The sequence below is a fragment of the Scylla paramamosain genome, chromosome 45, assembly GCF_035594125.1.
Source record: "Scylla paramamosain isolate STU-SP2022 chromosome 45, ASM3559412v1, whole genome shotgun sequence".
NCBI lineage: Eukaryota > Metazoa > Arthropoda > Malacostraca > Decapoda > Portunidae > Scylla > Scylla paramamosain.
The window spans coordinates 8392403-8536581 of record NC_087195.1 but is presented as its reverse complement, the minus strand read 5'-3'; the positions used below and the strand labels follow the sequence as shown (position 1 = coordinate 8536581).

At 39.0% G+C, this 144179-nt stretch overlaps 4 protein-coding genes across 5 annotated transcripts; all 4 read left to right on the top strand.

Annotated features, from left to right (window-relative positions):
• Positions 1 to 32285: 32285 nt before the first annotated feature.
• On the top strand, positions 32286 to 84984 carry LOC135094264 (uncharacterized). Of its 2 annotated transcripts, XR_010263687.1 has the most exons (6): positions 32286 to 32413; positions 51952 to 52105; positions 58459 to 58810; positions 66225 to 66335; positions 82008 to 82144; positions 83362 to 84984. XR_010263687.1 is itself a non-coding variant. In XM_063994246.1 (5 exons), the coding sequence occupies exons 1-2, from the start codon at positions 58057 to 58059 to the stop codon at positions 58764 to 58766; spliced, it is 468 nt and encodes a 155-aa protein (XP_063850316.1). In that variant the 5' UTR covers positions 57814 to 58056; the 3' UTR covers positions 58767 to 58810; positions 66225 to 66335; positions 82008 to 82144; positions 83362 to 84984. The 2 variants fall into 2 exon arrangements, 1 of the variants encoding a protein (XP_063850316.1); XM_063994246.1 differs by lacking the exons at positions 32286 to 32413; positions 51952 to 52105 and adding an exon at positions 57814 to 58216.
• LOC135094262 (jerky protein homolog) lies at positions 50213 to 51501 on the top strand. The gene is made up of 2 exons (XM_063994245.1): positions 50213 to 50351; positions 50461 to 51501. Exons 1-2 carry the CDS (start codon positions 50215 to 50217, stop codon positions 51404 to 51406), a joined length of 1083 nt encoding a protein of 360 aa, XP_063850315.1. The 5' UTR covers positions 50213 to 50214; the 3' UTR covers positions 51407 to 51501.
• Positions 84985 to 94925: 9941 nt separating the features above from the next.
• LOC135094306 (protein NYNRIN-like) lies at positions 94926 to 95924 on the top strand. Its single transcript, XM_063994302.1, has one exon. It carries the CDS (start codon positions 94926 to 94928, stop codon positions 95922 to 95924), a length of 999 nt encoding a protein of 332 aa, XP_063850372.1.
• A 6354-nt stretch (positions 95925 to 102278) lies between these two features.
• Positions 102279 to 103134, top strand: LOC135094305 (jerky protein homolog). Its single transcript, XM_063994301.1, has 2 exons — positions 102279 to 102583; positions 102741 to 103134. The coding sequence occupies exons 1-2, from the start codon at positions 102279 to 102281 to the stop codon at positions 103132 to 103134; spliced, it is 699 nt and encodes a 232-aa protein (XP_063850371.1).
• Positions 103135 to 144179: the final 41045 nt, after the last annotated feature.

Sequence of the window (144179 nt, the reverse complement as noted above, 5' to 3'; positions counted from 1 at the left end):
TTAAGGTACCAGGGGTCACCGCTGCAGAGGGTAACTATACAGTGTGCGGCGTCCTGTGAAGGGAAGTGCACTTTTACAGTGCTTGTACGGAGCTAGGGCCTGATTGACTGCTGCCTCTCTTGATAGCGCCAGGCAAGGCTGCCGCACCACCTCTTTGACTCCACACTGTGTCTACACACACACACCACACAACACTGCCTACACGCACAGATAGCCCAGAGCTAACGGTCACCACTACTACTCTCGACCTGTGACGGGCTGTGTTTGGAGAGGGCCTTGTCAAGTATTGATCACCATTGGGAACTAAAGTACCAGGGATCAATGTTGCAAGGGGAAACCAGCGTACGGCGTCCCTACAGGGAAAGTATGCTATCTCAGTGGATTGAACGGAGCTGGGGCCTGATTGACTGCTGCCTCCCTAGAAAGCGCCAGGCAAGGCTGCCGCACCACCCATTCGACATACACACTGTGCATCCACGTACATAAAGCACACACCACATTATATTTACCAAGCTTTAACACCTCCCCCCACAAACACTAGTAGTCAGACGTAGATTACATTTTTCCTTTTCACTTTCTACTAAAATTCCATGTGGTTTTTCAATATCACATGGTTTCGCCTTTTTTCCTGCCAGCCTCGGCTGGAGGGAGGGGTGGGTGGGGAGGAGCCTTCTGCTTTGCTGTCCTGTCCCTATCACTGGTAGTTAGTAAATAGTCTCAATAAACAGCCTAGTAAGGACCTCAGGGTCTGTTGCTGTTTGTCTTCCTTTGTATATTCCTTTGTATATTCCTTTGTATATTCTTCTTTCACTTCATACTAGTCCTCGTCTTTTTCCTCCTCCTCCTCCTCTTTCTTCTCATCCTCCTCCTCCCCCTCCTCCTCCTCCTCCTCCTCCTCCTCCTCCTCCTCCTCCTCCTCCTCTTCCTGCTCCTCTTCCTCCTCGTCCTCCTTCTCCTCTTCCTCTTCCTCCTTCTCCTCCTCCTCCTCCTCCTCCTCCTCCTCCTCCTCCTCCATGTTGCAGAAATATTTCCCTCTCAGTGTATATTTCTTCCTCTAACATCAATTGCTCGTCATGGTTTAGCATTTCATATTTCCTCTTGCCACAATTACTACTGCATTATTAAGGTCAGCAATAACACAACGCAGTACTAATTTAGCTCTCCATGTACAGTATATAGCGTGGTGTGCGCGTAAATCTCCGGTGTTTAAAGTGCCGGTTTCATTTATTGTATGCTGATGGGGAAAACCAGTATAAAAAGGATGAATTAAGCAGGTACTACTCTGCGCTGTGTGAAAAACAAAAGAGTAATTCATTGTTGTATTTCCACAGCGCACTCAATATTCCCCGGAACGTGACCGCTGTATATATATATATATATTTTTTTTACATAAATTAAAGTTTCATGATTTTTCTCTTGATTTCCAAATTCTTGCATATCATATATTTCCGTTTACTGATAAGTCATAAATTTCGAAGCGACCCGGATGCTCGATAGACATAGTTCTGTTTTCTATTTGAATTTCGCTCCAAAATTATTGCAGTATTTCGTTTTCCGGGTCCGGAGAGATATATATTTTGATCATGTGTATGGTATTGTTCCCTAGCTTGTATTTTATCCGGATATTTTCACCCGTCACCAAACAGAACGTAGTCGTTATATCTATGGGCGCTGCGTGCGTATATGTCCTCCATATTAATGAGAGTTGCGTGTGCTGTGTGCCCGCCAACTTTGATTTGAAATCGTGGCTCTTTTTTGCAGCACGTGTTTTGATTATGCAATTACACACCACGAGGAATGAATCTCTGCGTGTTCATCTGTGTGCTGATTGTTTGTGATGGAGCGACATTGAACACACCGCCCCTCGCCTCCCTCAGCTGCCCGCCTGGGTGATTGGCTGTTTGGTTGATTGACTTGCTGGCGTGGTAGCAGGCGGGCAGGCGGGATGGCTGACTGCTCTTTGGTTGACTGCCTGGCTTGTTAGGTTACTGTGCGTTAGTGTGTGTGTGTGTGTGTGTGTGTGTGTGTATGTCTATGGGTGACTGGCTGGACGGTTGGGAGGAAAGCTGTGTGTTTGATTGGCTAGCGTTTGCGTTGGATGGTTGCATGGGTGAGTGATTGGTTGGATTACTGGCTGGCATAGAAGAAGACTAGATGGTTTAGTGTGTGGACAAGTAGGTGGATGACTTAAGTGATCGATGAATGAATGGGTATAAGCTTTTATGGGTGGTTGTATAATTATATGAATAATAGCAAGGTGGCTGGCTGGCTGGGCTGCTGAGTGGCTTGTTTAGTGGAGTGGCTGGCTAAATTGGGTGGTTGTTAGACTAAGTAAACTGGCTTCGTTAGGTGGCTTGAGTGGCTGGCTTAGCTGGGTGGATGGGTGGCTGATGGTTGGCTTGGTTATAAGGCTTGGTTGGTTGGGTTGTTGGATGCGTGTCTTCGCTAGGTGGCTTGGTTGGGTGGTCTCGCTAGGTAGCTGGCTGAGTGGCTGAGTGGCTTCGCTGGGTGGCTGATGGCTGGCTTGGCGAGAGATGACTTGTTTGGTTGGCTGGACAGATGGGTGGTTTGGTTGGATGGTCCTGCTAGGTAGATGGCTGGGTGGCTTGGGTGGGTGGCTGAGTGGCTTGGTTGGGTGGCTGGTGGCTGGCTTGGTCACGCAAGCTTACACCAGTTGCTCACCGCCGCCCCAAGTCGATACCAACCCTTTGGCACTCCTCTCAGGTGATTGCAACTCACTGCTACCTTCCAACCCGGCTCAGGGTATCGTAGTGGCCCTTTTTCCCTTCGTTCGCACCACATAACCCATACAAACCCCTCGTAAAGAACCCAGTTCATATCTTCCCTCGTTCCCCAATAGCTGCTGATCATCCCTTCGCGTGTAGTTTTACGTTAGATCACCGACAGAAATGCGTGTTTTTCTCGCGGGTTTACGAGCTGTTTGTAGTATTTCGTGAGGTGTGCCCGTGCAGGGGACTCGCTGTGTGTTTGGCGAAGGCGACGTTTGAATGCATCGTGCGGCTGGCAGCTGGGCGTTGAAACATGGCGGGGAACTTGTTATCTCAGTGGACCGGCACCGTCAGGGAGGCGCCGGAAGGACTGGGCAGGATTCTATAAAACGGGTAATCGCGAATCCGATTACTTGCCCTGTTGGATTCGTGGGATTCGAATCCTCCACGAATTCTATGTACTCTTAATTAAGTTCTTAACAAGCCCCGGGGGCCCGAGATTCTTCCTATTGTCTGGCAGGCGCGAGATTCGTTGGTGTTTGCAAGGGAATCCAAGCACGGAGAGAATCCAGGATTCCCCTCCACCTGTCACAAACACCACAACTCTCACCCTTTGGCTAGAATTTGCCGAGATGCAGACCGTGTTTCCCATGATGCTTACCAAGGATATATATATATATATATATATATATATATATATATATATATATATATATATATATATATATATATATATATATATATATATATATATATATATATATATATATATAATAATTTCCCTCTCTTTCGAATCCAAGGAAATAAAAAAAAAGTGTCAACTCGCGAAGTTTAATAAGGCTTACCGGTGGAAATTCTATTCCGGAAACGTGTAAAAAAAAAAAGTGAAGGTGGCAAAAAAGCACGTGAATAATTACTGAGTGGAACGTTCGTAGTGACACCCCTGAGCCGCCCGCCCACCCAAAACATTGCCACCACCACCACCACCACCACCACCACCATCATCAATTTGACTTTCCAACCTACTGCTGGTGAAGGAGGTTACACCTTTCCGTCCTCTTCGTCCTCTTCCTCCTCTTCTTCCTCGTCCTGCACCGCTGCTACCAAAGAAGTGAGACCCGCCAAGAACGTTCCTCCTCCTGCTATTTTAGTCCCTCCTCTCTTTCGCTCTCCTATTCTTTCTTCCAGCTTTTGGTGTCCAGTCACTATTTCCGTCTGACGTGAAATTTCCCACCGTCCTTTTGGCGTGGGTGTGATGGCGTGGGCGGCGAAGGGGTGGATGTGGGCTGTATTGGCCGTCCTGGCACTGGGATGGCACTCTGTTCTCCCCACGCGGCCCAGGGAGGAGATGATTCCACGTAATGAGTCCCACCTTCAAGTTCAGCTTTTACAATGCACGCCATGGCTAACTGATGTCTTTATTTAAGCTTTTCCCTTTTTTCCCCCGTGTTAGTTTCCCGCCCCTGTGATTCTGTTTGCATTTGAGTGTCGTGCTCGTGGTGTTGTGCAGTGCCTCCTCGCCTTAATTCACTAAGCTCACTCAACCTGGGACAGGATTTTGCATTTGTATGTACGTGCATAGATATTGTGCAGGCCTGAATGGTGACCCTTGAGAGAGAGAGAGAGAGAGAGAGAGAGAGAGAGAGAGAGAGAGAGAGAGAGAGAGAGAGAGGTACATGTGCGTATGCTTGTGTGCGTGTGCGTGGATACTTTCTTGTTTATCTCGCCGGGGTTTAAGAAAATTTCCCTTCCTTTCCTCCGTGTTTTCCTTTAGCCTTCGCCTCCTCTTCCTCCTCCTTCGCGTCAGCAAGATCCAGTTTGTAAAGATGAATGACGTGATAACCGTATGTTTACCCTTCAGCCTCCCCTCTGCGCCTTCCGCATGGCTCTCCCTCGCTGCCCACCTCTCTCAGTGCTTTATATTCGCCTGTTTTCCCCCGGTGTTAGTGGATTGGTATTTTAGACGTTTTTTTTTTTTTTTTTTACTCGTTTTTCTCGTTTTCACATCTGTGGGTCTTGGTTTGCTATCCATATTTTTCGTTTCCTTTCGCTTTCCTTGCCTGTTTTATTCTCCAGTGAGTCAGTTGTTGATGCTGTTTTTTTACGTCCTTTTTCTATGGTTCTAATCAAAGGGAAAATATGTGGAAATTAAATCAATAGTTTTTTCATCATTCTTTCTTTTCCAGATAAGTCGAGAGGCAAGTAAAGAGGCAAGTGCCTCACTGGTCTTGAAAAAGCTTGTACATTCAGGCATGAATTTTGCTGACTGAGATAGAACAAGATTTAAATAAAGCTGCTGGTGCCTTTTCTCTTACTTAACATGAACACCATTTAATTGGGATGCCATCACCATTGCCCCATCGTACGTCTGAGCTACAAGTTTCTCAGCACAGTCGTACTTATTCATATTTTTAAATATGCACTCTGTTACACCTCCAACAGTTCTGTCTTTCAGAATGTCAAATCCTATAAATACTTCTTTGATATCAGAATCTAACAGGTACCTTAATACTGCAGAGCACTGTGCTGTGCATGAAGTGTCTGTTGCTTCATCCACTTCTGTAGCAATGAATGAGGCTAGTGCGATTTCTTCTTTGATATTGTTTTCCTACAATCATGCCTGCTGCTTCAATCAAATCATTTTGTATCATATTACAAGGCCAAAAAAAAAAAAAAAATGAATTATGTAAATGTTGTGCCAATTTTTCATCAAATTTTGCAGTATAGTTCAGTGATTCAACATAGTTTCCACGATTTAACGATGATTTTTGTTCATTATCACCGCAAAAAGCAAGTTCTTGTTTAATCAGAAAACAAGTAGCACAAATCTTTAATTTATTATTATTTTTTTATTTTTTATTCTCTGTTCTCTTGAACATTTTTATTGTGAATTTCAATGCTGACAGACTTCTGTTTATCTAAGAGCAAGTCAAATTGTGTAGTTCCAAATGTTTTCAGTGATATTTGGCTTTCGTAATGTGCAGCCGATCGTTCATGTTTACTTAAAGCACTGGGCAAATTATTCAAATCACAATATCCTTCTTTTAGCCAAACACTTCCATTAGATACAGAACATAGCAAATATATGCAGCCACACAACCACTCTTTCTTACTGTACCAAGCGGTTTGAGATATTCTAATAACGTTTGTCCCTTTCTGCTGTTTTAGCTCCTTAAGTTCCGGTGTTGATATACCATTTTTTTTTTTTTTTTTAATCTGTCTCTTCTTCATAAGCTAGTTTTGAAAAAGTCTTCAGATATTCACTATCCATTGGTGAAAGGGAAAAAAAATATCTATAAATGTAAATGAACTAGAACTAAAGAAAAAAAACACATGAGATAATAAGAACAGCAAAGGTGCGCAACATTACGGGAGAAGGCAAGCGACTGAGTGGAAGATGAAATATAAAGGTGAAGTAATATAGTTAGTGCGAAACAGGTGTTATGACTTGAGAGAAGCGGTGAAAGAAAGTAAGAGAAGGACAGATTGTGGGCTTGACCACATTGCTATATATAATATATATATATATATATATATATATATATATATATATATATATATATATATATATATATATATATATATATATATATATATATATATATATATATATATATATATATATATATATATATATATATATATATATATATATATATATATATATATATATATATATATATATATATATATATATATATATATATCAATGTGGTCAAGCCCACAATCTGTCATATATATATATATATATATATATATATATATATATATATATATATATATATATATATATATATATATATATATATATATATATATATATATATATATATATATATATATATGTGTGTGTTTTTTTTTATTATATTTTTATGACTTATAGACATACATTCTCTCACTGTCTTATACTATTTACATTCAAGATCACAAATGCTTCAGCAGGACCACAGTTTTCTCTATCACAGACTTCTGGAAAGGAGAATCGGTCTCACTTGTGAGAGAAAGAGAGAGAGAGAGAGAGAGAGAGAGAGAGAGAGAGAGAGAGAGAGAGAGAGAGAGAGAGAGAGAGAGAGAGAGAGAGAGAGAGAAAGTAAGTGCTTGCGTGCTTTTCCCTTTGCGCTTTTTTTTCGTGAAACAGGCCTAATCCAGAAGAAACACAGGCAGATTTGATTCTGCCTATATAGGGCATAAAGAAAACGGCATTGAAAGGGAGCATGCAGCAAGTGGGCAGGCCCACTTCTAAGAGTAGCTTACATACTGAGATTTAAAGGCAAGGACGGATGATGCCTACCTAATCTTCAGGAAATATGAAATATTTTGCATTGATGCATAATAATCAGAGAAACCGTCATAATTTTGCTGGAAAGTGCATATTGTGGCACAGAAGGAGAATGTAGGCACTGCCTGCCTTTCTTTTTTATTTTTTTATGTAGGAAGGACACTGGCCAAGGGCAACAAAAATCCAATACAAAAAATGCCCACTGAAATGCCAGTCCCATAAAAGGGTCAAAGCAGTAGTCAAAAACTGATCAATAAGTGTCTTGAAACCTCCCTCTTGAAGGAATTCAAGTCATAGGAAGGTGGAAATACAGAAGCAGGCAGAGAGTTCCAGAGTTTACCAGAGAAAGGGATGAATGATTGAGAATACTGGTTAACTCTTGCGTTAGACAGGTGGGCAGAATAGGGATGAGAGAAAGAAGAAAGTCTTGTGCAGCGAGGCCGCGGGAGGAAGGGAGACATGCAGTTAGCGAGATCAGAAGAGCAGTTAGCATGAAAATAGCGGTAGAAGACAGCTAGAGATGCAACATTGCGGCGGTGAGAGAGAGGCTGAAGACAGTCAGTTAGAGGAGAGGAGTTGATGAGACGAAAAGCTTTTGATTCCACCCTGTCTAGAAGAGCAGTATGAGTGGAACCTTGCCTACACGGCACGTGCCTCAATATATATATATATATATATATATATATATATATATATATATATATATATATATATATATATATATATATATATATATATATATATATATATATATATATATATATATATATATATATATATATATATATATACACACACACTGTTGTACATATCCTCTCTCGGTAGCCATTAAGAATGCTTCCCCTGAATTAACTCTCCTCACCATCAAAAATCAAAGCTATCAATGAATGCACTGGTCTGCTATAAAAAATGGGTCACGGAACACCTGACGCCACCATCAAAAATTTCCTTGAATCAAATAACGGTTTTGTGTTGAAAGTAGTTAAAAGATAGCCTGTCACTTCTCGGATCAAGGGGGACACCCCCCCTTACCAAATTTTATCACAATCAGTTCAATGATTGTGTTGAAATACAAAGACAGTGTTATATATATATATATATATATATATATATATATATATATATATATATATATATATATATATATATATATATATATATATATATATATATATATATATATAGTAGACACCTGCCAAAACGATAATTACTCCCAGTGAGGTCTAAAGCACTGTTCAGGGGGTGCTGTGAACTTATCATTAAACCCAGCTGTGACCTCACTGAACGTATCCCTTTGTGTCTCACAACAGAAGGGGGCAGTCACAGCCTGCCCTCTAAAGACAACTCTCTTCCTCCACACAAAACTACAAGCACCTAATAACACACACACCCTTCACTCAAAAATTTTTAAATCATCATGGCGACTCCTACACCAGCCTCGGAGTCCTTATCTGGGGAGGGGACCATAAATGTCCCCAGGTCGGACTGCCTTTTTGTCGACGACCTTAAGTGTCTTGACACCCCCCTCAACTTTTTCTTCATTAACTTCTGCAACATTCGCAGTCTAAGATCTAATTTTCAATCTGTAGAACACCACCTCTCCTCTTCTAAACTTCATCTTCTCTTTCCTCACTGAAACTCAGGTGTCTGAGGCAACTGACAGTAGCCCCTTTTCTGTTCCCTCCTACTTTCTCTATCCTCATTTTCGATCCAAAGCTGGATGCTGCTTTTATGTGCACAGTGACTTAACCTGCTCTCGTGCCCACGCTCTTGAATCTTCCGAGTTTTCCACCATCTGGCTACGACTACAGAGTCACTGTCATACTAAATTTATCTGTGCTGTATACCTCTCACCTAACTCCTCTGACTATAAGAAATTCTTTGACTACTTAACTTCCAAAGTGGAGCACATTCTGACCCTCTTCCCCTTTGCAGAGATCTCCATTCTTGGAGACTTCAATGTTCACCACCAGCTTTGGCTTTCCTCTCCCTTCACTGACCATCCTGGTGAACTGGCCTACAACTTTGCTATCCTCCATGACCTAGAGCAATTGGTGCAACACCCTACTCGTATTCCTGACCGTCTTGGAGATACGCCCAACATTCTTGACCTTTTCCTGACCTCTAATCCTTCTGCTTATGCTGTCGCCCTTTCTTCTCCGTTGGGCTCCTCCGATCACAATCTCATATATTTATCTTGTCCTATCGCTCCAATCCCTCCTCAGGATCCCCCTAAGCGAAGGTGCCCCTGGCGTTTTGCCTCTGCTAGTTGGGGGACCTGAGGAGGTATTTTGCTGATTTTCCTTGGAATGACTACTGCATCCGTGTCAGAGACCTGTCTTTGTGTGCTGAGTGCATAACAGAGGTGATAGTGTCTGGCATGGAGGCATACATTCCTCACTCTTTTTCTCGTCCTAAACCTTCTAAACCTTGGTTTAACACAGCTTGTTCTCGTGCTATACATGATAGAGAGGTGGCCCACAAAAGGTACTTAAGCCTTCCATCGCCAAAATCTCATGCACTTTATATTTCTGCCCGGAACCATGCCAAGTCTGTTCTCCAACTAGCCAAAAACTCCTTCATTAACAGAAAATGTCAAAACCTTTCAACATCTAACTCCCCTCGTGATTTCTGGCATCTAGCCAAAAATATCTTCAATAACTTTGCTTCTTCTTCTTTCCCTCCTCTATTTCAACCAGATGGCACCACTGCTATCACATCTATTTCTAAAGCTGAACTCTTTGCTCAAACCTTTGGTAAAAACTCTACCTTGGACGATTCTGGGTTTGTTCCTCCCTCTCCTCCACCCTCTGGCTACTTCATGCCACGTATTAAAATTCTTCGCAATGATGTTTTCCATGCCCTCGCTGGCCTAAACCCTCGGAAGGCTTATGGACCTGATGGGGTCCCTCCTATTGTTCTCCGAAACTGTGCCTCCGTGCTTGCACCTTGCCTAGTCAAACTCTTTCTGCTCTGTCTGTCAACATCTACCTTTCCTTCTTGCTCGAAGTTTGCCTACATTCAACCTGTTCCTAAAAAGGGTGACCGTTTTAATCCCTCAAACTACCATCCTATTGCTTTAATTTCCTGTCTATCTAAAGTTTTTGAATCTATCCTCAACAGGAAGATTCTTAAACATCTATCACTTCACAGCCTTCTATCTGATCGCCAGTATGGGTTCTGTCAAGGCCGCTCTACTGGTGATCTTCTGACTTTCCTTACTGAGTCTTGGTCATCCTCTTTTAGAGATTTTGGTGAAACTTTTGCTGTTGCCTTGGACATATCAAAAGATTTTGATAGAGTCTGGCACAAAGCTTTGATTTCCAAACTACCCTCCTACAGTTTCTATCCTTCTCTCTGTAACTTCATCTCAAGTTTCCTTTCTGACCGTTCTATTGCTGCTGTGGTAGACGGTCACTGTTCTTCTCCTAAATCTATTAACAGTGGTGTTCTTCAGGGTTCTGTCCTATCACCCACTCTCTTCTTATTATTCATTAATGATCTTCTAAACCAAACTTCTTGTCCTATCCACTCCTACGCTGATGATACCACCCTGCACTTTTCCACGTCTTTTCATAGACGTCCAACCCTTCAGGAGGTAAACATATCACGCAGGGAAGCCACAGAACGCTTGACTTCTGATCTTTCTAAAATTTCTGATTGGGGCAGAGCAAACTTGGTATTGTTCAATGCCTCAAAAACTCAATTCCTCCATCTATCAACTCGACACAACCTTCCAGACAACTATCCCCTCTTCTTCAATGACACTCAACTGTCCTCCTCTTCTACACTGAACATCCTCGGTCTGTCCTTTATTTATAATCTGAACTGGAAACTTCACATCTCATCTCTAGCTAAAACAGCTTCTATGAAGTTAAGCGTTCTGAGACGTCTCCGCCAGTTTTTCTTACCCCCCCCAGATGCTAACTCTGTACAAGGGCCTTATCCGTCCATGTATGGAGTATGCTTCACATGTCTGGGGGGGATCCACTCATACTGCTCTTCTAGACAGGGTGGAATCAAAAGCTTTTCGTCTCATCAACTCCTCTCCTCTAACTGACTGTCTTCAACCTCTCTCTCACCGCCGCAATGTTGCATATCTAGCTGTCTTCTACCGTTATTTTCATGCTAACTGCTCTTCTGATCTTGCTAACTGCATGCCTCCCCTCCTTCCGCGGCCTCGCTGCACAAGACTTTCTTCTTTCTCTCACCCCTATTCTGTCCACGTCTCTAACGCAAGAGTTAACCAGTATTCTCAGTCATTCATCCCTTTCTGTGGTAAACTCTGGAACTCCCTGCCTGCTTCTGTATTTCCACCTTCCTATGACTTGAATTCCTTCAAGAGGGAGGTTTCAAGACACTTATTCATGAATTTTTGACCACTGCTTTGACCCTTTTATGGTACTGGCATTTCAGTGGGCATTTTTTTATTAGATTTTTGTTGCCCTTGGCCAGTGTCCTTCCTACATAAAAAAAAAAAAAAATCTATATATATATATATATATATATATATATATATATATATATATATATATATATATATATATATATATATATATATATATATATATATATATATATATATATATATATATATATATATATATATATATATATATATATATATATATATATATATATATATATATATATATATATATATATATATATATATATATATATATATATATATATATATATATATATATATATATATATATATATATATATGACAGAGAGAGAGAGAGAGAGAGAGAGAGAGAGAGAGAGAGAGAATGTATTTATTGGTATAGTATTTATGTGATTCGAATGATATCAGTGTGTATGTTTGTGACCTGTCAGTATACACAGGCCTGCATATTTTGTGAACTGTCAATATACATAGACCTACATAGGTACTTGAGCAAGCCTATAGTTAGCTGAAACATCTGAAGCAACAATCACACTAATAATATAAATAATAATAATAATAATAATAAAGGCCTTGGTTACAATATAAAGATGTATTAAGTAACTTATTATTTATCTATTATTATTTTTTTTAAGAAACACTTGAAATTAATAGATTTTAAATTGAGAAAATATAAAACTCCTTAATTTGACTTGTGGATTATAACAACAGACAGTGAGAGAGAGAGAGAGAGAGAGAGAGAGAGAGAGAGAGAGAGAGAGAGAGAGAGAGAGAGAGAGAGAGAGAGAGAGAGAGAGAGAGAGAGAGAGAGAGAGAGAGTTTGTTTACTGTTGATAAAAGTGCAAGATAAAACACATCAAAACACACACAAATGCCATTATCTCTGTCTCTGTGGTAATAATAATAATAATAATAATAATAATAATAATAATAATGATAATGATAACAGTTGGTTTCTTTATTTTGTGTAGTGTTGAGGTACTGAAGAGCGCAATACACATTGCTGTCAAGGTGCCCCAAAACAAACAGGTCAATATTGCTATATAGCTTACCTTAGCTTAGGTTTGGTTTGATTTGGTTAAGTTTGGTTAGCTTAGGTTTCTTCCAAACTGGTGGTGTATATCCGGTTGTGTGTGTGTGTGTGTGTGTGTGTGTGTGTGCCCCCGCTGAGACCAAACAAGACAAGTTTTTCCGTGAGGTGTGGATGGATGGGAGGAGCGTGGGTGACGGTCCTGTGGGTCCTGGCATGGGCGACGCTGGGTGTGGGAGAGACTCCTGGTCAGTGAGAGGGATGGCAGAGGGGCTAGCAGAGTGAGGGTGCACCAACAGACACACCCTGCGTGACTGTGGTGTCCCCCGGCTGATGAGGCAAGGCACGCTGGCTAGAGCTGGCGAGGGAGAGGCGGCCTGCGCCAGGACACTGACTGACTGACCGGGTATGCCTTTGTGGGCCAGTGCAGGCTGAGCAGTGTGTGCATGTGTGTGTGTGGGGGGGGGACAGTGTCTGGGATGCCTCACCTCTTCAGCTTGTCAACTCTGCCAGGCTCATTGTCACACACAAGCCACTCACACAAGTACACTCTGTACTACTTGTACTTTTCATGCTTGATATTCGCTTGTTTGTATTTTTGTATTAATTTTTGTTTTGTTTTTGTTGTTTATTGTTAATGTTTTGCAAATGTTCTGTGAGTTGTGTTAGTGTTTGATGTTGTTTGTTGTGTTTGTAGTGTTGCTGTGTGCCTATTGGTTGTTTGGGAGGTGATGGTGGTTAGTGTGTGCATGTGTGTGTGTGTTACTGCTGATACTACTACTACTACTACTACTTCTACTACTACTACTACTACTACTACTACTTGTGTCACTGTCAACAGGTGCTGCTGGCCTCTGGGGGTGAAACACTGGACTCCTGCAAGTGTGTGTGTCATTACTTAGCTGGCACAGACACGTCCCCCATCTTTCAGTTCTGCAAGGTAGCCATTGAGGGAGCAGCCACCCCCACCCACTCCCTCTGTGCAGCCTGGCAGGGATAGCGACCTCAGGGTAGGTGGTGGTGGTGGTGGTGGTGGTGGTGGTGGTGAAGAGTTGAGAATGGTGGCTGACTCTTGCAGTGGAGAGGCAGGCAGGTGCAGCAAGCCGGCAGGCTTACATGTGGCAGTTGCAGCAAGCTGGCAGGGGTACACGTGGCAGGTGTAGCAAGCCGGCAGGGCTACACGTTGCAGGCCCTGCACAAGACATGCCTACCTGTCTCCACTTGCCGGCCCCGTCTGTGCACCTGCCCAGCCTTCCTCCACAGTTCCCTGATGACTTCCCACTCACCCACCACTGACAGCCTCCTTACTGACGCTGCTCCATTCACCCACCACTCTGTTCCACACACAGTTCCTTCCCGTCTCTTTCCTCACTCTCAGTTTTTGAAGCCCCAGTCCGCTACCTGTCGTTCTGCCCGCCAGTCCCCAGAGCATTGGCTACGTCCCCCTTGCTGTGACCCCTGTGCACTGGAAGACTTGTGTCGGGCCCCTCTTGACCTGCACCTCCCCCAGGAGTGTCAGCAGGACAGCCTCAGTGTGTTGTGGCAAGCAGCAGCAGCAGCAGCAGCACTCATCCCTGCATCCTTGTGGTCACTCTCCGCAATACAGACTCTACCACACCAGGTATCTATAGTGTGAAGGAAGAAGGTTGTCTTTAGAGGGCAGGCTATGACTGCCCCCTTGTGTTGTGAGACACAAAGGGAAACATTCAGTGAGGTGACAGCTGGGTTTAATGATAGGTTCACAGCACCTCCTGCTCCAGTGCTTTAGACCTCACTGGAAGTAATTATCATTTCGGCAGGTGTCTACTGCCTCCTTGCAGCCCCGCGTCCTTGCCCGCTCCTTTGCACGGCCACATGTCGCTGTAGATCATGAGTGATGCTCCACACAATGGCTCCTCACGTAATGATGGGGCACAAGACAGTGGTAGCAGGGACGCATTTTCAAATTCATCTCTGTATATACAACAACAACAACAACAACAAGGAAGAAGATGAGAGCAGTGAGATCAAGAGCTGTAGGAGTTGTTGTTGTTGTTGGTCTTCCTCTTCTCAAGGTTGCCGCTGACTGGGTAACGTCTCGAGGCTCAAGTCGGGGAGGAAGGTGAAAAATTACGCCCCCGTAGCACTTACCCGACAGGCCAGGGAGTCACGTATGGGGGAACGTGCTGGCAAGATAGCGGTTGTAATTCCAAGCTAAATATACAGGTGTCTGCTTTCCAGTTTATGCTAAATGTAGCAAGCCGCCCAAGAGATTTGTCTGCCATAGGTGCAGTGCTTTATTCGTCTGAGAGGGAAAGTTATAAAAAGAATGTTAAGAGGAAGAACAAGAAGAAAATAGAAAGAAAAAGAAAAAGAAGGAGGAAGAAGAAAAAAAAGAGGAAGAGCAGGTAGAATAGGAGGAAGAGGAGGAGGAGGAGAACGAGAAGGACGAGGAAAAATACCACCCCGAAAAAAAAAAAATGAAGAAAAAAATATCAAGAACATAAAGGAACAATAACAAGAACGAGAAAAGTGATAATGACAGAAACGACATAGGTAACGTAATGACGACAAGAGAAAACTACAAGAGATAAGGAAAAAAATAATGTGGCAAACAGTGAGACAGACAAGTGACAGTAAATCCACAGCAATACGAAGACACAGTGCATGAGGCAAGTATTCCCAGGGAGAGCGTCATTAGTTTGCCTAGAGCTGAGAATAACAGATACTTCAAGGAACACGCAACTTCTTCCTGTTAGGCCATCCAAGTTGTAACCAGACCCAACGCTGCTTGATTTCGCTGATCGGAGGAGAAGCAGTGCGGACGGCGGTGTGTTCAGCGTGGTGTGATCGTTGGCTTAGTGTGTTGGAAAGCAAAATAAAAGTGACTTGTATTCTTAAAGGCTTTAGATTTTCATAAGGACTATTTTCAAAGACCGTAGTTATGATTCCTTCGTTATCACGAGTATTTGTCCTCATTGATGATGTAAAATCCTTGTTAAATTATAACATTAGAATTTTAGAACATTATCCGAAACTGCTATTTAGATGCTACGTAGATGTGTGTGTGTGTGTGTGTGTGTGTGTGTGTGTGTGTGTGTGTGTGTGTGTATGTGTGTGTGTGTGTGTGTGTGTGTGTGATTCACCTATGGGTGTCTGCTGGTCACCCAGCCAGCCGTTAACTCAGAGCTCATAGTGACCGATGTTTGGGCAGGACTGAGACCCGTGACACACCACACAAGGGGACAGCGAGGCCACAATCCCTCGGGTTACATCTCTGAATATATATATATATATATATATATATATATATATATATATATATATATATATATATATATATATATATATATATATATATATATATATATATATATATATATATATATATAATATATATATATATATATATATATATATTATATATATGATGCTGCTAGGTTAACAGGGGCTACATAATATAAAAGGCTCGCCCATTTGCCTCGCCTCGCCGTGTGTGTGTGATATTAGTGGTATTTGACTTCTTTACTCGGTTGTTACTTAAGATTCTCTCTCTCTCTCTCTCTCTCTCTCTCTCTCTCTCACTCTCTCTCTCTCTCTCTCTCTCTCTCTCTCTCTCTCTCTTAAACAAGATTCCTATATTAGCATAGTCATCATTACTATACTTCACTACACTACACTGGAAGTGTGTAGATGTGTGTGTGGGAGGGAGGGAGGGTGTCAGTAAAGGCCCCTATTGGCTGAGAGCCCCGTGAGGAGGACCAGCTTGGAGTTAGTAGTGGTCTCGTCCACCAATCAGAGAGCTCTCTTTTTGCAGTCTTTGTGCGATGGGTAATTTTTTATTTATGTGCTGCCCTCAGACCACCCTGTCACTGGAAGCAACGAATGCAAATCATGAGCGCCGCTGTAATCGCACCAGCCACCGGCCCAACCCGCGTCGCCAGGGCGAGGCAGAAAGCCGCAGCCTGAGAGCGACGCCAGGTGCAGCTGAGGAACAATAAAGAATGTCGAGAAGCGAGACAGGGATGTGCTGGGGGAGGCGTTCCCGTCCCGTCCCTTCCCGTCCCCTCCTCCTCCCCTCTCCTCTCTCTCCTCTCTTCTCCCATCCTCCCCCATTCCCTCCCCTCCCCTCCCCTCCCCTCTCCTCTTCTCTCCTCTTCTTTTCTCTTAGTCTCTCCCATTCCCTCCCCTCCCCTCCTCTTCTCCTCCCTTTCCCTTCCCCTTTCCTCTCCTCTCCTCTCCTCTCCTCTCCTTTTCTCCCATACTGCTTTGTCTTGTCCCGTCCTATCCTGTCCCGTCCCGTCCCGTCCTGTCCTGTTCTGTTCTGTCCGTCCCGTCCTGTTCTGTCTCTTCGTCTTGTAAAGTCCCGTCCTGTCCTGTCCTGTCCTGTCCTTTATCTCCTCCCCTTTTTCTCCTCCCCTCCCTCCCATCTTTTCCTGTCCTGTCTCTTCCTCTCTCCTCTGATCCCCTCCCCTCCCCTCCCCTCTCCTCCCCTCCCCCTCTCCTCCCTCCCCTTCCTGTTCTGTCTCCCCCCTCACATCCCGTCTCGTCCTGTTCGTCTGGTCTCGCTCGTCATGTCCCTTTCACTCGTCTCGTCCCGTCTCGTTCGTCTTGCTCGTCTCGTCTCGTCTCGTCTCATTCGTTTTGTCTCGTTCGTCTTGTCTCGTCTCGTTCGTCTCGTTTCGTCTCGTTTGTCTCGTCTCGTTCGTCTCGTCTCGTCTCGTCTCGTCTCGTTCGTCTCGTTTCGTCTCGTCTCGTTTCGTCTCGTCTCGTCTCGTTCGCCTCTTTTCGTTCGTCTTTTCTCGTCTCGTTCGTCTCTTCTCGTTCGTCTCGTCTCATCTCGCCTCGTCTCGTTCTTCTTGTCTCGTTTCGTCTCGTCTTATCTCGTCTCGTCTCGTTTGTCTCGTCTCGTTCACCTCGTTCGTCTCGTCTCGTTCGTCCCGTTCGTCTCGTCTCGTTCGTCTCGTCTCGTCTCGTCTCGTTCGTCTCGTCTCGTCTCGTTCGTCTCGTCTCATTCGCCTCGTTCGTCTCGTCTCGTTCGTCCCGTTCGTCTCGTTTCGTTCGTCCCGTTCATCTCGTCTCGTTCGTCTCATCTCGTCTCGTCTCGTTCGCCTCGTTCGTCTCGTCTCATTCGTCCCGTTCGTCTCGTCTCGCTTTACACTTGTTTTTCTCTCGTTCGTCTCGCCTGTCCTTTCCTCTCTTTTCTTTTGTCTTCTCTCCTCTCCTCTCCTCTTCTCTTCTCTTCTCTCTCCTCTCCTCTTTCCTCTCCTCTTCTCTTCACTTTCCTCTCCTCTCCTGTCCTCTCTTTTCTCTTCTCTTCTCTCCTCTCCTATTCTCTTCTCTTCTCTTTTCTTTTCTTTTTTCTCCTCTCCTCTCATGTCCTTTCCTCTCCTCTCTTCTCTTCTCTTCTCTCTTCTCTTCACTCTTCTCTCTTCTTTTCTCTTCTCTTCCCTTCTCTTCTCTTCTCTTCTCTTCTCTTCTCTTTCCTCTCCTCTCCTCTTCTCTTCTCTTCTCTTCTCTTTCCTCTCCTCTCCTCTCCTCTTCTCTTCTCTTCTCTATCCTCTCCTCTCCTCTCCTCTTCTATTCTCTTTCCTCTTCTCTCCTCCTCTCTTATCTTCTCTGTCCTCTCCTTTCCTCTTCTCTGCTCTCCTCTTTTCTTTCCTCTCCTCTTTTCTTTCCTCTCCTCTGTTCTCCTCTCCTCTTCTCTTCTCTTGTCTTTCCTCTCCTCTCCTCTCCTCTCCACGCCTCTCCTCTTCTCTTCTCTTTCCTCTTCTGTTCTCTCTTCTCTTCCCTTCTCTTCTCTTCTCTTACATTTAGATTTAGGTTTATCAGGGGATCAATAGTAGGGGGGAATAAGAAGAAAATTGGGTTAAGATAATAGGTTGGGTTAAGTGACGAAGGAAAATAGAAGATAAAAAACAATATATGCTCTATTTTAATGTAATTATTTTATGTATGTATGATTTTGTTGCTTTGTTCAATATTGTGTCAGTAATACATTCCCCTCGCGTCCCCTGTCTGTACTGCATGGTGCTGCCTTGCAAGGCTGACACCTGTCTAGTTCCAGGCAACACCACGACTCAGGGCGCAGTAATGGATGCCCAAACTTGTGATGGGTGTGTGTTGTCAGCCTTGCATGTGATGACAAGTGTATGTGATAGTGAAGTGTTTTATTTGGTGTATACTGAATTAGGTGTAGCTTGTTCTCATTTTTTTTGTCAGCCTGGCGTGTGATGACCAGTGTATGTAATAGTGTAGTTTCTAGTAATCTATGTATTGTTGGTGATGCAGCACTGACTTGATAGATGTGTTGTTGGTGATGCAGCACTGACTTGATAGATGTGTTGTTGGTGATGCAGCACTGACTTGATAGATGTGTTGTTGGTGATGCAGCACTGACTTGATAGATGTGTTGTTGGTGATGCAGCACTGACTTGATAGATGTGTTGTTGGTGATGCAACACTGACTTGATAGGTGTATTGTTGGTGATGCAACACTGACTTGATAGATGTGTTGTTGGTGATGCAGCACTGACTTGATAGATGTGTTGTTGGTGATGCAACACTGACTTGATAGATGTGTTGTTGGTGATGCAGCACTGACTTGATAGATGTACTGTTGGTGATGCAGCACTGACTTGATAGATGTGTTGTTGGTGATGCAGCACTGACTTGATAGATGTACTGTTGGTGATGCAGCACTGACTTGATAGATGTGTTGTTGGTGATGCAGCACTGACTTGATAGATGTGTTGTTGGTGATGCAACACTGACTTGATAGGTGTATTGTTGGTGATGCAGCACTGACTTGATAGATGTGTTGTTGGTGATGCAGCACTGACTTGATAGATGTGTTGTTGGTGATGCAACACTGACTTGATAGATGTGTTGTTGGTGATGCAACACTGACTTGATAGATGTGTTGTTGGTGATGCAACACTGACTTGATAGATGTGTTGTTGGTGATGCAGGCACTGACTTGATAGATGTACTGTTGGTGATGCAGCACTGACTTGACAAATGTACTGTTGGTGATGCAGCACTGACTTGATAGATGTGTTGTTGGTGATGCAGCACTGACTTGATAGATGTACTGTTGGTGATGCAGCACTGACTTGATAGATGTGTTGTTGGTGATGCAGCACTGACTTGATAGATGTACTGTTGGTGATGCAGCACTGACTTGATAGATGTGTTGTTGGTGATGCAGCACTGACTTGACAAATGTACTGTTGGTGATGCAGCACTGACTTGATAGATGTGGTTGGTGATGCAGCACTGACTTGATAGATGTGTTGTTGGTGATGCAGCACTGACTTGATAGATGTGTTGTTGGTGATGCAGCACTGACTTGACAAATGTACTGTTGGTGATGCAGCACTGACTTGATAGATGTGTTGGTGATGCAGCACTGACTTGATAGATGTCTTGTTGGTGATGCAGCACTGACTTGATAGATGTGTTGGTGATGCAGCACTGACTTGATAGATGTCTTGTTGGTGATGCAGCACTGACTTGATAGATGTGTTGGTGATGCAGCACTGACTTGATAGATGTCTTGTTGGTGATGCAGCATTGACTTGATAGATGTATTGTTGGTGATGCAGCACTGACTTGATAGATGTACTGTTGGTGATGCAGCACTGACTTGATAGATGTGTTGTTGGTGATGCAGCACTGACTTGATAGATGTCTTGTTGGTGATGCAGCATTGACTTGATAGATGTATTGTTGATAGATGTATTGCTGATAGATGCATTGTTGATAGATGTATTGTTGATAGATGATAGATGTTGATAGATGATAGATGTATTAAACCTCCAATTGTTCTTTTTATCCATAATTATTATTATATATTTAAGAAGCATTTATCCCTCCAATTACTCTTTTTATCCACTACTATTATTATTAATCTTCAATATTCCTTTTATTATTGTAATTACCTTTGCTGTCTGTCATTATTATTATTATTATTATTATTATTATTATTATTATTATTATTATTATTATTATTATTACTATTATTGTTACTATGTATATATAATATTTATACATGGAAGTTTATATTTCTATCATATATATATATATATATATATATATCTATATATATATATATATATATATATATATATATATATATATATATATATATATATATACGAGTATATATATATATATATATATATATATATATATATATATATATATATATATATATATATATATATATATATATATATATATATATATATATATATATATATATATATATATATATATATATATATATATATTCTTCATTGCATTTTAAAATGAATATATTTTCTCTATGTGTGTTTAGAATATTATAGATTTAAGTTCATGACCAAAAAAGCTATATTTATATATGTGATGTCTGCCAGTCTTTCTATATGGAATTATTATTTAATGTGAATTTATAGGTAAGCCTAATAAAGTGTTTTAAGTGTTTCCCCCAGCGAGATACATTCAATTGCTGGCCACTGCAAGGCCACTGGCCTGACAGGTGCCAGCCCAACAGTCTCCGCTGCTGCCCTGGGCGTCAACACCTTTGACCTGCTGACACAGCTGGCGACAGGGGGTGTACACCCCTCACTACAGCCTGCAGTCACCCGCCTCACTTGTGCCTTCCTGAAGGAGACAGGGCAGCCACCAAGCCTGTGGTTTGGCTCGCAGGAAGCCACCAGAGCATAAAAGTGATGATGCAGAGGCATCACTCCAGCCCTAGAGAGAAAGAGGAACATGGCTGAAGACTTGGTTAAAAGATTAGTCAAATATAGGATTGAAACAGATCTTTAAAGTGTTCACAGCAATTCGGCTTTCCATTTGTAAACAAAGAGCAGACAGGTAGGAAGATGACACCAGCAGCGGCAGGCGGAGACAGGCGGTGTGACACCGTAGCCCTCCGCTCTGCCTGACTTGTTCTGCGTGTCACGCAACCAAACTCAAAGTGGAACATGCACTGTTACATGTACCAGATTATCGGACACGCCTAACAAGTCTGGTACTATTCCTAAAGCAACAAAACTGCTTGTCTTGAAAGAAAGTCCAGTGACAGAGACAACCTTACCCAGTGTTGTGTTCGCTTCCTGACAGGGCGGGGATTGTGACCAGGAATTTGTCCAGCTTTCTCTATAAGTGTTTGGTATTCACGCCCTTCATGTCGCGGTGTGTGCTGGGAGGGAGGTGAACAGGTGGGTGTCCCTTGTTGCAACACTGCTGTGCTGGAGGGTTCTGATATTGGTGCGGCAGTTTGAAGGGAGGTGGGGTGGCCAAGCTTATTCCTTCCTGATCGTGCTTTGGAGTGAGTGCATGTGATGGGTTCAGATGTGGGCGGAACAGTCCTGGTTAGCAATAATTATTTTCCACACACACACACACACACACACACACACACACACACACACACACACACACACACACACACACACACACACATATATATATATATATATATATATATATATATATATATATATATATATATATATATATATATATATATATATATTATATATATATATATATATATATATATATTATAATTTGGTATTTTTCATTCTTCTTTCTACTGAGTATAATTTGTATTGTGTCTTGTTTGGTAATTAACTTTTCTTTGTTGTTCTCTCTCTCTCTCTCTCTCTCTCTCTCTCTCTCTCTCTCTCTTCTCTCTCTCTCCTCTCTCTCTCTCTCTCTCTCTCTCTCTCTCTCTCTCTCTCGCTCTCCTCTCTCTCTCTCTCTCTCTCTGCTACTTCTGAGATCCCTCTTTGTGCTAGGTGTGAGTTAGATGGTGGCTGGGATGGTATTGGCTAGTAAACGTCATCTGTGGTTTCTCCCAAGCCTGTCATGCTTATTCTGCTGCCTGGAATACTAGTTGTGTCTCTGACCTCAGACTACTGGAGTCAGTTAAGAGACAGTGGGCGAAAAGAATTCAAGGATTTGAGAACATGTCTAATGTTCAGCATTTCAAAGCCTTGAACTTTTATTCACTCAAAGGGCGAAACTATTACGGGTTGATCTTATTATTAAATTTGGAAGATATTTTCATGGACTCTCCCCAATTACTGTTCACCTCAGCCCCCTTGTGTCAGCACTAGAGGCCATCCATACAGTTAATGCAAGCAGACCTGCTCATCTCAGCCAAACAGGCAGCACTATAGGCCATCCATACAAATTAATGCAACAGACTTTTTCACCTCAGCCCCCTTGTGTCAGCACTAGAGGCCATCCATACAATTAATGCAGCAGATCTGCTCATATCAGCCACTTCTATTGGCATTAGAGGCCATCCATACAAATTAATGCAACAGACTTTGTACATGTCGGCCACTACTGTCAGCACTAGAGACCATCCATACAGTTAATGCAACAGACTTGTTCATCTCAGCCCACTTCTATCAGCACTAGAGGCCATCCATACAAATTAATACAACAGACTTGTACACCTCAGACACTGCTGTCAGCACTAGAGACTGTCCATACAATTAACGCAACAGACTTGTTCATCTCAGCCACTTCTATCAGCACTAGAGGCCATCCATACAAATTAATGCAACAGACTTGTACACCACAGCCACTGCTGTCAGCACTAGAGGCCATCCATACAATTAATGCAGCAGACCTGTTCATCTGAGCCACTTCTGTCTGCATTCCTTATAGTTGTGATGCCAGGCACACATTTTTCTCAGTGATGAAAATCTGGAATTTTCTTGCTAACAGTGTGCCTGAATCTAATTCTGTTGATGGTTTTAGGTACAGTTTGTCCAGCTTCTCAGGTGTACATCTGTTTGATTCTTGCTGGTGACATACACGCTGTGCTGCTGGCCAGATTTATTATCTACCTAAATACAATTGTGTTATTTGTCTTGGTCTGATAGCACACTTGCCAGGCAGTTAGATAAGCATGTACAGACTTTGGTGTTTTTTTTTTATAGTGCTGGTGAGCTGACCCTGAAGGGGTTCTCTCTTGTGAGACCAGCCAGGTAAAAAACATGTTGAAATGTAGCCACATTTACTATTCTGTAGTATTTACTATTCTCTTCATTTCTTCACTGTTCACAGGTGCTCTGGAAAATCAGTTCAAGGCTAATTATTATTTTTTTTATTCATTATCCACAGTTGGCTTTAGAAAATGCATTCCTGGCTGAGTGTGGTGCGTATGTCTGCTACTCGTGTGATGGTGCTGCTGCTGCGTGAAGCCTCTGCCGTGGGAACCCATCAGAAATAGCTAATGGATTCTGTATGACGGGATCAACAGCAGACAGAATTCCAGCGATGTATTAACATGCCTAGGTTTGATCCTAAAGGATTGATTTGATGTTGTATTTACTACTCATTTGTCTGTAGTCTATATAGTGTTTATGTACAACAGTAAAACTGAGGCTTCTTTTTTTTTTTTTTATTCAAAATTTTTATTCAAAAAGTTTTATGAGGAAGATGTGTTAATCTTGACAGTCACTGGTTTGAACCTGAAGCACACTTTCCAGAAACAAGACTGCATTTAGTATACAACAAACTAACTTACAAGTTTCCTGTGTTAGCTTAATTCTATCTTGTTTGTAATTCTTAATGCTTTGCTTTCTCATAAAATACATTTTCAAAGGCCCTACAGATGATCACCAAAATTCTCATGGGTCATTTTCTTTCTCCCTTGCAAAATCCTTGCATTGTCAGTCATGAAAATGCCCCTGGAGACCATAACAACACCACCTGAGTAAAGATAAAGGTGAAAATAATGATAGTCGTTGTGGCAGTGGTGGTGGTGGTGGTACTAATATCAGAAGGATGTGGTTTTCATGATGTAGAAGAAACAGGATGGAAAAAAAGGTGTGTGTGTGTGTGTGTGTTGTGTGTGTGTGTGTGTGTGTGTGTGTGTGTGTGTGTGTGGTGATAGAGAGAGAGAGAGAGAGAGAGAGAGAGAGAGAGAGAGAGAGAGAGAGAGGAAGAGAGAGAGAGAGAGAGAGAGAGAGAGAGAGAGAGAGAGAGAGTGGCTGGGTTAGGGAGAGAGAAAAGAAAGAAAAAGAGATGAGTAAGTGGAGTTATAGAGACAGAGGGAGAAGGAAGAAAAAGGAGAGGAGTTATGGGAGAGATGGCAGAAAGGGAGGAGGAGGAGGAGGAGGAGGAGGAGGAGTGAGGGAGGGGAGATGAGCAGTATGTAAGTGAGTGTGAGTGGAGTCGACATATAAAAGGGAGAGAAATGAATACTCTAAGGAGGGAAAGAAATAAAGAATTCATGAAAAGATTTTATAGACATATGTAAGGATGAACCAAGGATGTTCTGTAGAATGGTAAAATGAAGAATAAGGAATGTGTTAAACACTGAAAATAAATGGCAAACATGTTGAAGAAGAAGCACAAATTGCAGAGGCTTTGGTGGACCGGTGACGGCAGATGTGAGAGTAGAAGGACTGAGTGAGATTGAGGTAACAGTGGATGAGGTAAGAATAATGATGGAAGACTTGGATGTGAGGAAGGCACAGGGACCTGATGGAGTATCTGATTGGTGGTGAAGGAATGCAAAGATCAAACCTGCACACGATTTACAAACTCATCATAACTTCATTAAGGGAAGGAGTGGTGCCCAACATTGGGAAAAAAAGCAGATATAGTTCCCATATATAAGAGTGGAAGCAAAGAAGAACCATCTAATTATAGACTGGCATCATTAACAAGTGTAGTGGCAAAATTATGCCAAAGAATAGTGAAGCAAAGATGGAGTGAATATATGGAAAAGAGAGAAATATTAACAGACAGACAATTCAGATTTAGGAAAGGAGGGTCATGTATAACAGATTTAAGGTGCTTCTACTCCAGTCATAGATATGGTACAAGAAAGAGAGGGATGGGCAGATTGTGTTTATTTTGATAAGGTGTCTCACAGTGGACTGTTGTGGAAATGAGAAACGTTTGGTGGGCTGAGAGGAGCACTCCTACATTGGATCAGTGACTTTCTGAGAGGAAGGGAAATGAGAACAGTGGTCAAAGATAAAAAGTCATCATGGAGAGAGGTAATTAGTGGTGTTCTGCAGGGTTCAGTACTACCACCAGTCATGTTTGCTACCTGTGTGAACGATGTGATGGAAGGGGTGAATAGCTACATGAGTCTATTTGCTGATGTTGCTAAAATTGATGGGAAAAGTGGAGAGGACAGAGGATTGTGAAGCTCTACAGGGAGATCTGAATGTGATTTGGTACTGGAGTGACACTTGGAAAATGGAGTTTAACATAAAAAAAATGTGGAGTGTTGAAGTTTGGGCATAGTTGTGTGATGCCAGTCTTCAGTTATAAATTGGGTAATGAGGAAATAAAAGTGAAGAGTGAAGAGAAAGACCTTGGAATTACTGTCATTGATAAGTTGTCCTCAGAGGTACATGTAAGAAGAAAGACAGGGGAAACATATAATCTGGTGAGAAATATAAGAACAACGTTCAACTATCTGGATGAAGACATGATTAGGGATGTAACTGACAATGATAAGACCTAGTTTGAAATATGCAGCAGTGATGTGGTCTCCTAGCACTAAAAGGGACATAAAGAAATTAGAAAGAATACAATGAGCAGCGACAAAGTTGCCTCTGACCCTGTCAGACTTATCATTGGAAGAGAGAAGAGAGAGAGGTGATATGATGGCCTTATATTGGATTTTGTCGGGCTGTGAAAAATTGGACCAGAGTAATTTGGTGGTGAGAGACTTTAGAAGCACAAGAGGGCATGAGAAGATGAAGAAGGGTGTGTGTAGAAGGATATTAAGAACAGTTTCCTGCAAAGTACTGCAGAAATTTGGAAACACACACACACACACACACACACACACACACACACACACACACACACACACACACACACACACACACTTAAAAACATCTGAAAATTTTCACTATAAACTTGTAAATTTGCTCATAATTGTATGACTTATATGTTACCTCTTATGTGACCTGTTATGACCTCTTAGGGGCAGCCTTGGGGGCATCCATTACTGGTAGAAGCCCCAGTGTGTTGAGTGACAGGGGCAGCATGACCTTGCACATAAGAGGGTCAGGTCAGTGTGTGCATTGTGCATATTGTGCCTTAGTGGCCTGTCACCTTTCTCTCTCTCTCTCTCTCTCTCTCTCCCTCTCTCTCTCTCTCTCTCTCTCTCTCTCTCTCTCTCTCTCTCTCTCTCTCTCTCTCTCTCTCTCTCTCTCTCTCTCTCTCTCTCTCTCTCTCTCTCCCTCCCTCCCTCCCTCCCTCTCTCTCTCTCTCTCTCTCTCTCTCTCTCTCTCTCTCTCTCTCTCTCTCTCTCTCTCTCTCTCTCTCTCTCTCTCTCTCTCTCTCTCTCTCTCTCTCTCTCTCTCTCTCTCTCTCTCTCTCTCTCTCTCTCTCTCACTGACACACACACACACACACACACACACAGAAGATGTTGAAATGGGAGAAGGAATTGCAGAAGTAATTATAATTCAAACAAAAAGGAAGGGAGAAGGAAGAAGAGATTTTGCAGTGGCTTATGTACCCCAAAGATGAATGCATGGACACGAGGATGGAATAGATGGAGAAAAAAAGGAGGAAGTGAGAAATGAAAAGAATTCAAGGAGGCAAGAAACGAATATATCAGAATCCTGAGAGATGAAGAAAGGAATTATGAGAAAGATATAGTTAACAAGTGCAAAGATGAGCCAAAGTTATTCTTCAGATATGTGAATGGGAAGATGACGTTACATATGAAGATACACGGTTACAAGCGGAATTAATGAACAAGTGCTTCCAGTCAGTATTCACCAAAGAAAGCAAATTTGAAGGAGAAAGAGCATGGTACAGAGACAATGTGATGAGAGAGGTACAGGTGGACATAAGTGAAATTAAGAACATTATGAAAGATTTGGATGTAAGTAAGGCTCAAGGACTGGATGGAGTGTCCAACTGGATACTTTAGGAATGTTGTGAACAACCGGCAGGAAGTATACACAGTACCATAGTATGTTCTTTTAAGGAAGGAAAAATCCCTCTAGACTGGAAGAGAGCCAATATTGTGCCCATTTTTAAAGGAGGTAATAAAGAAGATCCATTGAGTTACAGACCAGTGTTCCTAACAAGTGTGGTGGCAAAAATAGTGGAAAGAATAGTTAAAAACAGATGGATGGAATATTTAGAAGAAACACATACATTGACTGACACTCAATTTGGTTTCAGAAGTGGAAGGTCTTGTGTCACGAATTTAGTGAGCTTTTATGGTAGAGCAATTGATATAATTCAAGAGAGAGAGAGGGATGGGCAGACTGTTTTATTTAGACCAGAGACTGCCATAGAAAATTCAAAATATAAGGGGTTTGCAAGGCAACACACTGAATTGGATTACAGACTTGAGGGACAGCGAAATGAGAACAGTAATAAAGGGAGAAAAATCAGAATGATGTAGAGTTACAAGTGGAGTAACACAGGGGGACAGTCTTAGCCCCCGTAATGCTTCTGGTGTATGTCAACAATATGGTGAATGAGGTTGACAGTTATATAAGTCTGTTTGCAGACGATGCAAAATTATTGAAAAGAGTGGAAAACAATACGGATTGTGAAATATTACAGAAAGATCTAAATGAGATTTATAAATGGAGTAAGAAATGGGAAATGTAATTCAGTGCAAAGAAATGCAAGGTAATGGAATTAGGAAAAAAAAACGAAAGAAGATTGACAAGTTCCTACACCATGGGAGAAGTGGAAATTAAGAAAACCAAAGAAGAAAAAGATTTGAGAATTACAATAAGTGATAATTTATCACCTGAAAACATATAAACAAAATAGTTTGGGAAACCTATGAGTTACTAAAAAAAGATGAAAGGGGTATTTGCTTACATGGATGAAGAGATGATGAAAAAGTTGGTGGAATATGTGATTCGACCAAAACTGGAATATGCCACAATTGTTTGGTCATCCCATAATAAAAAGGAAATAAGGAAAATAGGAAGGATCCAAAGAACTGCAACCAAACTGGTACCAAGTTTGAGAGATTTAACCTATGAAGAAAGATTAAGGAGATTGAAGCTTCCATCATTACAAGAGAGAAGAGAAAGAGGAGACCTGATTGCTGTATACAGAGCTTTAAAGAGTAAGGATCAAATTGACAAAGAAAACTTATTTTTGTGGTACTCAAAAGCTACAAGAGGACATGGAGTAAAATTGAAGAAAACAGCAAGTAGAAGAGATGTCAAGAAATATGGTTTCCCAAATAGAAACATGGAAATATGCAACATCTTAGATGAAACAGTGATACAAGCAAAAAATATTCATGAATTTAAAGTTAAGCTGGATGCTTATAGATATGGAGACAGGACAGCAAGAGCATAGCTCTTTTCCTGTAAAACACAACTAGGTAAATGCACACACACACACACACACATTGTTGCGCATGCCCCTTCTGGTTTACAGGTGCCTTCAGGTACACACCACTGCAGCAGCCCAAGGCAGTCAGCACACACAAGAATCCACCACTGCTGTCATAGTCAAGTTCATTTGGCTAGTGGAGGCGAGGCACACACACACACACAGCACCTGTCTGAACTCAACGGACTACTGAGAGGGGGAAAGGGCAACAAAACATGGTCTCACTGGCACTCCTGTCTTTATTGCCCGCACAAAGCAATACCACAGGACACGAGGCACATTACTACGCTACAGTACAAGTAAGAGTCGTAACACCAGCCCTCACTCAGCAAAGCATCTCTATCGCGGGGTAGCGCGTCCCACCTCACAGAACAGCAGCACCGCACAGCATACTACCACATCACAACGTGTACACAGCGTCGCACAGCTGTGTCCTCTGATGGCTCATGCCATAATGGACCACGTAGGTGTCATACACACACACTTCAGTGTCAAGTACTCACGGTCTTAGTCTGCCAGGGCACACAAACCTCACACCATGCCTTGGGGTGCAGTCAAGTCGTGGCAGTGGCAGGCAACTAGCGTCGTAGCATCGGACAGGGGGAGCACGCTGCAGACTGTTGGCACAGATGTTGCATGTGCAGAAAATGAGTGCTCTCTCTCCTCTTGGCTTCGCTTCTATCTGGTGTCACAGTGTGGCGTAGACGGGAAATGGGTGCTCTTTCTCTCTCCAACCTGCCTCTGCTAGCAGCTCATCCAGCATTGCCAATGCCTATCTTCACTACCTGGTGGCACATTGCTACCAATGTCACCCCCTATTGCAACACTATCCTCCCCTATCAAAATAGTCGTCCCAACTATTTACTGACACTATCTCCACACTGATGATCTCTCCAGCATAAAGGTCTTTTCCTTATCCTCCGAGGGCAGTGCAGCGATGGTACACACACCATTCCCTTCAGTGTCCACATCACTCACTCCTTCAGCTGCTGGAGAAACAGCATCAATGCCCACCGAGTCAGCTGCTGCTGTGTTGATGGAGCGCTGGACCAGCAATGTACGACTGAGGTCATGGTCACCTCAACTAAGTGCATCTGCATGCTCCAACAGCAACTTCTCCATCTTCCTCACCTGGCCAGGAGTCAGCGTGGCGGCACTTCTTGCCACTAAATCCACCAAGTGCGTGGGCAGTGTGTGCTCCATCTCATTCGCACTGTTGCCTGCTCACTCAGGCCTCCGTTCACCGCTCTTTCATGCTCAGGCTGGTGTGGTGACGTTTTCGTTCCCTCCTTCCTTTGAGGCTCAGCATCACAGCCCCAGTCCTTCCTTGGTGATGAAAGGACCTGCTATAGGACCCTCCACCTGTTCAGCACCACCTAACAGGAGCAGAGGCACCTCTTCACTGCTTACCTTCATTGTCATCCTCCCAAAGTCAATACAGGCTGCACTCTGAACCAGGAAATCCAGCCCCAGCAAGCAGGGTTCTTCCATGTCAGCAACGGAGACTGGCAACTCCTCTTCAATGCGACCCATCACAATCTTGGATGTCACAGACCCATGGAGAGTAACATAGTGGCCAGTGACACCACACAACTGTCGACCAAACACGAGAAGTTGACACCTCCTCCTCCCTGCGAACGTCCACTCAGCACCAATGCCCATCACGAGATGACACGGACGGCCATCCACTGCAGCAGTATAATAGCACCTTACACAGTAGGGGGGCCCAGGGAAACTCAGCTGGGAAGTGGCCCTTGCTCCCAGTCTAGCCTTGTTTCACCCCACCAATACAGCGTCCTTCAGCTGCTGGCAGGAATCGTAGCGGTGGCCCAACTGTCACCAGTTCCAACAGCAGGTCCTGGTAGGAGAGCGAGGGCGCAAGTCATCTAGTGAGCACATCTTCCGCACTCTCCAGCACTCACTCCTGCGGTGGCCGTGCCAACTACACTTCCTGCAGGTACCACAGAACTCACCAGGGATGGCGACCCTCTTCTTTCATGGCATTGCTGGCTGCACTTGCGTGCAATGGGCATGGAAGTGGCAACTGGGTATGGCCAGGGCAGGGCTAGATGCGGCCACTCTCCCCATGGTGTATAGGAAAGCCTCAAACTCCATGGCCTTCACCAATGCTTCCTGTGCATCCCCTGGGTGCACCTGTTTCACGTAGATCTGCACCTGCTGATTCCCCAGGCCAGCACCACCACCACATCCTCTGGGCCAGCTGGGTGTGCTCAATGCACCAGCAACTCCACAGCCTGAGTCAGCTGTGGGAGTGACTCACCTAGTTGATGTGCTTGGTTCTTCAATCATTCCCAGTACACCACCAACTGGAAGACACTGCCAGAGCGCCTCTTCAGTGCCTCCACCACCCTCCTGTAGGTCGAACGTTACTCCATCATCAGGTGTGCCAGGATCTCCAGCGCTAGTCCATGAAGACTGGCCACCAACTGCAGCCCTTTGTTCTCAGCACTCCAGCCCTGTCCTCTGGTGAGCAGCTCAGACTCGGCCTGGTATGCTCCGCTAGCCACTGATATCAAACTTTGCTGGTTTGTGCCAACCAGAAGCTCCACCAGCAGCCCAAGGAAAAGCTGCAACCAAGGGAGGTGGAGGCAGGAAGCTTGGTGGAGTGACAGTGACAGATTGTTGTGGCATGAACCACACATAGCCCTTAGCGGGTGCCAACAGCTCCCACCAGGCTGCTCGCCAGGCTGTCCCCTGTCAGCTTTACAGAGTTCTGTGTCCCCAGGCTCCGACCAGGTGTAGTAGTGTCCCTGGGGAGCATGCTGCAGACTGTCGGCACAAGGTGTTGCTTAGGCGGAAATGGGTGCTCTCTCTCCTCTTGGCTTCACTCCTATCTGGCGTCACAGTGTAGTGTAGATGGGAAACAAGCACTCTCTCTCTCTCTCTCTCTTTGGGGCTGCCACAGCTCCTTATTATAATGTCAACCCCTCCATGATTGGCCAGCACGCTGCTGCTCTGACCAATCGTCGTCCATGCCACTTCCAGTCTCTCCAAACTGCCTCTGCTAGCAGCTTATCCAGCATTGCCAACACCTATTGTCACTACCTGGCAGCACAGTGCTACCAACATCACCCCCCATCACAACAATATATATATAGAGAGAGAGAGAGAGAGAGAGAGAGAGAGAGAGAGAGAGAGAGAGAGAGTTACGGGAGGTTGTATTTTTAGATGTATCAATGTCACTTGAACATCCACTTATCTTTATATATATATATATATATATATATATATATATATATATATATATATATATATATATATATATATATATATATATATATATATATATATATATATATATATATATATATATATATATATATATATAATATACACACACACACACACACACACACATAATAAACCATTTTCACACCTGCACCAGTTTAACATAATTTCACACTCATGAGGCAACTCTCTCTCTCTCTCTCTCTCTCTTACAAAGCTATTTATTGTCCCTAACAGGGAGCGAAGACTGCTTACCAGAGGCAGTGGTGCAGGAACTCCTGTCCTAGGAGTCCCCAGGTCAACCTTGTTCTTCACTGGCAGGTTGACATCCTCCCTTAGCTTGTCTGCAAAGGTAACTTCCTAAGGTGAGAGTTGTTCATTTACTTTTCTTGGAAATCTATATTGTATACTTTTAGTGGAATGCTACTGTGTATAGGAAAGATTACAAGAATGATCCAATAATTCATGTCCCTTCCTCTTTCATACTTTTTCACAGATGTTTTATTTATTTATTTCTTCTTCTTCTTTTTATTATTATTATTATTATTATTGTTGTTGTTGTTGTTGTATAGATGGCAGGAAGGCCAATATTGCTGCATATAGAACGTTTGTGTTCAGGATGCTGACAACATCTGTGTTGTCACTGTCATGGCTATTTTGCGAATGAAGTGTGGTAGTGTTACTAAGTGTACGTGAGTGTATGAGTTGGCATAGAGTTTTACATGTATTAGCTAGGGAAGTGTATGCATTACCTAGTTATTGTACAGGGCACAAACCAAAACTCACTTTGTCTTGTCTCCATAACCTTATTTATCCAGTTTCTCTCTAAACATGTACAATGTTTGCTACAACCTCCTTCTTCAATCATTCCAGATTTCAGTAATTTGATACAGGAAGCTGTATTTCTTGATGTCACTCGAACATTCACTCTTCCTAATTTCTTCCCATACTCCCTTGTCCGTCTTTCTCTCTCCTCCATCTGTGGTAACAAGTCACTTTTGTCTATTCTTTCTTACATTGTTTACTGATTTGTTATAATGTCTCCTCTCTCTCTTCTCTCTTGTAGTGTTGGTAATCACATCTCTTCTAAGTTTTTCTTCATAGCTTAGATCTTTCAATTCTGGTACCATCTTTGTCACTATATTCTGTATTCTTTCCAGTTTCTGTGTATCTGTTTTTCTATGTGGAGCCCAAATTACTGCTGCATATTCCAATTTAGGTCATATCGTGCTTATTATAATTTTCTTCATCATTTTTTTTACCACCACCCAGATGTTTGCTAACAAGCTTTATGTAGAGCTGAATATCCCATTTATGTGCCTTTTAGGTGATAGTGTATTCTGGATCATTACTCCCAAATCTTTTTCTTCATTACTTTTTTTTATTATTTCTCCTCCCATTTTGTAATTCCATGAAGGTTTTTTACTTTTTTTCTATTTCCAACATGTGGCATTTTTTTGGCATTAAATTCTAGTTTCCATCTTTGGCTCCATGCATGTATCTTGTCAGTATCCTTTTGTAACTCCTTGTGGTAATTTTCATCCTTTCTTATTTTACTATTTTTGCATCATCAGCAAAAAGGTTTATATAACTAGATCCTCAGTCATATCATTCACATATATTTGAAACATAACAGGTGCCAACACAGATCCTTGTGGTACCCTACTTGTTACTTCACACTAACTTGAATTAGTGTCTCTGACTACTGTTCTCATTTCCCTCCCTTGTAAATAATTATAATCCTCCATCCATCTCAATGTTGCTCCCTTTAGTCCTTTATGCTTTAACTTCCATATAAGGCTTTTGTGGGGAACATCCCTCTCTTGCACTCTATCTACTATTCTCATATAGAAGCTCAGTAGATTTGTGACACAGGATCTCACTTTCCTGAAAACAGATTGCTTTCCTGTAATTATTTTTTCATCTTGTAGATATTGCACCCATCTATCTTTAATTATTATTTAATGAAACTTGCTTACAGTACTTGTTAGTGACACTGGTCTGTAATTTAGTAGTTTAATTTTATTTTCCCCTTTGTATATTAGGACTATGTTAGCTCTTTTCCACTCCCTTGGTACTTTTCTTTTTTTCTGAACAAGCTGTTAATTATATCCCATATAGGTTCTTCCATTTGTTCTCTGCATTCTTTTAATATCCATCCATTTACTTGATCTGGTCCCATAGCTTTTCTAACATCCAGTTATTCCAGCAGTTTCTTGATTTCTTGTCTCTTTATTTGTATCTCATGTATTCCCTCATTCTGTGATACCACTTTCAGTGCCACAAAAATGCTTTCCTTTGTAAACACAGATTAAAAACTCTCGTTCCAGTTCATTCATCTCCTCAGTAGTTTCATAAATTCCTCCTTCTCTTTTTAACTTGCTTATGTCATCTCTATGCTTAATTTTTTTTTCAATTTACATATCTGTAGAAGAGTTTGGGCTCTTCCTAGCATTTTGTTACTGTTATTTTCAAACTTTTTTTCTTCTTCTCTTGTTATTCTGTATTCTTTCCTAGTATTTGTGTTCTGTTTTCTCATCATTCTCCTCCATGCCCTGCCCTTTTTATTTTTTGCTTCTACACACCTGGGCTTATACCATTCATGTTTTCCACTTTTCACTTTATAACTTGTCATAAACTGTTGCACCCCCTCTCTATATACTTGCCCAAAAATATCTCATATTTTTCTTGCACTACATTACCTTCAAATAGCTCTTTCCAGTTATTTTTTTCATAAAATTCATCAAGCTCTGCAAAGTTTGCCTTAGCATAGTTCTGTCTCCTATTTCTAAATTGTTTATTCCTGTCCAACACTGTTTCCTCCTGCAATAGTATTTCTATTGTCACATGATCACTTCTTCCCATTGGACTCAGACAATGTATACTTGGTCTACTTTCTAGAATTTTTGTAAACACTAAGTCCAACTGTGATGGTTCTTCTCCTCTGCATCTTGTAGGCTCATTCACCTATTGTCTCATTGTATTATTCTTTGCTCCATGACCGAGCATTTTCTTTCACTTCCATTTCCTCACAGTTAATTCCTTTAGTTTTGAAGTTGCTTACTAAAAGCACTTTGTTACTTTTCCTTATCATTTCCTCTATGCTATTTCTTGTTTTTAGCTGCATAGTTTTATATCTATTGGTCTCCCATGCATTAGTTTTTGGTGGTATGTAAATCACAATAATTTTCCTTTTTTCATTTCCTTTGATCTTAACCACAACACTCAAAGTTCCCGCCATTCCATCACCATATTCCACTTCCTCAAAAAGGAAAAAAATTAAACCAGGTTATTACAAAACCCACAAGAATTACCCCAGCTCTGCCACCCTGTTAGATATTATTGTAACAAATAGCCCTCAGTCAGTCATCCATAGTGACTCTATTCCTTGCACTGTGGCTGCCCACGAATTAGTTACAGTTACAGTAAATTTAAGGAAACCAAAGCACCAGTTTCTAAAACATTCTGTGATTTACGTTTTTATTCTTCTGATACGTTTTGTGGTCTGCTGAGGCAGGAGCGTAACGAGCTGAATAAGATATTCGCAACTGATAATGTGGAGACTCAGGTTAATATATTCACTAGATGTTTCACAAAATGCCTAAACAAATGTGCTCCTTTAGTAATTAGAGAAATTAGGAGGCCCTCTGCCTCATGGATCAACACCTAACCTACAAGACCTCATGTGGGAGAGGAATGACACACAGATACGTCTCAAGAAAGACAGATATAATGCAAATTTGCAGGATAAATATATGACTTAAAAAAATATAAATAAAAAAACAAAAACAAGTTAAAACGTTACTCCATAGATCAAAGTCAGATTACTTTAACCAAAAACTTGAAGCCAAAAGAGGAAATACAGCCACCACCTGAAGCATGCTGAGGCAACTCATATCCACCGCTACAAATAAAACGTGTCCATTGTTAGCAGGAGACAATGAGGAACTTAAAACCAAAGTCAACAATTTTAACAATTTTTTTGCTAATGTTGGGAAGCAGACTTTTCAGAAATCACAATACAATTTGCCATCTTATGATAATACAGAACAATTCAGCACTGATCAAGCAAACATTCCAGTGGGCAGCACGTTCCAACCTGAGCCCACTGACAGCAACACTATAATTCTAGTGATAAAACACTTAAGGAACACTTCCTGATATGGCTCTGATGGCATTTCACAGCTCTTTCTAAAAGAATCCTTGCCAGTTATCATTACATACCTGACATGCATATTAAATACCTCATTTGTAACTGGGTCATTTCCTTCCCTGTGGAAACACAATAGTTGTCCCTATTTTTAAAACAGGAGATATCAACAAACCAAAAAACTATCGCCCAATATCTTTATTGCCCATAATATCAAAGGTTCTGGAGAAAATAATAGCAAGTCAACTCATTTCACACCTCGAAAGGAATCACCTCAGTAATACTCAACATGGCTTCAGAGCCTAACTCTCCATAGAAAGTGCTTTCTTAACATTATCCGATAAATTATATAAAAATATCGACACTAAGCACCTATCCCTAACTACTTTATGTGACCTATCTAAAGCTTTTGATAGTATAAGTCATAATATATTAATGGATAAATTAAAAAAGCTAAATATTGATTCCTTTTGGTTCAGCAGTTACCTGCAACAAAGAACACAGTCTGTCCGAATTGGCAAACATATGTCAAATAAGCTAGAGGTGTCTTATGGGGTTCCACAGGGATCAGTACTTGGTCCAGTTCTATTTCAAATTTACATCAATGATCTCTCGCAATACATCTCCGACTGCCTTATTATCCAATACGCTGATGATACACAGTTCATCCACACTGGACGCATAGATAAACTATAAGATCTCGTACAAAGGGGAGAAGAAACCCTGTCAAAAGCAAAATGTTACTTTAGTTCAAATGGTCTACTATTGAATACAAACATTAGACATATGTACATACATAGACCATTTGAACTAAAGTAACGTTTTGCTTTTGACAGGGTTTCTTCTCCCCTTTTATATGTATTTAATATGCATGTCAGGTATGTAATGATAACTGGCAAGGATTCTTTTAGAAAGAGCTGTGGAATGCCATCAGAGCCATATGAGGAAGTGTTCTTAAGTGTTTTATCACTAGAATTATAGTGTTGCTGTCAGTGGGCTCAGGCTGGAACGTGCTGCCCACTGAAATGTTTGCTTGATCAGTGCTGAATTGTTCTGTATTATCATAAGATGGCAAATTGCATTGTGATTTCTGAAAAGTCTGCTTCCCGACATTAGCAAAAAAACTGTTAAAATTGTTGACTTTGGTTTTTTTAAGTTCCTCATTGTCTCCTGCTAACAATGGACACGTTTTATTTGTAGCGGTGGGTATGAGTTGCCTCAGCATGCTTCAGGTGGTGGCTGTATTTCCTCTTTTGGCTTCAAGTTTTTGGTTAAAGTAATCTGACTTTGATCTATGGAGTAACGTTTTTACTTGTTTTTTTTTTTTTTTTTTTTTTCAAGTTTTATATTTATCCTGCAAATTTGCATTATATCTGTCTTTCTTGAGACGTATCTGTGTGTCATTCCTCTCCTGCATGAGGTCTTGTAGGTTAGGTGTTGATCCATGAGGCAGAGGGCCTCCTAATTTCTCTAATTACTAAAGGAGCACATTTGTTTAGGCATTTTGTGAAACATCTAGTGAATATATTAACCTGAGTCTCCACATTATCAGTTGCGAATATCTTATTCAGCTCGTTACGCTCCTGCCTCAGCAGACCACAAAACGTATCAGAAGAATAAAAACGTAAATCACAGAATGTTTTAGAAATTGGTGCTTTGGTTTCCTTAAATTTACTGTAACTGTAACTAATTCGTGGGCAGCCACAGTGCAAGGAATAGAGTCACTATGGATGACTGACTGAGGGCTATTTGTTACAATAATATCTAACAGGGTGGCAGAGCTGGGGTAATTCTTGTGGGTTTTGTAATAACCTGGTTTAATTTTTTTCCTTTTTGAGGAAGTGGAATATGGTGATGGAATGGCGGGAATTTTGAGTGTTGTGGTTAAGATCAAAGGAAGTGAAAAAAGGAAAGTTATTGTGATTTACATACCACCAAAAATTAATGCATGGGAGACCAATAGATATAAAACTATGCAGCTAAAAACAAGAAATAGCATAGAGGAAATGATAAGGAAAAGTAACAAAGTGCTTTTAGTAAGCAATTTCAACACTAAAGGAATTAACTGTGAGGGAATGGAAGTGAAAGAAAATGCTTGGTCATGGAGCAAAGAATAATACAATGAGACAATAGGTGAATGAGCCTACAAGATGCAGAGGAGAAGAACCATCACAGTTGGACTTAGTGTTTACAAAAACCCCAGAAAGTAGACCAAGTATACATTGTCTGAGTCCAATGGGAAGAAGTGATCATGTGACAATAGAAATACTATTGCAGGAGGAAACAGTGTTGCACAGGAATAAACAATTTAGAAATAGGAGACAGAACTATGCTAAAGCAAACTTTGCAGAGCTTGATAAATTTTATGAAAAAAATAACTGGAAAGAGCTATTTGAAGGTAAAGTAGTGCAAGAAAAATATGAGATATTTTTGAGCAAGTATATAGAGAGGGGGTGCAACAGTTTGTGACAAGTTATAAAGTGAAAAGTGGGAAACATGAATGGTATAAGCCCAGGTGTGTAGAAGCAAAAAATAAAAAGGGCAGGGCATGGAGCATGGCACAGGGCAGGGCATGGCACAATCCCCCAGGAATTTGTTTCAGGAGGAATATATACCACTACAAAGTCTCTTTTTCCACCTTCTCTTACACACCATCTTTAATTGCTTCAGCCAGCTCATAATCACAATTAGTCTCATGAGCCAATAAATGCTTTCTCACCAAAATCATTACTTCACCTCGTTTTTCACTTTTGTTTCTCAGACATACATTGTACTTTCCTTCACCCAAATTATTCACCAGAATGTTGTCACTTAGCTTCATTTCAGTAATTTCAATCACATCTGGAGCATACTCTCTTAAATAGTCATTTAGTTCAACCTGTGCTGAAAGTAACCCATTCACAATAGTGTAAGCAATCTTCAATTTCTCACTCCACTCTCTTTTTTTCCAATCATCCACTTTATCAACCTCATGTCCCTGACTTTCCCGTAGAACTTTATCTTTTCCTCCTCTGTTCTGGCTTAGTTTTTTTTTTCTTAGCTTGCTTCCACAATTCTCTCATTTTCCCTCTCTCCTCATTCATGTTTCTCTGTATCCAGATGTTTTATCTGTCCTTTCTTCCTAATCCCCATGCTCCACTTAGTACCTCTTCTGCTACCATTTATGATTCAAATTTAATCCTCATTGGTTGGCTTTTTACTTCAGTATACTTCCCCAATCTTGTTACTTCCTCATCTACCCTGACCAATCATTCTCATGTTCAGTCACAACTTTTACTAGATCCACTGCAATGCTCCTTTTTTTTTCTCTCATGTGTAGCTACTATCTTTTCCTCCTTGATTCCTAAAGCAGTTATGCATTTTTTCTTCTCAACAGTCTTCCTAACCAAATCTTCCCTCTCTTTAATAACTTTAACTGCTGCCCTTTTTACAAATTCTTCCTTATCTTTCAACTGATTGTTCATTATCTTCTGTAAATTAGCAGTTTCTTCATCTTTTTCTTTCTCCACACAGTATAACTATTAACTTTTCTTGATTAATTCCCCACCTTTATCTTGCAGCTTTCTAGATTTTTGCTCATTTCCTCAAATTTATAATTCAACTTCCTATTCTCATCTTTTCTCTCATTTTTCGGAACTTCACATTTGTCTTTCATTGCTTTGTTTTCCGTCTCTAAATAGTCACATCTCTTTTTCAATTCATTAACCCAACTGGACAAACCTTTTAACAATTCTTCTATAAGGCCAGTCCTTTCACTTGTATCTGTGAAGCCTTCATAGTCATTAGTTTCTTCTCTTGTAGTATTTGTGGGTGTGAATTAATGTTTTAATGTGTGTGTGTCTGGAATGTACTCATTAATTATGTTAATTGGTATAGAACTACTAGATATTTTGCATGTGTTGGGGTGTGAAGGGTAGCAGAGACACCAGAATCTTGGTTGCGTTTATTTGTGGAGTGAGGGAGTACAAGACACGCTATGACAGAGAGCTAGGTCCGGACTGACTCCTGGTTCCCATGGCGCCTGACTGACTGACTGATAGATTGCCACTTCGTGGAGTGGCGCGGGCCTTTTAGCCTAAAGGCGGCCCACAGTCCCATGGCGCCTGTATATATATATATATATATATATATATATATATATATATATATATATATATATATATATATATATATATATATATATATATATATATATATATATATATACCAACATATCGTACCGTGCTTGGGTAAATACAAACTCCTACAGCATGCTTTGTTTACAAACAAGGAAATAGTTATTTATTGTATAATGTACTCACTGGTTTTGTTGATTAGTACCAAAATACTAGATTTCATGTCACGATATTTAACTGACGTCACGGAGGTTCCAATGAGATGTCCTGCAGCAGACTCCTGCTACCTATCCATCGTAAGTTTGCTGTCTACTTCCATGCAGTCCACTTCAACTCTGCTCGTGCTCCGCTTGGTGAGCCTTCTCCCTTTCAGTCCTATTTGGACTGTAGATGAAAGTGACTTCGATGTTCTACGGGTTTCTCTTATACTGCAATATGTTTTTATACAATGCAGTTTGGTGCAGAGGCTGGCTTCCTGCCGCCCTATCATGATAACATATAGCGCCTGCCTGACCCCCTCTGTCTCCCTAGTTAGCAGTGTGATGTCTGGCCCCAGATCCGCTTACCACACACCCTGGCGTTCTGGTTCCTCGTCGTCGGGTGGGAAAAAGCGTAGCAGTGGGGAACTGAACGGTTTAGTTTCGTCAGGAAAAAGGAGCCGGTCGTCAATGGAGGTTTCTGCCCCTCGCCAGCTGTGTGCTTCCCCGCCCTCACCTGTTGCTGGGCCCAGTCATGTTGCCACGTCGGCCGAGTTCCCGTCTTTGTCTGGGGAGAATGCAGCCATGGACCGACTCTCTACCATCCTTTCTGGCCTTATTGACAGACTGGACAAAGTTCCTGCGCAACCTGTGGAGTCACCGGTTACTGGTACCGACTTCAGCGGGTTTAATGCTCTCTCTTCCTCTGAGGAAGAGGAGGGACAGATTCAGGCCAGTCAGCCAGACCCTCTTGATGACTTAGACCAGCTTGCCCCTGATGAGACGGTGGACGAGGACTTCATGAAGGCGTTGCAAGATTTCTCTGGCAACTTCTATGGTGAGGAGAAGGGTGAGCCTCTGTCGGCTCGCTTGGCCACCATCCTCAACTCCAGCCTTCGTCGTTGTCCACAGGCAGATAATGTGAAAACCTCTAACTCTATCTCACACTGATGCTGAAGCCCTGGATGATGCCTTGTGTTGGTTCCTTACCCACTCTATAGTGGAGCCTTGTGTTCCTGGGGCACATGGTTTCTTTTCTAATGTTTTTCCCATCATTAAGCCTACTGGGCCAGCAAGGATTATTTTAAATTTGAAGGACCTTAATGTTCATATTCCTTATTTTCACTTTAAGATGGACACACTGAGAGATGTGTTACCGCTCATCTTCCCTAATTGCTTTTTTGCTACAGTGGACTTCAAGGATGCATATTTCTCCTTTTATGTTCAGCCTGAGGATAGGAAGTGGCTCCAGTTTCTGTGGAAGGGCCGTCCTTTTAGATTTACTTGCCTCCCTCAAGGGTTATCATCTGCTCTTCGCACTTTTACTAAGTTAATGAAGCCTGTTCTTTCCCACTTACGGTCCCTTGGAATTGTTGTTTCATGTTATTTAGATGACTGTCTTTTTATTGCCCCTTCTCTAGATATTTTGTGGGCTCAGGTAGGCTATGCCTTACATTTCTTGGATTCTCTGGGTCTCACTATTAATGTGCAGAAGTCAGTTTTGGAACCTACACAGAGTTACTTTCCTTGGCGTGGTTCTCGACTCGGTTACCATGACTGTCACTTTGTCATCCTCCAGGAAGGAGCGCATCAAAGAACAAGGCTTACTCCTCCTCAAAGATAATATAACTTTAAACACTTTAAACACTTTAAACACTTTAAACACTTTATTATGTTTGTCTGTAATACATATATAAGCTTAAGGTACAATTAATTGAAAGACAAACAGCCCCTTATGAAGCACAAGCTTTTTGGGCACACTTAATATCTACTTAATACTGAAATGTAAAACAACACTAAACTAAAAATCTAATTGAAGAAAATGTAAAAAAAAACAAAAATTAATAGCAATAACAAAAGATTTAGGGATAAATGGCTTTGCAAGAACAGGAAGGAAAGGAGAAAAATCATAATTATACATGAGAAATAGAGAAAATTGAAGTGGAATCTGATTATAAACAAGCAAATATTAGTTTTGAGAATAATTAAACAAACAGAAATAAATATGTATATATACTAGAGGTTATAAACTATTTTAGTTACAGAGGATATGAACTATTTGGTTACAATACCAAGAAACAAAATAATTGATATTGATAAAAATTGATTGAAGTACAAGATGTGTCAGTATTGAGACAATAAATATTCTTTTAGTTTTCTCTTAAAGATATTTACGCTTAATGAATTTTTTATGTGTGACAGGGTGCTATTCCATATTTTGGGACCTTTATACATTAGAGAGTGTTGGTAGAGAGTTAAGGTATGATAGGGAATCTGTAGAGAATGCCTGTAGCGTGTGGAGTGGTTATGAGTTAGGGTCAGGGTATTGTTGTTGTTGGAATTTATCAATTTGAACATGTATGATGCAATAGAGAAGTTTGATAAGTCAGAGAGTTGAAGGATTTTCATAGACTTAAAGAGTGGAGGTGTGTGTTGGAGGAAGTCACTATTAGTCATGATTCTAATAATTTTCTTGTGGAGGATGTTTAGATTTTGTAGATGACATGGGTAGGTAGTGGACCAAATTGGATTACAGTAGGTTAAGTGTGGGTATATATGGGCATAATACATGATTTTCATAATTTCCACTGGAACAAAGTTTTTTATTTTCAGCAATAGAGCTATTGATCTAGATAATTTTAGGCAAAGGTTTGATATGTGATATTTAAAGGTAAGATTATTGTCAAATGTGACTCCAAGAAATTTTGTCTTAGAAACTTGCGTGATATCTTTATCTAATATGGTAAGTCTAGGTAAGGGTTGGTATTTGGTGGTGGTATTTGTAAATAACATGTAGAAAGTTTTAGCTGTGTTAATTGTCAGGCAATTTGCAAGACACCATTCAGAAAAGGCAGATAATTCTAGGTTGGCTCTGTAGATTAGGTCAGTGGGATTATCACCAATCATGTACAAGGTGGAGTCATCAGCAAACTGTATAGTGTCGAAGGCAGTAGAGGCATTGCTGATATCGTTGATATATATCAGGAAAAGAATAGGGCCTAAGATGCTACCTTGTGGCACGCCAAGATGTATAGGTTTGATGGTTGATTTAGAGTTATTGTAGGATGTAAAATGAGATCGGCCGGTTAAATATGATTTGAACCAATTTTCCACACAACCGCGAATACCATAGTGACGTAATTTGTCTATTAGAATGTTTGGGTCAACTGTGTCAAAAGTTTTGCTGAAATCAATGAAAATGGATATTATAGACTTATGTTTATTCAAGGCATCGTGTAGGTCAGAGGTAAACACATTTATAGCGTCAAAAGTATTTAGTCCGGGGCGGAAACCAAATTGCCTATTATTTAAGAATTTTTGTGAATTGAGGTAGTTCATGAGGAAGTTCTTCATAATGATTTCAAATATTTTAGAGAACACTGGTAAAATAGAGATTGGTCGGTAGTTTGAGATATTAGTTTTACTTTCCGATTTATGGATAGGGATAATTTTTGCCAGCTTGAATCTATTAGGGAAAACTCCATCTTTTATTGAATCATTGAATAATTTTGAGAGTGGCTCTGCTAGAAGATTTTTGTTCTCTTTGATTATTTTCACAGGTATTTCATCCGTAGGGCATTTTTTATTTTTTAAGGCAGAAATAGCTTTTACTATGTCATTTCCTGTCACTATGGGAATATTCATGGAATTTAGGAAATTACCTCTGAGATAAGAAATGTGTGAGTTTTGAGCTCTAGGAAGCTGGGAGCTAAGTTGAGGTGCAATTTGTGAAAAATAGGTGTTGAATGCATTTGAAATTTCATGTGGAGTGTGTAGGACTGTGTCATTATAGTGTAGTGTGTGGGAGACCGTCTTGTTATTATTATTAATGTTTTCTATTTCGGTAATTAGTTCCCAAACTTTTTTTGTGTTAAGTCTAAAATTTTCAAACCTTTGTAGGTAATATTCAGATTTTTTGCATTTTATTAAGTTATTTAGATAATTTCTGTAATGTTTGTAGTGGTCCATTGTAATTGACCCTAGTTTGTATAGTTTGTACAGCTGATATTTATGTTTTGTTGAATTTATTAACCCCTGTGTTAACCAAGGCTTACTTAGTCTTTTGGATGTGATAGTTTTGGTTATTTTGGGGAAGCAGGAATAGTATATTTTATATAATTTATCCAGAAATATGTCGCAGTTTGTGTTTGTGTCACTGCTAGTGAGGTAGAGATTCCAGTCTGTATTTGATAGGGTCTGTGTGAATTTCAACCGATTTACTCTATTTTGTAGCCTAAAATCAACTTTGTGGTGAATATTGCACACTTTATCAGAGACTGGAATATTGATAAACACTGGAAGGTGGTCACTGATAGGAAAGTGGAAAATTCCAGAAGAGACTGGTTCATTGAAGTTTGTCCAGACGTGATCCAATAAAGATGGGGCTGCTGTTGTATTTATGTCTGAAAATCTTGTTGGTCGAGATATATGTGGGAAGTAATTGTTTGATTGCATAGTTGTAATGAAAGAGTTAGTAGGAGGGTGTGACACATGTTCAAGAAGGTTTATATTGAAGTCACCTATGAGTATATTCCTGTTGTTTGTGAAAAAGTTACTTGAAAGAAGATTATCAATATATGCATTAAATTCATTTACTTTAGCATGTTTACTATTTGGTCTGTAAATACAAGAAACAGAGTAGGAGGTAGTAGGTAGAATAATTTTCACACTACATAGTTCAGGATTTTCATCACACATGCAAAAATCCTTAATAATTTCACTTTGTAGGTCAATATTTACATAGATTGCAACACCCCCACCTGGAGAGTATAAAGGCCTGTGAACATGATATGACTTATAGCCATCAATTTCATGAAGGTGAACATTATTTGCATTGAGCCAGGTTTCACTTATACATAAGATATCAGGGAGTTTGGGAAGAGATTTGATAAAAGAGATTACTTGGTCATAATTTTTGTTTAGTGAGCAGGCATTTATATGGAGAATATTGATATAGTCAGCGCTACTTCTTGGTATAACATTCATGTATGAGGTAAGGTCATGATAATTACAGATATCATCTAACTCAAGAGATAAGTACATGGAATTTATTATTTCTATGCCGATGCTATCAGATTCATTGTTGTCTTCTAAGTCGTTGAAAAGTGTATTGAGGAGATTCTCACTAGTAAAGTTCATGATATAGAAAGGGGAATTAAAGAAAGGCTAGTAGAAAAGGGGGCAAGTATGGGTAGCAGAGAGGGAGGAGGGAGTGGAAGGGATTTGGAAAAGTTTAAGGGAGAGGAAAGGAAGGATATGATAAGTAGAGATAGAGAAGAATAATCAAAGAATAAGGAAATACATAATAAAAATAAAAATAAAAATTAAATAAAAAGAAATTGGAAGGCTTACCAGGTATGTCATAAGAAGGGTGGAAGGTAGATTGCAAAATGTTTGCAGAATTTGGTGATCAAAAGGATTAAGTTGATAAAACTATAAATGTTCAAGATATTGGCAAAGTAAAGATGATAGAATAAAGCTTCATACCCAAGATATTGGCAAAGTAATAGATAAATAGGCAAAGTAGTAGATGATAAAAGAAAGTTTCATATGATGAAATCTAGAAAAAATTAAGATGAATAATAATAAGTTGGAGACATGCATAGGATATGACATATAAAATATATACACAGGAAGGGATAATGAATACATTATATATATAAATTAAATAGACATAAAGATTTCTAGAATGTTTGGTAGGAAATATTGCATCATGTTGAGTTGAGAGCACATTTAAGACTGGGTCAGAACAGGATATTTATCTAGGAAAATGTTCAAAGACTGTTCAGTGGTTATCATGTGTTTTTGACTAGATGTTTTTAATTTAACAAAGATCTTTCCATCCCTTGTGTAGCACTGTTGGAAAAGCTCCTTGTTTTTTTTCCTGATACCCCAAACTGTATTGAAGATATTGCGTCGTTTTGGAGTGAGACTTTCATTAATATAGAGGCTAGGTTTAACTTTTACACAGGCATCCATTATTTCTGCCTTCTTTGATCTATTTAGCAGCTTTACAATTATTGGTCTCTCTTTGTTTTGACTTTTTGAACCTAACCTGTGAGCAACATTGATGTCAGCATGACTTAAATTGATGTGCAGATTATCTTTAACTGAATTCACAACAAGGTCAGTTGAGTTTTCATGGTTTTGTTCTCTGGGCAATGCAGGACCACTAATTATTATAGTATCTCTTCTTTCATATTGTTCTACATCATCTAGTTGATTTTCAAGTTTGCTGACTGTATCCTCAAGTGAGGTCACTTTGTCCTGCAACTTTTCAATTTTTTCATCTTTTTCCTTGGAAAGAATAGACAGAGCTTTCACTATTGTGTTCACTATCACTTTACCTTCTTCGGACAGACGAGCAATGTCACTGGAGATGAAGTCAAGAATGTTTGTTGTGGGTGCTTGTCCCATGGCTTGAGTTGGTGTCTTGACCATCTCGGCTATGGCTGTCCCCTGCTTCTGTCCAACTGGAGTAGATACCACAGCTGCTACGTCAGACCCTGCCGCATTCCTTGTTTGCACCATTTAGCTTGCGAGAATCCAAGTAGTAGACTACGTGCAGGTATAATGGAGTAAACAGGTACAGGGGCGAATCTGTGACGAGCTGGGGTTTGTTTACGTTTGGCAAATATTGTTGGAACAGTCCAGCGGCGGAGGCAGGGGACTTGTTTTGCTGGCTTATTCTTTCTTCACATCCTTCTATGTACTGGTTCTTGTATGGATCTTATGGCGGAGACATACCCGGAGCAGCCCGTAATGGTTCTTGGATAATAAGCGGGTGTAGCAAGCAGAAAAAATGTGGAAAGTGAGGAGCTCCAAGGCACACCTTGTCTCATACACATATATACATATATATATTTTTACTTGACTTGTCTTCTTTTATTGGTTTAGCGGTGGCTGCTGGCCCTGCAGTGGAGCTAGCTCCTCTCCATTACAGGTACCTGGAAATCCTACATAACAGAGGTCTTTCTCAGTCTTGTGGAAATTACCATTCCCATATCTCTTTGGATACTCATGCCCAGACTTTAATTACTTGGTGGGTAACTAATATCGATTCTCAGGTGAGGTCAATTCACCCTTCTCCCCCAGACTGTGAGCTATTCATGGATGCCTGCCTGACTGGTTGGGGTGCTTCGATGGGGGCTGTTAAAACTGGAGGTCACTGGGCCCATGTGGAGCTGGATCATATTAATTCTCTGGAGTTGAAAGGTATTCTCTTGGGCTTACAGTCCCTATGTAAGGATCGGACAGGCTCTCATATCCGGCTCTGCTCCGACAATGCCACAGCTGTTGCCTGTATTAATCGTTGTGGTAGCATGAGACCTACACTTCAGGCACTTACTGAGCAGATTTTTGAATGGGCAGTGTCTCGGGGTATTTCCTTGTCTGCAGCGCATGTGCAGGGTGTCTCCAATGTGATAGCTGACGTGGAATCTAGAGTCAGCAAAATGGATAGTGAATGGATGCTACAGCCATTCATTTTTAGAAAGCTTTGTCAAAGATTTTATACTCCTGAGATAGATCTTTTTGCCACCCGCATTAATGCTCAATTACCTGCTTTTGTCTCTTGGAAGCCTGACCCATCTGCTATGGACATTAATGCCTTCACCCTGGACTGGGGTGGTAAAAGTTTATATACTTTTCCACCTTTCAGTGTGATCTCCATGGCTCTGCGAACACTGCAGGACGACGGTGCAACAGTTTTGATGATTCTTCCTCTATGGCCAACACAAGTGTGGTTCCCGATGGCCCTTCAGTTATTGGTAGCCACACCAGTTTTACTACCATGCTGCCCTCTTGTTCTCCCTCAGCAGCCAACTCTCACACACCCCTGAGCTCACAAGATGGTCTTGACAGCGATGCTGCTCTCTGGACAGCCTTCACATGTCGCGGCATTTCATCAGAAGTTGCCCAATTTTTCCTTCACTCATGGAGAGCTAGCACTAAGGCACAATATGGGCCGCATATCAACAAATGGTTGCAATTTTGTCTCAGCAGGACGACTGATCCTTTTCAGCCCCCTATAGGTGTCCTTTTACATTATATTTTATCAGAATTTAACCAGGAACCAGGCCGTGGGTACAGCATTATGAACACCATCCGGTCTGCCATCTCTGCCATTGCCACAATTGCTGATCGACCTGCGGGCCAGCATCCTTTGGTTTCTCGGTTTATGAAGGTAGTTTTTCTACAGTGACCATCTTTTTCTCGTATACATGTGACTTGGGACCCTCGACTGGTTTTAGATTATATCTGTAGTCTTGGCTCCACTGAGGCTTTGTCACTCCTTCACTTATCCAGAAAATTGGTCATTCTTTATGCTCTTGTTGTCAGGCCATCGTGGCCAAACCTTGCATTTGCTAGATATTCGCAACTTAAGTCTTTCTGAGTCTCAGGCTGAGTTTGGGATTGGTGATCTCTTGAAAACTTCTCATCCAGGGGTCTATCTCTCAGGGTTAGTATTTGAAGCATATCCACATGACAGTCGATTGTGTATTGTGCACACTATAAAACATTATCTTCATAGAACTAGGGTCATCCGAGGCGAGCTTACTGGCTTTTTCTTGACTACACGTCCCCCAGTACGGTTGGCTTCTCGGGACACTTTGCGTCATTGGGTGACAGATGTGTTGGGAGCAGCCGGCATTGACCTTACGGTGTTTTCTCCCCATTCTACTAGGTCAGCATCATCCAGCAAGGCAGCCCTAGTGTTGCCTTTGTCAACGATTATCTCCACTATTGGTTGGGCGAGGGAGTCTACATTTACATGCCACTACCACAAGCCTCTCACTCAACATGGACAGTTTGCGAGGGCCGTTTTATCCTAGGGTGTCTGGCTTAATTCCAGGCTTGGGGTGACTTATGGGGATCCTTGGGATCCCTTTTGGTTTAGGGATGAATTACTTATAATGGTGGAACTGTTCCACTATTATAGTTTATTGAATTATTGGGCTTCTTTCCCCTGTGGGTCTTTTTGGTACTATTAAATATAAAATTTTGTGTTTGTAATTTCAACATATGTTGTGCTTTACGGGTGTGTTCCTTTTGTATTGCATATTATGAATATCCTCTGACATAAACTATTATGCTTCCTTGTCTTACGTACAGTAAAATCCCTCTCATCCGGCATTCAAGTATCCGGCAGCTTCAAGTATCCGGCACATTTTTCCCCGAGCCTTAAAATCAATAAAAAATCAATGTGTACTTTTAAAATCGATTAAAATTCCCACACGATGCATACTTTGTCCCCTTGCCACCAGAGCGCACTGCTTCGCGCCACCCATGGCCCACTGCACTGTGTTTACTCAGTGACTCAGTCCCGCGTGTGCACTGTTTATCGCCTGACGTCTTCATCATGCCTGAAGTAGTAGAAAAGAGGAAGCGTGTTGTGCTTACACTTAAGCAGAAGGTAGACATTTGTCAACAATTAGAGAGAGGTGAAAGCAGACAGCAACTAATGGCGGAATATGGTGTGGGCTCATCAACTATTTATGACATTAAATCCCAAATGAAAAAGTTGCGGGATTACATGAAAGCCACCGACACCCCAAAGGCAGCAGAAAATCGTCACAAACTGCAGTATCATCGTGGTGAAATGATGGACAGTGTTATACAAGTGGTTCAGCTTGAAAAGATCAGAAGGAGTCGCAATTACAAGCCCAATGCTACAAGAGAAAGGGCATGGTTTAGCTAAGAAGATGGGCGAGGAAGGGGCATGCCAGTTCTCTGATGGCTGGCTCCACAGGTTCAAGGTTCGTTACGGCATAAGGAAGCTGGACATCTCGGGAGAATCAAAATCTGCCAACTTACCCTCGGCTGAAGAGTTTGTTGACAGGTAAGAATAAAGAGAGAGAGAGAGAGAGAGAGAGAGAGAGAGAGAGAGAGAGAGAGAGAGCCAACCTAATTTCTTTATCTAAACTTCGTTCTGTTTTTATTTCTTATAGGTTTGCGAAGATAGTTGAGGAGCATAACCTGATGTCTGAGCAGATTTACAACGCCGACGAGACTGGCTTGTTCTACCGCTGTCTGCCAAGAACCACACTTGCAAGCGAGTCCGGGGGAGACGTGAAGGGATTCAAACAGAGCAAGGACAGGCTGACAGTTCTGTGCTGCACTAACATGGCTGGTACGCACAAAATCAAGTTGTGCATGGTTGGCAAGCACAAGAAGCCGTGCTGTTTTAAGAACGTGAATTACCTGCCTGTCGATTATCATAACCAACGAAGTGCTTGGATGACAGCTGAAATTTTCCTTGACTGGTTCAAGCATTGTTTTGTGCCATCTGTCAAGGAAAATCTGAAGAAAAATGGTCTACCAGAGGACAGTAAGGTAGTTTTATTATTAGATAATTGTAGAGCTCATCCACCAGCAGAGGAACTTGTTGTGGGAAATATTTTTCCTGTGTATTTGCCCCCTAATGTCACAAGTGTTATTCAACCCATGGATCAGGGAGTCATTCAAATTTTTAAGATGAGCTATCGTAAGAGTTTCCTTCGCAAACTTGTTAATTATGAGGACGGCACAATCCCCGAGTTCCAAAAACAGTTTAATGTTAAGGATGCGATATTCATGGCTTCACTTGCTTGGCTAGACGTTAAAAGGCAAACATTGATGCGATGTTGGCGAAAATTGTACCCTTTGATGATGTGTGATGATGAGGATGATGAGGAGTTTGAAGGGTTTGTAGGTGGCATGAAAAATTCGGAGGTGAGCGAGCTGAGGGAAATGGGGGGAAATGTGCAACTGAAAGTGACAGATGAAGCGTTACAGGAATGGGTGGATGTGGACGAAAATCAGGCTGTAACATTCACTCTCACAGACGAGGAACTTATCAACGCTGTAGTAGATCATTTAGAGAAAATTAGTGATGATAGTGATGATGATGAGTGATTATGATGATGATGATGCAGTGTTGTCTGTTGCTGTTGTGCTTTGTCTGTTGTGACTTGCTGTTGGGATTTTGAAATACAGTTTGCTTTCCTACTCTTGTGCGTTTTGTCTCCATAGTTCCATTTCTAGCCCTTTCTACTCTCTGAGTGCTCTTTTTAGGTTTGAGGAATCTCTCTGAAGCTCTCATTGGAACCGCCGTGACATCAGTTGAATATTGTGACGTTAAATTGTAAGATTAAACGAGTACTTACCAAGTATGAAGTTTGATCGCAATTTCACGAACATTTAACAACGTCACGGTGGTATACAATGCCCTCCCTTCCAGCCCTTTCTGGTCATGCTCACTTCGGGGTCTCAGCCCTTGCAGTTCTTTCTGGCTGCTTCCTCAAACCTCTCTCAATGGACTGACGATGGATAAGTAGCAGGAGATCTCATTGTATACCACCGTGACGTTGTTAAATGTTCATGAAATTGTGATCAAACTTCATACTTGGGAAGTACTTTTTTAATCTTACAATGTTATGTTATGTGTACTCTGTGAACAGGCAAGGAAGTGGTATTCACAAAACTTTCCACAACTACACTGTGCGAGCCAAGCAGGGTGGCAGCCAGGGCACTAAGGACAGTCAGAGTGGTACTGCTCATCCCAAGTCAAGTGGAGCATCTATGAGACGATACAATGAGCAGTCTCAGCAACAGGTGAGATTTTTGTAGCTTTTAGGACAGTAAAGAATATTTTTTTGTATCTTTTAGTTTTTATATTTTTCATGATTGGATATTGATTATTACTATCATTATTATTGCTATCTTAACCAGGTGAGGACAGAAGCTTCTTAGTGAACTGAGCTACATGCTCAAACTTTTCTGTAGTATATTACCAGAGATCAACACTAGTTTGCTACATCATTAACAAATCTGTATTTTTGAGTAACAGTAATGGTCTCATTACCTTCTTCTTATGGAGTTTGATTAGGCATGTTGGAAACACAGAGGCATGGTTCTGAAAAATAATAGAAGGGACCCCATTAGGTCCTCAAGCCTGCCCAGGGTTAAGGCCAGTGTGGGCATGGAAAACATCATTGTGAAGGATCTTAATGGGAGGCATGAAATATTCAGAGGGTGGAGGAGAGGAAGGAACCTGCCTTGAATCATCCAAAGCAGAGTTTTTAGTAAAGGTTTGAGTAAAGAGTTCATTTTTAAAGATGAGATGGCAGTGGTGCCATCAGATTGAAATAAAGGAGTGACATGAAGATATTTTTGGCCAGGTGCCAGAAATCATGAATAAAGTTGAATCTTAAAAGATTTTGACATTTTGTAATGATGAATGAGTTTTTGGCTAGTTGGAAAAGTCTTGGCATGATGTTGGGTAGAAATATAAAGTGCATGAAATTCAGGTGATGAAGGCTCAACTACTTTTGGGCCACCTCTCTACCATAGCTTGAGTTAAAGTAAGGCTTGGAATGTTTAGTGTGAGTGAAAGAGCAAGGAATGTATGCCTCCATGCCAGACACTATCACCTTTGTTATGCACTCAGTACACAGAGACAGGTCTCTGACATGGAAGCAGTAGTCATTCCAAGGAAAATCAGAATAATACCTCCTCAGTCTCCCCCCCAAAAATTAACAAAGGCAGAACATCAGAGACACCTCCACCTTGGGAATCTTGAGGAAGAATTGGAGTGATACAGCAAGGTACAGATATGAGGTTATGATCCAAAGGGTCCAACAGAGAAGACAGAGTAACAGCATAAGCAGAAGTACGAGAGATTAGGAAAAGGTCAAGAATATGTATCTTCAAGACAGTCAGGAATACAAGTAGGGTGTTGCACTAATGGGGGACTTTCAAGACTGTCTATCCTCTGTATGCAGGTAGATAGGGTAGGTTGTGGAACATCTTTAATGGTCTTTCAACAATTTAAAATTTCTCTATATTAGTAAATTTCCCGAGTATAAAACTATGATGTGTTTTATGAGACATCTTTTACATGTAATCCTGTTCATGAATTAAGTATGAAAATATTTAGTTTTTTATTATGGTACATCACATGTGGGTGGTGATGAGTTGGCAAAGTGATGTGATGATGGCAAGGTACAGCTACTGAGAGGTTGTGGGAGGCTTCTGCACTGTCTCCAGGTCAGCAACCTCTCTTTTAAAGCCCTCAGAGTCCTCATAAGACACTACAGAGGCTGTACTGTACCATCGTCTGCTTCTGTCATTATAATTTCTGGGTCATCTGCTGCTGCTTCTTCCTCCCTCTGCTGATCAGTCTTGGCACAACAATATAACCCAAAATAAATATATAATGCACATGCAAAAAAAAAAAAAAATACAACTCTGTACATATTAAATAACCATGTTCAGTATGTATCTGTCAGTGCTGATGAAGACTATAGCATAGCCTTAACTTTACATACTGGTGGACACCATTTAATGCTAATATTTTCATCTTGGATTACCAGTACTGTACAGTAATTAATGATCACTGAAAACCATGCCAAGCTATTGTGTACACACACAGCTGATGAGTGCTCACTGTTGATATTGTAACGAGTAGACTACTTTTTACTCTGTAAATAGTTAAGTAATAGTCAGGAAGTTAACTGGGGATGTTACCAGTAGCTTTATATAGTATGGGGAGTAGGGAAACGAAAGCATGTGAGGTGAGGTGAGGTCCAAGCCTGCTGATGCCATGCATTCAGAATGGTTGACTACATAACCTCTCACTGCTTCAGCCTGCCTGCTGAACTGGCTATTAATTTGTATTCATCCTGTGTGCTGCTGTTTGTTGCCATCATAGTGAAAATACAGCCAGCATGTCTTTCCTTCTTGCCACCTTTCATCAATGTAACAATATCACCTCATCAACTTTGTATATTTTATATCCCTGACTAAATCACTTCTTGTTAACTTTAGATACTTGACACTATTAAATGCTAATATACTCACCTTGGGTTGCCAGTACACTACAGTAACAATCACTGAAAAAAAAAAAAAAGATAATAATAATAACCACACGGAGCCACTGTTTACACAGCTGATTAACACCTACTGTATATTTTAAGTTTCTTAAGAAGTATGTAGAAATCAAATAATTGCTTTGTTAAAAAAACAACTGGCTTAATGATATTTTAGCTGGCAATGGTTAGTAATTCTGCTAATTTAGATTGTGGGGATTGATCATCTGCTAAAAAAATTTAAAATTTTTCAAAAAGACAAAATATTCTACATATTTTGTGAGGAAGTTTTATGGCAAAATTTGCAAAAATAAACTAGTTTTGGCAGTTTTCCTTTCCCCTCCCACATTGTGTGACATCACACTTTGCAGTGTCATGTGCACACACAGGCTCTTTTTTTTACGAAATGGAACACAAAAATATTTTACTACGTGGTATTAACTGGCATATAGAGACATATTGTAATTCTAACCTTGAGTATATATAGCCACCAAGTGACTCAGGCAGAAGAAAGAAGGATGTGTATGTACTACCATGCTCTACCCTCATCTTACCTTGTCTGTCTCTCTTTTTCCCCTTACCTGCATACCAAGGGAAAGCTATCAAGAAGGAAGTGTGTAAACAGACATTACATGGAAAGAGCAGAGGGCTGAGGTAAAGGAGAAAATGGAGGATGAACATGAAATGTCTTATCGTGCCACTGCCTCTTCCCATCACTCCACCACCACCCATACTCTCACTGCCACCCCACTTGCTAACCTAAGTCACAGGAGGTCAGGCATGCCATTCACCACCTTTGCCACTCCCTCACACATATACCTTGCAACAGCCATCTACCTCACAAGTGCTTTCTACACTACACTGTCAGCAGAAGCTTCATTACCATTACCTACAGAGGGTGTTTGAGTTATGAGCGAGATATGATCTAGATGGCTGCTTGTAAATCGTTTTGCTTGTAACTGTTTCATCCACATACCCAGAAGTTTCTCCATTTCTTCTATCAACTTCCCCCTTCTCTTAGTTATTATTGTTGACTGCATAGGCACAGCACTTTTAACATGTTCTTTAACTCACTCCCTGTTCTTGTAGATTGTACAAATAGTTGAACTACTCATGTTAAACAAGCGTGCTACATTCATAGTTTTCACCACTCTTATAATTTCCATTGAGATAGCTTGCTTTTTTTTCACACTTCTACCATTACCACCGCTTGCTTTATGCTTTACCCATGATGGATAAAGATGGGCTAGATTTTTCACAAAAAACTGGAAGAGCGTAACAGAGCTTGTCCTATCCACTAGCAGGTGTACAAGGGAATGGGGCTTGTGTCCTGGGGCGGTGGGCAGTCTTTCATTATGGTGCTATGTGGCATGAGTAGTGGTGAAGCGGCGTACTAGGTAAATATGGCATGTAGCACCAAATTGGAACTTTAGGTTAGCAAAGGGAACAATATTAAGAGCATGATTTCATTTTGTGAGTAGACTGCTCATGTCTCAGAACGTTCATAACTCGTTATCTCAGAACTTGGACACCCTCTGTATTTGTTCCCATAAGAAACATCACATGGAGGTAGGAGAGAGGTAAATAGAGCAAGTTGTTTACAAAAAGAAGAAAACTGAGAAGAAATTAGACTTCAGCAAGGAGTATGAGCCAGGAGGACATTAGTGTATTTGGCTGCAGTGAGGGAGGTGGTGCCTCCAGACACCCTCATCTTTGAACAAATATTACCATACAAAAGGAAACCAAGTACCAGTTAGACTCTAAAATGCTATGTGAATACCATATGTATCACTCTACAATGACTCCATAAATAATGTAGAGTTGCAAGAGTGAAGTTGGCTTGTAAAGAAGAAAAACTCATTTGAATGAAAAGGAAAGGAGTTATCTGTCTTTTCTTCTGTGTGATATAACTCCACAACTACTTCACCAGCACTGATGGAACTCTGCATTTTTTGTTATTTTTCTTTATTTATCCTTTTTTTTTTTTTTATCAAAGCCACATTTACTGGTATGTTAAAAAATAAAAAATGAAACAAAAAAATCTTCAAATTTGGCTAACATGATTTCTTTGGAATTATATAAAGTTTGTTTTGTTATTTCCAACAATATTTTATTCATGATAACATTATATCAACTTTTGTGGTTTTCAAAAATTGAAAAATTGCTATTTTTCCATCTATTTATAGACCAAATAATATGAAATTTGGCAGGTATCTCTTCATTAGTACACATAGTTTAGTGCCCTCTAAGGGAGTGTGATGTTCCCTTGTGGCAGACGATAATTACAAATCCTATCACTGGATTAAGAGAAATACAAATACTGACACTTTTATGATTTTTAATAAATAATGGAATAATCCGAAATAATAATAATAAAAAGAAAGCAATTCAGAAATACAAAATAAATGGTAGCGTACTCTTCAGTTACATAAAAAACTACGATGGAGATATTTTCGCGACTACTGAGTTGTGGGGGAGACCAGAGAATAAATAAATAAATAACAAATATATACCCAGAAAGTATGTATAGACCTGAGGACAGTCTCACACGGTGATCTCGAACCAGGTGGTTTCACTAGTCCCGTGGAGAAAACCAACAAAAACAGAACGAAAAAATGCGAATATCTATCCACTCAGAAATAGTTTATCAACAGGAATATCTGAGGGGAATCCAAGAGGGTCTGAGGAGAATCCGAGAGAGACTGGCTTTGCTTGTGAGGGAATCGGCGGGAAACTAAGGATAAAGGTTTCCAATGGGGAAATTTATTAAGTTATAATTTTGTTTTTAGTGGGGGGGGAGCGACTAGGTTGTGAGTTCAGGGATGAAAAATATGAATAATTAAGTTACTGTTTACTTTATAGTTGTTACTTTAAGAAGTTTAATTCAATGGACTTTTGAAATCAATTGGGGAATTAGTCAAAGTCTGGTATCTCTTCCCGGCTTGCGTAGCAACAGGAGTGATAGGACGGCGAAGCAAAGAAGATTTATCAGATTCGTCAACCTCATTGGCGCGGCGTAATTATCTGGGATTTGTTTGAGCTGGTTTAAGACCTTACCATTATAGAACTAATTTTATCGTATTAAGGGCTCCCCATTCTCTGGGATTAGGTGAAAAATTCGCCTCTATAACCTGGCCAAGCAGGAGAAATTACGTTTATTCACGGGGTAAATTTGTTATAGAAGTGGTCAACACAGTGACGCTGAGAGGGGGGGGGGGGAAAGCAAGGACAAAAGGACACTGAGGAGAGGAGGGGAAGGGGAGGGGTTAGTCACATGGTACTGAGATTCTGGTCACCCCCGCACACTCCATGGGTCTTAGCCTAGGAAAAAAGTAGAAATATACATAATTAATTTCCCAGCACTACAATAGCATACTAAAATATTATAGGAATCTGTTAAGAAATAGCCAATTTTTCATTTTCATCAGATGGTTCTGCCATATTATAATACTAGTTGTCAGCTGAATATTTGTGATTCATCTAATCAGTGCCTCTACACAAGTTGCAGCAGTTTAAAATGTTCACTTGCTGTAGTGCCATCTCATGGAAAGCAGATATTGAAAATTCAACATAGTCTTTTTTTTTTTTTCATGGAAATGTGACATGCTGTACCTGAATTTTTCTTTTGAGAGCATGTCCAAGAATTAATGGAATCCTGGAAGATGCATTTTGACAAGTGTAACTTGATATTCTACCATGCCAAGCACCACAACAGGGCCACACTTTTTGGTGGGGAAAAAGCCAATTCTCTTGAAGAATGATGAAAGACTCGGAAGGATTCCTTTCTCAATAAGGAGAGCAAAATTTTCAGAAGTAAATAGAATTTTTGGTCTTTTGTCAGAGGTTGTTGTTCATGGTGAGTATTTCATCTTGATACTGCTTTGCTTTGTGTGTGATTATGTTCCTCATGAAACATATTTGTTCATGAGTTTTTATTTTAATCAACTAATTAATTGATTAATTTCTGCAGTTACTTATCTGTTTATTTATGTATTTATTTAATACATAATCCAGATTCTGGAAAATGATACTTGATATGTTGAAATGTATTGTGATTTGCTGCTAGACCCTTGCACTTGAAAGTATTTCATATAACAGGTAAAGAGGAGGAGTTCAATAATAAGGCAAGAGAATCAAAACTTGGAGAAAAGCAGCCAACCCCAAAGAAGAAAAAGGAAAGGAAACCAAATAATGCAAGAAATGCAGAAAGAAAATTGAAAAGTGAAAAAAATGCTTTGGATCTTGCTGGTGAGGACTCAAGCTCTGAATCAGCATCAGGCAGCAGTGAGGAGATGGAGCTGGTCACTCAGATGGACACATTTTCTACCACTGACCTCAGCAGATACCACTGTTCTGTGAAATCCAAGCCAAGCCCAGGTGCCAGAAAAGGAAATGAAAGCAAATAAAAAAAAAAACATGCATCTAACAAGAGTAAAGAAGTAAAAAAAAGGTATGTAAAATTGGAAGACAGTACCAAAAATCTTGTTTCAAACATATTTAATACTGACTTTCCACTTGTATATTTAATGGGAGCTGAAAAGCTCCCTGGAAAATTGAACTTTATGCCTTTTGCCCATGTCCTTTTAATCATCTTTTGTTACAAATGAGAAGTACAAGTTCTCTAAAACAAGCTCATAGTGGAGTAGTGTTTAGTATGGTTGAAGTGCATGTGGTCCATTTTCAGAAGCACTTTGGTCTCTCACTATGACTATTTTTGTAGGCCATGGAGATGATTAGCCAAGTTCTTAAGAGTCTTTTGTAGATAATGTAGAAATCTTGTTAATCTGTCACTGGAACCATAAAAACACTCCCTGAAACCAGCGTAACTTTAAATAGAACTTCTTTTAAGTAGTCAGTGTGCTGGCAGAAGTTTCAGAATGTGGTCATATAATATATGTGATGAGGAAATGTGAGATGAAAAATGAGTTCATCATCATCATCATTGCTAATATGAAAGGCTTTGATATCAATACATATGACAGCTGGCAGGTTCCATTATCTCAGCCTCCCCACAATGGCTTTTGGATAACTTTATCCTGGTTATATGCAATCAATGCCAAACAACTTTTAGAATTCCTGCTGACATGAGTGTCACATTACACAAACTGGCATCTTGCTCCTCAATCTAAAAAAAACTTGGATGGGAGAAAGTAACTACATGGCAACTTATGTTAGCCCCTCACATATTTTTCAAAGCATAGAATAACAGATTTGTTGTTTGACATGTTGACATAAGGAATAGTTATATTTTGTGACTGCTCCTGGGTTTGGTTAACAAAACAGTTGTGGTTGATTTAAACATAGTTTTCTACTGAGTTGATATGTGATGCTTGGAAAATATACAGACCATGATCACATACTACGAGTGTTAGAGCTTCACTAGAATGGTGAAACAAATGGAAAAATAAGTCATATAACTGATGCCAATGAAAAGATTGTGAATGCATTGGTGAAGAAATAGCGTGATGGATGCAAGGATGAACCTCACCACAAACATTGTGGTGGACTTTCCCAAAATGTTTGAAACCTTACATGTTATCAAGTGACAGATAAAGGTATATCCTCAACATACAACAAAATAATTGAAAAACAAACGTTTTTGGATGGTCCACCACCATGTTTGTGGTGAGGCACATACTCGCTTCCCTCATCATCATCTTCACTAATACACTCAGTCTTTTCATTGGCATCAAGTATACAGCTATCTTTCTATTTGTTTCACCATTCTCATGAAATTTAACACTCATACTATGTAATTATGGCCTGTATATTTTATGACCATTACAGAGCAACTCAGTAGAACCGTGTTTAAAACAAGCATAACCATTTTGTTAACTGAAGCCAGGAGTAGTCACAAAAGATAACTCTTCCTTATGTCGATATATCAAACAGTGAATATGTTATTCTATGCTTTGAAAAACACCTGAGGAGCTAAACTAAGTTGCCATACAGTTATTCTATCCCAGTCAATTTTTTTTTAGATTTTTTTTTTCTTTTCAGCCACTTTCCACCATCCTCAACATTCTCAAATGTTCTACTGTACCTTTTCTTATCAGGAGACTAAGACACTCATTTCCTTTCCTCTCCCCTGCAATGTCAGGTTTGTTAATCAGTTGTGCACCATGCATCTATTTGTTAATCATTATTTCTGCCCACTTTAGCCAGCAAACTTTGACCTCCACTAACCAGATTTTGTTATGAACATATATTATAACACTTGTCTCAGTTATAAGTGCAATTCAGAAGTCCCTTTGTTGTCATTGTAAGCAGCAATTCCCAGAAGTTCCATTCATTATAGCAGCACTTGCATTATCTCCACCACAAATACTAACGTCCCCAAATAAAAGTATTTTTCAAGACATTCAAAGGATTTCTTAATGAGGTCAGTCTATTTTTTTTCTATGTCTCCCCCACCATTCTTATAAACTTAATACACAAATATTGAAGCAGGAAGAATTTATGAAGCACAGATGAGCTACAGAGTTAGAAAAGAAGCAAAGAAAAGTTAAGAAAAAGACAGAAATGGGAGTGTTTGAAATGAATATCATACAAACCATGAGGCAAGATCAAGTAAGTGGTAGTTGTAGAAAAAAAAGGTGGTTGCAAACAATTGCAGTCTGATATAGTTTAATAAAGTGTGAACCAACAAATATTACTTGAAATTAAAGGGCAAACCAAGAAAGGAATAGAGAAACTTAAATATTTAGGAGAGTAGTCATCATTCATGTTTCCAGATTATTCATTTATTCATTTTCTGTATGTATGTGAGTGTGTGCATACTCTTTTAATCTTTATCAGAAAAAAAGTGTATTGCAAGTAGATAGGAAAGGATCTCAGACAGCTTTAAGCTTGAATGAATGAGGTATTGTTAAAACAATGAAATATGGCCGATGGTATGTGGATTTGAGTCTAAGGTAGCATGTGTAGTCTCCATTCAACAAGGATGTAGACTGATAATCAAATGGTGTTTTCAGATTTATAGGAGAGATTGAGATGTAATAGGACAAAATGGAGGATAAAATTAAATAAAGAGTAAAGTAAAAAATATGCAAGGATGGAAGGAGGCAGAAGGTGAATGTAGGTTAAGTTAATGTTAAGTTACTTTAGAAGCTTGACTGTTTCAAATATCTGAGGTTGTTGTTATGAATAGAGAGATATATGTAGAACCAAAGTAAGGAGGTAAATTAAACTTGAAAGGTATGGAGAAAAATTAAGTGTTTAGCCATATATCACTTGGGATGAATGGAATGATAAGATTGTATGAAGGTGTAGTAGTGATGACATTGTATAAGAATGAAACATAGACTAAGAAAATTAGAGAGAAGAGATGAAATATATTGGATAAAATGTATTTAACATAAAAGGTATCCCACAAATTGTGCCAAATACTTGAGGATATATGTACATAGAGTAAAATCCCTCTTATCTGGCATCAACGGGACTGCCGACATGCCGGATACTTGAATATTGCCAGATACTTGAATAGAAGTGAAATTATGTCCACAATCACCACCCTACACTCACACATCTTACCATAACAAAGATCAGCTGATCTTAATCAGCAGCTGATCTGATCAGCTGCTTAAGTGTAAGCACAACACGCTTCCTCTTTTCTACAACTTTAGGCATGATGAAGGCGTCAGGCGATAAACATTACACACGCGGCACTGAGTCATTGAGTAAACACAGTGCAGTGGGCCGCAGGTGGCGCGAAGCAGTGCGCTCTGGTGGCGAGGGGACAAAGTATGCCTCGCGTGGGAATTTTAATTGATTTTATGAGTACACATTGATTTTTTATTGATTTTAAGGTTTGGGGAAAAATGTGCCGGATACTTGAAGCTGCCGGATACTCGAATGCTGGATGAGAGGGATTTTACTGTAGTTGATGAGCCCACACCATATTCCGCCATTAGTTGCTGTCTGCTTTCACCTCTCTCTAATCGTCGACAAATGTCTACCTTCTGCTTAAGTGTAAGCACAACGCGCTTCCTGTTTTCTACAACTTTAGGCATGATGAAGGCGTCAGGCGATAAACAGTGCACACACAGGACTGAGTCACTGAGTAAACACAGTGCAGTGGGCCGCGGGTGGTGCAAAGCAGTGCGCTCTGGTGGCGAGGGGACAAAGTATGCCTTGCACGGGAATTTTAATCGATTTTATGAGTACACATTGATTTTTTATTGATTTTAAGGCTCGGGGAAAAATGTGCCGGATACTTGAAGCTGCCGGATACTCGAATGCCGGATGAGAGGGATTTTATTGTACATGTTGTTGTCAGTGAAACATGTTCTGTTAAGTGAGGACAGGAATTTCTCTTCTCAGTCAGGGATAACAAGTAGCATTGGTGGTGTGTGGTGGCCAACCTGTCCTTGTAGCACAACACAGCTTTTACCATGAAACAAAACAAAAGTGACACATGTTTATCAAAGATTTTTTACAAAGAACAACTTATACATTCATATCCCAGAATATATGGCACAACTCATTGGACACAATTTATGTTAATTTGTATTTTGATTAATTAAAAAAAAAAATAATAATAAAATAAAAAATAAATAAATAAATCAGGGGGCACTGACTTTTGAGAGTATATACTAGTTTACAGTGTTATTATCCTTCCCATAAAATGTTAAGTTTAACATTACTATCTTAGGATAACCAAATATCAGTTGGCAGTGTTAAATCTCATAGCTTTAACAGAGCCTGCGTTGCTTTTTATGTACATCTGTGATGTGTACACACATTTACCTAGTTGTAATTTACAGGGCCTGAGCTATGCTTGTGTGTTCCCATCTCCATATCTACACTTATCCAGTTTTTCCTTGACGTTGTGCACACTCGTTGCCAATGCTACATCCTCACTAAGCTTGCTCCAAACTTCTATATTTCTCTGTGGGAAACTATATTTCTCAATGTTACTCAAGCATCTTTCTTTTCTTAGTTTTTTGCTGTGTCCTTGTGTGTATCTGGTATTTCCTACTTCTCTTAGTAGCAATTTTTCATTATCTATTTCTTCCACTCTATTCACAATTTGAAAATTAGTATTAAGTCTCCCATTTCTCTTCTTTGTTCCAGTGTTGGCAGATTCATTACCTTTAACCTTTTTTTCATATGTTAATCTTTCCAGTTCTGAAACCATCTTTGTATCTTTTGTATTTTTTTTTTTCTTACATCTTTCTTTTTGTGGGGAGACCACACTGATTCAGCACATTCCAATGTTAGTCTGATCATAGTGGTAATTATCTTTCTCATCATATCTTTATCCATGTAGTGGAATGCTGTTCTAGTATTTCTCACCATTCTATCTGCATCTCTGAATATCTTTTCTACATGCTTCTCTGACTGTTGACTATCATGTATTATCCCTCCCAGATCTTTCTCTTCTTGTACATTTAGCATTTCTTCATTTCCGATTTTATCTGTCCATTTTGGTCTCTTCACTTTTTTCCCATTTCCATTACATAACATTTTTTCACATTAAATTCCAACTCCCATCTAGTACTCCAGTCCCAGATTTTTATTCATATCCTCTTGTAGAATTTTGCAGTCTTTGTTGCTTCTTATATGTCTCATTTAACTCTTTACTCCTTCAGGCATGTCATTTATGTAGATCAGGAAAAGTACTGATGCCAGCACTGAGCCTTGTGGTACTCCACTATCTACTTTTTTCCATTTTGATTTTACATCTTTTACTACCATTCTCATTTCTCTTTCCTTCACATAACTTTCCATCCAGTTTTTTTTTTATTTTTTTCCTTTTAATCCTCCTATATTTTCTAGCTTCCATAATAGCCTGTTGTGGGAAACTTTGTTGAAATCTTTTTTAGGTCTAAATACACAGTCTACCCATCCATCCCCCTCCTGTGTTATATCAGTCACTCTTGGTATATAGTTTAGTGGTTCCTCTTTCTTTCCACTGTTATAAATTGGCACTGACTGCTCTCCCCCATTCCTTAGGCACTCTTCCAGTTGATAATGAGCACTTTATTATGTAATATACTGGTTCGATTATAATTTCCTGCATTCTCTTAAAATGAAACCTGATACTCCATCTGGTCCTGTTGTTTTTCCCTCTTCCAGTTCCTCGATCATTTTATAAACTTTATTTACTATAATTTCCCACATTTGTTTTTCTGTCTTCTCATGTTGTGGTTTTAAAATTCAGATTCTTCTGTGAAAACTTGTTGAAACTTTTTGTTTAGCAATTCACTCATGTCTTTTGGGTCTTCGTATGTTTAATTTCCATCCTTCAATCCTTCTAGTTTTTCTTTTAGTATAATTTTTCAATTTATGAATCTGTAGAACAATTTAGTTTTGTCCTTGCACTTTTAAACTATATACTTTTCATATCCTTTCTCTTCCTCTCTCCTTATTTTCACATATTCATTTCTTGCTATCTTGAGGTCTTCCTTAAGGTAGGGGCACAGAGATGTGTTCCATCTTATTAATTGGATGCACACTGTGTGAAATGAATTGTGATAATGATGGTTGTAATGTTTTTTATTAATATTGTTATGTAAGGCATAAGTAGCAGGGAAGTAAGAAGTGAGAAGAAGTAAGAATAAAGAAAGAAGGATGATAAGAAAGATGAAGAAGAGAGAGAGAGAGAGACAGGGACAAAGTGGGAAGTTGATGCGTTGATGACAGTTGGGTAAGCCTGCTACTGAGTTAAGTGTAAGATTCTCCACGCAGAGCTACTTTTCTTCCCCACTTAATTTATCATATTTTTTAATTGTTCTTTAATTTTGAATCCTACATATTCATTAGCTAAAGAGTTGCCCTGGACGATGGCATAAACAGCATTCACTCAGGCCCCATAGTTTAGTCACCAGAATTTTCATAAGTACTTATTTTATTTATACCAGATAGCAGCCTGCTTTGGGTGCAAGTGCAGTGCAGGTGGGGTGGCGTGTCTCCCTGTTTCTCCCTGTCCCCACTGGCATAAGTCATCACCTGAAACGCAGTTCCAACCCGTGTTCTTACGCTTGAGTCAGTCACAGTCGGTAGCTTGGATGAGTCAGGTGTATCGTGGTAGGCTGCGTGTTCTGAGGAGACTGGGCAAGATATAGCCTGAAGGGTCACTTGCTTTAAGGGGTATTTGAGTAACCTACTCCAGTATTCCCCTGCTTATTATATTAGGTGTCTCTATCAACCTGCCTGTGGGTGCCTTTCCTTGCACGTCACTCTGTATATATTATGAGGTGACTCCTTGTCTTATGGTGAGGCGAATACTTGGTGTTACAGTGAGAGGTGAATTACCCTCATGTTTGTTGTGTGGGCATTTGTCTATGTATATTGTGTTTGTTACATGCTGCTATTGTGATGCATTGCTCTTTCAGAGAATCTGCACGTAGAGGATTATTGTACACTGCGTTGCAGTAAATTATCTTTCTTCCCAGGGTTGTGTCATTCCTGAAAGGAGGCAGAGCTTGTTGTCTGGGAAGTTGGATATGATATTGTACAGCAGAGGGAGATAGTATTCTACAGAAGTGGATGTTGTCTTGTAGTTTGTGAGGGCGCTACTCGGTAGAACACTGACCTTTTAAGTGTGTGTCCCATGTTGTGATTGTTCCTTCCTAGAACGTGGCTATTGATTCTTTCCCAGCTGTTGGAGTAGTTTGGCAATTGTTGTGGTAATATTCCTTTGCCTGTGGGTGAATGAAACAGGCTGGCGACCTCATTCGTGTAATCTGGCATTATGACTGTCTGTGTAGAGGGTGCAAGAGTCAAAAAAGGACAATGTAATCCATATCAGGTCCTGTACCAAGTCACGTAGATGGTGACTTGGGGAAAGCTAGGCCAGTTTGAGGCAGCTGTAAAAGGGACAGGAATTTGTAGTTGTAACAATATGTTCTCGTTTTCAGGTAACACACACAAAACTAAAGTGTGGAACATCATCCACAGTGCTTGTAAGATGGGAAATATAGATAATTTGTCTGCAGCTCTTAAAGTTCACTCTTCTGGACAGCATGAAGGTAATGTGAAGACATATGCATCAGTTACTCTCTCTCTCTCTCTCTCTCTCTCTCTCTCTCTCTCTCTCTCTCTCTCTCTCTCTCTCTCTCTCTCTCTCTCTCTCTCTCTCTCTCTCTCTCTCTCTCTCTCTCTCTCTCTCTCTCTCTCTCTCTCTCTCTCTCTCTCTCCATGTTGATCATCATAATTTTGAGGAAAGACATACCTGCCTGCTTGCTGTTTTAGTTTTGCAGCCCACCAAGTTGCTTTGTGTTTCATGTATAATAGATTTTTTTTTTCTGCCTTTCCTTTTTATTTTCTTTCATATTTACATACATTTCATGTCTTGTGTGCAAAGATTGTTGTTATCATTACTATAATTATTATTTAGTTATCATAGCATAATAGAAGATTTGAATCTTAAATGAAATTTTAGGTGTATATTTATTTATGCTTTATACATAACAATTATTAAAACACGATCATTAATACATTGTTTTTTTACAGATCATAATCTTTCACAGGAAGAGTTGTTTTTTTTACAGATCATAATCTTTCACAGGAAGAGTTAAGAGTCCATAGCATCCACAGGTGTTCCCAGTAACCCCAGCAAGATATCTTTTGGATCAAAGTCCAGAACAATGCTTCATGTAGCTGCAGAAAATGCACAGAATGATGTCATTTGGTAAATTGTTTTAAAATTGTTCAAATGCACAAGCATCAGTGTGCATAGTTTGTGTTGCTTTATAGGAATCCTGTTAAAAGTTTCATCCACTCAGAGATATTAAGCAAATATTACAAAATGTGTATATTGGGCAATGTCTTTTATATACATAGGAACCTCGGTTCTCAAACTTAATTCGTTACTGAATGCCATTCAAAATCCGAAATGTTTGAAAACCAAAACTGTTTTCTCCAAAGGAATCAATGTAAAATGGATTAATCTGTTCCCAGACACCAGTCTACACTGTCTTAGTAGCCATGATGGCTGCTTCACAACATCTCCAGCTCACAAATTATTTGTCCAGAAAGGATGTATTTAATAGACCTAATGGCACAGAACTCATTAGAAGATACTGTTTAGACTGATCTAGTGAGGGAAGCCTTACAGAGGGACACAGAGACGAGCAACCAACTTACTGCCAAAATGCAGTTGTGCAGTAGTGATGGCATTGGGGGTCAATGAGAGAGTCACAGGTGGCTTGGGATTATTCCTGAGTGCTGAAAGCTGTTTGTTTACATTGAGACTTTTCAACAGGATCACATTTACCTCATTTCAAAGATTGAATTACTGTCTTACACTCTGTGTCTCTCCTCCAATTATATAAAAATGAAGTAGATATTTATACAAACTATAAATTGGTAATAAATGGCAGCTTTTTGCTATGTCTTTTAATATTTGAAATCAAGTAACTTTGTTCTGGAACTGAATTATGGTACCACAACCAAAACAATTATGAGTTAAAAAATTTGTTTGAAAACTGATTTGTTCGAAAAGAGAGGCTGTCAGTAACTGAGGCTCCACTGTGTGTGTGTGTGTGTGTGTGTGTGTGTGTGTGTGTGTGTGTGTGTGTGTGTGTGTGTGTAAGTATATATATATATATATATATATATATATATATATATATATATATATATATATATATATATATATATATATATATATATATATATATATATATATAGGTGATGAAGTTCTGAGACACAATAGAGGTGAGTAGGGAAACCATCCAGATTTCTTTCTTTTCTTCACTTTATTACTTTCACAGGAGGTATCTTCAGGCTAAAGTATATAATTATATTTAGTACAATATATAAAGATATAATGTTAAAAATAAGAGCAAAAAATAACATAAGGGGCTCAATAAAAAAAAAAAGAAAAGTAAAATAAAAAAGTTAACAATGTGATCCACTGTCATACATGTTTTTTGTTACATACATGTCATGTCAGTTTTTTGTTTTTACTTTTTTTTGTACCCCTTATCAGTTATTTTTTGCTGTTATTTTTTAAATTATATCTTGTATGCTGTACAAAATATAATTATATATATTTTAGCCTGAAAATGCCTACTGTGAAAGTGAAACATTGCAAGTAATAAACTGAAGAAAAGAAAGAAATCTGGATGCTTTCCCTGCTCCCCTTATATATATATACTCGTATATATATATATATATATATATATATATATATATATATATATATATATATATATATATATATATATATATATATATATATATATTTCAACCAGATGGCACTACTGCTATCACATCTATTTCTGAAGCTGAACTCTTCGCTCAAACCTTTGCTAAAAACTCTACCTTGGATAATTCTGGGCTTATTCCTCCCTCTCCTCCACCCTCTGACTACTTCATGCCACCTATTAAAATTCTTCGCAATGATGTTTTCCATGCCCTCGCTGGCCTAAACCCTCGGAAAGCTTATGGACCTGATGGGGTCCCTCCTATTATTCTCCGAAATTGTGCCTCCGTGCTTGCACCTTGCCTAGTCAAACTCTTTCAGCTCTGTCTGTCAACATCTACCTTTCCTTCTTGCTGGAAGTTTGCCTACATTCAACCTGTTCCTAAAAAGGGTAACTGTTCTAATCCCTCAAACTACCGTCCTATTGCTTTAATTTCCTGCCTATCTAAAGTTTTTTAATCTATCCTGAACATAAAGATTCTTAAACATCTATCACTTCACAACCTTCTATCTGATCGCCAGTATGGGTTCCGTCAACGCCACTCTACTGGTGATCTTCTGGCTTTCCTTACTGAGTCTTGGTCATCCTCTTTTAGAGATTTTGGTGAAACTTTTGCTGTTGCCATGGATATATCGAAGGCTTTTGATAGAGTCTGGCACAAAGCTTTGATTTCCAAATTGCCCTCCTACAGTTTCTATCCTTCTCTCTGTAACTTCATCTCAAGTTTCCTTTCTGACCATTCTATTGCTGCTGTGGTAGATGGTCACTGTTCTTCTCCTAAATCTATTAACAGCGGTGTTCCTCAGGGTTATGTCCTGTCACCCACTCTCTTCTTATTATTCATTAATGATCTTCTAAACCAAACTTTTTGTCCTATCCATTCCTACGCTGATGATACCACCCAGCACTTTTCCACATCTTTTCATAGACATCCAACCCTTCAGGAGGTAAACATTTCACGCAGGGAAGCCACAGAACGTTTGACTTCAGATCTTTCTAAAATTTCTGATTGGGGCAGAGCAAACTTGGTATTGTTCAATGCCTCAAAAACTCAATTCCTCCATCTATCAACTCGACACAACCTTCCAGACAACTATCCCCTCTTCTTCAATGACACTCAACTGTTCCCCTCTTCTACACTGAACATCCTCGGTCTGTCCTTTACTTATAATCTGAACTGGAAACTTTACATCTCATCTCTAGCTAAAACAGCTTCTATGAAGTTAAGTGTTTTGAGACGTCTCCGCCAGTTTTTCTCAACCCCCCAGCTGCTAACTCTGTACAAGGGCTTTATCCGTCCATGTATGGAGTATGTTTCACATGTCTGGGGGCGTTTCACTCATACTGCTCTTCTAGACAGGGTGGAATCAAAAGCTTTTCGTCTCATCAACTCCTCTCCTCTCACTGACTGTCTTCAGCCTCTCTCTCACTGCCGCAATGCTGCATATCTAGCCGTCTTCTGCCGCTATTTTCGTGCTAACTGCTCTTCTGGTCTTGCTAACTGCATGCCTCCCCTCCTCCTGCGGCCTCGCTGCACAAAACTTTTTTCTTTCTCTCACCTTTCTGTCCACCTCTTTAATGCAAGGGTTAACCAGTATTCTCAATCATTCATCTCTTTCTCTGGTAAACTCTGGATCTCCCTGCCTGCTTCTGTATTTCCACCTTCCTATGACTTGAATTCCTTCAAGAGGGAGGTTTCAAGATACTTATTCATCAATTTTTGACCACTGCTTTGACCCTTTTATGGGACTGGCATTTCAGTGGGCATATTTTTTATTGGATTTTTGTTGCCCTTGGCCAGTGTCCTTCCTACATAAAAAAAAAATTTATATATATATATATATATATATATATATATAGAAGATGAGCAGGGAAAGCATCCAGATTCCTTTCTTTTCTATATAATATATATATATATATATATATATATATATATATATATATATATATATATATATATATATATATATATATATATATATATATATATAAAGTTTTTGTAGTTCTTTGCCTCAGTTGATTTCTTTACTACCTGTTTGTGTCTACTGTTGCCCTCTCCCCCTTCCCTTTACCCCATCTATCTGCATCTCTCTCTCTCTCTCTCTCTCTCTCTCTCTCTCTCTCTCTCTCTCTCTCTCTCTCTCTCTCTCTCTCTCTCTCTCTCTCTCTCTCTCTCTCTCTCTCTCTCTCTCTCTCTCTCTCTCTCTCTCTCTCTCTTCTTGGCTGACGAATCAAATAAAAGCAAAGAAAAATTTGTAACTACATAGAGCAAACTTTTTTAAATTCAGATCAGTGCTCAAGCAAATCAGCTGGAGTTACTTATGTACCAGCACAAATATTAATGCTCTATGGAAATATTTCACTGAAAGTTATTCAAAAGCTGTGCAAGAATGCATGCTTTCAAAAAAATTGATGTCCTATTCAATATGTTAAGCCAAAGTGGTGGAACAGACAAATTGCTGAATGTCTGCGTGTCAAGAGGGACACCCATAACAGATTGAATTCTTCCATTAATAATGAAGAATTAACTAGATTCAGAGAGTTAAGTGTAAAGCAAAATGATTAATGAAACAGAGCAAAAGGTCCACTGAATTACACATTGCAAACCAAAGTAAGACAAACCTGAAAGAATTTTATAGCTTTGTCAGGGAGAAGAGAATGATTACCTAAACTATTGGACCAATTATTGATGAAAATGGAGATTTCACAAATGAGAAGCAAATCAGTCGCATTCTTAACACTTCCTTTGCATTGGATTTTACACCAGAAGACCTCAGCGATATCCCTACACTACCAAGTACCAGCAGCCCAAATAAATAACCGCGATGCCTTAAGTAGTATCAATATAACAAGGAGAGACGTGTCAAAATGTACCGTCAAACTTGAAGTAAGTCACCCAGGCTTGACACAATCTCCCCCTGCATGATAAAAGAAGTTAAATGTGAATTGGTTGAATTCTTGACTCTATCATTCTATAAATCCTGTAGTCCAGTAAAGTGCCTAATGAGCGGAAGCTCGCTAACATAACTCAGATTTTAAAAGAAGGCAGTAAATCTTTACCCTGCAATTACTGGCCAGTTAGCTTAAAGTTGTATGCAACATGCTAGAAACATTTATTAGAGATAAACTTGTTTATCACTTATAGGAAAACACTCAATACAGCTTCCATGACAAACACTCGTTTGACAAACCTCGTAGACTTCTATGATATTCCGAATCATTATGACAAAAGTAAAGAGGTAGATATAACATCTTGATTTTCAAAAGGCCTTTGACAAAGTTCTCCCACAAACATTTACTGATTAAGCTAAAATTGCATTGTATCCAAAGCAGAGTTTTGAGGTGGGTAGAAAACTGGCTGAACAACCATAAAGAAATAGTAGTAATAAATGAAAAAAAAAACATCCAAGTGGACTAACATAACCAGTGAGGTGGCATAAGGATCAATTTTAGGACATAGATGAGAGTGTTATTAATATTGAAGTTTGCTGATGACATCAAAATAGCAAATTCCGTAGTTTCTAGCAAACAAGTGAAAAAAAAAAAAATGCAGTATGCAGAGCAATCCAGACAAGTTGTCAGGATGCGGGCAAACCTGGCAAATGAGTTTTAATGTGGATAAGTATTAAGTGCTACATACAGTAGATGTGGTTGCTATATGCGTGGCAGGTGGAACATATATGAAAACCACACTTAATAAAATACCCCTGCCATTGCATTATTTCTTGAAAGATCTGGCAACATTTTTACTTGGCAACTCATTGATGTCTTGCTTCCAGTCTCCACTTCCCAGAATACACTAAATGTGCCACATGCTTGGCAAGGAGAGAATGTCTGCTGCTCTGTGGTTCTTTTTCTTGCCAATTTCTTTGTGAGGCACATTTACTTCCAACCCCTCTACTGCTAACCATGCCAAAGAAAAAGTAACTCACATAGGCTCAGATAGAGGTCATACATGTCTTCTACAAGGAGGGAAAGTCTAGTTGGTGTATTGCTGAGAATATAGGAGTTTCACTCTGTACAGCACAGTTATGGACAAAGAGAATACATGATGCTGAACCCAGTCCCATCCTGTCCTATAAGAAAAGGCCTAGGAAGAAAATACTGCTTTTGAACAGGACCCTGAATGTCATCAAAAGGCAGGTGGAGTCCAACTTAACCCTTACAGCAAAAGAGTCAAAGCACAAAAACCCCAAGATACATGGTGATGTTGTAATATGCACACTTCAGGACAACTTGCATAAAGTGCTCAAGTACCGTAAATGTCGTGCTGTTCTCAAACCCTGGGTAACAAAGCACCATGGACAAATGAGGGTCAACTTCTACTCGTCAGTAGTGACATTGGACTGCAAGGTCTTCTGTGACCTTTGTATGTATGTAACACTCTCTCTCTCTCTCTCTCTCTCTCTCTCTCTCTCTCTCTCTCTCTCTCTCTCTCTCTCTCTCTCTCTCTCTCTCTCTCTCTCTCTCTCTCTCTCTCTCTCTCTCTCTCTCTCTCTCTCTCTCTCTCTCTCTCTCTCTCTCTCTCTACATACTTTAGCATTTTTTTTCCAATCTATTAAAACCCTTCTTCTAGTAGCTTTCATACACTTCTTGTACTTCCTTGTTTACATATATTTTATCATTCTACCCACATTTGTGTTGACAGTCAGTGAATGTTCTTTACATGACTGAATGTGCCTCTCCTATATGCATCTTTAAGACATATCAGTGGTAAATGAATAGAATACACTCAATAATAAAGTTGTCAGTGCTAAATCATTAGGGAGTTTAAAAAAAAAGACAAGACAAATTTATGGATGAGGAGAATGTTTCATGGAGGGAACACCTTGTGTAGGCCTGATGGCTTCTTGCAGCTTCTCTTACCATATTTTTCCAAGTATAGTTCAATCTCAAATTTAGTTCAGCCCCTGATTTCTGGCCAGGATATTAGTAATTTATGGTATACCTTGTATATAGGTCTAACACCTATATGAAGGGTAGAAACCTCTAACATCTAACATCCATCTATCAAAAAAATCTCATGACCTTGGAGTGCTGTACTAGTAATTAAATCACCACATTTTATAGGAATGTGAGCAGAGAGAGAGAGAGAGAGAGAGAGAGAGAGAGAGCAGGAGAGGGGGAAGAGGAGTAAGGGAAAGAGATGAGAAAAAGAGACCTGGAAAGATGAGAGAGATTGAAGGGGGATAGGAGAGAGAGAGAGAGAGAGAGAGAGAGAGACCTGCTCCTCCTTCCTTGTTTATTCAAATGATTAAAGTGTGAAATCTTTGTCCTCACACATGGGCACCACACACACACACACACACACACACACACACACACACACACACACACACACACACACACACACACACACACATCAAATAAAGTTCTAAGAGAAAGAGAAGAATTACAAAGAGCAAAAGAAATCATTGGGAAAATTGTAGGAGATGAAATGGATATACAAATAGAAGAAGTGTACAGGATTGGGAAATATTCAGAAGGGGGGAAACGTCCCATGAAAATAAGACTTAATACCCAAGCGGCAGCCGAATACATCCTGAGAAGAACGAGTTTGTTAAGAAAGATAGAGGGTATGAAGGATATATATATAAGAAGAGAAATGAATGAGGAGGAAAGAAACAAGGTGAAAGAGTTAAAAGAGGAGGCCAAGACAAAACATGAAGAGAGAACACAGGAACAGGCAGAAAGATATATATGGAGAGTGATAGACATGAAAATGAGGAAATGGTGGTTAAAGAATGCAGAGCAAGAAGTAAGACAACAAAGAGAGAACACAAAAGAAATGGGTCCACAATAAATAAAATTAAAGTTTTGTATACAAACATAGACGGATTAGTGTCCAGCCTAAGGGAACTAAGAGATTATTTACATGAAAAGAAACCAGAAGTGGCATGCATTACGGAAACAAAACTAACAAGGGAGATTAATGTTGAATTTGAAGAAGAAGGATACAACATATGGAGAAGAGATAGAAAGAATAAGGGAGGAGGAGGAGTGATGATTCTAGTAAGAAAAAACATCTTGATAGAAACAGTGGAATATGGTGAAGGGAGCTCAGAAACATTGAGTGTGGAGATCAAGATCCAAGGACAAGAAAGCAGAAAAATTATTGTTGCATACATGCCTCCAAAGACCAACACTTGGGTGACTGATGATTATAAGCACATGCAAAGCGAGTTCATAAAAAGTATAGATGACATGCTAAAGATAAGAAACAAGGTGTTACTAGTAGGAGATTTTAATAGCAAATAGATAAACTGGGGGGAGATGGAGGTGACAGGGATTGCCAGTACATGGAGTGAAGAATTTTTACAGACTATGATGGTAAACACGATGGATCAATGGGTGAAAGAAAATACTAGGTACAGAGGGGAAGATGAACCATCGCTACTAGACTTGGTCTTTACAAAAAAGCCAGAAAATGAACCAAGTATAGAATATTTGTGTCCAGTGGGAAAAAGTGATCATGTGAGATAGAGATAGAGATCAAAGAAGAAGTGCCAAAATTCAATGAGGAATATAAAAATGAGAGAAAAAATTATGCTAAGGCAGACTTTACAGGGTTAAAGAAATTCTACGGAGAGCTTGATTGGAATAATTTATTAAGAGGTATGGAGGTGCAGAAAAAATATGAAGTGTTTTTAAGCAAGTTTAGAGGTGTTGAAAGATATGTGCCAAGATATAAGGTAAAAGAAAATAAGAAAGTGTGGTTTAATGCAAAGTGTGCAGAGGCAAAAAAGAAAAAGGAGAGGGCTTGGAAAAAAATGAGGAAACAATGGAATGAGATAAATAGAGAAGAATACAGGACAGCTAGAAATGATTATGTTTAAATAAGAAGAGAAGAAGAAAGAAATTTTGAAAGAGATGTAGTTGGAAAGTGTAAAGAAGAACCCAAACTTTTCTATAGATATGTAAATGGAAAAATAAAGCATAGAGATACTATTACAAAGCTGAAGGAAAATGGAGAAATTTATGAAACCACACAAGAGATGGCTGAGATACTGAATAAAAGCTTTAAGTCTGTATTTACAAGAGAAACTGCCTTTGCATCACTGGGAGATGAGGAACATTAGAAAGGAATAGCAAACATACAAGTGGAAAGAAAAGAGATTAAAAGACTACTGGAAGAGCTAGATACTAGGAAGGCGATGGGGCCAGACGAAGTAAATGGATGGATATTGAAAGAATGTAGAGAGGAATTGGAAGAACCAATATGGGAGATAATTAACAGTTCTTTAAAGGAAGGAAAAGTACCAAAGGAATGGAAGAGAGCAAATATAGTACCGTTATACAAAGGAGGTAATAAAATGGAACCACTGAATTACAGACCAGTCTCACTCATGAGTATTGTAAGTAAACTCTGTGAAATAGTCATTAAAAACAGATGGGTGCAATATCTTGAACAAGAAAATATAATAACAGAAAAACAATTTGGTTTCAGGAAAGAGAGATCTTGCGTAACAAACTTACTGAGCTTTTATACAAGAGTAATAGATAAACTACAAGAGAGAGATGGTTGGGTTGATGCTGTCTATTTAGATCTGAAAAAAGCTTTTGATACAGTTCCACATAAAAGACTCATATGGAAACTGGAACATCGAGGAGGGCTAAAAGGAAAAATACTTAAGTGGATGAAGGATTATCTCCAAGGTAGGGAAATGAGTACAGTAATCAGAGATAATAAATCAAGTTGGTGCGAAGTAACAAGCGGAGTACCACAAGGGTCTGTGTTGGCACCTGTAATGTTTCAGGTCTATATAAATGATATGACGGTGGGTTTAAATAGCTACATTAATATGTTTGCAGATGATGCAAAATTGATGAAAGTAATAAAGAACCAAGAGGATTGTGAGGAACTACAGAGGGATATTGATAGAATTTATGAATGGAGTAAACGATGGAAATTAGAATTCAATATAAAGAAGTGCCATGTAATGGAGATGGGAAGAAGTAAAAGGAGACCTTCATGGGAGTATAAGATGGGAGGTATCACAATACCAAAGAGCAAAGAAGAAAAAGACTTGGGAGTAATAATTCAAGACACGCTTTCACCAGAAAAACACATCAATGGAATATTTGGCTCTACATATAATTTGCTAGCAAATATCAGGATGGCATTTAATTACCTAGACAAAGAAATAATGAAGAAAATCATAACACACATGATACGTCCCAAACTGGAATACGCAGCAGTGGTATGGTCTCCACACAAAAAGAAAGATATAAGGAAATTGGAAAGAATACAAAGAACAGCTACGAAAATGATACCTGAATTGGAAGACCTAAGTTACGAGGAAAGACTGGAAGAAATTGGATTACCAACACTGCAAGAAAGAAGGGAAAGAGGAGACCTGATAACAATGTTCAAATTAGTAAATGGCATGGAGAAGATAGACAGAGATGACCTAGTTGTAAAAGTGGAGGAAGGAGATAGACGTACAAGGGGACATATGAAGAAATTAAAGAAGAGTCTTTGTTTGGGAGATATTAAGAAATACAGCTTTCCGCATCGAACGGTTGAAATATGGAATAACTTAAAAGAAGAGGTAGTTGCGGCAAAGAGTGTGCACATGTTTAAAGAGAAATTGGACAAATTCGGGTATGGAGACAGGACTAATTGAGCTTTGGCTCGGACCCTGTACTATACAAACTAGGTAAATACACACACACACATCCTCACTACTTGTCATGTTTGGTTATATAATTATAATAATGATTGTACCGAGTCACTCAAACTAAATTATCTATGCTATATATCTCTTACCTAACTCCTCTGACTATAAAATATTCTTTGACTTAACTTCCAAAGCGGAGCACATCCCGAGTCTCTTCCCTCTCATGGAGATCTCCATTCTTTGAGACCTCACTGTTCACCACCAGCTTTGGCTTTCCTTTCCCTTCACTGACCATCCTGGTGAAGTAGCCTTTAACTTTCTTATAATCCACGACCTAGAACAACTGATGCAACACCCTCCATGTATTCCTAACTGTCTAGGTCTAGGAGATACACCCAACATTCTTGACCTTTTCCTAACCTCTAACCCTTCCGATTATGCTGTCACCCTATCTTCTCTGTTAGGCTTCTCCAGTCATAACCCTGTATCTTGTCCTATTGCTCCAATTCCTCCACAGGATCCCCCCAAAGCAGAGATGCCTCTGGCATTTTGCCTCTTCTAATTGGGGTGACCTGGGGAGATATAGTTCTGATTTTCCTTGGAATGACCATTGCTTGCATGTCACACCCATCTCTGTGTGCTGAGTGTGAGGTGATAGTGTCTGGCATGGAGCTGTACATTCCTCACTTTCTCTTGCTCTAAACCATCCATATCTTAGTTTACCTCAGCATGTTCTCATGCTATACATGATAGAGTGGTGGCCCACAAAAGATACTTGAACCTTCCATCACCTGATTTTTGTGCATTTTATATTTCTGCTTGGAATCATCCCAAATCTGTTCTCCAACTAGCCAAAAACTCCTTCATAATTAGAAAACGCCAAAGTTTTAGAAGATCTGACTCCCCTCATGACCTCTGGGACCTAACCAAAAACGTCTCCAAAAATTTTACTTCTTCATCTTTCCCTTCCCTATTTCAACCAGATGGCAACATTACTATCTCATCAATCTCTAAAGCTGAACTCTTCACTCATATCTTTGTTAATAACTCTACCTAGGAAGATTAGAGCCTTGTTTCTCCTTCTCCCCCACCCTCCTACCACTTCATGCTGCCCATTAAGACTCTTCACAGTGATGTTTTCCATACCCTTACTGCCCTCAACCGTCAGAAAATGGGATCCCTCCTAATGTATTCCAAAACTGCTTGCACCTTACCTAGTCAGGCTCTTTCAACTCTGTCTGTCAACATCTACATTTCCTTCTTGTTGGAAGTTTGCCAACATTTAACCTGTTACTAAAAACAGTGACCACTCTAATCCCTCAAATTACCATCCTATTGCTTTAATTTCTTGCCTCTCAAGTTTTTTTTTTCAATCTATCCTGAACAGAAAGATTCTTAAACATCTATCTCTTCACAACCTCATATCTGATTGCCAGTGTGGTTTCCATCAAGACCACTCTACTGGTGATCTTCTGGCTTTCCTTACTGAATCTTGGTCATCCTCTTTTAGAGATTTTGGTGAAACTTTCATTGTTGCCTCAGACATATCAAAAGCTTTTGATAGAATCTGGCACAAAGCTTTAATTTCCAAACTACCTTCCTATTGCTTTTATCCTTCTCCCAGTAACTACATCTTAAGTTTCCTGTTTGACCATTCTATTGCTGCTGTGGTAGATGGTCACTGTTCTCTTAAATCTATTAACAGTGTTGTTCCTCAGGGGTTCTGTTCTGTCACATACTCTCTTCCTATTATTTATCAATGATCTAAACCAAACTTCTTGTCCCATCCACTCCTATGCTGATGATACTACCCTGCACTTTTTTCCATGTTTTTTTCATAGATGTCCAACTCTTCAGGAAGTAAACAGCTCATGCAGGGAAGACACAAAACACCAAACTTCTGATCTCTCTAGAATTTCTGATTGAGGCTGAGCAAACTTAGCATTACTCAATGCCTCAAAGACTCAATTCCTCCATCCATCAACTTAACACAACCTTCCAGATAACTATCCCCTCTTTTTCAGTAACATTCAACTGTCCTCCATTTTATACACTGAACATGCTCAGTCTATCCTTTATTTGTAATCTAAACTGGAAACTTCACATCTCATCTCTAGCTAAACCAGCTTCTAAGAAGTTAGGCATTCTGCGTCGTCTCTGGCAGTTTTTCTTGCATTTTCAGCTGCTAGCTCTGTACAGGGGCCTTATTCATCCATCTATGGAGTATACTTCACATGTATTGGAGGGTTCCACTCATACTGCTTTTTAAGATAGGGTGCAATCAAAAGCCTTTTGTCTTATCAACTCCTCACCCCTATTCCATCTACCTCTCTAATTCAGAAGTTAATCAGTATTCTCAGTCATTCATCCCTTTCTCTGGTAAACTCTTGAACTCCCTACCTGCTTCTGTATTTCCTCCTTCCTATGACTTTAACTCTTTCAAGAGGGAGGTTTCAAGACACTTATCCTCTGGAATTTGATCATTGTTTGGCTTCTCTTTGGGATCTGGCACTTAAGTGGGTCTTTTTTATTCCAAATCTTTGTTCCCTTTGTTCCCTTACATAAAAAGGAAAAAAATAATCTACTACTACTACTACTACTACTACTACTACTAATACTAATAATAATAATAATAATATCAATAATGGTAATGATAATAATAATAGTATTAATACATTAATATATAAGTTTAATAATTTTCAATGTAAATATAGTTCATCTTCAAAGTGATTGTGTTGGTTAGTACCAGATTCATATGACAACAAAGGAGGAGCAGGTCTCTCTCTCTCTCTCTCTCTCTCTCTCTCTCTCTCTCTCTCTCTCCTCTCTCTCTCTCTCTCTCTCTCTCTCTCTTCTCTCTCTCTCTCTCTCTCTCTCTCTCTCTCTCTCCTTTATCTTCTATTTTCATGAGTAGCATGTATACAGAGCTTTGGTGATGATCTCTTCTTTGGTGATGTCTCTCCCTCTCCTACTCTACACATGATGTGGTGCTGTATATGCTGAATATAAAAATTTGTAATGGGTTTTTATTGTGTATTTCAGTCTGTGGTTGTTTTGATTATGTATGAATTATATGCATATGGTGACCAAACCTGTGATCAGTACGAGTATTTCAACAAAGACTATTGAAACCACAATATAAAATAAGTCAAGTAGCCTATTATATATTCGTGAGCTTTATCTGCTAGAGGCACAACACATCTCTTCATTACTTAGTAACTGGTAAAGATTTATCTTGTGTACTGGTCATAATAAGTAAATACCTCATTTCTAAAGCCAAGAGTTGTTACTGGCACTTCCTATCATGCTTGAATTCCTGAATTTTCAACTTAAGAAATCTGATCGCTGTGTTTAGGGTCAATCCCCAGTCTTTTGCCTAAATATTTGGCCTTCAGAACTCAATCTATACTCATGGAAATATGGTATTAGGATTTTATGTCTTTATGTTATACTATAACATAAAGACTATAACATAAAGAACAGGTGAATGTAGTATCTATCTAAAAGGAGATAAAACTTTAACATCGAATGATAGACCTGTCAGCCTAATTTCTGTTGTATGTAAAATAATGGAGTCGGTAATAGCAAAGAATATTAAGAAGCATTTAGACAAACATAACTTGATAAATCAGTCACGGCATGGCTTCACAAAGGGGAAGTCTTACCTGGCGATCTTGTTAAGTTTTTACAATAAAGTTTATGAGGCGGCAGATAATGGTGATAGTTATGACATCCTATATCTGGCCTTTAGTGTAAAGCGTTTGACAAGGTACCCCATCAGAGGCTCCTGAGAAAGGTTAGGGCGCACAGGATAGATGGGGAGGTGTTACACTGGATAGAGTCGTGGCTAAGCAATAGGTGACAGAGAGTTGTAATAAACTTCTTTGAATCTGAGTGTGGTTAAATAATTAGTGGGGTGCCACAGGGATCAGTATTAGGGCCATTGTTGTTTTCAGTATATATCAGTGAAATTAGTAGTGATGTTAGTAAGTTTGCAGATGACACAAAGATAGATTAATTAGGTCAGAATCAGATGCCATTGCCTTGCAGGCAGATTTGGATGGGATGAATGAATGGACAGACAGATGGCATATGCAGTTTTATATTAACAAATGCAAAGTACTTAGCATACGTAGAGGAAACCCACACATTAGGTACACAATAAACAATGAAGCTCTGGTAGATTCAGTGTACAAAAAAGATTTGGGAGTTATAGTTAGCTCTGAACTCTGTCTAAGAAAGCAATGCATAGAGGCCAGAAACAGGGAAAATAGGGTATTAAGATTAATTTTTAGGAGTGTTAAAAGTAAAAGACCTGAAGTAAAATTAAAGTTAAATTTAGCACTGGTCAGACCTCACCTAGACTATGCTGTGCAGTTTCTGGTCCCCATATTATGGGAAGGATATAGGCCTATTAGAATTAGTATAAAAGAGAATGACTAAAAGGATACAGGGGATGAGAAGTATTCCTTACGAAGTGAGAATGAAGCTGTTAAATTTACATTCTTTAGAGAGATGTAGGTTAAGAGGGGACCTGATAGAAGTCTTTAAGTGGTGTAAGGATTATAACAAGGGGGATGTGAGCAGAATTCTTAGGATCAGTAACCAGGATAGACCAAGAAATAACAGGTTCAAGCTTGAAAAATTAGGGTTTAAAAAGAGGTAGGAAGGAATTGGTTCTCAAATAGAATGATAGATGAATGGATAGTTGTTAGTGCTGGGTCATTAGGAGCTTTAAGAGAAGATTAGACAGATTTATGGATAGGGTTGATAGTGGAAATAGGTAGGTATATTTCATACAGGGACCTGATGGCTTCTTGCAGCTTTACTTATTTCTTAGGTTCTTAACAGAACTAGCTTTACTTCTCAGGTTGGCTCCTTGAGCACAGCTGCAACCCAAGTGTTATTGATGGTGCCAAGAGTTATTTGATGATGCTGCAGACGAAGTGTCGTAATACCTTCAGGCGCTTCATGGCATAGTGGCCGGATAAATATGATTATAAGAAGGTAAGTTTGTGATATGCAGCAAGCATCATGAAATGGTTGTTATTTATGCATCAAGGATTTCATGAGTGTGTAGGGTAGTGACCTTATTTATGTTAATAGAGAAAGCTGATGGGGGAGGATGGGTCTAGAAAAATCTAATGCCAGGTTCCTCTCTCTCTCTCTCTCTCTCTCTCTCTCTCTCTCTCTCTCTCTCTCTCTCTCTCTCTCTCTCTCTCTCTCTCTCTCTCTCTCTCTCTCTCTCTCTCTCTCTCTCTCTCTCTCTCTCTCTCTCTCTCTCTCTCTCTCTCTCTCTCTCTCTCTCTCTCTCTCTCTCTCTCTCTCTCTCTCTCTCTCTCTCTCTCTCTCTCTCTCTCTCTCTCTCTCTCTCTCTCTCTCTCTCTCTCTCTCTCTCATAGTTAAAAAATAATCAGTACAATTTGCTGAGCTTGGGTGGGAAGTAGAAGGTTGTAGTGTTGCTTGCATTGCTCCTCCCATGTCTGTTAAGCCATTAGAATTTGTTGATGGTGCTACCAAAAATGGAGATAGCTGAGGTTGAGGAATAGTTAATCAATCCACTCTTCTAAAATCATGGTTAAAAGAACATAACACAGCTGTCTATGTAACTTTTGGTTAGGTTTTTATCATGACTTTCAAGTGTCACCTTGCGTACATTTACTCTAAAACTGAAGTGTGAAGATTCTTCATTCATGATAGGCTTATTTTACACATCCTAAAGATCACAAAGAAGAAAGAAACACATTTTGAATTAGATTTGAGAATTAATTGACATAAATATATCAAGGTTGATCACAAGTAATGTTCAAACTCTGATGAAAAGAGATTTGTAGATGCATTGAGAATATTTTTGGCCATGAGGTGAATTAATTTGAGATGTTCTTGTGGGTTTTTGGTTGCAGATATCTTGTATAGTACCACTACTAGTGTACAGCAGGCACAATTTCTGGGGCTCCTTGTGACTACATTAGTATTGTGAATGTATCACATTGTTATTGATTGGAGCTTCATAATGTCAAAATAATATATAATACATATTCCTTATCAGAATATGTTAGTTGAGTACTATCTATTAGTATAATATTTGAATTTACAAAGAAACCTACAGAGTGTGGTCATGTCAGCTGTGATGTATTTAATGAAGAATATGTTTTCTTGCAAATATTTTTATGAATATATTCAAACTTCAGGTGACTAAGTAATTTACACCCAGTTCCATTTAGGCTAATATTCCAAGTCCATTGACCAAGGAGCAAGAATTAGAACAGGCAGCCAAGCTGGCCATAAGAAGGAAAGCTCAGAGGCAGGCCAAGCAGGAGAGACAAAGGGAAAAGAAACAGCAAGAAAAAAAAAATGAACAAAGAAAAGCTTTGCAAGCTGAAGAAGATAAGAAAAAGTTTCTTGAACTTAGTGACAGAGAAAAGATATGTTATGTCTTTGTTTTCAGGATATTACTATAATCATGGACTTCTTCATTACACTTGGATATACTAGATCATGGATACAAGAGATGGCAAGAGGATATGAAGTTTCTTACTGTTCTAGTAGCATGTTTAGGTTATAGCAGTGGATGTGTCAGTCTATTAATTTTGTATCTGTTACAGGATCCATCCCTTATTCTTTGATGAATAGCTGCAGTAGATGTGTTTCTGCATGCAGGTGTACTGAAATTTGATCTTTGTAGTCTTTACTCCTTTAATTATCCCATTTTTTTCTTCTTTTCATTCCTAAGCTGCGAGGTTTCTTAAACATGCCTCTCACCACATGCAAGAGAGAGTTGACATTTTGCTAAAAGACAGTATGTTTTCAATCATTTGTGCTGCTCTCCATGCCTCTAATGTGTTAATCCCTTGCCTGTGGGGTTTCTTGCACATTTCTTCTCATATGTAAGGAACCTTTGGTAATTTGCCAAAAATAGCTTTTTTCAATTATAATTTGTGCATGCTTTTCTCATGTTAAATTAAATGATAATAGACTCATACATCCTTCATCATGAAAATGCAGAGACCAAAATTTCTCAGTTTAGAGGTGCAATTATCACCATGACAGCACACTGTTCAAATGACTGCCCCACAGTACAGGAGAGTGGGGGAACCTTCCCAGCTACTCTCATTCTAGCCTAATCTATATGCATATATATTTCCCTAACTTAAGGGGGATGTCCAGTTGGAAGACAAAAAAAAAAAAAAAAAAAAAAATGTGAACAGACACAGACACAGTAAATGTAATAAAAAAGTGCAGTGATGACTAATAAGAGAATGATGAGTAACACAAATGTTTAGGAGCCCCTACCTCAAAACATTTTTTTTATTATAAATGTCCAAAGCTTAACCATTGCTTCATAGATTCCCATCAAACCTTCAGGATTATTAGAATGGACTAAGATCTGCAAACGTATGCATTTATAATTTTAAATTGATTATTATACATACAAAAAAAAATCTTCATAAAGTCAAAACTTGCTGAAAGTTGAAAGGTGCAAGAAAAATTTCTTTCTCAAATTCAGTGATAAGAATCAGAATTTCAAACAGTCAGTTAGAGATCAGTAGTATACCTACATGAGTGGCACAACATCATATGATTTATTATTTTTTTTCCTAGGATTTTGAAAAGGGGCCTTAATTTTTTTTATTTCTGAAATTAAAAAAATAAAGGTAGAGGAATGTTGTATATGCCATGCCGTACCAGCGTAAAATTCTGTGTAAAACAAATAAACGGTATGGCAAAAACTCGTCATACTAAACATCCCCCTAAGTTACTCTCTTCCTTCCATTTATCTCCTTCTCAGCCTCTTTCCTTTGTTCTCTCTCTTCATACATTCCCTCTCCCTCTTACACTTAGCAAAACACATGCTTTTGTTTAGTAACACACCACAGTGATGCAGCTCACTGTAAAGCATCCTGATCAAGCTCATAGTCTCTATTTTCAGTGTCTTCAGTATTACTGACAATTGACACTGAGAATATGTTCAGTAGTGCCATTAGAGGAAGGTTACATTACATTGGGGTCAGTACACTGTCTCATATCACAAGGCACTAGTAGTTTAAAATAGCTGTCATCACTGTCTTCTCTTCTGACATCACTTCCAAGGCTATATACAGTAAAATCTAGCTCTACCTTTTAGCATTTTTACTAAGTGGTCTCTCATGAGCACCTTAACCCTATCATCTGCGGCTTTCCTGGATTTTTGCTCTTCCTGACTGGGGGATCATGTATTAAATATGAGTAAGTATCACTGAACGAACAATATTCTATTGATTGCCTCGCAGCAAAAGGGCCCAACATGTCATACAGTGCCATTCCATCTGATTACCAATAGTGTAGTACATATTATTAAATGCAATGTTGGCCATGATTTTTCCTAACGCCATTGCTCACATCTGCTTTCTCCACATCACTGTCATCATTTCACATCAGATGGATATACTCGTATTTTACACATACAGACATGCATGCACATACACACACACCACGCAACAGCCATGGCAGCCACCCTTGAATGATATTATGCAGAGGAAGAGAGGAAGCTGGACATTACACAGTTATGTCTGGTTTCATCAAGCTACCAGATGATGATTAGGAAAACTGAACCTAACATCAAGTTTTTATATTCAGCATATACAGCACCACATCATGTGTAGAGTAGGAGAGGGAGAGACATCACCAAAGAAGAGATCATCACCAAAGCTCTGTATACATGCTACTCATGAAAATAGAAGATAAAGGAGAGAGAGAGAGAGAGAGAGAGAGAGAGAGAGAGAGAGAGAGAGAGAGAGAGAGAGAGAGAGAGAGAGAGAGAGAGAGAGAGAGAGAGACCTGCTCCTCCTTTGTTGTCATATGAATCTGGTACTAACCAACACAATCACTTTGAAGATGAACTATATTTTCATTAAAAATTATTAAACTTATATATTAATGTATTATTACTATTATTATTATTATCATTATTATTATTATTATTATTATTATTATGAGTAGTAGTAGTAGTAGTAGTAGTAGATTATTTTTTTCCTTTTTATGTAAGGGAACAAAGGGAACAAAGATTTGGAATAAAAAAGACCCACTTAAGTGCCAGATCCCAAAGAGAAGCCAAACAATGGTCAAATTCCAGAGGATAAGTGTCTTGAAACCTCCCTCTTGAAAGAGTTAAAGTCATAGGAAGGAGGAAATACAGAAGCAGGTAGGGAGTTCAAGAGTTTACCAGAGAAAGGGATGAATGACTGAGAATACTGATTAACTTCTGAATTAGAGAGGTAGATGGAATAGGGGTGAGGAGTTGATAAGACAAAAGGCTTTTGATTGCACCCTATCTTAAAAAGCAGTATGAGTGGAACCCTCCAATACATGTGAAGTATACTCCATAGATGGATGAATAAGGCCCCTGTACAGAGCTAGCAGCTGAAAATGCAAGAAAAACTGCCAGAGACGACGCAGAATGCCTAACTTCTTAGAAGCTGGTTTAGCTAGAGATGAGATGTGAAGTTTCCAGTTTAGATTACAAATAAAGGATAGACTGAGCATGTTCAGTGTATAAAATGGAGGACAGTTGAATGTTACTGAAAAAGAGGGGATAGTTATCTGGAAGGTTGTGTTAAGTTGATGGATGGAGAAATTGAGTCTTTGAGGCATTGAGTAATGCTAAGTTTGCTCAGCCTCAATCAGAAATTTTAGAGGGATCAGAAGTTTGGTGTTTTGTGTCTTCCCTGCATGAGCTGTTTACTTCCTGAAGAGTTGGACATCTATGAAAAAAACATGGAAAAAAGTGCAGAGTAGTATCATCAGCATAGGAGTGGATGGGACAAGAAGTTTGGTTTAGATCATTGATAAATAACAGGAAGAGAGTAGGTGACAGGACAGAACCCCTGAGGAACAACACTTTTAATAGATTTAAGAGAACAGTGACCATCTACCACAGCAGCAATAGAATGGTCAAACAGGAAACTTAAGATGTAGTTACAGGGAGAAGGATAAAAGCAATAGGAAAGTAGTTTGGAAATTAAAGCTTTGTGCCAGATTCTATCAAAAGCTTTTGATATGTCTGAGGCAACAATGAAAGTTTCACCAAAATCTCTAAAAGAGGATGACCAAGATTCAGTAAGGAAAGCCAGAAGATCACCAGTAGAGTGGTCTTGACGGAAACCACACTGGCAATCAGATATGAGGTTGTGAAGAGATAGATGTTTAAGAATCTTTCTGTTCAGGATAGATTAAAAAAAAAAAAACTTGAGAGGCAAGAAATTAAAGCAATAGGATGGTAATTTGAGGGATTAGAGTGGTCACTGTTTTTAGTAACAGGTTAAATGTTGGCAAACTTCCAACAAGAAGGAAATGTAGATGTTGACAGACAGAGTTGAAAGAGCCTGACTAGGTAAGGTGCAAGCAGTTTTGGAATACATTAGGAGGGATCCCATTTTCTGACGGTTGAGGGCAGTAAGGGTATGGAAAACATCACTGTCTTAATGGGCAGCATGAAGTGGTAGGAGGGTGGGGGAGAAGGAGAAACAAGGCTCTAATCTTCCTAGGTAGAGTTATTAACAAAGATATGAGTGAAGAGTTCAGCTTTAGAGATTGATGAGATGGCAGTGTTGCCATCTGGTTGAAATAGAGAAGGGAAAGATGAAGTAAAATTATTGGAGACGTTTTTGGTTAGGTCCCAGAGGTCATGAGGGGAGTCAGATCTTCTAAAATTTTGGCATTTTCTAATTATGAAGGAGTTTTTGGCTAGTTGGAGAACAGATTTGGGATGATTCCAAGCAGAAATATAAAATGAACAAAATTCAGGTGATGGAAGGTTCAAGTATCTTTTGTGGGCCACCACTCTATCATGTATAGCACGAGAACATGCTGAGGTAAACTAAGATTTGAATGGTTTAGAGCAAGAGAAAGTGAGGAATGTACAGCTCCATGCCAGACACTATCACCTCACACTCAGCACACAGAGATGGGTGTGACATGCAAGCAATGGTCATTCCAAGGAAAATTAGAACTATATCTCCCCAGGTCACCCCAATTAGAAGAGGCAAAATGCCAGAGGCATCTCTGCTTTGGGGGGATCCTGTGGAGGAATTGGAGCAATAGGACAAGATACAGGGTTGTGATTGGAGAAGCCTAACAGAGAAGATAGGGTGACAGCATAATCGGAAGGGTTAGAGGTTAGGAAAAGGTCAAGAATGTTGGGTGTATCTCCTAGACCTAGACAGTTAGGAATACATGGAGGGTGTTGCATCAGTTGCTCTAGGTCGTGGATTGTAAGAAAGTTAAAGGCTACTTCACCAGGATGGTCACTGAAGGGAAAGGAAAGCCAAAGCTGGTGGTGAACAGTGAGGTCTCCAAGAATGGAGATCTCCATGAGAGGGAAGAGACTTGGGATGTGCTCCACTTTGGAAGTTAAGTCAAAGAATATTTTATAGTCAGAGGAGTTAGGTAAGAGGTATACAGCATAGATAATTTAGTTTGAGTGACTCGGTACAATCATTATTATCATTATAAACCAAACATGACAAGTAGTGAGGATGTGTGTGTGTGTGCGTGTGTGTGTGTGTGTGTGTGTGTGTGTGTGTGTGTGTGTGTGGTGCCCATGTGTGAGGATAAAGATTTCACACTTTAATCATTTGAATAAACAAGGAAGGAGGAGCAGGTCTCTCTCTCTCTCTCTCTCTCTCTCTCTCTCTCTCTCTCTCTCTCTCTCTCTCTCTCTCTCTCTCTCTCTCTCTCTCTCTCTCTCTCTCTGCTCACATTCCTATAAAATGTGGTGATTTAATTACTAGTACAGCACTCCAAGGTCATGAGATTTTTTTGATAGATGGATGTTAGATGTTAGAGGTTTCTACCCTTCATATAGGTGTTAGACCTATATACAAGGTATACCATAAATTACTAATATCCTGGCCAGAAATCAGGGGTTGAACTAAATTTGAGATTGAACTATACTTGGAAAAATATGGTAAGAGAAGCTGCAAGAAGCCATCAGGCCTACACAAGGTGTTCCCTCCATGAAACATTCTCCTCATCCATAAATTTGTCTTGTCTTTTTTTAAAACTCCCTAATGATTTAGCACTGACAACTTTATTATTGAGTGTTATTAAAGAAAGGGAAGATTTGGTTAGGAAGACTGTTGCGAAGAAAAAAAATGCATAACTGCTTTTGGGATCAAGGAGGAAAAGATAGACATGAGAAAAAAAAAGGAGCATTGCAGTGGATCTAGTAAAAGTTGTGACTGAACATGAGAATGATTGGTCAGGGTAGATGAGGAAGTAACAAGATTGGGGAAGTATACTGAAGTAAAAAGCCAACCAATGAGGATTAAATTTAAATCATAAATGGTAGCAGAAGAGGTACTAAGTGGAGCATGGGGATTAGGAAGAAAGGACAGATATAACATCTGGATACAGAGAGACATGAATGAGGAGAGAGGGAAAATGAGCGAATTGTGGAAGCAGGCTAAGAAAAAAAAAAAACTAAGCCAGAACAGAGGAGGAAAAGATAAAGTTCTACGGGAAAGTCAGGGACATGAGGTTGATAAAGTGGATGATTGGAAAAAAAGAAAGTGGAGTGAGAAATTGAAGAATGCTTACACTATTGTGAATGGGTTACTTTCTGCACAGGTTGAACTAAATGACTATTTAAGAGAGTATGCTCCAGATGTGATTGAAATTACTGAAATGAAGCTAAGTGACAACATTCTGGTGAATAATTTGGGTGAAGGAAAGTACAATGTATGGCTGAGAAACAAAAGTGAAAAACGAGGTGAAGTAATGATTTTGGTGAGAAAGCATTTATTGGCTCATGAGACTAATTGTGATTATGAACTGGCTGAAGCAATTAAAGATGGTGTGTAAGAGAAGGTGAAAAAAAGAGACTTTATAGTGGTATATATTCCTCCTGAAACAAATTCCTGGGGGATTGTGGAATACAAAGCTAAATTAGAGGATACACAAAGATGTGTGGAAGACATGATGGCAAGCAGGGACAATCTAATGATTACGGAAGATTTCAACTGCAAAGAGGTTAGGTGGGAAGAGTGATCAGCGGACAGAAGTGACAAGTCTTAGGGAGGAGAGTTGTTAAGGATGGCAATGGAGAATTCAGTGACACACAAGGTTCAGGGGAGAAGATGAACCCTCAAGGCTGGATTTAATTTTTATGGAAGAACCTGAAGTCGTCAAGGATATAAACTATAAATGTCCAATAGGTAAAAGTAACCATGTGGTGATGGAGTGCTCAATGAGAGTAGGAGGAAAGATACAAAAGAATAAGTACAACAGAATTCAAAGATTTAACTATGGAAGAACAGACTCTAGAAAATTGAGGAATTACTTTGAGCAAGTGGACTGGAACCAATTTGACAATTCAATTGGAATAGAAGATAAATGGGGAGAATTTATAAACATACACAATGAGGGTGTAAAGAGATTTGTCCCAAAGATAAGGAAACAAGAGGTTAAGAAGCAGGAGTGGTTTAATAAACAATGTGAGGAAGCAAGGAGGAAGAGAAATCTGGCCTGGATCAAATGGAAGAAAAGGAAAACAAGTAAGGTCTGGGAAAAATATAAAAGGAACAGAAATGAATACTCAAAGGTAAGGAGAAAAAAAAGAATCATGAAAAGGATATTATGGACAGATGTAATAATGAACTCTATAGATATGTGAATGGTAAAATGAAGAATAAGAAAGGTTTAAACAAACTGAAAATAAATGGTACTCATGTTGAGCAAGAAACAGAAATTGCAGAAGTTTTGAATGACTACTTTCAAAGTGTCTTCACTGAAGAGGGAACATTTGATAGACCAGTGATGACAGATGTGTCAGTAGGAGGAATAAGTGAGATTGAGGTAACAGTGGATGAGGTAAGAACAATGGATGGAAGACTTGGATGTGAGGAAGGTGCATGGACCTGATGGAGTATCTAATTGGGAGTTGAAAATCATCCTTTATTGAGAAACAGGATAACATTAACAAAATAATTATTTTTATTTTTTTTGAGTATGTTACACACAAAAAAAAACAAAAAAATGCCTGCAAAGTACCTATATGAGGAAACAAAAAGACACTACGAGAAAAGTGTATTATGAGTGTTTCTAAGCTATACAAAAACACGAAAGCTATTGTCACGAGAGGGCAAGATCATGAAGATACCCAGACTGAGTCCCAGCTGAAGTGGAGGATGACGTCACACTACGTCACCTCGCCGGCCGCCTACCCTGGGGCTCGGGAGTATCACGTGACGTGTAGCAGCCCTGGGATTGGTGGCGGAACAGTTTGGGAGACAGAGTGGCGGGAGAGCACTGGTGAGGGAAGAAAGCCCGCGCGTCGCCGACACTGCCTCCTGTACTTGTATGTGCCTTTGTGAGCTGGAGCGAGGCGTCAAGAAGCCTTCCGAGGGTCGACAAGAGGCCCGGGGTGCCGAGCTACAGCATAGGACTACTGTGTAGTGTGAGCAACGGAGAATAGAGGGCCAGAAGCCACAAGTGTGTTTTACTACTCGCCTTCTGAGGGGAGCCAGGGGAGAACACGGAGCGCCGCGGGGTAAGTTCACCGTCACGTATGCAGGAAGCACCGGACCCTAAAAGTGTAAGTGTGACTGCCCACGGGGTGGTGAAGTTACAGTGGTGTCAGGAGTGGGATGAGTTAAGTGCTAACTGTGTGCGTCGCGGTGTGTTACCGAGTGTGCGTGTGTATTGCACAGGGGAGGCGAGCAGCGGTGGTACGGGTAACGTACTTGTGGATCGCAGCGGGCGGGCGGACGGTGCAGTGTGTTTTGCCATGGTAAGCTGCGTGTTGTGTTAAGTTACGGTGCCTTACAGTAATTAAGTCAGCATGGCGGCGAAAGAAATCACACTAGCGGATGTTATGAGTGCCCTGAAGGCGCAGGGAGAGGTACAGCATGCTGAGTTGCAAGCGGTGACGAGCAGTGTAGACCGTGTATTTAAGGAGGTTATGGGGCTCGTGAAGGAGGAGTGTTCACGGGTTAAAGACGAGGTGTTAAGTGAAGTGTTCACCAAGGATCAGGTGAAGGGAGAGGTGGAAAAAGCGGCCAGTGAACTGAGGAGATATGTGGATGAGGTTGTGGCGGCACAGGCGCCTCCTGTACTCTCTCAGCATAAAGGCACGCTGTTCCGGTCAAGTGGGCGTGCTAGTGAGACTGAGGGGGGGAGTGACGAAGAGGAGGAGGATAATAGTTGTCACGGAAGCCTAAACAGCCTTTCTCCATTGGCCAAGGTGATACCGTCTCCCCTACGCTCTCCTGTAAACGTCTTATCACCTCCACCATCCCCGACAGCCTCAGTAAAGTCGTACCCCTCTGCTGCCAGCTCCACGTCACGGAGGCTGAAGGACGGGACGAGGCGCCGGCCACAGGAGTTCGATGGAACAGTGTCTTGGGAAGCGTATAAGACACAGTTCGAGCTCTTGGCCAGCGCCCGCCAGTGGAGTCGCCCTGAGATGGCCATGCAGCTGGTGTGGGCACTCAAAGGACCGGCATTAGAAGTCCTGAACCAGCTGCCAGCTGCCCAGCGGTGCTCGTATAGTAAAGTGACGGCGACACTGGAGAGGAGGTACGGGTACCAGCACCAAACCGAGGTGTTCAGGACAAGGTTCCGGGCCAGGTTACGAGGCCCGGGGGAGACCCTGACACGCCTGGCGCAGGATTTGGAGGTGCTGGTGCGGCGTGCGTACCCGGAGGCCAGTGAGGAGATGATCATCATTCTCCTGCGGGATCAGTTCGTTGATGCCATCGATAACCAACAACTGAGGATATACGTCCAGCAGGCACACCCCAAGGACCTTCAGGAGGCCCTGGCGAGGGGCCTGGAGATGGAGTCATTTCTCCGGACGACGCAGGAGCGACCCAGCGGGAATTATGTCCCGCAGAGAGTGAAGGCAAAGAGAGGGGCCGTGCAGAAGGCCTACTCTAGCCCTTCACCGCCCCTAGGTGAGTTCAGGGGTAAGTGCTACTCTTGCGGGCAGCAAGGGCACACCAAGAGGTACTGCCCGCAGGGATCGAGTAGCGGAAAGGCTGTCAACGGCAGAGCAGGGCAATACCAGTACAAACCCTGTTGTTGGAACTGCGGTCAGGGGCACAAGATGGCAGAGTGTGCCCTCGTCTCTCCCAGGGATAGCAAGGAGGCTGGGGGAAACGGAAAGAGGCTGGTGGAAGGGGTCGAGCGCCAGCCAGAGAGCCAGAGACCCCAGTCCGCCTAAGTTGCCGCGCCGAGGGTGCCCGGACAGTGCAGGTGGGCGGGCAAGTGGATGGCAAATCTTGCTGCCTCACTGTGGACTCGGGCGCGGAACGTACCTTCGTGCAGGACGGGGTGGTGGCAACTGGACAGCCCCCGGTGGCCCAGCAACAACTGTGTGGTATTACAGGGCACTGCACACAGCTGAGGGGACCAGTGCATGCCAGGATTGCGGTTGGCAGCACGAAGGAGCATCTTCCCGTCTTTGTAGCGGACGTCGGGGAGAACTTGCTCGGCCTAGACTACCTGAAGCAGAGCAGGGCGGTGCTGGACTTCGGGGAAATGACTATGTCGGTCAGAGGTAGTGTGGTGCCGCTACAGGAGGGCGGTGTTGACGCAGAGGAGTGTGAAGCTTCACTTGAAACTCACCGAGCCCATACTGCGTCCCTACCCGAAGCCAGCCACCGCTGCCGTCTCAGTAAGGAACAGAAGAAGGAAGTGCTGAGTCTGTATGCAGATGTTTTCTCGCAGGGAGATAATGACCTGGGCCGGACCAGTCTGGTTAAACACCGCATTCACACAGGGGATAGTCGGCCGGTTAAGTTGCCGCCCCGCCGGATTGCGCCTGCTCGTCGGCTGGAAGTGGAAAAAGCCGTGGAGGAGTTGCGCGCGCAAGGGATAATCGAAAAGTCGGCTAGTCCCTGGAGTGCTGCTGTTGTCCTCGTTAAGAAGAAGGATGGGTCTACCAGGTGTTGTGTGGACTATCGGGGCCTTAACGCGGTGACGACAAAGGACTCTTACCCTCTACCGAGGGTGGATGACACGCTTGACGCGCTCACGGGGGCCCAGTGGTTCTCCACCTTAGACTTGAAATCAGGTTACCATCAAGTTGAGGTTGCGGAGGAGGACAGAGAGAAAACGGCCTTCTCGTATGGGCAGGGACTGTATCAGTTTAAAGTGATGAGTTTTGGTCTGGTGAATGCCCCGGCCACCTTTGAGCGTCTAATGGAGCGTGTGTTGGATGGGTTGCTGTGGAAAAGCGCCCTGGTGTACTTGGACGATGTGCTAGTGTACGGGAATTCGTTCAAGGGGGCTCTGGAGAGGCTTAAGACAGTGTTGGACAGGTTCAGGGGGGCAAATGTGAAACTCAGTCCAAAGAAGTGTAGCCTGTTCCAGAGGGAAGTGCCGTTTCTGGGTCACATAGTGAGTAGTGAGGGAGTGAAAACAGACCCTGGTAAGGTAGAGTCAGTTAAGGAGTGGCCAGTGCCGCGCAGTGTGACGGAAGTGCGCGGGTTCCTTGGGTTGTGTACGTACTACCGGAGGTTTGTGAAGGGTTTTGCGCAAATTGCGGTGCCACTCCATCACTTGACTCGTAAAGGGGCATGCTTTCACTGGAGCGAGGACTGTCAACGGGCCTTTGAAACTCTGAAAGAGGCTCTCGCTAACGCCCCTGTGTTACCGTACCCGGATCCAATGAAACCATATGTGTTGGATTGTTGTTGTTGCTCCCTTACAGGTGTATCAGGTTGGGGCACCTATGGAGAGGGTGGCAGTGGACATCCTGGGTCCGTTCCCTCAGACACTGAGAGGTAACTGCTTTGTGTGTGTGACCATGGACTACTTCACTAAATGGCCGGAAGCGTATCCGCTGCCAAACCATGAGGCTGCCACCGTGGCAGGTGTGTTAGTGGACGAGTTCTTCGCCCGGTTTGGCGTGCCGCACGAGCTGCACTCTGACCAGGGCAGGGAGTTTGAGTCAGCAGTATTCCGGGAGTGCTGCCAGTTGCTGGGCGTCAAGAAAACTCATACTACACCCCTGCGGCCGCAGTCGGATGGCATGGTGGAACGCTACAACCGCACGTTGGGGCAGGAGTTGGCCAAATATTGCCAGGAAGGGCAGGAGGACTGGGACTTAAAAATCCCCCTGCTTCTCTTGGCCTACCGGTCCGCCGTGCATGAGGTGACCGGTTACACGCCAGCCCGGCTGATGTGTGGGCGGGAGCTCCGGCTACCAGTGGACCTCGTGACTGGCAGGCCGCCGGACGAAGACCTGCCCACTACCATCACCCAGTACGCTACAGCCCTACAGGACCGTCTCCGGGAGGTGCACCATCAGGTGAGGGGTAACCTGAAGGTGTCCGGTGAGGCGATGAAGGACCGGTACGACCGCCGGGCAACGGCACCACCCTTTAGCGAGGGGGATCAGGTGTGGCTGCACAACCCTCGGCGTAAGAAAGGATTGTCCCCTAAGCTCCAGAGCCCCTGGGAGGGGCCATACGTGGTGGAGAAGGTCATCTCGGACGTCACCTTCAGGATACGCCAAGGGCCAAGGAAGCGGGCACTGGTGGTGCACGCTGACAGGCTCTGGAGTTACCATGGCCCTGGAAGCTTCTCCTGGGGAGAGCGAGCTGCTCTCCTGACCAGTGACGAAGAGGAGGACAAGGACAAGGGCCTTGGGGACGACGAGCCGCTGGTGATGGAGGAAGGTGGAGCGGATGAGTTGTGTCCCTTGGAGGGGGCACTGGCGGATGTCGACGCTGGACCTGTAGTAGGGAGACCCAGACGGGAGCGGCATCCACCCAAATGGAGTGAGGATTATGTTCTTTGTTGATTTTTGATATACCTAAAGTTGAAGTATTATTTTCTTGTTTTTGGGGGTGTATCTGTAACCTAAAGGGAATAGAGAGAGTTGGGGAGCGAGGGCGCTCAGTCTCTTTACAGGAGGGGGTAGTGTCACGAGAGGGCAAGATCATGAAGATACCCAGACTGAGTCCCAGCTGAAGTGGAGGATGACGTCACACTACGTCACCTCGCCGGCCGCCTACCCTGGGGCTCGGGAGTATCACGTGACGTGTAGCAGCCCTGGGATTGGTGGCGGAACAGTTTGGGAGACAGAGTGGCGGGAGAGCACTGGTGAGGGAAGAAAGCCCGCGCGTCGCCGACACTGCCTCCTGTACTTGTATGTGCCTTTGTGAGCTGGAGCGAGGCGTCAAGAAGCCTTCCGAGGGTCGACAAGAGGCCCGGGGTGCCGAGCTACAGCATAGGACTACTGTGTAGTGTGAGCAACGGAGAATAGAGGGCCAGAAGCCACAAGTGTGTTTTACTACTCGCCTTCTGAGGGGAGCCAGGGGAGAACACGGAGAACCGCGGGGTAAGTTCACCGTCACGTATGCAGGAAGCACCGGACCCTAAAAGTGTAAGTGTGACTGCCCACGGGGTGGTGAAGTTACACTATAAATAGCACTGTATGGAGAAACAGAAAAAAAAAAAATGTATTTTGAGTGTATTTCACGTTTGTTAGTTGCCAGAATGCCAAAATACAAGCTAATACGAGCTCTTTTGAGTGTTTATGAGCGTGCTACTCAACAAAACGCTACAAAAGCCCTGAAAACACCCTATATGAAAAAACGAAATATCCATATTCAAAACTTCTCTTTTAAGTATTTTTGAACTGCTTACGAACCAAAAACGACAAAGTACATGCAAAACACCCTTTATGAATTAAATTAAAATAATATTTTAATTGTTTTGAGCTTGTTACGTAGAAAAAATCCAAAATGCATGGAAATGACCCTAGATGGGGAAACAAAAAGTCGTTACTAGAAATGTTTATTAAAAGTGTTTTTAATGTTTTTAGGTACCAAAATGCGAAAACGCGTTAATTACTACTCTATATGGCGAAACAGAACACCATTACCAAAAAAAAAGTATTTAATGTTTCTTCTCATTCTTAGGCACTAAAACGCCAAAATGCATGCAAAATGCATGGAGAAGGGATTACAAGGAAAAATACGTTTTGAGTGTTTTTGTGCATGTTAGGCACAAGGACGCTTAAAAGAATGGAAAGAATGGGAATAGAAAACGACATTACCAAAAACAAGTGTTTTGGATGTTTGTTTTTTTTTTTGCTTCATACGTACTAAAATGCTGAAAAAGCATGCAAAACACCCTTTATGAAAAAAAAAAGAATGACATTACCAAAAACAAGTATTTTAACAGTTTTGAGCTTGTTACCTAGAAAAAATTAAAAATACATATAAAGTACCCAATTAGAGGAAACGAAAAGGCTTTCCAAGAAACGTGTATTATGATTATTATTATTATTTTTTTTTTTTTAGCTTCTATGGAACCAAAATGCTAAATCGCATAAATTTATGTTTTTCTATATGAAGAAACAGAACAGCATTAACAAAACATGCATTTTCAGTGAATTTAACATTTTTAGGTTCCAAAAAGTCCAAATACATGCGTTGCACCCCAAATGGGGAAATGAAGCACGGCATCGAAAAAAAAAAAACGTGTATGTGAGGATACCGTATGTGAGGATAGAAAACCGCATTACCAAAAATGTGTCTTTTAAGTGTTTTTCAGCTTATTACGTATCAAAAACTAGTATATTGGAAAACCACCTTCATGGAAAAGCAGAATAATATTACCAAAAACAACTTTTTAAGTGTTTTTAAGATTGCTTTGTAAAAAATACAAAAATGCACAATAAAAAAAAGTATATTGGGAAACGCAAGAAAATTACGAGACCCGTGAATTATAAGTGTTTTTTTTTTTTACCTTCTTACGTACCAAATTGCTAAAGCTCACGAACAGCAGAGAGAGAGAGAGATAGAGAGAGAGAGAGAGAGAGAGAGAGAGAGAGAGAGAGAGAGAGAGAGAGAGAGAGAGAATGCCCTAAGTATGAGGACACAAAGAGAAGGATTGACAACGGGAGGGGATGAGAGGGTGAAAGGAAGGGGGTTCTTAAAGTGTGTGTGTGTGTGTGTGTGTGTGTGTGTGTGTATCGCATGGTCGTGTAAATATTTTGTAATTGATTTCATTAGCATCACTTTTCTAATCTCTCGCCCCTTGTCTCGAGTGATTGTTGTAGGGGTCAGGTTAATTAGATCAAGATTTTATGCGTGTACACCTGGACGGAGAATACAAACGGGCAAGGTCAGGCCGAGGAGGATTAATTTGTTCTTTCTACCGTGTAATGTCAATGGCAAGGTCACGTGGGCCTGGGCGCAACGTGACCTGGCTGGGGCTTGGGGAAGGAGGCGTGTGGGGAGGGATTACTCGTGCATGACTGCCACTGATGTCCTTTCACTCCACTAATAATGATTACACTGCCCTGCATTGTTTTTGAGGTTGGGATATTACTAGACTTTTCTGGGTGTATTTTGCATGCTGATTTCAGAAATGTTATCCATTTTCAACTCAGTCAGGCCAGAATTCTGTGCTATAGCATTGTTAATAAAATGCCTGGGTGGCAATTATTACATATTTCTAAAAAAATATCGTATACATGTCAACAGTCGACACCTGCCGAAACGATAATTACTCCCAGTGAGGTCTAAAGCACTGTTCAGGGGGTGCTGTGAACTTATCATCAAACCCAGCTGTGACCTCACTGAACGTTTCCCTTTGTGTCTCACAACACAAGGGGGCAGTCACAGCCTGCCCTCTAAAGACAACTCTCTTCCTCCACACAAAACCACAAGCACCTAATAACACACACACCCTTCACTCAAAAATTTTAAAATCATCATGGCGTCTCCTACACCAGCCTCGGAGTCCCCATCTGGGAAGGGGACCACAAATGTCCCCAGGCCGACGACCCTAAGTGTCTTGACACCCCCCTCAACTTTTTCTTCATTAACTTCTGCAACATTCGCGGTCTAAGATCTAATTTTCAATCTGTAGAACACCACCTCTCCTCTTCTAAACCTCATCTTCTTTTCCTCACTGAAACTCAGGTTTCTGAGGCAACTGACAGTAGCCCCTTTTCTGTACCCTCCTACTTTCTCTATCCTCATTTTCGATCCAAAGCTGGATGCTGCGTAAATGTGCGCAATGACTTAACCTGCTCTTGTGCCCACGCTCTTGAATCTTCCGAGTTTTCCACCATCTGGCTACGACTACAGAGTCACTGTCATACTAAATTTATCTGTGCTGTATACCTCTCACCTAACTCCTCTGACTATAAGAAATTCTTTGACTACTTAACTTGCAAAGTGGAGCACATTCTGACCCTCTTGCCTTTTGTAGAGATCTCCATTCTTGGAGACTTCAATGTTCACCACCAGCTTTGGCTTTCCTCTAGCTTCACTGACCATCCTGGTGAACTAGCCTACAACTTTGCTATCCTCCATGACCTAGAGCAATTGGTGCAACACCCTACTCGTATTCCTGACCGTCTTGGAGATACGCCCAACATTCTTGAACTTTTCCTGACCTCTAATCCTTCTGCTTATGTTGTCACCCTTTCTTTTCCGTTGGGCTCCTCCGATCACAGTCTCATATCTTTATCTTGTCCTATCACTCCAATCCCTCCTCAGGATCCCCCTAAGCGAAGGTGCCTCTGGCGTTTTGCCTCTGCTAGTTGGGGGGACCTGAGGAGGTATTTTGCTGATTTTCCTTGGAATGACTACTGCATCCGTGTCAGAGACCCGTCTTTGTGTGCTGAGCGTATAACAGAGGTGATAGTGTCTGGCATGGAGGCATACATTCCTCACTCTTTTTCTCGTCCTAAACCTTCTAAACCTTGGTTTAACACAGCTTGTTCTCGTGCTATACATGATAGAGAGGTGGCCCACAAAAGGTACTTAAGCCTTCCATCACCAGAATCTCATGCACTTTATATTTCTGCCCGGAACCATGCCAAGTCTGTTCTTCAACTAGCCAAAAACTCCTTCATTAACAAAAAATGTCAAAACCTTTCAAGATCTAACTCCCCTCGTGATTTCTGGCATCTAGCCAAAAATATCTCCAATAACTTTGCTTCTTCTTCTTTCCCTCCTCTATTTCAACCAGATGGCACCACTGCTATCACATCTATTTCTAAAGCTGAACTCTTTGCTCAAACATTTGCTAAAAACTCTAGCTTGGACGATTCTGGGCTTGTTCCTCCCTCTCCTCCACCCTCTGACTACTTCATGCCACGTATTAAAATTCTTCGCAATGATGTTTTCCATGCCCTCGTTGGCCTAAACCCTCGGAAGGTTTATGGACCTGATGGGGTCCCTCCTATTGTTCTCCGAAACTGTGCCTCCGTGCTTGCACTTTGCCTAGTCAAACTCTTTCAGCTCTGTCTGTCAACATCTACCTTTCCTTCTTGCTGGAAGTTTGCCTACATTCAACCTGTTCCTAAAAAGGGTGACCGTTCTAATCCCTCAAACTACCGTCCTATTGCTTTAATTTCCTGCCTATCTAAAGTTTTTGAATCTATCCTCAACAGGAAGATTCTTAAACATGTATCACTTCACAACCTTCTATCTGATCGCCAGTATGGGTTCCGTCAAGGCCGCTCTACTGGTGATCTTCTGGCTTTCCTTACTGAGTCTTGGTCATCTTCTTTTAGAGATTTTGGTGAAACTTTTGCTGTTGCCTTGGACATATCAAAAGCTTTTGATAGAGTCTGGCACAAAGCTTTGATTTCCAAACTGCCCTCCTACGGTTTCTATCCTTCTCTCTGTAACTTCATCTCAAGTTTCCTTTCAGACCGTTCTGTTGCTGCTGTGGTAGACGGTCGCTGTTCTTCTCCTAAATCTATTAATAGTGGTGTTCCTCAGGGTTCTGTCCTGTCACCACTCTCTTCTTATTATTCATTAATGATCTTCTAAACCAAACTTCTTGTCCTATCCACTCCTACGCTGATGATACCACCCTGCACTTTCCCACGTCTTTTCATAGACGTCAAACCCTTCACGAGGTAAACATATCACGCAGGGAAGCCACAGAACGCCTGACTTCTGATCTTTCTAAAATTTCTGATTGGGGCAGAGCAAACTTGGTATTGTTCAATGCCTCAAAAACTCAATTCCTCCATCTATCAACAAGACACAACCTTCCAGACAACTATCCCCCCTTCTTCAATGACACTCAACTGTCCCCCTCTTCTACACTGAACATCCTCGGTCTGTCCTTTACTTATAATCTGAACTGGAAACTTCACATCTCATCTCTAGCTAAAACAGCTTCTATGAAGTTAAGCGTTCTGAGACGCTAACTCTATACAAGGGCCTTATCCGTCCTTGTATGGAGTATGCTTCACATGTCTGGGGGGGGGGTTCCACTCATACTGCTCTTCTAGACAGGGTGGAATCAAAAGCTTTTCGTCTCATCAACTCCTCTCCTCTAACTGACTGTCTTCAGCCTCTCTCTCACCGCCGCAATGTTGCATATCTAGCTGTCTTCTACCGCTATTTTCATGCTAAGTGCTCTTCTGATCTTGCTAACTGCATGCCTCCCCTCCTTCCGCGGCCTCGCTGCACAAGACTTTGTTCTTTCTCTCACCCCTATTCTGTCCACCTCTCTAACGCAAGAGTTAACCAGTATTCTCAATCATTCATCCCTTTCTCTGGTAAACTCTGGAACTCCCTGCCTGCTTCTGTATTTCCACCTTCCTATGACTTGAATTCCTTCAAGAGGGAGGTTTCAAGACACTTATCCATCAATTTTTGACCACTGCTTTGACCCTTTTATGGGACTGGCATTTCAGTGGGCATTTTTTTTTATTAGATTTTTGTTGCCCTTGGCCAGTGTCCTTCCTACATAAAAAAAAGGATAATATTACCAAACACAAGTATTTTGAGTGTTTTTGAGCTTGTCTATGAAAACGTGAAAATGCATATAAAGAACATTATTACAAGAAACGTGTACTATGAGTGTTTTTGAGCCTTTTAGTTATCAAAACATTAAAACGCATTATTAGCACTCCATATGGAAAAATTGAACAACATTACCAAAAACGTGTATTTTGAGTACACATGTGCACTGTTTATCGCCTGACGCCTTCATCATGCCTGAAGTTGTAGAAAAGAGGAAGCGTGTTGTACTTACACTTAAGCAGAAGGTAGACATTTGTCGACAATTAGAGAGAGGTGAAAGCAGACAGCAACTAATGGCAGAATATGGTGTGGGCTCATCAACTATTTATGACATTAAATCCCAAACGAAAAAGTTGCGGGATTACATGAAAGCCACCGACACCCCAAAGGCAGCGGAAAATCGTCACAAACTGCAGTATCATCGTGGTGAAATGATGGACAGTGTTATAGAGTGGTTCAGCTTGAAAAGATCAGAAGGAGTCACAATTACAGGCCCAATGCTACAAGAGAAAGGGCGTGATTTAGCTAAAAAGACGGGCGAGGAAGGGGAATGCCAGTTCTCTGATGGCTGGCTCCACAGGTTCAAGGTTCGTTACGGCATAAGGAAGCTGGACATCTCGGGAGAATCAAAATCTGCCAACTTATCCTCAGCTGAAGAGTTTGTCGACAGGTAAGAAGAGAAAGAGAGAGAGAGAGAGAGTGAGAGAGAGAGAGAGAGAGAGAGAGAGAGAGAGAGAGAGAGAGAGAGAGAGAGAGAGAGAGAGAGAGAGAAAAAAAGCCAACCTAATTTCTTTATCTAATCCTCGTTCTGTTTTTATTTCTTATAGGTTTGTGAAGATAGTTGAGGAGCATAACCTGACGTCTGAGCAGATTTACAACGCCGACGAGACTGGCCTGTTCTACCGCTGTCTGCCAAGAACCACACTTGCAAGCGAGTCCGAGGGAGACGTGAAGGAATTCAAACAGAGCAAGGACAGGCTGACAGTTCTGTGCTGCGCTAACATGGCTGGTACGCACAAAGTCAAGTTGTGCGTGGTTGGCAAGCACAAGAAGCCGCGCTGTTTTAAGAACGTGAATTACCTGCCTGTCGATTATCGTAACCAACGAAGTGCTTGGATGACAGCTAAAATTTTCCTTGACTGGTTCAAGCATTGCTTTGTGCCATCTGTCAAGGAAAATCTGAAGAAAAATGGTCTACCAGAGGACAGTAAGGTAGTTTAATTATTAGATAATTGTAGAGCTCATCCACCAGCAGAGGAACTTGTTGTGGGAAATATTTTTCCTGTATATTTGCTCCCTAATGTCACAAGTGTTATTCAACCCATGGATCAGGGAGTCATTCAAAATTTTAAGATGAGCTATCGTAAGAGTTTCCTTCGCAAACTTGTTAATTATGAGGACGGCACAATCCCCGAGTTCCAAAAACAGTTTAATGTTAAGGATGCGATATTCATGGCTTCACTTGCTTGGCTAGACGTTAAAAGGCAAACATTGATGTGATGTTGGCGCAAATTGTACCCTTTGATGATGTGTGATGATGAGGATGATGAGGAGTTTGAAGGGTTTGTAGGTGGCATGAAAAATTCGGTGGTGAGCGAGCTGAGGGAAATGGGGGGAAATGTGCAACTGAAAGTGACAGATGAAGCGTTACAGGAATGGGTGGACGTGGACGAAAATCAGGCCGTAACATTCACTCTCACAGACGAGGAACTTATCAACGCTGTAGTAGAAGATCATTTAGAGAAAATTAGTGATGATAGTGATGATGATGATGATGATATTAATGAGCCTAAAGTAACTTGGCAACAGGCTGCAAAACACATAGCTAGCTTTGTCAGATTTGCTGAGCAGTGCACATATATGTCAACCCGAGATGTTATGACCCTTCACTGCATTGAGAATGAGTTTTTGCAGCAAAGAAGAAGGAGCTGCAAACAAGGAGGCATTAGAAACTATTTTAAAGTAGCTTGTAAGGGAAAAGAAGTGGGGCAAACAAGTACAGAATCTGATGATGTTGATGACCCGGAGGGTGTTGAATGAGAGGTGTGGGGAGCGAAAAAGTGTCACAAACACTCGTACATTTTCATATCTTTATTGTATGCTATACATGTTGGCTAATATTGAATGAAGCAAATAAGTCTATACGTACTTTATTTTTGTAACCCATCAACTTATTTATAAGAGGAAAGTATTAAAGAGAATGTTAGTACAGTAGCATTGTGTGTTGGTGAGTGTGAGGTGGCAGCGCCGGTGGCGACGCGCGGCACAGCGATCAGCTGATCTTTGTTATGGTAAGATGCGTGAGTGTAGGGTGGTGATTGTGGAGATAATTTCACTTCTATTCAAATATCCGGCAACTTCTGGTATCCGGCATGTCGGCGGTTCCGTTGATCCCGGATAAGAGGGATTTTACTGTATATTTCACATTTTCAGGTGCCATAACGCATAACATTGCATCCAAAGCACTCTATAATTATGAAGAAATGAAAAGTGTCTTTTGATAGTTTATGAGCGTGTTAGCCATCAAAACGCTAAAAGCCATGGAAAGCATTCTATATGGAAAAAGAAAACAACATTACCAAAAACATGTCTTTTGAGTGTTTTTCAACTACTTACATACCAAAACACTAAAACACATGCAAAACACCATTTAAAGAGAAAGAGGATAGCATTGCCAAAAACAAATATTTTGAGTGTTTTAGTTAGTTACGTAGAAAAACACCAAAATACATGGAAACGACATGGAAATATGGAGAAACGACATTATGAGAAACGTGTATTATGAGTGTTTTTGAGGTTCTTAAGTATCAAAAGGCTAAAACGTTTGAATAGCACTCTAAATGGAGAAAAAGAACAACTTTACGAAAAACGTGTATTTTCTTTTTTCTTTTTTTTTTCAGTTTGGTACAAAAAAGCTAAAATGATAGTAATGCCTCCTATATGGAAAAACGAAACACCACCAGAAATTTTAAAGTGTTTTTGAGCGTGTTAGGCACCAAAAATATAAAAAAGCATGAAATTGACCCTGTATGGGAATGCATTACGTAAAACGTGTCCTTTTAGTATTTTCTAATTTCATACATATCAAAACACTAAAACACATTCAAAATACACTTTATGGAGAAATAAAATAACACTACCAAAAACAAGTATTTTGAATATTTTTGAGCTAGTTACGTAGAAAAACGTCAAAATGCACGTAAAGTATTCAATATAGAAACGAAAACACATTATGAACTACGTGTATTGTGAGTGTTTTTGAGTTTCTTAGGTACTAAAACGCTTAAAGAAAATAACGTTACCGAAAACGTTTATTTTGAGTGTATTTCATATTGTTAGGAACCAAAACGCCAAAAACACATTATATGTGGAAAGCTCATATAATGTGGCATTATATGTGTTTGGCACACATATATCCTATATAGGGAAAGTATGAGCCAAGCACATTATATGTGGAAAGGAAACGAGTTTTCAAGAAACGTGCCTTTTGAGAATTTGTAAGCATACTATGCACAAACACGCTGAAAAGCATGCAAATCAACCTATTTGGGAATAGTAAAAAAAAAAAAAAAAACGAAGAGCGTGTCTTGTCAGTGTTTTTCAGCTTTCTTACGTACAAAAACGCTAAAACACATGTAAAATAAACTTCATGGAGAAGATGTATAACATTATAAAAAACAAGTATTTTGGGTATTTTTTTTTTTTAGCTTGTTACATACAAAAACGGCAAAATACATGGAATATATCCTCTAACGACAGAATGCAAGCAAAGTCTTCTATATGGGGAAACGAAATGACGGTACCAGAAATGTGTTTTTCGAGTGTTTATCAGCGTGATAGACATCAAAACGCTAAAAAGCATGGAAATTACCCTATATGGGAATATAAAACAACATTACAAAAAACGTGTCTTTTTAGTATTTTGAACTAAACGCTAAACCGTATGCAAAACGTCCTTTATGGAGAAACATAATGTTATACCAAAAATAAGTATTTTGATTGTTTTGAGCTTGTTACATAAAAAAATGCAAAAAATAAAAGGAGAACACCCTATACAGGGAAAGGAAAGGACATTACTAGAAACGTGTACTATGAGTGTTTTTGAGCTTCGTAGGTGCCAAAAAGCTAAAACGAATGAATAGTAATGTATATGGAAAAACTGAACATTACCAAAAATGTTTATTTTGAGGGTAATTCACATTGTCACATACGAAAACGAAAAAAATGCATGTAAAGCCGCCCAGCACCAATACCACCCTGCACCCACGTCTTTTCATAGACGTTAAACCCGTCAGGAGGTAAACATTTCACGCAGGGAAACCACACAACGCCTGACTTCTGATCTTTCTAAAATTTTTGATTGGAGCAGAGCAAACTTGGTATTGTTCAGTGCCTCAAAAACTCAATTCCTCCATCTATCAACTCAACAGAACCTTCCTGGCAACTATCCCCTCTTCTTCAGTGACACTCAACTGTCTCCCTCTTTTTTTTTTTTTTTTTTTTTGTAGGATGGACACTGGCCAAGGACAAAAAAAAAAAAATCCTATTAAAATAAAAATGCCCACTGAAATGCCAGTCCCATAAAAGGCTCCAAAGTGTTAGTCAAAAATTGATGAATAAGTGTCTTGAAACCTCCCTCTTGAAGGAATTCAAGTCATAGGAAGGTGGAAATACAGAAGCAGGCAGGGAGTTCCAGAGTTTACCAGAGAAAGGAATGAATGACTGAGAATACTGGTTAACTCTTGCGTTACAGAGGTGGACAGAATAGGGGTGAGAGAAAGAAGAAAGTCTTGTGCAGCGAGGCCGCGGGAGGAGGGGAGGCATGCAGTTAGCAAGATCAGAACAGTTGGCATGAAAGTAGCGGTAGAAGACAGCTAGAGATGCAACATTGCGGGGGTGAGAGAGAGGCTGAAGACAGTCAGTTAGAGGAGAGGAGTTGATGAGACGAAAAGCTTTTGATTCCACCCTGTCTAGAAGAACAGTATGAGTGGAAGCCCCCCCCCAGACATGTGAGGCATATTCCATACATGGACGGATAAGGAAGGCCCTTGTACAGAGTTAGCATCTAGGGGGGGGTGAGAAAAACTGGCGGAGACGTCTCAGAACACCTAACTTCATAGAAGCTGTTTTAGCTAGGGATGAGATGTGAAGTTTCCAGTTCAGATTATAAATAAAGGACAGACCGAAGATGTTCAGTGTAGAAGAGGGGGACAGTTGAGTGTCATTGAAGAAGAGGGGATAGTTGTCTGGAAGGTTGCGTCGAGTTGATAGATGAAGGAGTTGAGTTTTTGAGGCATTGAACAATACCAAGTTTGCTCTGCCCCAATCAGAAATTCTAGAAAGATCAGAAGTCAGGCGTTCTGTGGCTTCCCTGCGTGAAATATTTACCTCGTGAAGGGTTTGACGTCTATGAAAAGACGTGGAAAAGTGCAGGGTGGTATTATCAGCGTAGAAATGGATGGGACAAGAAGATCCTTAATCCTTAGTCTGTCCTTTACTTATAATCTGAACTGGAAACTTCACATCTCATCTTTAGCTAAAACAGTTTCTATGAAGTTAGTTGTTCTGAGACGTCTCCGCCAGTTTTTCTCACCCTCACCGTCGCTAACTTTGTACAAGGGCCTTTACCGTCAATGTATGGAGTATGTTTCACATATCCTGGGGGGGTTCCACTCATACTACTCTTCTAGACAGGGTGGAATCAAAACCTTTTCGTCTTATCAACTCCTCTCCTCTCCTCTGACTGTCTTCAGCCTCTCTTTCATCGCCGCAGTATTACATCTCTGGCTGTCTTCTACCGTTATTTTCATGCTAACTGCTCTTCTGATATTGCTAATTGCATGCCTCCCCTCCTCCCGCGGCCTCGCTGCACAAGACTTTCTTCTTTATCTCACTCCTATTCTGTCCACCTGTCTAATGCAAGAGTTAACCAGTATTCTCAGTCATTCATCGCTTTCTCTGGTAAACTCTGAAACTCCCTGCCTGCTTCTGTATTTCCATCTTCCTATGACTTGATTTCCTTCAAGAGTGAGACTTCAAGACACTTATTCTTCAATTTTTGACTACCGCGTTGGACCCTTTTCTGGAACTGGCATCTCAGTGGGCTTTGTTTTTCTTTTCATTGGATTTTTTTTTGCCCTTGGTAAGTGTCCCTCCTACATAAAAAAATAAAAAAGCTCCCCTTATGGGAAAAGCAAACTAGATTTCCCGAAACGTGTCTTTTGAGTGTTTTTTTTTTTTTTAGCATGATAGGCACCAAAGCGCTGAAAAAAAACAACAAAAAATAAAAACATGTAAGTCACCATCTTTGGGAAAATCAAAACATTACCAAAAACGTCTCTTTTCCGTGTTTTAGAGATACTTACCAAAATTCAAATCCGCATGGAAAACACGATTTATGAAAAAAAAAACATATTAACATTACCAAAAACAGGTATTTTTAGATTTTTTTGAGATTGTTACGTATAAAAACGCCAAAATGTGCGGAAATTACCCAATGTGGGGAAACGAAAAGATATTACAAAAAATGTATATTACAAGAGTTTCTGAGCTTTTTTGGTACAAAATCTCGAAAACGCGTAAATACAAATTTCTTTGGAGAAAAAGAACATTACCATAAACGTGTAATTCGTCTTTAATATGTCTTTAACATTGTTAGTTACTGAAACTCCAAAATACATGGAAAGCCCCTTTTATGAGGAAACGAAACTATATTTCATGAAACGTATCTTTTCAGTGTGTTTTTTTTTTTTTTGCCATTTTAGACATTAAATTGCTAAAAAAAAAACAAACATGAAAAACAACCTCTATGGGAATAGAAAACAACATAACGAAAAACGTGTCTTTTTTGTGATTTTTAGCTTCTTACGTACTAAACGCTAAAACGCATGGAAAAATATCCTTTATGGAGAAATAGAACAACATTATCAAAAACAAGTACTTTGAGTGTTTTTCATCTTCTTATGTACAAAAACGCCGAAATGCATTGAAAGAATCCTATATAGGGAGACGAAATGACATCACGAGAAATATATTGTGAGTGTGTTTGAACTTCTTTGGTACCAAAACGAGGTAACTCATAAACAGCACTCTATATGGAAAAACAGAATAAAATTATCAAAAATATGTATTTTTGAGTTTAATTTACATTATGTACCAAAACGCCAGAGTGCATGGAAAGCACATTTGCAGAAATATGTCTATTGAGTGTTTCTAAGCGTGATAGGCACCAACAAGCAAAAATCGGTGAAAAGTACCCTATAAGGGAAACAAAACAACTTTACAAAAAACTTGTTTATTCTGTGTTCTCAGCTCCTTAACGTATCTAAACACTAAAACGCATGAAAAATAATGTTTATGGAGAAAGAGAATCCAATATATTGAATGATTTTGAGCCAAAATGCATGAAAAATACCTTATATGAAGAAAAGAAAAAACATTGCGAGAAACGTGCATTATGTGTGTTTTTGAGCTTCTTCTGTACCAAAACGCTAAAAGGCATGAATAACAGCAAAAGCGAAAAGAAATTACAGGAAAACTTCTTTTTTTTTGTGCGTGTGTGTCACAGATGCAAAAAACTAAAACGTATGAATAACACTCTATATCGATAAATAAAACAACATTATAAAAAAAGTATATTTTTTAGAGTTTTCATATTATTAGGTAGAAAAGGCTAAAATGCATGCAAAAGTCTTCTTATGTGGGGAAACGAGACGAGGTATTTAGAAATGTATGTTTTGAGTGTTCTGGATAATTATAGGTACCAAAAAAAAAAAAAAAAAAACTTGGAAATCACCCTATTTGGAAATACGAGTACAAAACAACATTACGCATGTAAAACACCTTTTATCAAAAAACACAATAACATTACCAAGAACATGTATTTTAAGTGTTTTGAGCTTGTTATATACTAAAACTCGAAAACGCATGAATAGCACTATATATGGAGAATCAGAACACTACCAAAAACGTGTATTTTGGATGTATTTCACATTGTTATGTAACAAAACGCCAAAATGCATGCAAAGCATATGCAAAACATACATTATAGAAAAAAAAACAGAATAACATTACGAAAAAAACAAGTATTTTGACTGTAAACTTACAAAAACTTAAAAATACATAATGTTTTTAATATTTGTGAAAAAAAAAACACCCAAAAAACGTGTCTTTTGAGTGTTTCTGTTACGCACCAAAACGGTAAAAAGCAAGGAAAGCAGCCTATATGGGGAAACAAAACATCTTTTAAACAACATTTCTTTTTAATGTTTTTTGAGCTACTTACGTACCAAAACGCTAAAAAGTATGCAAAACATACATTATAGAAAAACAGAATAACATTACGGAAAAAAAAAAAAAACAAGCATTTTGATTGTCTGTAAACTTACAAAAACTTAAAAATACATAGAGTGTTTTTGAGTTACTTACCAAACCCTAAAACGCATAGAATACCAGAATTACCAGAAACATATATTATGAGAATTTTTGAGTTTCAAAGATACCATAACGATGAAAAGCAGGAATACAACTCTATAAGAAAACAAAAACAAAATAACGAAATACGTGTATTTTTATTTATTTATTTATTTTTTCACATTCTTAGATATAAAAGCGCTAAAATCCATGCAAAGGCTTCCTATATTTTGAAACGAGACATTACCAGAATCGTGTCCTTTGATTGTTTATGAGCATGCTAGGCATTAACAGGGTACAAAGTACTGAAATCACACTATATACAAAAAAAAAAAAGTGTTTTTTTTTTTAGTGGTTTTCATATTCTTACGTAACAAAATCTCTAAAACGTTTGGAAAAAATCCATTTTTGGATAGACAAAATGACATTATGAAAAGAAGTATTTTCAGTGATTTGATCTTACGTAGAAAAACGCCAAAATGCATGCAAAGTAATCAAAAAGACATTGAAAATGACATTGCGAGGGCCGTGTATTATAAGTGTTTTTGAGATACTTAGATAAAAAAAAAAGAACAAAAAAGAGAGCTCTAAAACGCATGAACAGGACTTAAAGAAAGAAAACAACATTACCAAAAACGAGTATTTTAAGTTTATTTCAAATTATTAGGTATCAAAATGGCAAAACGCATGCAAATCATACTATTGTGAGAAAGGAAACAATATTTCGAAAAACTTGTCTTCTCAGTGTTTATAAGCGTACTAGGCACCAAAACGCTAAAAAGCATGGAAAACACCCTATATGAGAAAACAAAACATTACGAAAAACGTGTGTTTTCACTGTTTTGAGCTACTTACGTAGCAAAATGATAAAACGCATGCAAAATAATCGTTATGGATAAAAGAATAACTAACAAAATCAAGTATTTAGAGTGTTTTTGTGTTTGTTACGTATAAAAACAACAAAATGCATGCAAAGTACCTGATATGGGAAAAAGAAGAAGACAATTATGAGAAACGTGTATTTTGAGTGTTTTTGAACTCGTGAAGTACCAAAACGCTAAAACGTCTATATGGAAACACAAAATTATTAAAAACGTGTAATTTTAATGCATTTCACATTAGTAGGTACTAAAAATGTGAAAATTCACGCAAAGCACCCTATATGGTGAAAGGAAACAAGATTTCTAGAAACGTGTATTTTGAGTGTTTATGAGCGTGCTAGGCACAAAAACGTTAAAAATCATGGAAAGCACCCTATATGGAAAACAAAATAACATTACCAAAAATATCTTTGTGCGTTTTCGAGCTGCTTATGTGCCCATACGCTAACACACATGAAAAAACATCATTTATGGAGAAAAAGAATAATATTTCCAATAACAAGTATTTTGAGCTAGTTAGGTAAAGAAAAAATCAAAATGCATGCAAGGTACCCTATATGGGTACATTACGATGAACATGTATTATGATACATTTTGACCTTCTTAGTTGCCAGAATGCTAAAACGCATGAATAACACTCTATATCGAGAAACACAGCAACATTATCAAGAGCGTGTATTCTGACGGTTTTTCACATTATTAAGAAAGCGCCAAAATGCATTCAAAGCACCGTATATGAGGTAAGAAAACGAGATTCCCCTCCCCCCCAAAAAAAACCATGTCTTTTGAATTTTTATGAGTGTGTTATGCACCAAATGGCTAAAAATCATGGAAAGCACCCTATATGGAAGTATAAAACTACGAAAATGTGTGTTTACAGTGTTTTAAGCTAGTTACGTTCAAAACGCGCAAAACGCATGCAAATCACCCTTCATGGAGAAAGAGAATAACATTACCCCCCAAAAATAAATATATTTTGAGTTTTTTGAGCTTGTTATGTAGCTAAAAGCAAAAATTAATGCAAAGTACCGTATATGGGGAAACGAAATGTCATTACGAGAAACGTGAATTGTAAATGTTTTTAAGATTCTCAGTACCACTCAATATGGAGAAACAGAACAACGTTACCAAAAAATGTACTTTGAGTGTTTTTCACATTGTTAGGTACCAACACGGCAAAACGTATGTAAATTCCCTTATATGGGGAAACGAAACGAACTTACAACGTGTATTTCAATCGTATTTCTCATTGTTATGTACAAAAACGCAAAAATGCATGCAAAGTACCCTACACAGTGAAAGGAAACGAGGATTCCAGAAATGTCTTTTTTTATTGTTTATGAGCGTTCTAGGCACCAAAACGCTTAAAAGCATAGAAAGCATCCTATATGGAAAAATAAAACATTACTAAAAACGTCTTTCTTTTTCGCGCTAAAAAGAATGCAAAACATCCTCTATTCAGAAACAGAATTAAATTACCAAAAAACAAGTAATTTGAATGTTTTTAATCTTCTTACATAGAAAACGTGAAAATGCATGGAAATTACCGGCTATGGGGGAAGAAAAAAAGACATTACTAGAAACATGTATTATGAGTGTTTTTGAGCTTATTAGGTACTAAAACGTTAAAACTCATGAAGACCACTCTATATGGAGAAACAGAATAATATTACGAAAAACGTGAATTTGAGTGTTTTTTTTTTTACATAGGTACTAAAGCGCAAAAATGCATGCAAAGCCTACTTTATGGGGAAACAAAATGGCATTATCAGGAACGTGTCTTTATATGTATTAGGCACCACAGTGTTAAAAAGCATGAAAATTTCCCTATATGGGAATAGAAAACAACGTTTCTAAAAACGTGTCTTTTCAGCATTTTCATCTTCTTACGTATCTAAACGCTAAATCTTATGCAAAATACCCTTTATGGAGAAACAGAATAGCATTATTAAAAAGAAGTATTTTGATTGTTTTCGATCTTGTTACGTGCAAAAATGGCAAAATTCATGCAAAGTGGCCTATATGAAGAAAGGAAAGGACATGACGAGAAATTTGTTCCATGATTGTTTTTAAGTTTCTTAGGTATAAAAACGTTTAAAACCATGAAAAGCAATCTATATGGAGAAACAGAACATTAACAAAAACGTGAGTATATTTCACATTGGTAGGTAACAAAACGACAAAATGCATGCAAAGCACCTTATATGGGGAAAGGAAACGAGATTTGAGGAAACGTTTCTCTTGAGAGATTATAAGCGCGTTTGTCACTAAAATGATGAAAAAAGATTGAAAGCACCCTATATGTGAAAACAAAACAATATTGCCATAAACGTCTATTTTCAGTGTTTTGAGCTACTTACGTATGAAAACGCTGAAACGCGGGCAAAAATCCCTTTTGGAGAAACAGGTACACCAAAAACGTGTAATTTGAGTGTTTTTTTTTTTTTTATTTTCTTACGTAGAAAATTGCATTCAAAGTTCTCTATAAGGGGAAAGAAAAAGACATTGCGAGAAACGGGTATGATGAGAGTTTTTATCTTCTTAGGTACAATAACGCTAAAAAGTATGAATAACACTCTATATGGAGGAAAACAATAACATAAAAAAAAACGTGTATTTTCTATGTATTACACATTCTTAGGTACTAAAATGCCAAAATGTATACGAAAGGGAAAAAAAAACAACGATATTTCCAGAAAAGAGTCTTTTCAGTATTAATGAGTGTGTTAGGCACTAAAACACACACAAAAAAAACATTAAAGCACGTTATATAGGGAGACAAAACAACTTCACAAAAAAACGTGATTTTAAGTTTTTTTTTTTTTAAGTTACTTAACAAAGCACAAAAATTCATGCAAATGCACCATTTATGGAGAAAGAGAATAACATTATGAAAACAATTATTATGAAAGTTTTGGGGATTCTTACGTACAAAAACTTCAAAATGCATAGAAGGGTACCCCATATAGGAAAACGAAAGAACATTACGAGAAATGTGTATTATTAATGTTTTTGAGCTTCTTTGGTACCAAACCGCTAAAACGCATAAATAGCACTCCATATGGAGAAAACAGATAACATTACCAAAAACGTGTTTTTTTTTTTTTTTTTTTTTTTTTTTACATTCTTAGGCATTTTTAGGTAAATGTATGCAAAACCTCCTATATGGGGAAACGAAACGACATTTAAAGAAAAGTATTGTTTCAGGGATTTTTCAGCATTATAGACACCAAAACGCTAAAAGGTATGGAATTTTCCCTATAAAGGAATACAAAACAAAATTACGAAAAACGTATCATTTGAGTGTTTTACGTACCAAAACGCTGAAAACGGTAAAACGCTTGCAAAACACTCTGTATGAAGAAACAAAATAACATTACGAAAAACGATTTTGAGTGTAACTGAGCTTGTTACGTAAAACAAAGGCAAAATACTTGCAAAGTATATATGGGGAAACGAAATGACATTAAAATGAATAAGAATTATGAGTGCTTTTGAGCTTCTTAGGTACGAAAATCTTAAAACGCATGAATAGCACTCTATATAATATATAGAGAAAAGAACATTACTAAAAACGCGTACTTTGAGAGTATTTCATCGTTTTAGGTGTCATAACGCCAAAATGCCTGCAAAGTATCATATATGGATAAAGGATATATTTTCAAAAACGTATTTTCTAAGAGTTTCTGAGCGTGTTAGGAATCAAAACAAAAAAAGCATGGAAAACAGCCTATATGGGAAAAGAAAACATTAAAAAAACATGTCTTTAGAGCATTTTTGAGCTATTTACGTACTAAAACACTAAACCCCATTCAAAACACTGTTTTTAGGAGAGAGAATAACCCTACCAAAATAAGTATTTTGAGCGTTTTTGAGCTTGTTACGTACAAAAACGCCAAAATGTATGCAAAGTACCCTATAAGGGGAAACGAAAGACATTTCAAGAAACGTGTATTTTGAATGTTTTTGAGCTTCCTCGATACCAAAAGCACTAAAAAGACATGAATATCACTCTATATGGAGAAACACAGCAACATAATAAAAAACGTGCATTTCAAGTGTATTTTCCTATGTTAGGTACCAAAACGCCAAAATCGATGCAAAGCGAACGATATGGGAGAAAAAAAAAAACAGAAACGTGTGTTTTAATTGTTTATGACCGTTCTAGATATCAAAACTATGAAAAGCATGGAAAACACCCTATATGGGAAATCAAAATATTACCTAAAAACGCCTCTTCTCGGTGTTTTCACCAACTTACATACCAAAACGTTGAAATACATGCAAAAAATATCTATGGAGAAACAATATAACAGTATTCAGCTTGCTACGTAGAAAAATACCAAAATGCATGCAAAGTATATGGGAAAACGAAAGGACATTACGAGAAACATGTTTTACGAGAGTTTTAGAGCTTCTTAGGCACCAAAATGCTAAAACACATGAATAGACTCTATATCGAAAAAACAAAACAACATTACCAAAACTATGGATTTTGAGTGTATTTCATATTGTTAGGTACGAAAACGCCAAAATGCAGGCGAAGTACCTTTTAAGGGAAAAGGAAACGAATTTTTCAGAAACGTGCCTATTGAATGTTTTTGACGGTGTTATGCACCAAAACACTAAAAAGCGTAGAAATTACGTGTCTTTGATGTGTTTATTTTTTTTTACTTTTTGCGCGCCAAAACGCTAAAACTCATGGAAAACAACCTTTATGGAGAATCGCAATAACATTACCAAAAAAGAAGTGTATATATATATATATATATATATATATATATATATATATATATATATATATATATATATATATATATATATATATATATATATATATATACACATACATATATATATATATATATATATATATATATATATATATATATATATATATATATATATATATATATATATATATATATGTGTGTATATATATATATATATATATATATATATATATATATATATATATATATATATATATATATATATATATATATATATATATATATATATATATATATATATATATATATATATATATATATATATATATATATATATATATATATATATATATATATATATATATATATATATATATATATATATATATATATATATATATATATATATATATATATATATATATATATATATATATATATATATATATATATATATATATATATATATATATTATGTTTGCTGCTGACAAAAGCGTCAAAATGCATGTGATGTACCCTATATGAGAAAACGAAAAGACATTACGAGAAAGGTTTATTATAAGTGTTTTTGAGCTTAGGTATAAAAATTCGAAAACGTACGTATAGCACTCTATATGAAGAAACAGAACAACATTACCAAAAACATGTATTTTGAGTGCATTTAAATATTAAAAACGCCGAATTGCATGCAGAGCACCCTATGTGGGGAAAGGAAACGAGATTCCCGAAACGTGTCTTTTCAGTGTTTATGAGCGTGCTAGAGACCAAAACGCTAAAAAAAAAAAAAAAAGCACCCAAATTTGGAAAAAAAAAAAAAAAAAATTAGCAAAGACGTCACTTTTCAGTGTTTTCAGCTACGAAAAACGCTACCGAAACGCCACCAAAAAAGCTTCCAAACGCTAAAACACATGCAAAACTCCGTTTATGGAAAAACAAAATAACATTGCCAAAAACAAATATTTTGAGTGTTTCACAGCTTATTACGTAGAATAGGATGGAGAAAGAAAAGACTCCACGATAAACGTGCATTGTGAGTGTTTTTCAATTTCTTACGTACCAAAAAGCTGAAACGCATAAATGACACTTTATACGGAGAAAAAGAACCTTATAGAAAACGAGCATTTTCAGTGTGTATCACATTCTTAGGTGCCATAACGCCAAAATCCATGCAAAGCACCGTGTATGGGAAAACGATACATTTCTAGAACTGTCTTTTGAGTAATATGAGCGTGTTAAACACCATAATGGTAAAAAGTATGGAAAACACCCTATATGGGAAAAGAAAACATTACAAAAAAAAAAGCCTTTGGAGTGTTTTTTTTGTTTTACTACATACGTATCAAAACGCTGAAATGAATGCAAAACACCCTTTATTAAGAATCACAATAACATTACCATAAACAAACATTTTCAAAATTTTTGATATCATTAAGTACAAAACCGGCAAAAGGTTTTTCCTCTTAAGGGAAACGAAAAGACATTACGAGAAACGTGTATTATGTGTATTTTTGAGCTTCTTAGGTACCAAAACTCGAAAATGCATGAATAGCACTCTATATGAAGAAACAGAAGAGCATTATAAAAAACCTGCATTTTCAGCGTATTTCACAATGTTAGGTGCGAAAATGCAAAAATGCACGCAAAGTACCCTATATTAGAAAAAGAAACGATATTTCCAGAAACGTGACCTTTTTGTGTGTTTATGAGCGTGTTAGACACGAAAATGCTGAAAAGCATGGAAAGCACACTATATGGGTGAACAAAATAACATTACAAAAAACGTGTCTTTTCAATTTGTTTCAGTTTCATACGTACCAAAACTTTAAAACGCATGCAAAGCACCCTAATTGGGAAAACAATAACATTACCAAAAACAAGTATTTTGACTGTTTTTGAGTTTGTTACGTACAAAACGTCAAAATCCATACGGAGGAACAAATTAACATTAACAAAAAACAAGTATTCTGAGTAATTTTGAGCTTCTTACTTACAAAAAAGCCAAAAAATGCATTGAAAGTACCTTATATGGGGAAACGAAAAGACATTACGAAGAACATGTATTATGAATGTTTTTGAGCTTTTTAAGTACCAAAACGCGAAATCGCATGAAGAACACTCTATATGAACAACAATACCGAAAACATGTATTTTGACTGTATTTCACATTGTTAAGTACCAAAACGCCAAAATGGATACAAAGCACTCTACATGGGAGAAGGAAAAGAGAAACGTGTCCTTTGAGTTTTTATGAGCGTACCAAGCACCAAAACTATGAAAAATATGTAAAGCACTCTAAATGGGAATTTTAGATTTTTTTTATTTTTGATCTTACGTAAAAAAAAAAATAATAAAATAAATAAATAAATAAATAAGTAAATAAAAAGATATTACGAGAGTCGTGTATCATATTTTTTTTTAAACTTCTTAGGTACCAAAATGCTAAAACGCTTCAATAACACTATATCGAGAAACAGAACAACATTACTAAAAACGTGTCTTGTGAGTGTTTTTCAGATTATAATATGTCAAAACGCCAAAATGCATGCAAAGCTCCCTATATGTTGAAGGGAAACAAATGTAAAACACCCTTTTATGGAGAAAGAGAATAACATTACTAAAACACGTATTTTCAGTGTTTTTGAACTTGTTACGTAGAGAAACACAAAAATGCAAGTAATTTACCCTATAAGAGGAAAAGAAAACATTACGAGAAACGTGTATTATGAGTGTTTTTGAGCTTCTTAGGTACCAAAACGCTAAAACACATGTAATATGGGAATACACAAAAACATTACCAAAAACGTGTATATTGAGTGTATTTCACATTGTTAAGTACCAAAAATCAAAATGCATACAAAACAACCTAAAGAAAAAAAAAAACATGGAAAATACCCTTTGGGAAAACAAAGCATTACCAAAAACGTCTCCATTTTTTTTCTACCTTTTTAAGTACCAGAACACAAGAACACATGTAAAACTCCCTTTATGGACAAGCCAAATAACATAATAAATCCATGTATTTTGTTTCTTTTTCACATTGGCATGTAGAAAAAAGTAAAACATCGTGGAAAGTACCTTTTATGGGAAAAGAAAAGACATTATGAGAAACTTATATTATGAGTGTTTTTTTTCAGTTTTTAAGTATCAAAACGCTAAAATGCATAAATAGCACTTTATATGGAGAAGCAGCACAGCATTACCAAAAACATGTAATTTGAGTGTTTTTCGCAGTTAGGTACCAAAACAACAAAATGCATGAAAAAATCCCTTATATGGGGAAACAAAACAATATTGCAAGAAATGTATCCCTTTATAAACAAAAGCACTAAAAAGCATGAATTACATCTATAGGAAGAAAGAGAATAACATTACTAAAAAGAGCGTGTTAGACACCAACACGCTAAAAAGCATCTAAGACACCACATACGGGAAAAGAAAAAAAAAAAACATTACCAAAAACGTGTATTTTAAGTGTTTTTATCTACTTACTTAACAAAAAGCTAAAACGCATGTAAACAACGCTTTATCAAAAAACCATAACATAAAGAAAAAAAAAAAAATTTTGAGTGTTTTTGAGCTTGTTAAATACTAAAACTCGAAAATCCATGAATTGCACTCTATATGAAGTATCAGAACAAGATAAAAAAAAAAAAAACGTGAATTTTAAGTGCATTTTAAATGTAATTGCTATGCAACTAAATCCCAAAATGCATGCAAAGCCTCCTATTAGGGGAAAGGAAACGACATCACCAGAAAAGTGTCTTTTGAGTGTTTATGAACGTGTACCAAGGTACCAAAAGGTGTAAGGTACCAAAAACGCCAAAATGCACCCTATATTAAGAAAAAAAAAAAAAAAAAAACGAGATTTCGAGGAATGTTTCTTTTGAGAGTGTATGAGTGTGCTTGGCACCAAAACGCTAAGAAACATAAAAGAAAAACATTTTATATGAGAATACAAATCAACATTCACAAAAAAAACGTCTCTTTTCAATTTTTTTGTTACTTACATAACAAAGTGCTAAAATGCATGTAAAACACCTTTTTTTTTTGGGGGGGGGGAGAAATGCAATAATATCAAAAAGAAATATTTTGAAAGACTTTCAGCTTGTTACGTATAAAAAAAACGACAAAATCTATGCAAAGTACAACAAAACGACATTTCCAAAAATGAGTATTTTATGTGCATTTCACATTGTTAGGTCCCTAATAAAAAAAAAAAAAAAAAAATGCATGGAAATCATCCTATATGGGGAAACGAAAAGACATTATGAGAAACGTGCATTATATATATTTTTGAACATCTTAGGAATGAAAACGCTAAAGCGCATGAATGATCTCACTCTATAAGGAGAAAAATAAAATTACCAAAACATGTATTTTGAGAGTATTTCAAATTGTTAGGTGCAACAACGCAAAAATGTATGTAAAGCACATTGAATGGGGGAATAAAACAACATTACAAAAAACGTGTTCTTTGAGTGTTAGAGCGTGTTAGATACGAAAACGCTAAAAGGCATCTGAAACATCTTATAAAACAAAAGCAAACATTACCTAAAATACGTCTTTTGAGTGTTTTAGAGCTACTTGGGTGCAAAAATAATCAAACACATGCAAAACATCCTTTATAGAAAAGCAAAATAATATTTACAAAAACAAGTATTTTAAGTGTTTTTTTCTTTTTTAGCATGTTACATTAAAAAAAAAAAACGATAAAATGCATGATAAGAGCAAACGAAAAGACATTACGAGTAACGTGTGTTACAAGAGTTTTTGAGCTTCTAAAACTCGAAAAAAAAAAATCAATAACACTATATTTAGAAACATAAGAACACGTAAAAACGTGTATTTTGCGTACATTTCACATTGTTAGGTACCTAAATGCCAAAATGCATGCAAAGCTACATATATGGGGTAAGGAAACGATATTTCTACAAAGCGTGGCTTTTGAGTGTTTATGAGCGTATTAGGCATAAAAAAAAAGAAAAAAAATGGAAAGCTCTCTTTATTGAAAAATAAAACATTAAAAAGAACGTATTTGTTCAGTGTTTTTTTTTTTTTCAGAAACGAAAGGATATTACGAGGAACGTGAATTATGAGTGTTTTTGAGCTTCTTATGTATCAAAACGCGAAACCGCATTAATACCAATAATAGAGAAACAGAACAACATTACCATAAACGTGCATTTTGAGTGTATTTCACATTATTAAGTACTAAAAGGCTAAAAATGCATGCAAAGCACCCTATATAAAAAAGAAAAACGAAAAGACATTACGAGAAACACATATCATAAGTGTTTTTGAGCTTTTTAGGTATGAAAACGCTAAAATGTATAAATAACACTGTATAACGAAAAAAAAGAACATTACGAAAACTGCCTGTACTTCATATTATTCGTGCTATAACGCAAAGATGCATGTGTTTTTTTCATTGTTAGGTAACAATGCAAACCTTCCTCTATGGGAAAACAAAACGACATAACCAGGAACCTAGCTTTTGAAAGTGTTTGAGCGTATTAGGCACAAAAACGCTAAGATGCCTGGAAATCAATTTATATAGAAATACAAAACATTACGAAAAAAAAAAAAAGTGTTTTTTAGGGTGTTTTGAGGATTTTCGTGCCAATAAGCAAAAATGCATGCAAAACAACCTTTATGAAAAAAAAAAAAAAACAGAAAAGCATAACCAAAAAATAAGTATTCTGAGTGTATCTGAGCTTCTTATGTACAAAAACGCCATAATGCATGAAAAGTACCCTATGTGGGAAAACAAAAGAACATTACGAAGAACGAAGATTATGAGTGTTTTTGAGCTTCTTAGCTACCAAAACACGAAAACTCATGAATAGCACTCTATGGCAAAAAAAGAAGAAAAAAAAAAAAAAAAAAAAAAAAAAATATATATATATATATATATATATATATATATATATATATATATATATATATATATATATATATATATATATATATATATATATATATATATATATATATTTATTACCAAAATCCTATATTTTGAGTGTATTTCACATTCTTAGATACCAAAACGCCAAAAAGCATGGAAAGCACCCTATATGGGGAAAGGAAACGAGATTTCTAGAAACGAATCTTTTGAGCGTACTAGGCATGAAAAGCATGGAAAGCACCCTATATGAGAAAAAAAAAAAAATATTACCATAAATGTTTCTTTTTCTATGTTTTAAGTTACTCGAGTATCAAAACGCTAAAACGCATGTAAAACACCCTAAGAAAAACAAGTATTTTGAATATTTGAGCTTGTTACCTAGTAAAACCCCAAAATGTCTATATGGGAAAAAGAAAAGACATGAAAAGTATCAGTATTTTTTTTTTTAGCTACATAGGCATCAGGACACTAAAACGCATGATTAACACTCTATATGGACGAAGAACATTACCAAAAACATGTATTTTCAGTGTTTTTCACATTATAAGATACCAAAACACCAAAAATACATGCAAATGACCATATTTGGGGAAAGTAAATAAGAATTCTTGAAACGTGTCTTTTGAGTATCTATGAGCGTGCTAGGCACCAAAGCACTAAAAACCATATAATAAGCATGGAAAAACACCCTTTATAGAGAAACAGAATAACATTACCAAAAACAAGTATTTTGAGTGTTTTTTTTTTTTTTTTGCTTATTACGTACTTAAACTTCAAAATGCATATAAACTATATGAAGAAAGAAAAAGACAATGAAAAACGTGTCACCTACGAAAACGCTAAAACTCGTTAATACCATTCTATATGGAGAAAGAACATTTACAAAAACGTGTATTTTGAGTGTATTTCACACTCAGAATACTCACTTAGTTACCAAACCCCCAAAATTAGATACCAAAACGCTAAAATGCATGTAAATAATTTTTGAATGGGGAAACGAAACGACATTACCGGAATCGTGTCTTTGTTTTTTCTGATTGTTTTTGAGCGTGGTCGGCACGAAAACGCAAAATAGGATGGAAATTACTCTGTATAGAAATACAGAGCAACATTACGATAAACGTGTCTTTTCGATTGCTTTTGAACCTATTACCTATGAAAACGCCAAAACACATGTAAAACAACCTTTACGGAGAAACAGAATAACGTTGCTAAAAACAAGTATTTTGAGGGTTCTTGAACTTCTTATGAATGAAATTCACTCTATATTGGCAAACAAAACAATATTACCGAAAACCTTTTTCACTGTTTTTGAGTTACTTACGTACCACAACGCTGAAACGCATCTAAGAACTCTTTATGGAGAAACACTATAACTTTACCCAAAAACGTGTATTTTGAGTGTTTTTGAGCATGTTTCATTGAAAAATTTCAGAATGCATAGAAAGTAGTCTATTTCCGGAAATGAAATGGCATTACGAGAAACGTGCATTATGAGAGTTTTCGAGTTTCTTATTTACCAAAATTCCTAAACGCATGAATCTACAAAAACGCTCTATATATAGAAACAGAACATTACAAAAAAAAAGTGCATTTTGAGCTATTTTTTTACATTATTGGGTACCTAAACTTCAAAATGCATACGAAGCACCTATATTGGAAAACGAAAAGACGTTACTAGAAACATGTCTTTTGTATTTTCAGCATGGTAGCCACAAGAAATGGTAAAAAAGAAAAAAAAAGCAACAACATGGAAATCACCCTATATGGAAATACAAAACATTACGAAAAATGTGTCTTTTTAGTGTTTTGAACTTATTATCTATCAAAAAGTAAAACATACATAAGACACCCTTTAAGCAGAAACAGAATAACATCACCAAAGACCAGTATTTTGAGAATATCTGAGCTTCTTACAAAAACGACAAAATGCATGCAAAGTACCTTATACGAGGAAACGAAAAAAAAAAAAAAACATTAAGATGGATGCACTATGAGTGTTTATGAGATTATTTGCTACCAAAACACTAAAACGCATTAATGCCACTGTATATGGAAAAACAGAATAACATTACCAGAAATGTGTAATTTAACAGTTTTCTATTTATTTATTTTTTTAATAGTTAGGTACCAAAACGTCAAAATAAATGCAAATCCCTTTACATGGAGAAAGTAAACGACATTCCAAGAAACGTATCTTTTGCGTGATTATGTTCTTGTTATCCACCTAAACGCTAAAAAAAAAGCATGGAAAGCACAATCTATGAAAAAAAAAAAGTTTTTTTGAGAGATTTTCAGTTTCTACGTACCAAAATGCTAACACGCATCCAGAAAGACCCTAGATGTAGAAAGAGAATAACATTACCAAATCAAGTATTTTGAGTGTTTTACAATTTCTTATGTACAAAAACGCTAAAATCCATGAAAAGTACCCTCTATGGAGAAACGAAAGAACATTACGAAAGATGTATATTATGAGTGTTTTTTTTTTTTTTTTTAATCTTCTTAGGTACCAAAAGGCTAAAACGCATGTAAAACATTTTACATCGAAAAACGGAACAACCTTATGAAAAACGTGTATTTTGAGTGCATTTTACATTATTAGGTATTAAAATTCCAAAATCCATGTAAAAGCAATCTATATGAGGAAAAGTAAAAACAAATACAGAAGCGTGTCTTTTTAATGTTTATGAGCGTGTTAGGCACGAAAACGATAAAAAGCATAGAAACTTTACATGTAAAGTTTCCATGCTTTTTCCATGGGAAATAAAGCAGCTTTTGAGTGTTTTTTTTTTCAGCTAATTACGTACTAAACTTTTAAAATGCATATAAAACATTCTTCGTGGAGAGAGAATAACATTACGAAAAACAATTATTTTGAGTGTTTTTGAGTTTTCTACGTACAGAAAGGCCAAAATGCATTGAAAATACCATATATAGGGAAACGAAAGAACATTACGAGGAACGTGTATTTATGAGTGTTTTTGAGCTTTTTAGGTACCAAGACTCGAAAACGTATGAGTAGAACCCTAAATGGAAAAACAGAGTAAAATTACAAAAAACGTGAAATTTAAGTGTATTTCACATTGATAGATACTAAACAGCCAAAATCCACGCAGACCACTCTACATAGGGAAAGGAAAAGAGATTTCTAGAAACATGTGTTTTGAGTGTTTATGAGGGTGGTATGCACTAAAACGCTAAAAAGCTCTGAAAGCAACCTACCTATACATAAGAAAAAAGCATGACCAAAAACGTCTCTTTTCAGTGTGAGTAAACTCACGAGTGAGTAAACGAAAAGACATTACGAGAAACGTGTATTATGAGTGTTTTTTTCACTTTCTTACGTATCAAAAGGCTAACAAATGCATGATTACCAAAATTACAAAACATGATTACAAAATTATCAAAAACGTATCCTTTGAGAACTTTTCATTTTCTTACGTATCATAACGTTTAAACGCATGCAAAATATCATTTATGGAGAAACAGAATAACATTACCAAAAAACGTGTATATTCAGTGTTTTTGAGCTCTTTACATATAAAAATGCCAAATTCAAGGAAAGTATGGGAAACAAAACGATATTACAAGAAACGTGTATTACAAGTGTTTATAAACTACGTAGATACCAAAACAGTAAAACACGTGAATAGCGTTTTATATAGATAAACAGAAAAACTGCCAAAAACGTCTTTTTGTTTTTTTATTTATTTATTTTTTTACATTGTTATGTTACAAAACGCCAAAATGCATGCAAAGGACCATATATGGAGAAACGAAAGGACATTACGAGAAACGTGTATTAAGTAACAAAACTCTAAAAATGCGTCAATCGCATTCTATATGGAGGAAGAAAACAACATTACCAAAAACGAGTATTTTTAATGTTTTCACATTGTTAGATTCCAAAGTGCCAAAATGCATGCAAAGCACTCTATATGGGAAAAGGAAACTACATGCTAAGTACCTTATACGGTGAAACAAAACGGAAACGTGTATTATAAGTGTTTTTTGACCATCTGTGGTAACAAAATTCTAAAACGCGTGAAAATCACTCCATATATAGAAACTGATCAATATTACCAAAAACGTATGTTTTAAGTATTTTTCACAATGTTAGGTACTAAAATGGCTACAAAGCACTTCATATAGGGAAATTCAACACTACCAGAAACGTGTCTTTTCAGTGTGTTCTGTATTTTAGGTACCAAAAATGCTAAAATACATAGAAAGCACTCTATATTGGCATACAAATGTGTCTCTTGAGTGTTTTATGTTTATAAGCTTCTTACGTATAAAAAAAAAAAAAAAAAAAAAAAAAAATATATATATATATATATATATATATATATATATATATATATATATATATATATATATATATATACAAAACAGTATATGGAGAAGCAAAAAAAAGAAAAAAAAACTCAAAAAACGTGTATTTTCAATATTTTGAGCTTGTTACCTTAAAAAAAATGCCATATTGCATGGAATGTACCCTATTCAGAAATGACAAAAAAAAAAAAGTTTATTATAAGTGTTCCTGAGCTTCATAAGTACAAAAAGCTAAAACGCACTTCATTCGGAAAAAAAACAGGAAAACATTACCAGAAATGTTTTTTTTTTTTTGTTAGGTACCAAAAAACGGCAAATTGCATGCAAAGTACCCTATATGGGAAAAGGAAAGGATATTACGAGAAACATGTATTATGAGTGTTTTTGAGATTGTATGGTACCAAAACTCTAAAAGGCGTGAATAGCACTCTACATGGTGATACAGAACAACATTGGTAAAAACGTTTATTTTGAGACTTTCTCAGTTTGTTAGATACCAAACGCCAAAATCCATGCAAAGCACTCTATATGGTGAAACGAAAAGACAAAAAAAAAAAAAAGAAAAAAAAAAGGTTGGCGCTGGAGAGTTCTGAGTTTGTTGGGCTTCAAAACGTAAAAAAACAAAAACAAACATGGAAAGCACCCTATATGGGAATACAAAACGTAACCAAAACTATTTTTTTTGGAGAGTTTAGGAGCTTCTTACTAAAATGCTAAGAGACATGCAAAACATTATAATGGAGAAACAGAATAACTATCATAAATGTGTATTTTCAATATTTTTTAGATTGGTATGAAGAGGAATGTCAAAATGCATGCAAAGTATTCTATATGATGAAAAGAAAAAAAAAACATACTTTGAGAAACGTGTATTATGAGTTTTTTTTAATTTTTTTTATGGAATCTTAGGTACCGAAAGGCTGAAACTCATGAATAAGATTCTACTTAGAAAAAAAAAAAAAATACAGAACAACGTTAGGAAAAACTTGTATTTTGACAATTTTTCATATTAATAGGTATGGAGACCCCAAAATGCATGTAGAGCACTCTTTATATGGAAACGAAATGGCAATACCAGAAACGTGTCTTTTGAGCTTTTGAGCGTGTTAGGCATCTAAACGCATGAAAAGCTCCATATATGGGAATACAAATCAACAAAAACGTGTCTTTTGAGTGTTTTTAATCTTCTTCCATATTAAAACGCTCTAACGCATGCAAAACACCCTTTAAGAACAAACGGAATAACATTACCAAAATCTTTAATTGTCAGTGCTTTTAAATTCTTACGTAGAAAACGGCAAGATCCATGGAAAGAAGCTTATATAGGAAAGATACCCATATTATAAGAAACGTTTATAATAAGTGTTTCTTAGCTTCTTAGCTACAAACGCTAAAACGCATGTATAGCACATAAAACAGAGAAACAGAACATTACCAAAAACGGCTTGCAAATTATCCTATATGGGGAAACGAAAGTACATTACGAGAAACGTGTATTTTGAGTGCTTTTCAGCTTCTTAGGTACGAAAAATCTAAAACGCGTGAATAGCATTTTATATGGAGTAACAGAACAACATTACAAAAACGTCTTTGTTGAATGTTTTTTTTTTTGTTTCCACATTTTAAGGTGCCAAAACCAAAATACATGCAAAGCGCTTTTTATAGGGAAGCGAAAAGACATTAATAGAAATTTACCTTTTTAGTGTTTTCAGCTAAAACGCATGGAAATCACCCTTTATTGGAATAAAAAACAACATTACCAAAAACAGAGCAAATTTAAATGTTTTTTGAGGTTCTTATGAACCAAAACGCTAACACATGCAAAACACCCTCTATGGCGAAAAAGAATAACATTACCAAAAACGAATATTTTCAGTATTTTTGAGCTTGCTATGTACAAAAACGCCAAAAATTTATGCAAAATACCCTATATTGGAAAGGAAACGATATTACAAGAAACGTCCCTTAGGTACCTAAACGATAAAACGAGTGATTACCACTTTATATGGAGAAAAAGAACAACATTATCAGAAACATCAGTTTTTTTAGTATTACAGTGTTATCAAAACGCCAAAATGCATGCAAAGCACCCTATGCGGTAAAGCGAAAGGACATTGCGAGATATGTGTTTCGTTATTTTTAGCACTCTATATGGAGAAACAGAACAATATTACCAGAAACGTTTATTTTATCATAATGTTAGGTACCAAAACGCCAAAATGTATTCAAAGCACTGTATATGGGGATACGAAATGTCATAACCAGAAACGTGTCTTTGAAGTCTTTTTGAGCGTATTAGTTAAAAAATCTGTCAAAATCATGTGAAAAAAAAAGAAAACGATATTACCATGAAAGTATATTATGATCGTTTCGAGATTTTATGATACAAAACGTAAAACGCGTGTATTTTGAGTGTTTTTCACATTGGTACTAAAATACCAAATGCATGCAAACCACTATATAAATATATATATATATATATATATATATATATATATATATATATATATATATATATATATATATATATATATATATATGTAGCGAAGGTGAGGTGCTACTTTGCCGCCCGGAAGTCGCTCAAGCGAGAAGTTTAGGCTCCCAACTATGCCTCTTGGTCATAGCAGTGTTTAGTCCTTTAAGGGTAACAGTTTCCAGTGTCATAACTGTGTAGCTCCGGCAAAGGAAACTTAGCCTGGGTATTCTCTGTTTATTCAGGTAAAAATATGAACAATATATACAAAATTACTTAACACAATAAATGACATATATATACAAAATTATGGAAAAAGAGAGTGTATGTGTGTGTGTATGTCTGTGTGAAGAAAGGAGTAATAAGATGTATTGAGAAGATGTGTAACACATGTGTCAAAGAGCGTGCAAAGAATGTGACAAGTAAAAGAAATGTATAAAGTGATGAAAAAGATATGAAAGACAAAAGCCTGTGCAGTAGAGAGAGTGAAAACGGAAGGGTGAAAATATAAGAGAAAATGGAGTGCTAGGAGCGGTGACTTGTGTCCCGCTACAGTATTCCCCCCCTAGTGACGAGGTAGGAGGAACGTAACCGTCTTCTGGTGTCGAGTGATGTTGGTGGCGACGTTCTGGCCGATGGTGGTGATGACGGCCGGGTCACTGTGAAGGAGGTAGGCAGGCTTGACTCGGTCGATGGAGATGGTGTCAGCCTTACCATCCTTGTCCACAGTGACCGTCTTTCTCCTCCTGCTCAGGACTTTGAAGGGGCCTTGGTAGGGCTGCTGCAGGGGCTTCTTCACAGCGTCAACCCTGACGAACACGTGCGTGCAAGTGTCCAGATCCTGGCTAACAAAAGTCTTGGAGGGAGACGTGCGAGGCTGGACAGGCTGCAGACGCTGCATGAAGTCAGAGAGGTTGGCTGCAAAGTCCTGAACGCTGCAAGGAGTAGAGCGAGGTGCAGGAGTTAGGAGTTCGCCAGGTAACCTGAGCTTGGTACCATAAACGAGCTCGGCGGAGGAGTGGTGTAGGTCTTCCTTTAGTGATGTCCGTATGCCAAGGAGAACGAGAGGAAGTGCCTGGAACCAGTCTGCACGTGTGGCAGAGGCAGCTAAGGAAGACTTCAGCTGACGGTGGAATCTCTCAACGGTGCCGTTTGCCTGCGGGTGGTAACTGGCTGTCCTGAAGCGTTGGATGCCTAGTAGTGACATCACCTTGTTCCACATACTGGACTCGAACTGGCTGCCACGGTCAGAAGTGAGACTGAGAGGGACACCGAACCTGGAGATCCAAGTAGTGATGAAGGCACGTACGACGGAGTCCGTTGTGATGTCAGCCAAAGGTGCAGCTTCCGGCCAGCGTGTGAAGCGGTCGACGCAGGTGAGAAGGTACCGGTAACCGTCAGAGTAGGGTAGTGGTCCAACGAGGTCGACATGCACGTGGTCGAACCGTGAAGAGACTGGAGTGAAGGCGGCCGCAGGAGAGCGTGTGTGTCGCCACACCTTGGAGGCTTGGCACTTGACACATGTGCGGGTCCACAGCCTGACGTCTTTGTTGATGCCAGACCAGATGAAGCGTGAGGTCATCATCTGCTGAGATGCTCGGATGCCAGGGTGGGAGAGGTCGTGCAGCTGACGAAAAACACGATACCGGTGGGTCTTCGGCAGGTAGGGCCGACAGGAATCGGTGGAAGTGTCAGCGTAAACGTGCACTGTGGTTCCTGGGAGTTGTATCTTCTTCATCTGTAGTGCGGGGTTGTCTTCGAGTTGCTGCAGCTCTTCATCGTTGGCCTGGTCAGCAGCGATGGCAGTGTAGTCGATGGGAGAAGATGACACAGCAGAGATGTTGCGCAAGAGAGCATCAGCTGGGGCGTTGTGTTCACCTTTGACGTAGCGCAAATCCGTGGTGAACTGCGAGATGAAGTCGATGTGACGCAGTTGTCGCGGTGAACAGGAGGTCTTGATGTGCAGGGACTTCGAAGTGAGTGGCTTGTGGTCGGTGTATACATGGAAGTTGCGACCTTCCACGAAGTACCGGAAACGCTTGATGGCCTTGTAGATGGCGAGAAGTTCCCTGTCGTAAGTACTGTACTTGGATTCCGCCTTGTTAAATTTCTTTGAGAAGAAAGAGAGCGGTTTCCAACCTCCGTCGACATACTGCTGTAGAACTGCTCCGATGCCGATGTCAGAAGCGTCTGTGGCGATAGAGATGATGGCATCTGGGGCAGGGAAGCTGAGAGGTGAGACGGAGCTGAGAGCTTGTTTTTGCTGCTGTGAAAGCTTCTTCAGTGGCTGGAGTCCAGACTAAGGAGATGGACTGTCCTCTCTTGCAAGGCTTGATCATCGCGTAGAGCGGCTGAAGAAGTAGTGAGCAGCTGGGGATGAAGCGGTTGTAGTAGTTCAGCATCCCCAGGAATTGCTTGAGTTGGCGCTGTGTTGTAGGCTTGGGGAAGTTCTGGATGGACTCGCACTTTTCTTGCAGTGGAGTGATGCCTTCCAAGGAGACAGTGTGGCCAAGGAAGGTGATGGAGGGGACCCCAAACACAGACTTGTCGACGTTGACTTGCACCCCGTAGTCTTGCAAACGGGTGAGTACTTGCTGGAGGTGCTGTTGGTGCGTCTCTGCGTCAGGACTGGCGATGAGGAGGTCGTCGATGTACGCGAAGCAGAAGGGGAGACCTCGAAGGACTTCGTCAATGAAGCGTTGGAAGGTTTGAGCGGCATTCCTCAAACCAAAGGGCATCCTGACGTACTCGAACAATCCGAAGGGTGTGATGAGAGCAGTCTTCGGAATGTCCGCTGGATGGACGGGGATGTGGTGAAAAGCTTTCACAAGGTCGATCCTCGAGAAGTAGGTGCATCCGGAGAGCTGAGAAGAGAACTCCTGGATGTTAGGCACTGGGTACCTGTCCTCGACGGTGCGCGAGTTGAGAGCGCGGTAGTCTCCACATAGTCGTAGTTCGCCATTTTTCTTAGGCACGATGTGGAGAGCGGAAGACCAGTTGCTGGAGGTGGGCCGTATGATGCCTTGCTGAATGAGGGACTCGAACTCTGCCTTGGCTTGTCTGGCGCGCTCTGGAGCTAGGCGGCGGGCCTTGGCGTGGGTAGGAGGTCCCTTGGTCTCGATGTGGTGCGAGACGTGGTGTGTGACCGGCTTGCTGGCTGAGTACGGCTGCGTCAGCGTAGGGAAGGACTTCAGCAGGGAAGAGAACTGGTGGTCTGCCTTGACGAGGGAGATCTGTGTGCTATCACCATGAGTGAGCTGTCCCTTTGTTGTGACTGAGGTGAGAGGATCGAGCAGCTTCCGACCCTTGATGTCCACTAGGAGACCGAAGTGTCGGAGGAAGTCAGCACCTGAGATGGAGGCTACGGAGTCGACGTCATCAGGCATTGTGCTGAGTGGACCACCACGTGACTGTGTAAAGTACACTACAGGCGCCGGACAGTCCGGGAGCCACAGCGGTGAGGAGTGAAGGCGTGAGGCGCCGGTGTGACCGGGTGCCACAGCGGTGAGAGATGCCGAATTGGGGCAATGTCACTTCACTCACCACTGAATGAACTGTACGTTATCCTTGGCACTGCACTCACCACTGAACGTAATCCACTGTAATCCACTGTAAGTAATCCACGGATGACAGTGTTAATCCTGGGCGATGGACCGTAGGTAATCCCCAATGAAGAGCTGGAGATGGAGGCGGGACGAGGCCAGTGGGAGGGCTCCAGGTAACAGCAGGAAACTGGAGGGGCCGGCAGAAGTTACGTGGAGGAGCGTCCGCGACTGGGAGAGACTGCTGGCCAGTGGCGAGGGCCAGCTGGAGAGTGCCGCGGGGGGGGGGGGGGCGCCGTGAGGGCGACCGGGCGGCTTGGGGCGGCATACGGGCGGGGTGGCGGCCAGGCTGCGTCGGTGAGGCGGCGGGGTGGCGGCTAGGCTGCGTCGGGGGCCGGGGTCTGCTGCTGGAGGCGGCGACACTGGCGAAGGGGCAGCTGCCGGAAGATTCGCCTGTAGCCGACCACGTCGCCTTGGCCAGGTGGTTGGAGGATAGCAGCAGGGTGGACTTGGCTGCTCACTCCGGAACAACGGGGTCACCAATTGTAGCGAGGGTGAGGTGCTACTTGGCCGCCCGGAAGTCACTCAAGCGAGAAGTTCAGACTTCCAACTATGCCTCTTGGTCATAGCAGTGTTTAGTTCTTTAAGGGTAACAGTTTCCAGTGTCATAACTGTGTAGCTCTGGCAAAGGAAACTTAGTTTGGGTATTCTCTGTTTATTCAGGTATAAATATGAACAATATATACAAAATTACTTAACACAATAAATGATATATATACAAAATTATGGAAAAAGAGAGTGTATGTGTGTGTGTATGTCTGTGTGAAGAAAGGAGTAATAAGATGTATTGAGAAGATGTGTAACACATGTGTCAAAGAGCGTGCAAAGAATGTGACAAGTAAGAGAAATGCATAAAGTGATGAAAAAGATATGAAAGACAAAAGCCTGTGCAGTAGAGAGAGTGAAAACGGAAGGGTGAAAATATAAGAGAAAACGGAGTGCTAGGAGCGGTGACTTGTGTCCCGCTAGATATATATATATATATATATATATATATATATATATATATATATATATATATATATATATATATATATATATATATATATATATATATATATATATATATATATATATATATATATATATATATATATATATATATATATATATATATATATATATATATATATATATATATATATATAGTGCCTTCCAAACCTTCCAAACCTTGGTTTAACACAGTTTGTTCTCGTGCTATACATGACAGAGAGGTAGCCCACAAAAGGTACTTAAGCCTTCCATCACCAAAATCTCATGCACTTCATATTTCTTCCCGGAACCATGCCAAGTCTGTTCTCCAACTAGCCAAAAACTCCTTCATTAACAGAAAGTGTCAAAACCTTTCAAGATCTAACTCTCCTCGTGACTTCTGGCATCTAGCCAAAAATATAACCGATAACTTTGATTCTTCTTTTCCTCCTTTATTTCAACCAGATGGCACCACTGCTATCACATCTATGTCTGAAGCTGAAGTCTTCGCTCAAACCTTTGCTAAAAACTCTACCTTGGACGATTCTGGCCTTGTTCCTGCCTCTCCTCCACCCTCTGACTACTTCATGCTACCTATTAAAATTCTTCGCAATGATGTTTTCCATGCCCTTGCTGGCCTAAACCCTCGGAAGGTTTATGGACCTGATGGGGTCCCTCTTATTATTCTCCGAAACTGTGCCTCCGTGCTTGCACCCTGCCTAGTCAAACCCTTTCAGCTCTCTCTGTTCTAATCTCTCGTTCTAATCCCTCAAACTACCATCCTATTGCTTTAATTTCCTGCCTATCTAAAGTTTTTGAATCTATCCTCAACAGGAAGATTCTTAAACATGTATCACTTCACAACCTTCTATCTGATCGCCAGTATGGGTTCCGTCAAGGCCGCTCCACTGGTGGTCTTCTGCCTTTCCTTACTGATTCTTGGTCATCCTCTTTTAGAGACTTTGGTGAAACTTTTGCTGTTGCCTTGGACATATCAAAAGCTTTTGATAGAGTCTGTCACAAAGCTTTGATTTCCAAACTACCCTCCTACGGCTTCTATCCTCTCTGTAACTTCATCTCAAGTTTCCTTTCTGACCGTTCTATTGCTGCTGTGGTAAATGGTCATTTTTCTTCTCCTTAATCTATTAACAGTGGTGTTCCTCAGGGTTCTGTCCTGTCACCCACTCTCTTCTTATTATAAATGATCTTCTAAACCAAACTTCTTGTCCTATCCACTCCTACGCTGATGATACCACCCTGCACTTTTCCAGGTCTTTTTATAGACGTCCAACCCTTCAGGAAGTAAACATTTCACGTAGGGAAGCCACAGAACGCTTGACTTCTGATCTTTCTAAAATCTCTGATTGGGGCAGAGCAAACTTGGTATTGTTCAATGCCTCAAAAACTAATTTCCTCCATCTATCTTCCAGACATCTATCCCCTCTTCTTTAATGACACTCAACTGTCCCCCTCTTCTACACTGAACATCCTCGGTCTGTCTTTTACTTATAATCTGAACTGGAAACTTCACATCTCATCTCTAGGTAAAACAGCTTCTATGAAGTTGGGTTCTGAGACGTCTCCGCCAGTTTTTCTCACATCCCCCGCTGCTAACTCTGTACAAGGGCCTTATCCGTCCATGCATGGAGTATGCTTCACATGTCTGGGGGTTGCTTCCACTCATACTTCTCTTCTAGACAGGGTGATATCAAAAGCTTTTCGTCTCATCAACTCCTCTCCTCCAACTGACTGTCTTCAGCCTCTCTCTCATCGCCTCAATGTTGCATCTCTAACTGTCTTCTACCGCTATTTTTATGCTAACTGCTCTTCTGATATTGCTAACTGCATGCCTCCCCTTTTCCCGCGGCCTCGCTGCACAAGACTTTGTTCTTTCTCTCACCCCTATTCTGTCCACCACTTTAACGCAAGAGTTAACCAGTATTCTCAATCATTCATCCCTTTCTCTGGTAAACTCTGGAACTCCCTGCCTGCTTCTGTATTTTCACCTTCCTATGACTTGAATTCCTTCAAGAGGGAGGTTTCAAGACACTTATCCTTGAAATTTTGACTACCACTTCGGACCCTTTTATGGGACTGGCATTTCAGTGGACTTTTTTTTTTTATTGGATTTTTGTTGACCTTGATCAGTGTCCCTCTTACATAAAAAAAAAAAAAATACGTGTATAATAAGTGTTTTCACCTTCTTAGCAACCGAAACGCAAAAATGTGTTAATAGCACTCTATATGGAGAAACAATAACATTACCAAAAACGTGTATTTTTCAGTGTTTTTCACATTGTTCGGTACAAAAATGCAAAAATGCAAGAAAAAGCACTCTATATGGGGAAATGCAACATTATCAGAAACGTGTGTTTTAAATGCATTTCAGCGTGTTAGGTACCAAAATGCTTAAAATCATATGAAATAAAACGATAATTCCAGAAACATGTACTTTATGTTTTTTTTTTAATTTCTTAGGTACAAAAACGCATAAACGTGTGAATAGTATTTTATATGAAAAACTACCTTACCAAAAACTCGTATTTTGAGTGTTTTTGAGCTTGTGTATGAGACCGATGAAACGCAGGCAAAACACATATTATGTAAAAAACAGAATAACATAACCAAAAATGACTATTTTGAGAAATTTTGAGCTTGTTTGATACAAAAACGTCAAAATGCATGCAAAATACTCGAAGGTGAAACAAAAAGTACTTACCAGAAATGTGTTACTGGCCTTACGTAACAAAACGCTAAAACGCGTGTATTGCGCTCTTTTATGTAGAAAGAAAACATTATAAAAAACGTGTGTTTCGAGATTTTTTCACGTTTTTATTTACCAAAACGACAAAATGCATACAAAGATTTTTCTATGGGAAAGCGAAACATTACCAGAAAGGTGCCTTTTCACGGCTTTTCATAGTTTTAGACATCAAATAATTCTATATGGGAATACAAATAACATTACCAAAAAAATGTCTTTTGAGTGTCTTTAAGCATCATTATCAAAATGTTAAAACCCATGCAAAAAAAAAAATTACTAACAAGCAGTATAACATATGGAGAAATAAAACGACATTACAAAAAGACGAGAATTTGAGTGTTTATTTTTTCTCACTGTGATGTACCAATACGCCAAAATGTATGCAAATCACTATATATGGGGAAACAGAACGACATTACCAGAAGCGTGTCTTTTTACTGATTTTAAGCGTTTTAAGCACCAAAACGCTAAAATGCATAGAATGCACGCTATATTGGAATACAAAGCAACATTACCAAATGTGTGTTTTTGAGATTCTTACGTACCAAAACGTTAAAACACATACAAAACACCCATTATAAAGAAGCAGGATAAAATTACCCCCAAAAAAGTGTATTATGAGTGCTTTTGAGCTTGTTAGGTACAGAAACAACAAAATGCATGCAAAGTACCCTATATAATGAAACGAAACGATATTACCAGAAACGTGTATTATGAATGTTATTGATGTTTTATGTTAACAAAAAGCTAAAAGAAGTGAATAGCACTCTCTCTCTCTCTCTCTCTCTCTCTCTCTCTCTCTCTCTCTCTCTCTCTCTCTCTCTCTCTCTCTCTCTCTCTCTCTCTCTCTCTCTCTCTCTCTCTCTCTCTCTCTCTCTCTCTCTCTCTCTCTCTCTCTCTCTCTCTCTCTCTCTCTCTCTCTCTCTCTCTCTCTCTATATATATATATATATATAAACAAAAGAGCATTACCAAAAACATGTGTTTTGATTCTTATTCACATTGTTAGACACGAAAACGCCAAAATCCATGCAAAGTACCCTAAATGGAATAACGAAGACATTACAAGAAACGTTTATTATAATATTTTTGAGCTTTTTAGCTACCAAAACGCAAAAACGCTTCAATAGCATTCAATATGGATAACGGAACAACATTGCTATAAACGTTAATATTAAGTGTTTTTTACATGCATTGGGGAAAAAGACTGTATTTCCAAAAATATGTCCTTTGAGTGTTTTTTTTTTAGCTTCTTACGTACCAAAATGCTAGGACGCATGCAAAACACCATTTTATAGAGAAAAAATAAATAAATAAATAAAATTGCAAAAAAAGATATATTTTGAGTTTTACATCTTGTTACGTTAAAAAAAAACGCCAAAATGCATGGAAAGTAAAAAGCATTACTAGAAATGAGAATTATGAGTGCTTTGCAACATTGTAGGTAGCAAAACAGTAAGATGTATGAATAACATTTTGTATGGAGAAACATTAACATTACCAAAAACGTGTGTTTTCAGTGTTTTCACAAAACACCAGAATGCAAAACACAAAACACCAAAAGGCCAAAATGCATGAAAAAGCACACTCTATGGTAAATTAAAACCACATATCCAGAAAAAAATACCTTTTGAGTGTCTTTTGGAGCGTGTATTTTGAAAGAAAACGACATTTCTAGAAACATGTCTTAAGTGATTATGGGCGTGTTAAGCACCAAAATCCTAAATAGGATGGAAAAAACCCTTTATTGGAAAAAAAGAAAAAAAAATGTCTGTTTTTTTTTTTTTTATCTATTTACGTACCAAAATGCTAAAATTCAAAACACCCTTCATAGAAAAACAAAATTACCTAAAACGTGTATTTTGAATGTTTTTGAACTTGTTACGTTCAAAATCACCAAAATGTATGGAAATTACTCTATATGGGGAAACAAAAGAACATTACGACAGACGAATTTTGAGTGTTTTTGAGCTCCTTAGGTACAAAACTGTAAAAACGCATAAATAGCACTCTACATGGAAAAACAACCACATGAGTGATTATAATTTTTTTTTTATCGCCCCAACAGTAAGCACCACCAAAGAAATGAGTTCACGGCACAAATGGATAACATACTCTCACAGAGCATATTTAATAATAATAAAACCATAATTTCTGGATATTCTAAAATTAACCTGCTTGAACACAGTTCACACCCACCAACAAACAATTTCTTATACACAATGCAATCTCTTCAGTATTTTCCTCACATACCCCAGCCCACAAGATTTCCCGACGACAACTCCACAGCCTCCCTCTCCCAACTGGACCACATATGGACAAATGTTACAGTTCCCTCCTCTTCTGTCTCCCTTAAGTGATCATCTTCAGGTGTTCCTGAGCCTTCCAATCCTAGAGAAGATTAATGACACCCATAAAGTAACCTTTAGGATAAAAAACAGTGAAAACCGCGCAAAATTTTGAACAAAGTCATCGGAAATTAATTGGAATTCTTTGTTAACACACCGAGATATAAACACAACCTTCAACTTATTCCTGGACACAGTGTACCGTATCTATTACTCATCTTTCCCTAAGTTGACAAAATTCAACTAAAAGACTTGAAAAACCATGGATCACTCAAGGAATCATAAAATCAATACAACACAAATTTGCCCTGAATAAAGCTTATAAACAAGGAATGATCAACTTTGATACTTACAAAAATTGTAGAAAGTACCTAACAACCTTCATTAAACTCACTAAAAGAAACTGTTATCTACAAAGATTCTCAGATTTTAGATTAACTACCAGGAAAATATGGGAAACAATAACTGAACTTTCAAACGTTAAAACTAAAATGAAGACAACAACCAAGTCAGTAATGCACAACAACCAAACAAAGAACACGCCGCATGAAATATCAAATGCATTTAACGACTATTTCTCAAACACTGTCCCTGAAATTACATACAAACTGCCTCCCTCACAAACCTCCCACAATTCATACCTTCGCGTTGACTCTTCCCACTCTATGGTGACTCCCATTACAACAAACTATGATATAATTAAAGTAATATCAGCTCTCAAAAACAAAAAAAAGGTCTCATTCACGTGTATTGTGAGTGTTTTTCAGCTAAAAACACATGAATAGAACTTTATAACAAAACAAAAAAAAAACAGCATTACCAAAAAAAGTATATATTCACTCTTTTTACGGTTGTTAGGTATCTAAAAGCCAAAGTGTATGAAAGGCACCTCATAGGGGGAAAGAAAACATCATTCCCAAAAGGGCGTCCTTTGAATGTTTTTAGCTTGTTAGATACCAAATCACCCACGTGCATGGAAAGCACGTTATATAGGAAAAGAACAACATTATCAAAAACGTGTGTTTAGAGTGTTTTTGAGCTTGTTACATAACAAAACGCTAAAACAAGTACAAAAAATCCTTTGTGGAGAAACAACAAAATTAGCAAAAAAAACGTGTGCTGTGAGTGTTTTTGAACTTGTTAGGTAACACAACAGTTAAATGCATGCAAAGTATCCGATATGGGAAGAGAAACGATACAAACAAATACGTGTATTTTTTTGTGTTTTCACCTTAATAAATACCATAACGCTAAAAACGTGAATACGACTCTATATGGAGAAACAGAGCAATATTACCAAAAACGTATGTTATAAGTGTTTTCCCAAAGTTAGATATCAAACGCAAAAATGCACACAAATCACCCTGCATGAAAAAAAAAAGAACAACATTACCATAAACGAGTATTATGAGTGCTTGTTAAGTATCAAAACGCCAATATGCATGCAAAGCACCCTCTATGTGGTAACGGAGCGACATTACCAGAAACGTGTCATTTGGTTGTTTTTGATCGTATTGGGCAACAAAATGCTAAGAAACAAGGAAAACGCGATATATGGGAAAACAAAACAATATTATCAAAAACGTGTCTTTTGAGTGTTTCTGAGTTTACGTACCAAAAAGCAAAAACGCCTGCAAACACCATTTAAGCAGAAACAGAACAACATTAGCAAAAACGTGTGATTTCACAAAATGTATGGAAAGGATCTGTTATGGGGAAGTATTTTTTTCGTATTTTTCTGCATTTTTTTCAATATTTTTTTTTTTTTTTTATGTAGGATGGACACTGGCCAAGGGCGACGAAAATCCAATAAATGAAAAAAGCCCACTGAGATGCCAGGCACATAGTAGGCTCCAAAGCGGTAGTAAAAAATTGAAGGATAAGGGTCTTGAAACCTCCCTCTAGAAGGAATTCAAGTCATAGGAAGGTGGAAATACAGAAGCAGGCAGGGAGTTCCAGAGTTTACCAGAGAAAGAAATGAATGATTGAGAATACTGGTCAACTCTTGCATTAGAGAGGTGGACAGAATAGGGGTGAGAGAAAGAAGAAAGTCTTGTGCAGCGAGGCCGCGGGAGGAGGGGAGGCATGCAGTTAGCAAGATCAGAAGAGCAGTTAGCATGAAAATAGCAGTAGAAGACAGCTAGAGATGCAACATTACGGCGATGAGAGAAAAGCTGAAGACAGTCAGTTAGAGGAGAGGAGTTGATGAGACGAAAAGCTTTTGATTCCACCCTGTCTAGAAGAGCGGTATGAGTGAAGTTTCCAGTTCAGATTATAAGTAACGGACAGACAGAGGATGTTCAGTGTAGAAGAGAGGGACAGTTGAGTGTCATTGAAGAAGAGGGGATAGTTGTCTGGAAGGTTGTATCGAGTTGATGGATGGAGGAATTGAGTTTTTGAGGCATTGAACAATACAAAGTTTGCTCTGCCCCAATTAGAAATTTTAGGAAGATCAGAAGTCAGGCGTTCTGTACCTTCCCTACATGAAATGTTTACTTTGGTATATGGAACATTTATATATATATATATATATATATATATATATATATATATATATATATATATATATATATATATATATATATATATATATATATATATATATATATATATATATATATATATATATATATATATATATATATATATATATATATATATATATATATATATATATATATATATATATATATATATATATATATATATATATATATATATATATTTTTTTTTCTTGCGTTATGGAATGAAGCGTTCCTCCATGAGTTTATGCGATTTTACGCTGAGCAACTCCTTTCATTGCAAAACAAAAGAAGATATCCATTATTCCTGCCAAATTTTGCTTTTGTTGCTTTTAAAATGAAGCTTTGCATCACCATTTTTCCAGTTACTGTCACAAAGAACTTCTTTGGTCTTGTTTTGATGAATTGACCAAATCTGTAGCAAAATGCATCTAGAGAATGACTGCAGCTTCATGCTGCTAATTCACTTCCTGTGATGCGTCTTCTCGGGCAGCCAAATTAAAATTAATTGGTGGTCTGCAAGCCCGTACTTTTATATTGTCAAGCAATACTCTAGAACAGGGGTGTCGAAATCAAATGCTGTCGAGGACTGTCAAATCCTGTCGCGCTTGGTTATGGTCAAAGATTTGGTAATTACTTATTGGCTATATGAATGAAAGATTGAAAGGTAAAAATTATTATCTCTCGTCTTAACAACTTAGTTACATTTTCCTCAGTTATAACAATTATAGTAACTCGAGTTGATAAATCTCTTGTCACCTCGCGGGCCACTTAAGACCATCCCGCTGGTCACATTTGACCCGCGGGCCATGAGTTGACACCCCTACTCTAGAATATTCTTAGTCTTTCAAGGATGTGTTCCAGAATGTTCTCAATCTTTCTAGAATATTTTTGAACCTACTGTAGAATAATTTGAATCATAAAAAAAAAACCTTGTAGATTCTAGAAAATTCTTGATATTTCTACATATTTCTACTGTATTATAAAAAGTTCTAGAATATTCTGGAAATGTTTACATTGAATATAATGTTCTAAAATGTTCTAGAAATTTTTTAAAAGTGCCTGGTAGAGCATTCTGGAAGATTTGAGATTTCTGAAATGTAAGCAAATTCTTCTAACATGAGAAATTTCTTGCAAGATCTGGTCAGTTCAAGAATTAACTTTCTTAAAATTAAAAATCTTTAGAACACTTTATAATCTTTCTTTCACTGTTTTAACTTATTTGCAACATTTATAAAGCGATTAGATAAGCAACTGAAATTTTGCAAAGGTCCTGACATGAAAACCAATAGTAACCCATACTATAATGAAGTAAGGCAAAAATGTAAATTCATTGTTCTAACCACAAAAGCAAAGTTATATGATCAATAACTTTTTTTTTTGTATTTTGTTTGAATGGAAGTAAAAAGAGAATTATGGTTAGGGGCCAAAGACAAAACAAAAGTGAAATTTTGTTACATATTTAAAACAATGAAAGAAAGAATATAAAGTACTCTAAAGATTTTTTATTTTAATAAGATCATTCTTGAACTGGCCATATATAGCTAGGAATTTCTCATGTTTAGAAGAATTTGCTTACATTTCAGAAATCTTCTCAAATATTCCAGAATGTTCTACTTGACACTTTTAGAAGTTTCTAGAACATTTCAGAACATTCTATTTAATGTAAACATTTCTAGAATATTCTAGAACTTTCTAGAATACAGTAGAAATATGTAGAAGTATGAAGGATTTTCTGAGATCTTCAAGAATGTTCTAAGATGATTTAGAATATTCTAAAATAGCTTCAAGAATATTCAAGAAAGATTGAGAGCATGCTGGAACACATCCTAGAAAGACTAAGAATTATCTAGAGTATCGCTTGACAATATAAAAAGTAGGGACTTGCAGATCACCTATGAGTTCTGCTTTGGCTGCCTGAGAAGACACATCACAAGAGGTGAAATGGCATCAAGAGGCTGCAGTCTTTCTCCAGATGCATTCTGCCACATATGTGGTCAATTCGTTAATGCAAAAGCAAAGAAGTTCTCTGCGATACCATCTGGAAAAAATGTGTGAAGCTAACAAAGCATATTTTGCTGTGCCCGTTCGGGACCAAGACAAAGACCTGGGCACCTCATTTTGCATAGTGGATACATCCAAACGCAGATCTGGGAAAAATGGACCTGCTGTTTTCTTTCCAGCTGCTGATCTTCCTGTACTAGCTTCTCCAGAAGTAAGTCAACTATCAGAAGAAAGCAGCAAGTCTGTGATGTCTGTGACATCACAGATACAGCTGTAGTTGAGAAGACTCCTTACTATCCAAACCAAAGAGACCTCAGTGACGTCATCAGAGATCTTCGTTTGACAAAGTCAAATGGTGAGCTTCTGATTTCGTGGCTGAAAGATTTCAAGGATATACTTAATGATATTGAGTAAGTGACCAGCTAAAGAAAACGTCGCAAACATTTCTCCAGCTTCTTTGCAAAGGAGGACAGGCTGTGCTACTGCAATTATGTATCAGACTTGCTTGATGCTATTGGAATTGCTTGTAACAAGCTCAAAAACACTTAAAATACTTTTTTTTGGTAATATTAATGTTTTTTTTTCCATAAACAATATTTTCATGCGTTCTGGTGTTTTGATACTGAAAACACATGTTTCTGGTATTGTCGTTTCTTCATTTGCATGCATTTTTGCCCTTTCGTACCTAACAATATGGTAATGTTGTTTTGTTCCTCCATATAGAGTGCTTTTGACGCATTTTAGAGTTTTCGTACTTAAGAAGCCGAAAAACACTAACATTACACGTTTTTCCTAATGTCCTTTCGTCTCCCCATGTAGGGTGCTTTATAGTTTAGCGTTTTAATACTTAACAATGTAAAAAAAACATTAAAAAAAGATCTTCATGGCAATGATGTTCTGTTTTTATATAAAAAAAAAAAAATACTATTTATTCGTTTTGTCGTTTTGGTTCCTAAGAAGTTCAAAATAAAAAACTTGTCATAGGTAAGAAACTCAAAAACAGTCAAAGACACGCTTTTTGTAATGTGGTTTTGTTTTTCATACATTATTTTACATGCATTTTAGCGTTTTCAATGTTTTTTTTTACACTTCGCTAGGTTCCAAACGCCCAAATGAATACAAATTACTCTATATTGAGAAAAAAAAAATATGACTAGAAACGTGTCCTTTGAGTGGTTTTGAGCGTGTTAGGCACCAAAACGTTACAAAGCATGGAAACCATACAAGAATACAAAACAACATTACCAAAAACGTGTCTTCGGAGTTCAAAGCATTCATATAGAGGAACAATAAAATGACCCAAAAAAGTGGAT

What these genes read in the sequence shown, in the direction of transcription:
- LOC135094264 (XM_063994246.1), top strand. Translation starts at nt 58,057, where the DNA reads ATGCCAAGCACCACAACAGGGCCACACTTTTTGGTGGGGAAAAAGCCA. An exon ending in GTCAGAGGTTGTTGTTCATG is followed by an intron (nt 58,217 to 58,458) that starts GTGAGTATTTCA and finishes TTCATATAACAG; the next exon opens with GTAAAGAGGAGGAGTTCAAT.
- LOC135094305 (XM_063994301.1), top strand. Translation starts at nt 102,279, where the DNA reads ATGAAAGCCACCGACACCCCAAAGGCAGCGGAAAATCGTCACAAACTG. An exon ending in GCTGAAGAGTTTGTCGACAG is followed by an intron (nt 102,584 to 102,740) that starts GTAAGAAGAGAA and finishes TATTTCTTATAG; the next exon opens with GTTTGTGAAGATAGTTGAGG.
- LOC135094306 (XM_063994302.1), top strand. Translation starts at nt 94,926, where the DNA reads ATGGACTACTTCACTAAATGGCCGGAAGCGTATCCGCTGCCAAACCAT.
- LOC135094262 (XM_063994245.1), top strand. Translation starts at nt 50,215, where the DNA reads ATGGGCGAGGAAGGGGCATGCCAGTTCTCTGATGGCTGGCTCCACAGG. An exon ending in GCTGAAGAGTTTGTTGACAG is followed by an intron (nt 50,352 to 50,460) that starts GTAAGAATAAAG and finishes TATTTCTTATAG; the next exon opens with GTTTGCGAAGATAGTTGAGG.